The following is a 115,425-nucleotide window of genomic DNA, read 5'->3' on the forward strand; positions in this document are numbered from 1 at the left end:
ACAGGGCATTACTGGCCAATAATGCCCTGGCTGGAAGAGTTGAAGGCCCGAGGCGAAGCCGAGGGACTTTAACCCAGTTAGGGCATTATTGGCCAGTAATGCCCTGTTTTTCGGGGATTATTACTTAAGTAAAGAGGGGGCAATTTTTGTATTCCAGTTAAGATAGAAGTTTGTCTGGTTCTTACCTGCAACAGGTATCGAATACAAGAAACACTCCTTAATTTGTCTTAATTCACCAATCACCATCAAGTGATTTTAAATCTTGCTTTGCTAAATAAACATTTCCAAAACTTGGAGAGGGATTTAAATAGAATCTTCCCCCCTCTCTTGTCATCTCCTTGAGAAACCGCCACTGACGGCGTGAAACGCGTGGGAGGAGGAGTCTAGATCTCCATGTGGATGTTCACTTTTTTTATGTAGTTCAATAAAGTTTTTTTATTCAATTTTTGCTGGTGAGTTCCAACGTTTTGTTTAGGCTTGGACGTCACACCGATCCCTTTTTCATTTTACTGCTACCCCAGGATTGGACAAGACTCCAACAGACAGAAAATACAGAGTTACACTGCGATTGCTTGGCCACGAGGATTAGGCTTGGGACATAGTTATTTTATCAGTGAGGAGGCGCGCTGAGGCTCAGGGAAAGCGTTTCCCTGGCCTTACACAGCGCGCCGTCCGTGGGTGTGTCGGGGGCGGGTCTGGGGGCGGGCCAGTGACGTCACGGAGCTGGTTCGCCCTCATTGGGCGAACCGCTCACGTGACCGGCCCTGCGCTCCGGCGAGCACCAACTTTGAAAACTTCTTGAGACACACGCTTCCCCCAGCATGCGGACGCATGCGCGAGGCCCTGCTAAAGCCGCTCTCATTGCAGCTGCAGGGGCTCAGTGCCGAATGTGAGCGTGGCTCAGCAAGGCTCAGCCTTGCTCACACCACTATGTCCCAGGCCTTAGGGACATGGCGATTGATCGTGAGTACACTGCACACGCCATAGACAAATGTCTCTTTGGATTTTGTGTGCTTATTTTTCAGCTGTACTTTTACTGTGAGGGCGCTGATGCACTTTACACCGGAGGCTTCCCTATAATGCCTCTTAATATGTCTGTTTCTGTCACCTTCGCATATTGATTGCATATTGCCATACTGTACATACAGCGCGGCTCCTAGAGCAAGCAAGCGGCTTTTTCTTCATATTCAGGATTATTTGGCCGTTGGCGCTTGGATGCTATTGCTGTTCATATTCATCAATTTGAACTCACCAGCTTGTATATAGAGACATACATTGAATCTCTTATGCTGTTTTTATATGTACCTATACATTTTTTCACATGTTTTTCAACTCCTTTATTTTTTATTTGGACTTTGCATGAGATATTATTATTATTATTTTTCTTGTTGATTGCACCATTGTTACACCTTGCTAATATGGAGACATCAGCTGTTGAACAACAGGACTTTGATTCTGGTACTTTTTTGCTTTCAACTGCTTTAATATGTTGGACCGCAACAAAAAAGCTGATTCTGTGTTTGATAGAGAACAGGAATTGTTTTGTGAAACAAGTTAAGACCTTAAAACCTACTTTTCCTGTTTAGAATAGCTTATAACACAGGACCTTAGGATTTGGTGGGACATTATTTCTTTGGAAAATTATTTAAAAAAACAAACGTATCCCTCGTGGGCTTCGTATGACCAAAGCCCCTTCCTTCGGCTTTGGAGATAAAGAATTTGAAAAAAAAACTGGTGTTTAATACTTGACCAATGTTCTTTTAAATTGATTGAGCTTGTTATTAAATATAAAACACAGGAAAAAGTGGTAGCTTTTAAGCAGTTTACTGAGCTCCAGAAAAAACTACAAGCTTTTACAAAAGTTGAAAAATTTATTGACATGGACAAATTATTAGCCCAACGTATTAAAAATGTAGAAAGAACCATAATGCAAACTAAGCATAATAAATATGAGCGAGACAAATTAGATTATCAAAAGAACCAAGTATATTTGTGGCAAAAACCTCAGATTGGAAAAAAATCCCTCGTCTAATAAAAAGTACAATAAGAAATCACAAAATCCCAAATCAATTTGAAAAAAACATCAAAAGGCACCACTAGTTCTTGACAGAACACTGAATCTGATGCATCTGACACTGAATATGTCCCATTTAGTGTTTCCTTCTCAGGCAATGAATCCGGAACATCATCTCAGGAAGAAATACATTTGCCAACGAATTCAACATCACATCAATCTTCAGCACAGGGGCTACCACCGTCAAAAAACGATCCACCAGGAGAAGAAGATCTAGGAATAAGTTGGTGGGTGGCCCCCTCCAAGAGGAGAAGGTACTAAAAATAGAGGACACAAATGTCATTAATATTTCTAAATATACATTTACTCAATCAGAATTACAACTACTTAATATGGGTTTAACATTTGCACCCGACAGAAATTTCAATCTTTTCTCAACTGTGGTTGATCTTTATAAATTCACAAGAAAATTGACTTTAAAAAGATTTTTTGGACAAAAAAGTATTAGTACAAATATACTCGGAGGTGATATAAATTCCAATCTGAATATAACCCAGGACAACAACTCACAATTTTCAAATTCCTCTGATAACCTAACTCAAATACCCATTTATGATACCTCATGCCAATTGACATTCAAAGATCAGTGTCATTTACAGGACATGGTAGAACTTTTAGATGACCAATATATGTTTGAGGACTCAATCCAAACCTTCTTTGGAAGGAAAGACTCTGGATTAAAAAATAAATCACAGTACTGCCCACTGTTCTTTAGAGGTCATGCCATTGATGTGTTCCAGACAGCCGTCGAGAGGTCTTACATTTATTATCAAAAGGCATCAACACTACTAACCAACTATATTCACGACCAGATAATCTGGACAAAAAGTTATGGGAAGCTATGGAATCATTGAGAGATAACTGCTCCATAGTAGTCAAAAATGCAGACAAAGCTGGAGCAGTAGTTGTCTTGGACTACACCTATTATAAGCAAGAGGCATTGTGCCAATTGGGTGATAAAAATTCCTATATGGTGTTGTCATCAGATCCCACACATGACTTTGGTTGTCAATTACAAGAATTATTGGATTTTGGTAAATATCTACAGGTTCTGTCTGTACAAGAGCTTGATTTCCTCACATGTTCGCATCCAATACTCCCCATTTTTCACCATTTACCTAAAATACATAAATCACTTCTTAGTCGCCCAGGTAGACCTATTATTTTGAGTATAGGATCACTTGGGGAACATTTATCTCAATATGTTAATCATTTTTTGCAACCACTGGTCACTGCACTTCCTTCTCACTTACTCGACACATCACATGTTCTTACTCTTTTTTCTGACTACACTCGGACACCCAATTCTTTATGTGTTACATTAGACGTATCATCCCTATATACTATCATCTCACACACAGATGGCATCCGTGCCATTGAACATTTCTTAGAATCTGCTCACACATTTTCACCTGCTCACATAGCATTTCTTACTGACAGCATTTTATTTTTACTCACTCACAACTATTTTATGTTCGATGGGACTTTCTATCTCCAAACACGTGGGACTGCTATGGGGTCCTGCTTTGCCCCTTCATACGCCAACCTATTCATGGGTTGGTGGGAGCAGACCCACGTGTTTGGAGATAGCAACCCCTATCGCCATCTCATCACATTTTATCATCGCTACATTGATGACCTAATATTAATTTGGAAGGGCACAGTCACTCAGTTATATTCTTTTATTTCTCACATTAACACCAATCTGTTTAATTTACATTTCACACATCACTTTCATCACCATCACATTCACTTTTTAGATCTTTTACTTTATGTCACTCCTGATCTTAAAGTACACACAGACATATTTCGTAAGCCACACACTCGCAACACTTTATTGCATGCCACCAGTTGTCATAATCAGAGTTTATTTCGGGGAGTGCCATATGGACAATTCTTGCGATTACCAGGAATTGTTCTACTATGGAAAACTTTGAGACTAGTGCACATGATCTTACATCAAGATTCCTCGAAAGAGGATATGATCCTAATATCATACAAGAAGCTTACAATAATGCCAAAGATAAAACCAGACAGGACCTGTTGATCCAAAAAACTTCTGTAAAAAATACTATTCAATGTGATATATCAATGTTTATTACTCAATATAGCAACCAAGCAATGAAGGTTAAAGCTATAATTAAAAAACATTGGAACATTCTGACTATCGACCCTCTTTTGAGAAAATTTGTCTCATCAGATCCGAGATTTGTATTTAGAAAATCCCCTACTATTCGAAATGCTGTATCACCCAGCATACCAAGACAACAATTAAATACAAATAAGAAACAACTTTTTCCTAATTTGATTGGTTGCTCCCGTTGTGACAAAAAAATTCAATATAATGACATTCATCATATGTAAAACAGAATATATCATATACAGTACACTGTATATGCTTATATGTGGTTGTGGTAAAAAATATATCGGCCTAACAACAAGAGCCTTTAAAACAAGAATCCAAGAGCATGTGAGATCCATTATCAAAGAAGATCTCACACAACCAGTTGCATTTCATTTTAAAAACTGCCAAAATAGTAGTCTATCTAAATTCAGATGCATAGCCATTGAGCATATTAAAACTAATCTAAGAGGGGGAGACAGAACGAATTATCTCTATAAAAGAGAGGCGTTCTGGATCTTTACCCTCGATACATTGATACCTAAGGGTCTTAATACACAATGGGACCTTAAAACTTTTCTGTAAATTATGTTCAACTAAATATGTGTAGCCCTGCTTCCTAGCGAACGCAGGCCACTACCATATGCTGTATTACCTGTAGGCTCACAGGGTCTGAGCCTCTGCCACGGAGAGCCTGGGGTACACACAATATCTAGAACTTGGTGCAGCGCCTCCACCTGCGACAGCTTCCGCCCGAGGGGAAGTGGGTCTTCGCAGGACTTATATACATAACACACACACACAGCAATATCCCTTAACCAATTAACTTTACTCGCAGTAACCATATGTTATACCAACAGGTGTCCCTCCCTAGAGGAGACACTATACTCGGCGTCTAGTTGAACGCTCACCCTCCCTTCACCGGGTGATCCCACCACGTGTCCAGTTCCCCTTGGGAATAGTTCTCCCACCCTCAAGTGAGTCAATGAATGTGTACACTGGCGACACACTTTATTCGAGCTCGGCTAGTCCCACGAATTCGGGTATACCCGGGTGTATTGAGGTTTGTGACTGTTTTCTGCCCGAGTGCATTGGGTTATTTTCCAGGCAGGGATTGAAGCATTTTATTCCCGCTGGCTGCAATACTGCACAGTATATATATATACTGCATTACAATTCATGAATTTATGCCATCTGGTATACACGCGAAGCATTGCAGCCTATTAAATCCTAATCATTATCATTTAACAGATCAGCCGCCCGTCAGCCAGGCATGAGCCCAGGCTGGGAAGGCAAACGCAATGGGGCTTGTCAGAGGTGAGGAGCGGCGCATTCCAGGTATCTGCCAGGTACATACTGGGTATTTGCTCGAATAAAGTGTGTCGGTGCAGTATGAGTGTGACTGCGAGCCACTGTGTCCTGAATGAAGGATGGTACCATTTGTGCACTTTAGAATTACCTGCCGGGCACTCCAGTACCCGGTTCGGCTACAATCTTCACAAAGGATCAGCGAGGTGTAGATGACGTCACCCGTAGGTGTCTAGGGCGATCCCACCCAGACACGCTGCGGCTCGATAGCGGGGTCTGCGCCCAGACCTCCCGCCAACTTAGAACTGTCCCAGTGGTGATAATGTGGCGATAAGGGAACTGGAACCTAACTATGGCCAGTCCCTAGCTCTGCTTGTCTCTATGGGGACTCAGGGCCTAACTGGGCCTGGGGCATGCGGCCTAAGTAGGGGGCGGTCTGCCTCCCCACACCGAAGCTCCTTCTCCTCTCCTCTCCAACCAACTCTGACCTCACGTGCGAGCCAAACACTTCCTTTTCCTCCTGGTCTCGCACCTCATTGGCCCAGGCACATCACGGGGACCCGCTGGGGCTGCTGGGACCCGTCGTGCTCTACCTCCTTCGTGGGCTTTCTCTACCCTCGCTCTGCGCATGCGCAACCTCTGCTAGGCTAAGTCTGTGCTGACGCCAACCACAACATGGTGGCTCCCTTGCGCGGAACCTCCGTTATCTGACTGTTCCCTAACTGCAACATACCCACCCATAACAAAAAAAGGGTGGAAAAGGGGGTCCCGGCTACATCCTCCCCCCTGCGGATTCCAACATCCCCACTTGGATGATACCTTTGAACTGGTACAACTTTATATAATGAAAAATTGCATAACGTAAGACACATCCCTCTCTTAAATCAGATTGTACATTTCACTGAACATCATAATTACTGATTGTACGCGGCTGCGGGCCCACTGCTGAGCCTCATAGTGGGGTGCCCCAAACTGATCGTAGGCCATCCCTTTGGGAGTGACTATTTTGGTCTTGAACCTCGAGCTCTTCCCTTGAGGGGGTTACAGTCTCTAAATTATCCCGACTTGGTGCAAAACATGGGCTTAGTGGGTCCAGTGACGAATTTTCCGGAGCCACCCCCTGGGGCGAGCGCTCCCGTAGCCCTTTACCCAAAGCTCCACCGGGAGGTGCTCTCTGTTGAGGGCCCCTTTGAGAGGTTCCCTCTGAAGGATCTTCCGGAACATCGGAGTTCCCTGACTCTTCTTCTTCCGTGGATATCTCCCAATCCAACGAGGATGACAGCCATTCCACATCCTCCTCCTCTACTCGGGGAATAGGGAGTAAATGATTCCGATGCCAGGTCTTCACCCGGCCCTCCGAGTCTTTAATGCGGTAGACTGGAAGGCCGGGCATTTGAGAGGCTACCTCGTACACTCCCTCCCGCCATCGGTCAGCCAACTTATGTTTCCCTGGTACTCCCAGGTTACGGAGAAGAACTGCATAGCCAGGTTTAATGTCTCTGTGTTTAACTTTATGATCATACCGCTTTTTATTCCCGGCATTCAGCTTTTCGGTGGACTTCTCGGCTTGTAGGTAGGCCCGTTGCAGATTCTCTTGCAATCGCTGCACATAGCGGAAATGTGTAGTATTATGCACTCCATCGGTGGAGACTCTCAAACGTATGTCCACCGGCAGTATAGCTTCGCGGCCGAACATGAGAAAGTAGGGTGAGAACCCGGTGGAGTCGTGTCACGTGCAATTGTAAGCATGCACTAATGTTTCCACATGCCGACTCCATTCAGTCTTTTCCACCCCCGTTAACGTGCCTAACATGTCTAGTAAGGTACGGTTGAATCGTTCCGGCAGTGCATCCCCTTCGGGGTGGTATGGAGTAGTGCGGGACTTATTGATATGAAAGAGTTTCAGCAGTTCTTTGATTAACTTGCTTTCGAAGTCTCTTCCTTGATCTGAGTGGAGGCGTTGAGGAAGCCCATAATGCATGAAGTACTTCTCCCAGAGCACCTTGGCCACCGTAATGGCTTTTTGATCCTTGGTCGGAAAGGCCTGGGCGTATCGGGTATAATGATCCGTGATGACCAACACATTCCCTATGCCACGGCTATCGGGTTCGATACACAAGAAGTCCATACATACTAAGTCCAAGGGTCCCGTACTTTTTAAGTGGCCCATTGGGGAGGCCCTGGTGGGTAAAGTATTCCTCTAAATACACCGCACACACCGTCGGCAGTGGTGCTCTACTGCTTCTCTCATCTTTGGCCAGAAAAACCTATCTCTCACTAGTCCAAAAGTCTTGTCTACCCCCAAATGGCCGTGTTCATCGTGTAGAGCCTTCAGTACCAAGTACTGTAGTCTTTTTGGCAGTACTAATTGTCGTCTGTTCGGGTGATTATGATACTCCACAACTCGGTATAGCAAATTGTCACGTATTTCAAATTTGTCAGCTTCTCGCATTAGTAGACCTCCTACATCTCCCGGGGCCTGTCAGAGGAGGGCCGGGCGATTTTGTCGGATGGCATAACGAATGGCACCTGCGACCGGGTCTTGTTCTTGGTATCGTACCATATCTTTCCAGGCTATGATCTTGTCTGGAGTAACATGCATACCACTGGGGTCTCGATAGGCTTCCGGGATAGCGTTTGCCGTACACCCTGGAGAGTCAGCCACTCGTAATTCAGAGAATGCCACTTGGTCATTGACTATGGCAGCTGTACAACATAGGGCCCTTATTCCGGGTCCCGGAATTTCTTCCCACTGATCTTCGTCGGGGGTAGTGGCCAGCCCTGGTCGCCTAGACAGGGCGTCCGCTCCAATGTTCAGGGGGCCTGGCTTGTATTTCAAGGTGAAAGTGTAATTGAATAGAGCGGCCAACCAGCGATGCCTGGCCACGTCGAGTTTGGCGGAGGTCATGATGTAGGTGAGGGGATTATTGTCGTCCGCACCTCGAACGACACACAGTACAAGTAATCACAAAGTTTGTCCACAATGGCCCACTTGAGGGCCAAGAACTCGAGTTTGTGCACGGGGTAGTTCTGCTCACTGACAGTAAGACTGCGGCTGATATATGCTACAGGTCGCAATCCCTCTGGATATTTTTGATGTAATACGGCTCCTAGGCCGTTGAGGCTAGCATCCACATGTAATATATACGGTTGTTCAGGGTTGGCATAGGCCAGCACAGGGGCCGCAGTCAGACTCTGTTTCAGATCCGTAAAGGCTTGTTCACACTCGGGTGTCAATTTGTCCCCGAAGGGCTGTCGGGCAGGTGTGGCCTTCCGGCCTGTGCCCTCCAGATATATTTTGAGGAGGCCGTTGAGGGCTTTGGCCCGTCTGGAGTATCCCTCCACAAACCTGCGATAGTAGCCGCAGAACCCCAGGAACGATCGCAACTCTCCCACATTGTCAGGACGGGCCAATTGACAACAGCTTCTATCTTGGCGGGGTCCGTGGCAATTCCCTCGCCGGACACGATGTGTCTCACGTAAGTCACCGATGTCCGGCAGAAACGGCATTTATCCAAGGAGAGTTTGAGCCCTTCTTGCGCTAATCGGTCAAGTACTTTCAAGAGTCGAGCCTCGTGCTCTTCCAGGGTTTTCCCGAAGACTATGATGTCGTCTAAATACACGAGACATTCTCGGGGGGTCAAGTCACCTAGAGTCTTCTCCATTAGCCGCTGGAAGGTGGCGGGGGCACCACATATGCCTTGGGGCATACGGGTGAATTGATAGAACCCTAGGGGGCACACGAACACCGTCTTCTCTTGATCCTCTGGGCTCATAGGTACTTGATAGTAGCCGGACCGAAGGTCCAGTACACTGAACCATTGGCTCCCATGTAGGGTATCCAAGATTTCTTCTATGCGGGGAAGATTATACTGGTCCGGTACCGTTCGATTGTTCAGCGTCCGGTAGTCAACACATAACCTCACGGTCCCATTCTTCTTTCGCACGACCACTATGGGCTTCGTGATTCCGTGACAATTCCGGCCTCTTCCATTTCATTGATCGCCGCTCGTACATCCTCTACGTCCCTAGGGGCTAGCCGACGGGAACGCTCCCGGAAGGGTTTGGTATCAGTCATTCGAATGGTGTGTGGGCGTTGCGGCTACACCCCACATCCATTTCACTAGTAGAGAATACTGATCGTCTTTCTTCCAGCTGTACTCGTAATCGTTCTTTCCAGGCGTCCGACAGTCCGGATAAACCAAAGTCAAAATCTAACGGCGATCCGGTTTCGTCCACTCGTGTAGTCTTTACCTGTACGGCTTCGCCCACCGAGCTGATGGGGTAAATTCTCCCTATTCGCTGTCCCGCGTCGATGGCCATGGGGAAGGGTGAAAGATTCTGCACCATCACGTAAATTCGACGGGGAATGGCAGTTGGCCAATCCCGGAATTCCGGCACTAGCCGATATCCTCGCCGGACATCTTCTTCGGGTGTGCTTTCTAAAGAAAACAGCTGCTCCTCGTCTACTTGTTCAGCGTAGGCACACCAGGCGGGTACCCTCTGCGTCTCGCCGGGTAAGAGTCTGGTCAACCCTCCCCACCCGCAGAACAACAGTCCGTAGTCCTCCGAGGGGAGTGGAGGAGGAGCTGGATCCGCCTGGACTAGCTGCAACTGTAGGCTGGACATGGGCAGTTCATTAGCTTCGTGTAGATAGGCCCGGATGACGGCTTGTACAATGTCCGCATTCGTGCCTAGGATGATCGGGTACTTAGGTGTATCTTTGAGTTCGGGGCACACCAAGGCGTCCACCTTCATGGGGTGAGACTTCCCCGTGTTGAGCTCCTGTATCTCCAGATCCATGGTCACCAACCCGTCGATGGGGTAGTCTTCATTGCTTAAGCCTCGTACTTTGATATGCCCTGCCGCTCCCCGAGGCCGCTTCTGGAGGTGTCGATCATAGAACCCCCGATATATGATGGTGACTTGCGACCCCGTGTCCAGTAGTGCGGAGGAGTAAATCCCGTCCACTAACACCCGGATCAGCGCTACCGGTCCCACGCGGTTACCTTCCTCTTCGGGGTCCTCGCTACTTTGGGTGGACACCGGAGTTTCTGGGCCGACCGCATACACCCCGCAGACCATGGCCTGGGGCGTGAACTTTTTGGGGGACGGGCTTCGGTGGCGAGACTCTCCCATCCAACAATCATAGGAGATACAGTATGTCCTTTCTTCCCGCATTTGTAGCAGGACATATCCCGGGGTGGGGTTCGGCGGTCATACGGAGGCGAGGTTCGTCCAGCGTATTTCGGCCGTTCGGGACCTGGTTTGTCCAGTGGGTCCTCCTTCTTTTCAGTACTTCCTTTTGGCTTGGTGCAGCTGACTGCTTTAGCCTTCTGGGGGGAGTGAAGCATAAGATGCGTCTCGTGCTCTTTGACTTGCTGCAAGAGTTTGATAAACGAGGGAGGGGGCCCTCGAGTTAGGTTGTCGCGAATCATGTTTGCTATAAGGTGAGTAGGACTGGACCCTCGTAGGTATTGTTTGCGGAGGTATTCGTCCATCTGGGAGGCGGCCACATATTTATGATGCAGCAGGGGCCCAAGGGAGATTTGCACTCAGTGTATATAGGCAGACAGGTCTTCACCATCCTTTTGATTGATGGCATAGTATTTGGCCCACAAGGCCCCATCATCCTCGGTCACACTATAGGCCTCAACTAGGAACTCGATCATCATACAAGCGGTTAGGTCGGGGCACTGCTCTCGATGAATGCTGATCAATGTGGACGCCGGGGGTCGTAAGCACTCCATGAGTCGTTGCCGTTTCACCACGTCGGTGCAAGACCATTCCTCCATTACTCCCCTAGTGTGCTCCTTCCACGGGTCTATCCCATCCTCTCCCATGGGCACAGGTAGCGTCCCCGAGAAGGCCTTTAATTTCCGGTAGCTTTGTGAATGCGTGGCTAAAGTAAGTGCTTCTACTAACGGCGGTAAGCTGGAAGGGGCGGTTAACTGGTCTATCTTTTCATTGAGTTTCTGCAGCATATCACTACGCACCCCTACTTCGGCGGAGGCGCTAGACCCGGGATAGCTAGATTCTGACCGACAGCTAGCCGCCTCGCTCACGGGGTATTGAGCAAAAGGAAGTGTGGGGTCGTCGTCATCTAGTTCCCCCACAGGAGGGTCCCGAAGTGGATAGACAAACGGACTGCCGCCAGGTGGAGCATCGGGCAGCGGCAGATATTGAGGGACTGCAGGTTCTAGTACTACTAGGTCTCGCCGGCAATCTACTAGCAAGGTGTTCCATTTAGCATCTTGGTCTATGAGCACATCTACTAGGCGGGCTTTGGCAAAACCTGGTAGTTGTCGTAGGTCCATTTGCAAAGTCTCATAAGGTAAGGCCATGGGTACTCGTGTCACAGCTACGGCGCGGCGGGCAGGCGTGCGCATTTGCCGCGCCCAGTCGCGTATTTCCTGACGGGAAGGAAGGGCCATTGTGGCGGTAATTTTGTCTCAAAGTGCACCCCAGGTCTAAGATCTCAGCAGCGCCTCCAAATGTAGAACACTACCATATGCTGTATTACCTGTAGGCTCACAGGGTCTGAGCCTCTGCCACGGAGAGCCTGGGGTACACACAATATCTAGAACTTGGTGCAGCGCCTCCACCTGCGACAGCTTCCGCCCGAGGGGAAGTGGGTCTTCGCAGGACTTATATACATAACACACACAGCAATATCCCTTAACCAATTAACTTTACTTGCAGTAACCATATGTTATACCAACAGGTGTCCCTCCCTAGAGGAGACACTATACCCGGCGTCTCGTTGAACGCTCACCCTCCCTTCACCGGGTGATCCCACCCCGTGTCCAGTTCCCCTTGGGAATAGTTCTCCCACCCTCAAGTGAGTCAATGAATGTGTATGAGTGTGACTGCGCAGCCACTGTGTCCTGAATGAAGGATGGTACCGTTTGTGCACTTTAGAATTACCTGCCGGGCACTCCAATACCCGGTGCGGCTACAATCTTCACAAAGGATCAGCGAGGTGTAGATGACATCACCCATAAGTGTCTAGGGCAATCCCACCCAGACATGCTGTGGCTCGATAGCGGGGTCTGCGCCCAGACCTCCCGCCAACTTAGAACTGTCCCAGTGGTGATAATGTGGCGATAAGGGAACCGGAACCTAACTATGGCCAGTCCCTAGCTCTGCTTGTCTTGTTCCCTAACTGCAACATACCCACCCATAACAACAAAAGGGTGGAAAAGGGGGTCCCGGCTACATCCTCCCCCCTGCGGATTCCAACATCCCCGCTTGGACGATACCTTTGAACTGGTACAACTTTATATAATGAAAAATTGCATAATGTAAGACACATCCCTCTCTTAAATCAGATTGTACATTTCACTGAACATCACAATTACTGATTGTACGCGGCTGCGGGCCCACTGCTGAGCCTCATAGTGGGATGCCCCAAACTGATCGTAGGCCATCCCTTTGGGGAGTGACTATTTTGGTCTTGAACCTCGAGCTCTTCCCTTGAGGGGCTTACAGTCTCTAAATTATCCCGACTTGGTGCAAAACATGGGCTTAGTGGGTCCAGTGACGAATTTTCCGGAGCCACCCCCTGGGGCGAGCGCTCCCGTAGCCCTTTACCCGAAGCTCCGCCGGGAAGTGCTCTCTGTTGAGGGCCCCTTTGAGAGGTTCCCTCTGAAGGATCTTCCGGAACATCGGAGTTCCCTGACTCTTCTTCTTCCGTGGATATCTCCCCATCCAACGAGGATGACGGCCATTCCACATCCCCCTCCTCTACTCGGGGAATAGGGAGTAAATGATTCCGATGCCAGGTCTTCACCCGGCCCTCCGAGTCTTTAATGCGGTAGACTGGAAGGCCGGGCATTTGAGAGGCTACCTCGTACATTCCCTCCCGCCATCGGTCAGCCAACTTATGTTTCCCTGGTACTCCCAGGTTACGGAGAAGCACTGCATTGCCAGGTTTAATGTCTCTGTGTTTAACTTTATGATCATACCGCTTTTTATTCCCGGCATTCAGCTTTTCGGTGGACTTCTCGGCTTGTAGGTAGGCCCGCTGCAGATTCTCTTGCAATCGCTGCACATAGCGGAAATGTGTAGTATTATGCACTCCATTGGTGGAGACTCTCAAACGTATGTTCACCGGCAGTCTAGCTTCGGCGGCCGAACATGAGAAAGTAGGGTGAGAACCTGGTGGAGTCGTGTCACGTGCAATTGTAAGCATGCAATAATGTTTCCACATGCCGACTCCATTCATGCATTATGGGCTTCCTCAACGCCTCCACTCAGATCAAGGAAGAGACTTCGAAAGCAAGTTAATCAAAGAACTGCTGAAACTCTTTCATATCAATAAGTCCCGCACTACTCCATACCACCCCGAAGGGGATGCACTGCCAGAACGATTCAACCGTACCTTACTAGACATGTTAGGCATGTTAACGGGGGTGGAAAAGACTGTCCAGGAGACAGACTCGCTAGGCAGAGGTGGAGAGTAGAGGCCGACCCGTACCTGGGATCCGAATCCTGAAGAATAGAATCATGAGGTCTGGGTCAGAGGTCATGGCAGGAGAAGGTAGGATGATCAAGGTCACTGTTCCTGGGTCAGGGTTGAGAAGGCAGTGTAGTAGGGATCACAGATCCGAGGTCAGGGCTGGAGAAAGCAGGTTGGTCGTGGTCACAGGCTGGGGTCGGAAACAGGGTGGAATAAGGCAGGCAGGATGGATAAGGCAATAGCAGAAGTCCAGGGAAACAGAACCTTGCACAGGCAAGGAAGAGAGGGAAATGAAGCCTTATAAAGGGAGCAGACAGGTGCAGGCAATTGTTTCAGAAGGAGGCTGACTTCCTGCCTCTGCGGCCATGTTGGTAGAGGCAGATGTCCTGGCCATATTGGGAGATCCTTATACTATGTTACTATGTAACTACTGTGACGGATTGAAGGGTTAACTTCCTCACTCTGCAGAGCAGGGCTTTAAAAGGAAGGAAGTGGCTCAATGTCAGTGCCTGCAGTTCAATTAGGGGTTCTGTCCTCTCCCCACTGGGGAAGTAGGGTATTCAGTGTGTTCTTGTTCTTGTGCCAGGGATCTGGTTCTGCCTGTTCTGTTCCCTCTCTCAAGGGAGTGGGAGCTGTTACCCCTTATCCCACCAGGGGGTAGAGAGTTCGGGTAGCAGGTACTGTAGCTCCTGGGGTTTGCTCCAGGAACAAAGATAAAGAGCTGTATGCAATAAAGACACCGTTGTTTTACTCCTGCCAGAGGATGCAGTTATTCAGGGGGAGGGAAAAGAGTTGTCCTGCAGGGACTGCACCTATCTATGATAGGCCCTGGAGGATGGAGGCACTGCACCAAAGAGAAAGAAGATAGTACCTAAACGCCTGACCTGTTTTTCCCCAATAACATCGGCGGATGCTGAGAATCCTGAGAGTTTACAGGTGAGCACCACTACACCCGGTAACAACAACTAAATCTCCCGTAGGAGGGTGGGGGGGTGGGGGGGCAGGGGTAACATATGATTATCACGTGTACTGCTGTGAAGCGCTATGTACAATAATGGCACTATATAAAGATATACATACATACATACATACATTATGCTTCCTGCCTTTAATGTGAGAGCAAAGATCCTGCAACCTGTCAGAGTTGTCACACTATATAACAAGTAGACATATTTCCGTTTTTATAATGATATGAATATTGTCATCAATGTGTACAATTACTTCACTGAAGTGGTAGTCAATATGGTACAGTAGTAGGCGGTGCTGAGTACCAGTAACTTTTTGTTTGCAACTACTTTTTTTATTTATGACATTAAATTTGTTTATTACCAACATTTGTTTATCATAGTACACAAATAGAGACAATACCCACATCAGACAAAAAAACGAAAGTCACAGAAGTAATGTAAAAAGAGAATCCTCTAATTGTAATGATAAACACCAACAAATGGTAAAACTGTGTATACTGAAATACAGTGGCCCACATTCCCATACTAATGGAGGAAACCCAACAATGAAATAAACAGAGGACACATAAAGGCACCACAAGCACTGATCAAATGTCAATGCTGAACTAATAGACCAAAGCAGTATAAACCAGAGAAGCTAAGGATAGCTACTAATAAAGAATATCCAAAAGTATCCCGATGTCCTGGGGACCGAAACATCAGGATATGTCTACATGTTGGACTGAATAAATACCCTTTTTTTCCTACTACCCCTTGTGTTGTGCTGGTATATGGATCACCTCAGTGACCTCTGACTATCATTAGCTACATATATCTCTGCTGAGGGACTTAACCTAGTGTGTGCGGCCATTTTGTCCCATTTATATATCTCTAAAAAGTGAAAGAGAGCGCACACTGCATAGCGTAAAATAGTAACCGCAATTTTAATAAAACAGAATACAAGTGCACTCACAAGTGTAGATGGTTTACATGCAGTGTATGTAGACAATCGTCACCAGCCAGTCCCAGCAGAAGAAGATGAACAGTCACAGCGTCACAGCCAGGTGCAGGGCTGAAAATATACCTTCTGTTCATGTGGGGGGATCCAATGTGTCTCACGCCAAATAAGTCTAACATAGTCTAAACTGTAAAAAATGCCAGTGCAATCCATAGCTGCACTGGCTAGAGGAGCACACACACCAGTACAATGGTGCAGATCATTTTATGTAAACAGTTAAAATTCAAAATGTGAAAAAATTCCCACTCACAAGTTTGTGCTGTCACCCAGCACACAAATTCAGCGTTTCACGCCACAAAAGGGTGGCTCTCTTTCTGCTGTCTCCGCTGCCTCTGTACTCATGTGTAGAGTCCCCTCACGCTGGAGTGGGGCCGCCGAGTCGTGCGCACACTCGTTCTCGTGCCTGTTCTCTTCCGGGTTCGCCAGAGTGACTCTCAGATGTAATCTAGTAAATTCAGGGAACTTCAGCAGGTCAGGATCCCTTGGGTGCACTGATCTGCAGCAGGAGATCGCCCTACACGTTTCGCAAAACCTCTCTTTGCTTCCTCAGGGGCTCTGGGGTGATAGACACCTTCCAAAGAAGTCCCTTATTTACAGTCTCATGAGTTAATTAAAACTTCCAATGTATTGCAATCCATAGCTGTAAATGCAGCTGCAGCAGTAGCGGCTGTACCGTGAGGACAGTGATGTGGCCCAACGCGTTTCATCACAGCACATCAGGGGTCATCAAAGCGAATGTCCAAACCATTTAAATAGTCAATCGTTGCTAAGCAACGAGCAACAACAATTCAAAATAAAAAACCTTATCAATAGGAGAGCAGAGAACCAAGAACAATACAATAGACAGACATCAATAGTTGAAATTCTATACAGCTATGCCAATATAATTACCAAATCAATTTCAAAAGGCATATCACAATAAATTGTCTTAAAAGTAAAATGCAGTACTATAACCAAAATATAAATGGTTAATGAAACAAAACAACTGAACGTATCATAAAACAGAGAAAATGGAAACAATGAAAAATAAAATGGTGTCTAAATGAATAAAAAATATAAATAGTATAAGAATTAATAACCCAAAACCAGATATATAAATGGAGAAAAGAGCGTAAACCAAAGAAAGAAAGAGAAAAAGAAGATATTTTGTGTAGGGAAACCAGACAATATAGGTAGAGATGTGTGCAGAGGTATGCAAATGGAGACTAATTTAGGGTGAAATTATATCTTGGCTTTATTGAGCCTGTTCCTTTATCCAGGCAAAATAAACAAAATAACAAACCCCTAACACTTTGCATGAAAAGAAAACCTGCTTACTAAATTACCACAAAATATATATACATTGTGGTAATTTGGGGGGGTTTCTGAGAGCTTGCTGGGTATCTGTGGGCCTGTGTGCAATTAACCAGCTCACTGCTAGATTTAGAGACAGTTTCTCTCAAACAGTGATAAGTTCCGGTTACAGTACACCAAAACAGTACTACACTAAAGTGCTGGTATCCACGTATTCATTGAATCCCCCTGGAGCTAAAGTACCAAAATGATAAATCCAGTAGGATTAATTCCTGCACTGTGCCTTGAATCTATCACCGCCCAAAACAGTAGGGGGAATATGTCCCGACAGAGCGAGGACCCCTTCCTCGCCTCTTCGAAGAACCACTTATTTGTGGAAACATCTGATGCGCTGATCGGGCGAATCACCGCACGACTTATTGGCTTCCCTGCTGCTATGTTGCTTTACTGTTGTCCGGAACTTGTCCTTAGTATCATTTCTTTCTCATATTATTTATGTAGCCATGTGTAAAATTGGTGTACATATCTCTCTCTTACTGAGCAGTAACTCCTGTTAAAAGGGCAGGGTTGCCAGTAGTCATCATGGAGGTATGCCCTCAACCCCTGTGATGTGTAAAATAGTAGCAAAGGAAGTGACAGCATGCTCTGTGTCCACTATTAGTGACACAGAGGTGGGTCTTTCTGGAAGCTGAAATATTGCACAGCACTTCCTAAAGTTAGTCTGTTCAGTGAGAGTCATGTGGAGTGTCTGCAACAGTGTTGCAGGGTGTCAGAGCAGAGCCAGACAGTGCAGTGTCTGATGCAAGAGCTGTGAGGCTGTGCAGCTGAAGTGGCAGAGAGACAAGCTGCTTACACACTGTGCCCAGGGACCTGGCACAGCTGTGGTCTCCCTTAAGGGGAGAGGTGGACAACCAATTTAATTAGGAGGAGCAGAAGGAACCTTCCTCAAGATGGTCAACCCAATGATGAGCGGCTAAGTACGACCGCTATGATGGGCAGTCTGCCTATGGAGATGACATTAAAGATGCCCTGGTTCAAAAGATCCCTTCTGTGTGAGAGAAAAGTTATTCCACAGAAGGATGCACCAAGAAGGAGTTCCCCATCAAATACTTCCTCCTGCTGCCGCAGAGATCCTGATGGGGTGGAGGCGCTGCATCGAATGTGAGTAGGACTCTATGCACACTACCTCAGACAAAAGAAAACTTATCAAAATGTGGCGCTCTAAATATTCAGATATCAATCATAGAAAAAGTGTAAAAATTAATAATTAATATACAGTGATACTTATGCAAACCTATAGGAAGATGCAGCTGTGACCCGGTTGAGGTTTGCTCGGTCAATCCTCTTGATGTGTACTAGCGATGAAGTCTCCGGGAAGCGCAATATATGTAAAAAAGAATAAAATAGTGATAGTGCAATATTGTTAAGATAAAGTTAGTGAACTCAAATAGTGATGACACTGCTCTCTAAATATATACTCACAAACATGTGAGGTTTTGCAGGCACATAAAGGTATCTTTTAAGGCGTTCACTCAATCACCAGGAGATGCAGAAATCAATGTTTCCCCGTATATATGGACTCCCAGGAACCTTGTTCAAAAGATACAACTGGACATAGTGCAGACCGTATGTATAATTTATCAGAAGTAAGTAAAACAAGTTACACTCACATTGTTTCAAATACAGGTAAGCATTTTAGATCTCAATTGATCTCTCTGGCCGGGTGGATGATGTCTCCGCTTCCCCTCTCTCGTGGCGTGCGTTCCACCGGTGCGTTCCAAACACCGGAAGTGATGTCATCCGCCGCGTCCACTTCCTGGGGTTCCAGCCGTCTCAGGGATAGAGCGTCACTCTACGCGTTTCACCACATAGGTTTCATCTCCATCTCCTGATGTTTGTGAGTATATATTTAGAGAGCAGTGTCATCACTATTTGAGTTCACTAACTTTATCTTAACAATATTGCACTATCACTATTTTACACTACCTCAGACGCCTGTCATGGTGATATTCCCCATACCAACCAAGCGGGAGACTCAGGAGTCCTGTTGCCAGCAGGTGCACCACACATCACACAGACATGTAATGGGGCCAGTAGACCACAGGGGCCAATGTGAGATTGGGTGGGGGCCCGTAAAACCGTTAAATTTTTGGAGGCGCTGCTGAGATGCTGTATCAACAGGACAGGCTTTTGCTGGGCACACTAGGAAACAGGGAGAGTGTATGCTGCCAGTCAGTGCTGTGTATGGGGATGGGACCTAGGGGTAGTCAGGAAAGTCGTGGTGACATCGCAAAGCACGCCCTAGGGGCCCCGAGAGGAGTAAAGTGGGTCTGGAGACAGGGCTATAGCTATTCTAGTCGCCTTGAGGCAGCTAGTTGTGGGATGCCTGAAGGGATAGCCTGGATAACTCGGGTCAGGAATTTCAGAGAGGACCTGCACAAGAGGTGGCCAACAGTAGGTAAACGCCCTAGTACTGCATGGGAGAAGCCAGAGTACTCTAGCCAGGAGCCAGGACACTTACCGCAGAGCACATACTGGAGGAAGGTGGACACAGCATACACTGAGAGAGTGAGCCTAGCCTGAGGTAGTGCAACAGGAGTCAAACGTACATTAGATACATGTAGGTGGTGCACCATGGCATTCTTTATTGCATCGAAATGGCAGCTGCCCCGCAGAGAAGAGCACCATGTGTGATAATAGAAATTACAAAGTAAAGATGGCGACCACAAGAGGTGAAGTTCGCGCGGTGCGGAGAATCAAAGATGGCGGCCAGCGCCAGACGGAGAGAGCACACATGGTGTGTATACCACAGAGGAGTGAGTTGCAGAAGGGACTTTTGCAAGCATGTTATGGAGCAGCGCCAAGGCTTTGGCCACGCCGTTTTTGTCCTGCCTAGGATCCCGAGGTGCTACCCTGGAGGACAGTGTGGAGGACATTGTTGTAATGTGCGGAGTGGATGGAGAGCCTGATTGCCAGACGGTGATCCCAAGACAAAAATCTACCTCAGTTGCTATAGTGAATGGCCAGGTAAACCAAGATGGCGGTTCCCGCCTCCCTGGGAGATCGCGTGGGCCGAGTGCAGAGAATTCTGCAAATGCAAAGATTGCAAGAAGTTGGCCGGGATTGGCGCCAAGTAAAGAACCCCACCCTGCTGGGGGTAGTGGCGCAAAAGCTGTGGCCACATCCTCCTGGACTGTGACAGGCTCAGAGCCACCCAGTGAATCTGTGGGACCTTCCCCTAATATCCACCAGGGGGAGGGGTTTCTACCCTTGTCAAATGAGAATGGAGCTAGCTGAGAGAGGAGCTAAAAGTGCGACCCCTGCCCCTCAGTTGCGAGGAGCTGGTGAACAGGAGAGACCACTGTGCAAAGTGTCTCCCTTAACCAGTACTACAAAGAATGAGATGGACATTGGGGTATACCCCTATTCATTGCCCGGAGGCTTCCTGGTAGTAAAAGCTGGGGACAAAGAGACATTGCGGTGCCTGTGTATGCAGTGCAGGTTGCCCGGCGGAGAAGCCAGCACCACGGCAAGGTGTCCCCAATGTGGCACCTACTATCTGTGGGCCGTGCAGCCCTTTGTGCCGGGGCATACCGTGGAGGCAGGCGGAGAGACAGCCAAGCTGACAGCTGAAGCCTCCCACCAAGTCAAGACAGAGAAAACTGATCCCGGAGAATGGGGATCGCTACTGATGATTGCTACGGAGCAGGAAGAAACTGGGGCCTGCAACCGCAGCGAGAACCCGGAACCTCGCTGGCGGTCCCCTGCGGAGGTACCGCTACCCGTGTCAGAGTCAGCTTCATCAGACGAGGAGCAAGCCAGCCCGACATCGGTGGTGATGCGCCTACCGGCGGGCCACTACAGCGGTGCTGAAGAAGAGCCAGCACTTACCTGCGAAGCAGCGGAGCTGAGTCCCGAGGTGCCGAGATCACCTGTGCGGAGGCAACCGGAGCGGAGGAGTCCCACGACTGTGGCGATTCCCAGCGTGGAAGGTGAAGAAGACACCATCCCAAGCCGAAGGAGCGGTGAGACAAACCCTTACCCTCCACAGGCATCGATGGCGGCGATGGTGAAGGAAGGCCCAGCCAAGGCCCAAGCGGAGCAGCGGGAAGAACCATCACATCCGGCGACGGATATCGAATTGGAGGAAGAGGTTCCGGTGGGGAACCCAACCCAAGATGGCGCCTCATCCCGCGAGAACGATGACGTCACTTCTGGTGGCCACAGCGGAGCCGACCTGGAGCTGCTGTCGCTGCCGATGATTGACACCAGTCTGTCCCAGGAAGACATGGACAGGTGTCGGCAAGCGGTGAAGAAGCAGGGCAGCAAAAAGAATGGTGAGCCTGCTCTGTCCAAGAAGCCACTGTCCCCTGAGGTAGGCAGTGACCTAACCCAAGTCAAGGACTTTACCCCGGACACTGTTGCTGCCCCGGCCCCAGCCCAGAGTCACTTTGCCCATGCCATTGCCCCTATCCATGCCCCAGCTATTTCGGGTCCCCGCCATAGTCACTGTGGGTCATTGGGTAAATGGGAAGGCCCCAAGCCACTTACGGATTACTGGTGCGGGGTGGGTTTGGTTCCGGACTCTGGGGTTACTACAAATGTTGTGCCTATTGTGTCTGTTGCCTGGGTAAAACCCTATGTGCCTCCAGTGTCGGCAAGAATTGCCAGGAATCGCCAAAAAGCTTTACTTTATTTCCATCATCCATGGGAGGGGGAAATTGAGTTTGAAATGGGTTCCACTGATGAGGAGAGGGAATCTAGTTCTGGTGAAGAGACCAGTGATAGGGAGGAGAATTGGGATACTGATAGTTCCATAGAAAATTGGGATCGTGAAGTATCCGATGAGAATTGGTATAATGAGACAGTAGAAAAGATAGCTTACATCTCCAGGAGATGCCTTAAGGAAGTGTATGGGCATGATCCTCTCAGCCCCCTAGCATCTAGGCCAGAGTTATGGGCTGATTGTGAGTGTCCCGTATGTCACCCAGAGTGTTATAGTATTGCTGCTCTAAACCCAATTGTCATGAGAGAGAGGATTTGGCCCGGGATTAAAGGGGTTACACCCCATTTGGCCACCCTCTACTCTCACCTAGGAAGCAAGGGGTTAACTGGACTGATAGACCACGTGGTCTATCAGAAAAGCTACAGGAACAGCGTTCCATCTGAAAAACAGCCGTGTGTGCGTGTGTATTTATATATATACACACACACAAAAGCAAATAGTAGCGCTAGTACGTTAATTATAAATTATGTAATGTGCAAAAAGTGTGCTAAGAGTGAATTATATAAAAGATAATTATAATAATGTAATATGGGATAGATAGGTAATAAGGCACAGTGAGAGTCTGTACGGAGGAGGCAAAGCTTCTATATGGTCAAGCCTGACCACAGTGATGATAACAAAAAACGAAAAAAAGAAGCACCAGTTCCGTAAATATAAAGTAATGCGTAGAGTTTATTCAAAAAACCAGAGTGGTCATAAGGACCAATGTTCAACTGGTGTGATAAAAAAGCAATCAATATCAGATAGTAGCAGGGTGCAGCAATAGGCAAGTGACATATAAGGGGATGGTAAGGCGAGGGAGCAGGAGATTGTAAGGGAGGAAAACAACCAGTTGGAATATCAGTTGATTCAATATCAATCCATATAGCCGATAAGAACCCAGTATAAAACAATAGTCACCAACTAGAGAATGTCCCTTCTCAAATGTAAAGTCGGTGTACTGTTGGCAGACATGGTAGAGCACGGAGCTAAATACCTCGACGTGCGGTCTGATTGGGCTGGTGTATCCTGATGTTAGTGAGAATACTTTCCTCCTACAACTTAAATGGAGCTCCCGTGTGTCAAGCCTCAGTTGGAGGTGAAAAACTTCCTGCGTGTCAGACCTCGCTTTGGCACCGGATGCGTGGTTCAAACGGGTGCCTCTATCACCAGAGCATAATCGCGTCACTGCGTTGCGACGTCAACGCATTTCGTCACTCAGGGTGACTTTCTCAAGGTCAGGATTGTAGTAGCTGTGCTGGTCTTCAATGTATATATAGCACCAGTGATTGCCTCTGATCGAAAACAGCTGTATTCAATCCTAGTCGTGGCTCATGGTAGACATGCAGGGGCAGGGCTGATACACTCTTTGAAGTTTCTGTTTACCTCATGCTGTTAACCCCAACCTAGCTGGCTTAGTCGACAGCGGCAGTGAAGGTATATTGGGGAGCCTCTCTTAGGGAGATGCCTTTGGGGTGACACAGATGTTATATCTCAGAGATTCTTTGGTAGAATATATATATATATATATACATACATATATATATATATATATACAAGCTGAGAGACCCGGCGTTGCCCGGGATGTAATGTTCCTGCTCCTCTCTCTCTTTTCTCTCTCCTCCACCCTCTCTCTCTTTCCCTGTCTCCCCCCTCCCTCTCTTCCCCCCTCCCTCTCTTCCCCCCTCTCCCCTCTCTCTCTTCCCGTCTCCCCCCCTCTCTCTTCCCCCCTCTCTCTCTCTCTCTTCCCCTGTCTACCCCCTCTCTGTTTGTCCCCCGTTCCCATCAATCCAGCTCCCCCCCCCTTTACAAGTCCGGTCCCTCCCCCCCCATTTACCGGTCCGGTCCCCCGCCCCCCTTTCCAGCTCCGTTCCCCCCTCCTTTACAGCTTCATGCAGTGTGTGTGTGTGTGTGTGCGCGTCAGTCAGTGTGTGTGTGCGTCAGTCATTGTGTGTGTGCGTCAGTCACTGTTTGTGTGCGTCAGTCACTGTGTGTGCGTCAGTCACTGTGTGTGTGCGTCAGTAACTGTGTGTGTGCGTCAGTCATTGTGTGTGTGCGTGTCAGTGTGTGTGTGCGTCAGTCAGTGTATGTGTGTGTGTCAGTCAGTGGGTGTGTGTGCGAGCGTCAGTCAGTGTGTGTGTGTGTGTGTGTGTGCGCATGTCAGTGTGTGTGTGCGCGTCAGTGTGTGTGTGTGTGCGCGTCAGTCAGTGGGTGTATGTGCGCGTGCGCGCGTCAGTCAGTGGGTGTGTGTGTGCGTCAGTCAGTGTGTGTGTGTGCGCACGCCGGTCTGTGTGTGTGTGTGTGTGCGTCAGTCAGTGTGTGTGTGCGTCAGTCAGTGTGTGTGCGTCAGTCAGTGTGTGTGTGTGCGTGTCAGTCAGTGGGTGTGTGTGTGTGCGCGCGCCAGTCTGTGTGTGCACGTCAGTGTGTGTGTGTGTGCTCGTCAGTGTGTGTGTGTGCGTCAGTCAGTTGGTGTGTGTGCGCGTCAGTCAGTGGGTGTGTGTGTGCGCACCAGTCTGTGTGTGCGCATCAGTGTGTGTGTGCGTGCCAGTCAGTGTGTGCGCGCGCGTCCGGCTGTATGTGTGCATCAGTCAGTGTGTGTGTGTGTGCGTCAGTCAGTGTATGTGTGTGTGTCAGTCAGTGTATCTGTGTGTGTGTCAGTCAGTGTATGTGTGTGTGTGTCAGTCAGTGTATGTGTGTGTGTGTCAGTCAGTGTATGTGTGTGCGCGTCAGTCAGTGTATGTGTGTGCGCGTCAGTCAGTGGATGTATGTGTGCGCGCACGCGCCAGTCTATGTGTGCACGTCAGTGTGTGTGTGTGCGCGTCAGTCAGTGTGTGTTTGTCAGTCTGTGTTTGTGTGTGTGTGTGAGTTTCAGACAGGCAGTTCGTGTTGCAGTTCGTGTGTCAGTCAGTTTGTTGTTGTTGTGTGCCCCCCCCCCCCCCCTCTGCTTTTTCCTCTGCCCTGCCGCGAAGGGGGGGTGGGGGTGGTTGTTGATACCTGCTCGCGCTCCCGGCTTCCCGGCCTGGCCGCTGGTCCGGGCGGGGGGGTCGATACCTGCTGGCGCCACCTCGGCCGTGGGTGGTTGGGGGGTGGTGATAGCTTCCCGGCCCGGCCGCGGGGGTGGGGGGGATGATGAGTTACCTGGCTGCTGGTGCACCCAGCGGTAGTATGTGAGGCGGCGGCATCGGTTACTCGACGGGAGGCGGCGTGAGTTTTGCGGACGGGAGGCGGCGTGTCGAGAGGTGAGGTGGAGGAGGGGGGGCGTTTGAGGTGAGGCTGTGGTGCCGAGGAGCGGGTGCCGCTGGCCGTGGGTAGCGGTGCAGAGGCTGGGGTTTGCTGTGGGTGTGGGGGGGGGGAATGTGGGGAGAGGTGAGGCGGCGGCACCGAGGAGCGGGCAGCGTTGGTAGCTGTGTCGGCGGCGGGTGAGTGTGACCAATGAGGCGTGCGGGGAGGGGCTGGTCCACGGACTAATCTGATTGGCCAGAGGGTGAGTGACAGACCAACTGACCAATCAGATTGGCCTTTGGGACAGATTGGCCTTTGGGACAGACATACAGTAGCGACATCTTTTATTGAACTAAATGCCGGCGGCATGCCGGGATCTACCCCAGCTGCCGCCAGTAATAACCGCGCGCCGCCGCGTTTCCCCCACGCACCCCCCCCTCCACTTCGCGCGCAATTTACTCCCCTTCCCGACCCCGAACCCGGCTCCTGCTCTGCCCCTCTGCTTCCCCGCACCCCCGCTTACCTTAATTTGATCTCCAGGGGTGTCGGGGAAGCCTGGGGAAGCCGGGGAAGACAGGGAAGCCGGGCGCGCATGTGACTGTAACGTCACAGTGCGCTGCCACGCGCCGCGGCTACCCGCTTCCCAGACGCATGCAGCCGGCGGCTTTTACTCGAATAAAAGCTGCCGCTGCTGTACAATGTTTTGAAAAATATATATATATAGATATGTATGTATGTATGTATGTATCTATATATATATAAAACTGAAAATCTTGGTTGTAAGTGTCTGTAGACCATCCGTCGATCCGCCCGCGGCTCTCATAAGCCGGTTTGTCTCGCCCCCCCGTGTGTGTCCCGCCCCCCCATGGCTCTCATTGGCCAGTGTGTTTCGCCCCCCGTGTGTCCCCCCATCCACGCAGAGACACACGCAGTGCAGCCACAGATTCTCTTCACCGAGTGCCGCTGCAACCCCACAGCCGCACCTCACACCCTACACCCTGCCCGCCACCTCCATCAGCACCCCCGCCGGATCAGTCCCTCACCCCGCCACAGGCCTCCACATCACTGCACCATCAGTCCCTTCTCCCCGCCGCCTCACATACACCCGCCCCGCCATCAGTCCCTCTCACCGCCGCCTCACTACACCCGGCCCGCCGCATCACCACCCGCACTCACGCTATCCCGGCCGCCGCCTCTATCCCGCCCGGCGGCCACTCACTTTCACCCTGCTCGGCAGCCACTCTCCCGCCCGCCCCCCCCGCCTTTTCACCCCGCTCCTGCACTCCCGCCGGCCCGCCCTCCCTTTCACCCCGCTCCTGCACTCCCCCCCTTTCACACGGCTCCTGCAAACTATCACCCCGCTCCTGCACTCCTGCCCCCCCCCTTTCACCCCGCTCCCCCCCTTTCACCCCGCTTCTGCACTACCGCCCGCCCCCCCTTTCACCCCGCTCCTGCACTCCCGCTCGCCCCCACAATTTTACCCTGCTCCTGCACTCCTGCCCGCCTCCCCCCCTTTCACCCCGCTCCTGCACTCCCGCCGCCCCCCCCCTTTCACCCCACTCCTGCACTCCCGCAGCCCCCCCAGCTTTCACCCCGCTCCTGCAGTCCCGCCCGCCCCCCCCCCTTTCACCCCGCTCCTGCACTCCCACCCGCCCCCCCCTTCACCCCGCTCCTGCAATCCCGCCTGCCCCCCCCCTTTCACCCCGCTCCTGCAATCCCGTCCGCCCCCCCCTTTCACCCCGCTCCTGCAATCCCGCCCGCCCCTTTCACCCCGCTCCAGCACTCCCGCCCGCCCCACCATTTTCACCCCGCTCCAGCACTACCGCCCGCCCCCCCTTTCACCCCGCTCCTGCACTCCCGCTCGCCCCCCCAATTTCACCCCGCTCCTGCACTCCCGCCCGCCACCCTTTCACCCCGCTCCTACAATCCCGCCCCCCCCCTTTCACCCCGCTCCTGCAATCCCATCCGCCCCCCCTTCACCCTGCTCCTGCACTCCTGCCCGCCCCACCCCTTTCACCCCGCTCCTGCACAACCGCCCGCCCCACCCCTTTCACCCCGCTCCTGCACTCCCGCCCGCCCCACCCCTTTCACCCCGCTCCTGCACTCCCGCCCGCCCCACCCCTTTCACCGCGCTCCTGCACTCCCGCCCGCCCCACCCCTTTCACCCCGCTCCTGCACTCCCGCCCGCCCCACCCCTTTCACCCCGCTCCTGCACTACCGCCCGCCCCCCCTTTCACCCCGCTCCTGCACTCCCGCTCGCCCCCCCAATTTCACCCCGCTCCTGCAATCCCGCCCGCCCCCCCCTTTCACCCAGCTTCTGCACTCCCACCCGCCCCCCCCCCTTTCACCCCACTCCTGCACTCCCGCCCGCCCCCCCCCTTTCACCCCGCTCCTACAATCCCGCCGCCCCCCCCCTTTCACCACGCTCCTGCAATCCTGCCCGCCCCCCCCTTCCCCCCCGCTCCTGCAATCCCGCCCGCCCCCCCCTTTCACCCCACTCCTGCAATCCCGCCCGCCCCCCCTTTCACCCCGCTCCTGCACTCCCGCCCGCCCGCCCCACCCCTTTCACCCCGCTCCTGCACTCCCGCCCGCCCCACCCCTTTCACCCCGCTCCTGCACTACCGCCCGCCCCCCCTTTCACCCCGCTCCTGCACTCCCGCTCGCCCCCCCAATTTCACCCCGCTCCTGCACTCCCGCCCGCCTCCCCTTTCACCCTGCTCCTGCACTCCCGCCCGCCCCCCCTTTCACCCAGCTCCTGCACTCCCACCCCCCCCCCCCTTTCACCCCACTCCTGCACTCCCGCCCGCCCCCCCCTTTCACCCCGCTCCTACAATCCCGCCCACCCCCCCTTTCACCCCGCTCCTACAATCCCGCCGCCCCCCCCTTTCACCACGCTCCTGCAATCCTGCCCGCCCCCCCCTTCCACCCCGCTCCTGCAATCCCGCCCGCCCCCCCCTTTCACCCCGCTCCTGCAATCCCGCCCGCCCCCCCCTTTCACCCCGCTCCTGCAATCCCGCCCGCCCCCCCCTTTCACCCCGCTCCTGCAATCCTGCCCCCCATTTCACCCCGCTCCTGCAATCCCGCCTGCCCCCTTTCACTCTACTCCTGCACTCCCGCCTCCCCCCCTTTCACCCTCCACCCAGCCAGTCACACCCCCCCCCACCCAGCAAGCCAGTCCCCCCCCCACCCAGCCAGTCCCAACCCTCCCTCCCCACCCACCCATCCACTCTGCCACCCACTCATTCAGTCACCCACCCAGCAACTCAGTCACCCACTCAGTCACCCACCCACCCACACTGTCACCCATCCGCAACATCGGGTATATCAGCTAGTATATATATTTATATTCACACACGATTGCCCAAACTTCCCAAGACAATGCCCTAATAACAGCTACATTATGTACCCCCACTGTACCACGCTGCAGAATATGCTGGCGCTTTACAAACAAACGACAATAAGAAATTATTCTGTTGGTATGAAATCAGTTTTCATTTTGTATTGGACCGACATTTTTTTTTAATAAACTCAGTTTGATGATTACAGCTAAAAATGTTCTACTTCATGTTTTTGTCTCACTCATTGCACTTGTTTAGTTTCCTTAGTGGAGATACTGTAGTGGTTTTTTTCTAGCCCGAAAAACTATTTTAGAGGCCTGCATATGTGTTTAGCTGGCACCTATCTGACTTAATGCAAAATAGTCCCAGCACTTTTAGCTTTCTCAATAAAATTAATTACAAAAATAAAAAAAAAGAATGACTTCTTACAGATCTTATTTATGTATTGCCCCAAATCCCTTAACCTTCCCTTGTGTTGCACAGATATGACAATAACAATAAGTGACCCCTCCAAAAAAGGGTTAATAGAAAATCACTAAATACTTGCTAATGGCCACAAGTCTCGTGCAACAAAAATGCCGGAGACTCCCAATAAGGGGAGTGTTTCCGGGCCTATTGTTGATGCTGAGAACAGCGCAAGGGGGCAAAGGTAAAACAATTGGGGGACTACAATACCCAGAATCCCGCGGGGTAGCTGCCAGGACTCGCGATAGTGACGTAACAGCAGTGACTCCTTGGTGAAGCAATCACGCTGTTTGCAGGCAGGGGACGGAGGAGCGGGGTGTATTAACACGCCGGGGCCTTCCCATAGCAAAGTCACCGCGTCCCCTATCCTGCACCTCTCCTCCTGGGAGCCCCTCTCCTTCTGGGAGCCCCTCTGCACCTCTCCTCCTGGGAGCCCCTCTCCTCCTGGGAGCCCCTCTGCACCTCTCCTCCTGGGAGCCCCTCTGCACCTCTCCTCCTGGGAGCCCCTCTGCACCTCTCCTCCTGGGAGCCCCTCTGCACCTCTCCTCCTGGGAGCCCCTCTGCACCTCTCCTCCTGGGAGCCCCTCTGCACCTCCTCCTGGGAGCCCCTCTGCACCTCTCCTCCTGGGAGCCCCTCTGCACCTCTCCTCCTGGGAGCCCATCTGCACCTCTCCTCCTGGGAGCCCCTCTGCACCTCTCCTCCTGGGAGCCCCTCTGCACCTCTCCTCCAGGGAGCCCCTCTGCACCTCTCCTTCTGGGAGCCCCTCTGCATCCCGCTATGGCTCTCGCAGGACCACTCAAAGTGTGCATCATAGGCTCAGGAAACTGGTGAGTGGCAGAGCTTGCTGGCTGCTGGAGAGGGTGCAGTGGCAGCCAGGCACACACTATGAATGAATGGGGATGAGCAAGTTATTGACTTGTTGGTTTTGTACAGTAAGTGTGCCTGCATTGTCCTTGGTGACCAAACATCCCCCTTTTTTTTTTTTTTTTTAACGGTCAAGAAGGGTTTCCTCTTTAAAAATAGAACATTTTATTGGTACAATTTAGTAGCTTGTATCTCCTTTTGCCTTTTGTTTTCATGTACCTGTTGCACTTCTTTCCATTGTTTGTAATTACTTTACGTTGTAATTTTTATAAAACATTGCATACGTATGTACTGTATGTCTTTATTTGTATAGTGCTATTAATGTACATAGCGCTTCACAGCAGTAATAGTTACAATCATATAAATAACACAAAGGGAAGAAGGGCTTCAGACTTAAAAGTAACATTTAGGAAAAGGAGTCCCTGCTCTGAAGAGCTTACAATCTAATTGGTTGGTAGGAAGAACGCACAGAGACATTATGAAGGCATTCTGGTAAGTGCGTCTGCAAGGGGCCAAGGTTAATGTATGACGTGTTAATTATCAGCCATCGAGCTACTCATATGCTTCCTTAAAGCTGCAGTTCAGTCAATATCCTGCATGTGTGGTTTTTTTTTAATAAATCAGTTCTGTACTGTGAGAAAATACTTGTAGCATTTTCTTTTTTTTTAAAACAACTTTGAAAGACAATTTTTTATGTATTCTAATGTAACGAGCATTTTTGTTTCTATAGCAACCCTTTAGGAAGGCACAACCCCTTCCTTTAATGTAACAGGCTCTGGCACACCCCTTTGTGAGTCCTGCCCCCTCCACAGCCGTGCACGTGCATGAGCACAAATGTATGTCATTGCCTGGTCACATGATCTTCCCCACAGAACAGCAGAAAAGGAGAGTAGCTCAGAATTAATTAATTAAACCTTATTCCATTGCACGTGTGTAGTTAATGTTAAATATTAACAACTCATTTAAAATCAAATCTGTATATATAATACTGTAAACAACATGTATATTTAATTTTATGTGAATGTGTACAATTCAATGTGTGTTATTAAAATTAATAATGGCTTGTTCTTGAATAGCGCTGCTAGTTTTACATAGCACTTTACAGAGACATTTTGCAGGTACAGGACCCTGCAGAGCTTAGGTGTGTATGTATGTGTTTGTATGATATAGATATATATGCACGCGCACACATACATGCACACGCGTATACATGCGCACACGCACACATATACATGCGCACACGCACACATATACATGCGCACACGCACACATATACACAAACATGCGCACACGCACACATACAGGCGCACACGCACACATACATGCGTACATATACACAAACACAAACATGCGCACACGCACGCGTAAACATGCGCACACGCACGCGTAAACATGCGCACACGCCCGCGTAAACATGCGCACACGCCCGCGTAAACATGCGCACACGCCCGCGTAAACATGCGCACACGCCCGCGTAAACATGCGCACACGCCCGCGTAAACATGCGCACACGCCCGCGTAAACATGCGCACACGCCCGCGTAAACATGCGCACACGCCCGCGTAAACATGCGCACACGCCCGCTTAAAACGCACGCGTATACATGTGCACACGCACACATACATGCGCACATATACACGCACAAACATGCGCACACGTATACATGCACACACACAAACATGCGCACACGCGCACATAAACATGCGCACATGCACATATATACACACACAAACATGCACACACGTATACATGCGTACACGCACACATATACATGCGCACACGCACACATACACATGCGCACACGCACACGCACACATACACACACATGCACACATGCACATACATGCACATACATGCGCACACGCACACATATACATGCCCACACGCACACAGATACACACACACAAACATGCGCACACACGCACATACATGCGCACACATACACGCAAACATTCGCACACGCACACCTAAACATGCACACGCCCATATACATGCGCACACGCACACATATACATGCGCACACGCACACATATACACACATTCAAACATGCGCACAAGCACACATAAAGCCTCGTTCAGGGTGCCAGGACTCGGAGGGAGGGCGTGAGGGAGGCAGTGCTGCAGTTTGCTGGGCGATCTGTGTTTATCCCCCAGCAGACTTTTCAGCGTTGGGGAGGGGGCGGGGTTACACACAGCAGGGTAAGTATCCAAGTTGCAGTCATGAAATCATTCTGAAGAATGATTTCATTGGCTGCCTTGGTCCCTGTGACGCTGCTGCAGCTCCAAAAAATGAAATGTTCGTTTATTGAAACTGTAGTCTGCTTCAACTCCTGGCTTCGGAGACAGGGCGGTTGCTACCCTGAAAACCAGTATTCAAATAGAATACTTTGTTTCTCACGGCAGCACGCACGGCAGCACGCCCTCCCTCCGAAGCCAGCACCCTGAACGAGGCCTAAACATGCGCGCACGCACACATATACATACACACTGTGTGTGCGCATGTTTATGTACGTATATATTTATGGTATTGCTGACCTGAGGAAGAGGAAAACTCTTAATCTTGTCCCATGACACAAATTGTTGGTCCAAATAAAAAAAAGGTATCAATAAATACTGAAGAACTCATATATTCTGGTGTGTGTATGTAATATATATATATATTATATTATATTATAATATAATATAATATATATAATTTATATATACTATATGTATATGTATGTAGGGATATATACACTGGAGACACACTTTATTCGAGCTCGGCTAGTCCCACGAATTCGGGTATACCCGGGTGTATTGAGGTTTGTGACTGTTTTCTGCCCGAGTGCATTGAGGTATTTTGCAGGCAGGGATTGAAGCATTTTATTCCCGCTGGCTGCAATACTGCACAGTATATATATATATACTGCATTACAATTCATGAATTTATGCCATCTGGTAGACACGCGAAGCATTGCAGCCTATTAAATCCTAATCATTATCATTTAACAGATCAGCCGCCCGTCAGCCAGGCATGAACCATGGCTGGGAAGGCAAACGCAACGGGGCTTGTCAGAGGTGAGGAGCGGCGCATTCCAGGTATCTGCCAGGTACAAACTGGGTATTTGCTCGAATAAAGTGTGTCGGTGCAGTAGCGAAGGTCAGCAGCCGGCAGCGGAGGGAGAGAAGGACGGCATCCTGCGGCGGAGGGAGAGAAGGACGGCATCCTGCAGCGAAGCTCGGCAGCGGCAGAGGACAGCAGTGGTGGCGGAGGGAGAAGAAGGACCATGTGAATGGGACAGGAGCGGGACAGGAGGGCGGTAGGGAGGAGTTACGCTGTAGCAGCGGCAGACACCGGAATACTTCTGTCAGACCGCTGACCTCTATCTAGACAAATCACCCAAAAATCTACTCGCCCCATTGTCCCACCTTTTAAAAAAAGAAATGGAATAAATTCCTAGTAAGAACTAATAACATTTGTTTTTGACATAACCGTTTATTTATTGTATTACATTTATACTTTACTACAACTAGTCCTTGTTACTGTACATAGTTCCTTACTAATCTAGTAAAAAAAGCCAGATATAAATGAGTGAGGGAGAGGGTGGATGACGGAGAGGGTGGGTCGGTGAGGGAGAGGGTGGATGACGGAGAGGGTGGGTGGGTGACGGAGAGGGTGGGTGACGGAGAGGGTGGGTCGGTGAGGGAGAGGGTGGATGACGGAGAGGGTGAGTGGGTGGGTGAGTTAGAGGGTGAGTGGGTTGAGGGTGAGTGGGTGGGCGGGAGAGGGCGAGTGGGTGGGTGGTCAGGAGAGGGTGGGTGGGCGGGAGAGGGCGAGTGAGTGGGTGGGCGGGAGAGGGTGATTGTGGATGACTGGGTACTTGTGGTGACACACACACACACACACACACATATATACATATATACACACACACATATATATATATATATATATATATATACATACACACACATATATATATATATATATATATATATACATACACACAGTGGTTGACAAATCACCAAAAAATCTACTCGCCACACAAAAGAAATCTACTCGCCACCTAGTACCAAACGTGTGCTGTTGGGCCAATATTTACTCGCCCGGGGGTTAAATCCACTCGCCCGGGGCGAGCAAATGTATAGGTTTGTCGAACACTGTGTGTATATATATATATATATATATATATACACACACACACACACACACACACACACACACACACACACACACACACACACACACACACACACACACACACACACACACGTATACGTGTATGTATGTATGTATACAATCACACATACTCACCACCTTGCTGCCACCACTGCTCCGGGACACAACCCCTCCCCCTTCCCCCACGGGGGCAGCGCAACCACCCTGCATCTCCCGCGCGGGCAGGGAGGCAGGCACAGGGATCGGAGCAGAAGTGAAACACATCTCCCGCTCCCCCCTCCCTTCCCCGCCCCCCACGGGGGCAGCGTAACCCCCTGCATCTCCCGCGCGGCCAGGGAGGCAGGCACAGGGATCGGAGCAGAAGGGGGCACATCTCCCGCTCCCCCCTCCCCACTGGCGGCGCAAGCCCCCTCCATCTCGCGCAGGCTGACAGCCACAGGGATCGGGCAGAAGGGGGCACCACGCAGCGGCAGATCGGGAGCGAGCACACGTCACTGGCTGCCGGAGGCAAATTATAAACAAATCCCAGCTTTAAAAATGTCGCCAAATTTCGCCGATCAATATATGGAGAACGGATTGACCTGCAGCTATACAGTTCTTTAGGTAAATAGAGATTGCACACATAAAGCTATTGAAGTAAAAAAAAAAAAATTAAAAAAAAAAAAAAGACTGAACTGCAGCTTTAAGCAGGTGGGTTTTAACGGTGGATAGAGGGTGCTAGTCGGGTATTGAGGGGAAGGGCATTCCAGAGGTGTGGGGCAGTCACCGAGAAGGGTTTAAGGCGGGAGAGGGCTTTGGATACATACATTCTTAGCGCTATATAAATAAAATTAGACATCCATAGCAATAAATCGGGGCTGTCCCTAGGTTATGTGCCGCCCTTAGGAAAGCAGTATTGATGCCCGTCCCAATTAAAAAAAGTTGCCCAATTATTTTTACTCCACTAGGTTGCAAGCAGGGGTCTACGAACCTGAACTGCATTAATTTCGGCTCTGGGGACCCCTGCTTCCTGAGATACCTCCATAGGGACTGCCGGTATCTCGACTCAGGTTTAAATGGCCCATCATATGTGCCAATAGAAAGCCGTGACATCATAGTGGGCTTCCTATTGGCTCACGTGACATGGGGCTTTAAACCTGAGCAGGAGATATCGGCAGCCCCTAAGGCTGCGTTTATAGTAGGTGCTTGAACGTGCATGGGGCGAGCCCGGCACTCAAGTGATCTCTGCACATACTGTTTCAGGCGATGGGGGATGTGTGGCAATGACATCATGGATCTGGTTCCCTGTGATTGGCTGAACCGCTCACGTGACGCGGCCGTCGCTTGAAAAGACACATTTTTTGTGTTTCCAAAATGCGGTCGTGCCATCGCCCTCCGTCATGTGCGCACTAGGGGCGGCCTCTAAGGAATCCTGCAATTTGTACTTGGTGCGTGCGCACGCGCAAGCACACACAGTATAATCACAGCCTAAGACGGTAAGTATCTTGGGAAGCAAGGGGTCCTCAGAGCCGAAATGAATGCAGTTCAGCTCCGGAGACTACCTGCTTCAATTCTACATATATAATTAAAAAAGGAAAGCAGCAGTGTGCTCCACTTTCCCTCTTGCTGCACCCTGCCACCCCTACACAGCGCCTAACCTGCTTACCGCCTAGGGACAGGCCTGCGATAGCATCATGTGATTAATACGAGGAAAGACTGTGCTGGAAATGTTGAGACGATTTATAAAGCACAGCATGTGATATTGGGGGGTACGATGTGATTTATTTCAGTCATTAGATCCATAGTGTACATAAGGATAGGTAAAAAATAAATATCCAAATGTACTGTAATGCATAATAAATATGCAACATTCCGACCCCTCTCTTGGTGTCTTCATCAGTCCCAGAGAGAGGGGATAAAATGGAGATTAATTTTATTGCCTATTCTTATATAATCATTTAGGAATCTGAGAAGCCTGTTGGCAGTTTTAGCTCCCACTGACAAACTGCACTTTTGATTCTTGCTTTTAAGAATTTTTTCTTCTTGGACATTTTTTTTTTTAACTTGTTGAGCACCACTCTCTCACCTACCATTGTGTGCAGCACACTCCTGCCCCCTTCAAGTGTGTGCTACACTGTTTGGTTACCTCTGATCCATGTTTTGGGGTTCAATTGTGTCCGCTCTTGAGCCTAACTGTTGTAAATGCATAACCTGTGCTTTTGCGACCCAGCTTTTTTGGGTTTTTTCTCTTTCCAGGGATGCCAGCAAGCAGGGATTGCTAGGGTATGAGTTTCAATGGAGTTTTTACGGAGAAAGTCTTGTCAGAATGTGTCTAGGTCTTCGGGGTCCAGAGTTGCTGATACCCCAGAAATGTACCCGAGAATCATGCTTTGTTCCTGGATACATATAGGCACATTGTCCCGGCAATATCTCCCCTTGAAAACGTTTGCACGACTCACCACTAGGGTTCCCTGCTTCAGCACAGCCCAGAAAGATAAATGGGGCATAGGGATGCAAAGTGTCTCTGTAACTATGAGGGGTCCCTAGATTAAGGGGGATACCCGGTTTATTGCCCAGGTCACTCAGAACCGGTATATAGGTTCTGGGGTTCTCCAACCATATATAAGGTTGAGGGGATTTTTAAAGTCCATTCCTAAGTCTATTTTATAGTGTGTGGGGAATATAGGCTAAAAGAAAATAAAGTGCAGCTTTTTATTCTATTCCCCTTACCCAGAGACTTAGGACATGTAACAGTATATTTTATTAAAAGTGTTTTAATATCGTATGTACTGTTGTGCACAGTATTATGAGCTGGGACTTTCAGACCCAATGTTCTGAGTGAGCCACTGGGCTACCAACTTGGTTCAGTGAGTCTACTGAGACATCGGACATGAAAGCCACAGAGGATGCCAGAGGTGTGAAGAACATTTGGGCATGAGGGCTAGGCTCAAGTACCCACGTCCTGGGATGAATGAAAATCCTCTGGACTACCATTTTCCCCACCAGAATTGTAGGAGCCTAACCCAGCGGGTGGGTTCTGAATAGCAAGTGGCTAGGGTGGCAAACTTGCTCATGCCCATGGCTGATTCACGAAATCTGTTTTCCGGCTTCACAAGATCGACATTGCTCTGATTGGCTGGTAAGAAAGTTCCCACGCTACGATTGGTTGTAGTATTTTGTGAATGGACTCCAAAATACTATAAGAATCCTCTCAGCCAATCACCCTGTGAGATTCTAAGCGACAAGTCAAGCGGGAAATTCGAAACGACCAAAAGACGCTCTTGTGGAAATAGCAAAAGACCGGTTTCAGAAAAACCAAGGCGAAATATTTTCTAAGTCCAGCTTTTTGGGACCAAGTTCTAAAGACTGAACGTAGCGGTCGCGGCTTGGATTTCAAGCTGATTTTTAGTTCCAGGACATTTGGGGCTAAGTCCTGGTCAAGTGATTTCCAGTCTTCCGGAGAGAAGGGAGTGGTGGCGTCTGGAACTTCATGCCGATTTAGGTTCCAGGGCATTTTGGGCTAAGTCCTGATCAACTAAAGACTCTTGTTTTATGTGCCAAATAGCTAGGAAAGTCTAGTTTTACCCCAGGTCCCAAGTAAGTGTCTCTTCTTATGTAGTTTGTGTTCCATTGCGTGTATGCCTTTTCATGCAAATAAATGTACAATTTATTTCACTTTACCTGTTTTGCTCAATGTATGATCCTGGTAAAAAGGTGTAAATGCCTGGTCTCCCGTGACATACACACTGTTGTGTTCTTGACAGATGGCTACATCGCCAACCTACTTCCCATGTCACCATAATGTTGTTGTTCTCCAGGTCTCCTCTTTCCATAGAGCTGCATTGATCCTTTTATTTATTGAGCTGCCATTCACACAGCCCTGTACACAATTTAGAATACAAAGTAATGTACAGACAAAGAGGATAAGCGCGGCAGGTAAATGACAACATAGGGCAACGGGCTGCTTTGCCCCAAAGAGCTTACAATCTAATTAAGTGGAGATGGAGAAATCTAAATCCTTCGCAACAAAACTAGAGAGAGGGCTTAGTTGTTATAGGTTTTTTTTATATGGAGTCAGCTTGGGAATATTGCATCTGCACAATACATGTAAACTGGACACTGCTCATATAGGTGAGTGGGTTTTATCATATGGAAGGTCGCTGCAAAGTCCCAGGCATTGATCTTCCTTCATTGAAGGAACCTTTTATTTTTTTCTAAGTGCCTGTTGTGGTCTCATCACACTAAAGAGAACATGTACGTATCCTTTATTTTTATCTTTTATTTTGTATGGCGCCAACATATTCAGCAGCGCAGGGAGAGGGTGGATGACGGAGAGGGTGGGTCGGTGAGGGAGAGGGTGGATGACGGAGAGGGTGTGTCGGTGAGGGAGAGGGTGGGTGACGGAGAGGGTGAGTTAGAGGGTGAGTGGGTGGGCGGGAGAGGGAGAGTGGGTGGGTGGGCGGGAGAGGGCGAGTGGGTGGGCGGGAGAGGGTGATTGTGGATGACTGGGTACTTGTGGTGACACACTAATATACACACACACACACACACACACACACACACATATATATACACACATACACACATACACACACACATACACATACATATATATACACACACATATACATATATATACACACACACATATACATATATATACACACAGTGGTTGACAAATCCCGGGGCGAGCAAATGTATAGGTTTGTCGAACACTGTGTGTATATATATATATATATATATACACACACACACACACACACACACACACGTATACGTATATATGTATATGTATGTATACAATCACACATACTCACCACCTTGCTGCCACCACTGCTCCGGGACACAACCCCTCCCACTTCCCCCACGGGGGCAGCGCAACCCCCCCTGCATCTCCCGCGCGGGCAGGGAGGCAGGCACAGGGATCGGAGCAGAAGTGAAACACATCTCCCGCTCCCCCCTCCCTTCCCCGCCCCCCACGGGGGCAGCGCAACCCCCTGCATCTCCCGCGCGGGCAGGGAGGCAGGCACAGGGATCGGAGCAGAAGGGGGCACATCTCCCGCTCCCCCCTCCCTTCGCCACCCCCCACGGGGGCAGCGCAATCCCCCTGCATCTCCCGCACGGGCAGGGCGGCAGGCCCAGGGATCGGAGCAGAAGGGAGACACATCTCCCGCTCCCCCCTCCCCACTGGCGGCACAAGCCCCCTCCATCTCGCGCAGGCTGACAGCCACAGGGATCGGGCAGAGGGGGGTACCACGCAGCGGCAGATCGGGAGCGAGCACACGTCACTGGGAGACTCATGAATATTCATGAGTCTTCAACTGACTGCCGGAGGCAAATTATAAACAAATCCCAGCTTTAAAAATGTCGCCAAATTTCGCCGATCAATATGTGGAGAATGGATTGACCTGCAGCTATACAGTTCTTTAGGTAAATAGAGATTGCCCACATAAAGCTATTGAAGTAAAAAAAAAATTAAAAAAAAAAAAAGCCTGAACTGCAGCTTTAAGCAGGTGGGTTTTAAAGGTGGATAGAGGGTGCTAGTCGGGTATTGAGGGGAAGGGCATTCCAGAGGTGTGGGGCAGTCACCGAGAAGGGTTTAAGGCGGGAGAGGGCTTTGGATACATACATTCTTTGCGCTATATAAATAAAATTAGACATCCATAGCAATAAATCGGGGCTGTCCCTAGGTTATGTGCCGCCCTTAGGCAAGCAGTATTGATGCCCGTCCCAATTTAAAAAAGTTTTGGACAATTATATTTACTCCACTAGGTTGCAAGCAGGGGTCTACGAACCTGAACTGCATTCATTTCGGCTCTGGGGACCCCTGCTTCCTGAGATACCTCCATAGGGACTGCCGGTATCTCGACTCAGGTTTAAATGGCCCATCATATGTGCCAATAGAAAGCCGTGACATCATAGTGGGCTTCCTATTGGCTCACGTGACCAGGGGCTTTAAACCTGAGCAGGAGATATCGGCAGCCCCTAAGGCTGCGTTTATAGTAGGTGCTTGAACGTGCATGGGGCGAGCCCGGCACTCAAGTGATCTCTGCACATACTGTTTCAGGCGATGGGGGATGTGTGGCAATGACATCATGGATCTGGTTCCCTGTGATTGGCTGAACCGCTCACGTGACGCGGCCGTCGCTTGAAAAGACACATTTTTTGTGTTTCCAAAATGCGGTCGTGCCATCGCCCTCCGTCATGTGCGCACTAGGGGCGGCCTCTAAGGGATCCTGCAATTTGTACTTGGTGCGCACGACGCGCAAGCACACACAGTATAATCACAGCCTAAGCCGGTAAGTATCTTGGGAAGCAAGGGGTCCTCAGAGCCGAAATGAATGCAGTTCAGCTCCGGAGACCACCTGCTTCAATTCTACATATATAATTAAAAAAGGAAAGCAGCAGTGTGCTCCACTTTCCCTCTTGCTGCACCCTGCCACCCCTACACAGCGCCTAACCTGCTTACCGCCTAGGGACAGGCCTGCGATAGCATCATGTGATTAATACGAGGAAAGACTGTGCTGGAAATGTTGAGACGATTTATAAAGCACAGCATGTGATATTGGGGGGTACGATGTGATTTATTTCAGTCATTAGATCCATAGTGTACATAAGGATAGGTAAAAAATAAATATCCAAATGTACGGTAATGCATAATAAATATGCAACATTCCGACCCCTCTCTTGGTGTCTTCATCAGTCCCAGAGAGAGGGGATAAAATGGAGATTAATTTTATTGCCTATTCTTATATAATCATTTAGGAATCTGAGAAAGTGAATAAAACAGATAATGCGCTCATTAGTGGTATATAGAGTTTAAGTGATATTGTGAACAAAGTAATATACAACCTTTATAGGGAGGTTTTATGCTGCAGTTTCTAGGGGATGGCTCAGCTATCCAACTAATACAGAAAAAAAGAGAGAAAAACAGCGCAAAAAAACCTCATGGTGTAGTACCATGAGGTTTTTTTGCGCTGTTTTTCTCTCTTTTTTTCTGTATTAGGAATCTGAGAAGCCTGTTGGCAGTTTTAGCTCCCACTGACAAACTGCACTTTTGATTCTTGCTTTTAAGAATTTTTTCTTCTTGGACATTTTTTTTTTTAACTTGTTGAGCACCACTCTCTCACCTACCATTGTGTGCAGCACACTCCTGCCCCCTTCAAGTGTGTGCTACACTGTTTGGTTACCTCTGATCCATGTTTTGGGGTTCAATTGTGTCCGCTCTTGAGCCTAACTGTTGTAAATGCATAACCTGTGCTTTTGCGACCCAGCTTTTTTGGGTTTTTTCTCTTTCCAGGGATGCCAGCAAGCAGGGATTGCTAGGGTATGAGTTTCAATGGAGTTTTTACGGAGAAAGTCTTGTCAGAATGTGTCTAGGTAGTCGGGGTCCAGAGTTGCTGATACCCCAGAAATGTACCCGAGAATCATGCTTGATTCCTGGATACATATAGGCACATTGTCCCGGCAATATCTCCCCTTGAAAACGTTTGCACGACTCACCGCTAGGGTTCCCTGCTTCAGCACAGCCCAGAAAGATAAATGGGGCATAGGGATGCAAAGTGTCTCTGTAACTATGAGGGGTCCCTAGATTAAGGGGGATACCCGGTTTATTGCCCAGGTCACTCAGAACCGGTATATAGGTTCTGGGGTTCTCCAACCATATATAAGGTTGAGGGGATTTTTAAAGTCCATTCCTAAGTCTATTTTATAGTGTGTGGGGAATATAGGCTAAAAGAAAATAAAGTGCAGCTTTTTATTCTATTCCCCTTACCCAGAGACTTAGGACATGTAACAGTATATTTTATTAAAAGTGTTTTAATATCGTATGTACTGTTGTGCACAGTATTATGAGCTGGGACTTTCAGACCCAATGTTCTGAGTGAGCCACTGGGCTACCAACTTGGTTCCAGTGAGTCTACTGAGACATCGGACATGAAAGCCACAGAGGATGCCAGAGGTGTGAAGAACATTTGGGCATGAGGGCTAGGCTCAAGTACCCACGTCCTGGGATGAATGAAAATCCTCTGGACTACCATTTTCCCCACCAGAATTGTAGGAGCCTAACCCAGCGGGTGGGTTCTGAATAGCAAGTGGCTAGGGTGGCAAACTTGCTCATGCCCATGGCTGATTCACGAAATCTGTTTTCCGGCTTCACAAGATCGACATTGCTCTGATTGGCTGGTAAGAAAGTTCCCACGCTACGATTGGTTGTAGTATTTTGTGAATGGACTCCAAAATACTATAAGAATCCTCTCAGCCAATCACCCTGTGAGATTCTAAGCGACAAGTCAAGCGGGAAATTCGAAACGACCAAAAGACGCTCTTGTGGAAATAGCAAAAGACCGGTTTCAGAAAAACCAAGGCGAAATATTTTCTAAGTCCAGCTTTTTGGGACCAAGTTCTAAAGACTGAACGTAGCGGTCGCGGCTTGGATTTCAAGCTGATTTTTAGTTCCAGGACATTTGGGGCTAAGTCCTGGTCAAGTGATTTCCAGTCTTCCGGAGAGAAGGGAGTGGTGGCGTCTGGAACTTCATGCCGATTTAGGTTCCAGGGCATTTTGGGCTAAGTCCTGATCAACTAAAGACTCTTGTTTTATGTGCCAAATAGCTAGGAAAGTCTAGTTTTACCCCAGGTCCCAAGTAAGTGTCTCTTCTTATGTAGTTTGTGTTCCATTGCGTGTATGCCTTTTCATGCAAATAAATGTACAATTTATTTCACTTTACCTGTTTTGCTCAATGTATGATCCTGGTAAAAAGGTGTAAATGCCTGGTCTCCCGTGACATACACACTGTTGTGTTCTTGACAGATGGCTACATCGCCAACCTACTTCCCATGTCACCATAATGTTGTGGTTCTCCAGGTCTCCTCTTTCCATAGAGCTGCATTGATCCTTTTATTTATTGAGCTGCCATTCACACAGCCCTGTACACAATTTAGAATACAAAGTAATGTACAGACAAAGAGGATAAGCGCGGCAGGTAAATGACAACATAGGGCAACGGGCTGCTTTGCCCCAAAGAGCTTACAATCTAATTAAGTGGAGATGGAGAAATCTAAATCCTTCGCAACAAAACTAGAGAGAGGGCTTAGTTGTTATAGGTTTTTTTTATATGGAGTCAGCTTGGGAATATTGCATCTGCACAATACATGTAAACTGGACACTGCTCATATAGGTGAGTGGGTTTTATCATATGGAAGGTCGCTGCAAAGTCCCAGGCATTGATCTTCCTTCATTGAAGGAACCTTTTATTTTTTTCTAAGTGCCTGTTGTGGTCTCATCACACTAAAGAGAACATGTACGTATCCTTTATTTTTATCTTTTATTTTGTATGGCGCCAACATATTCAGCAGCGCAGTACAACGTTTGAGGGAGCCCTATCCCAAGGACTTAACTATCTAAAAGCTGCGCTACATTATTAGAATATGGTAAAATGAGCCTCAACTTTACAGCTGTAATAATTATTATTTTTTAGAAATAAAAATGTCAGTTAAACTGGGAATAATGTTATCAATTGTCCTAGATGTCTTCATTGTTTAGGTGCTGATTTTGTATTAGCTCCATAGTTCTTCTTGTATTGTAGCAACACGATACAAAGTATGTGATGGTTCACACAAAAGGTTTTTAAAGCAGCAGTCCAAGCTTCTGTTGTTTTTATTTTATTATTTTTTCCCCTTTAATATGTGCATTGATTACAAACCACACAATAAGTAATTAGCCAAGTTGCCGATTTGATCCGTTGTCCTGTGATCGGTCGTCAAAGATTCGGTTCGGGGGTCACTAAATTGCAGCAGCATAAGAGGACCAAAGATGCAAAGTTCTGTGGGGAGATCATATGATCAGACAGTCACTAAATAAAATTGGTGTATTGCTAGCGAGGGCAAGGCTCAAAAAGGGGTGTGCCAGAGCCTGTTTTCGAAGGGGATGTGACTTTGTAAATGGTTGCTTTAGAAACAAAAAAAAAATGCTTGTTACATTATAATACATAAAACGTAATTTAGTTGTAGCATTTTTTTTTTGTTTAAAAAAAAAAAAAGTATTTTCTCATAGTACAGAACTGCTTTATTAAAAAAAAAACACGTAGGCTATTGCTTGGCATGCAGCTTTAAGACGGCTGTTTGCGCTATTTGTAGCTGTTTTTATTTCTATGAAAGCTGGTGCTCTGGTCAAGAGAATCTTTTTGAATATTAAGTATCTAGGAGCTTAAAATGGAGCTCTCGCCAAAATCCAGTGTAGTCTCAGGGTTACCATGGTAACATTGAATGCTAGAGATTTGACAATCCATTATTTTTAACGCCTTACAAAAACGTTAAGGGGGGGGAGCAATTATTATAATTTCTAATGCACTGGCATATTCCATAGCGCAGTACAATAGGGTTGGAGGACGAAAAACAATATGATAATTAACATTAACATACTTTGTTACAGTAGGTAAGGAGGGTCTTCCTCCAAGGAGCTTACAATCCTATAAGGAAGGTTTTGACAAAGCGCTTCGGCATGAAATGCGTCAGTGGATCCGCCAGAACTCCACTACTAAGTTCCAATACATCTTCTTAGTCACATTTTCAGCCTTTGCATTTTTTCATCTTAGTGGTGCACCGTTTCTTTCTCCTGTGGGAGGAGTATCATCGAATGTATAATTGTACACTTGTACCTAAGCTGGCAATAATTAGGTGCTCCAGTTATAAATCTGACAAAATCCTGATTGTGCCTAAAGCCGCGTCCATAGTCAGCCCGATTGCGCGCGACAATCAAAAGGCTGTAAGGCAATGCATACAGCCATAGAGGGAACGACGGCACGACCAATTTTTCATGAGACAAAATCTTTTGATTTTGTCATGCAACGGCCGGGTCACGTGCGCGGTTCAGCCAATGAGGGCGAACCGCTCACGTGACATCACGGGCACGCCTCCAAACTGTGAATCACAGCTGCTCTTTGTCGCGTCTCCTCCTGCAGATCCCACAGGTCATAGATCGCCTGTGCAGCAGGCGCACGCCACGTGCTTGTCGCACGCGGCTACTATATACAAGGCCTAACGTTATGGCTGCCTTTCGGTTTCAATCAATCCTTCAGTCAGTGTAACTCAACAGCTAACAATAGACAAAACAGGTGCTTCCAGGCATCCATCCAGCAAATAATGCTAAGTGTATAAATGGTTTAAGGCATCTCCTGTAAGGACTCTGCTTGATCCGTGCAGGGTTTTCACTACGGTCCAAGTTTTCTGTGTCTCCTGCCCTTTCTGCGCTCTGTGGCCATTTTGGGTATTGGCAGCCTGCTTTACCCTCCCCCTTTAACGTTTTAACTTACAGGATGACTCGGTTGATCTGCTCCCGTGGACCGAGTTTTCCTTTAATTCCATGAAGCACGGTTCAACACTGGAATCACTGTTCTTCTATGCTTATGTGCCTAAGGGTACCATACCACTACCCTTCCTCTTTTCACTCCCCTTTCCGGATATTCCTGCAGTGGATGACACAATCCAAGAACTCCAGTTACTCTGCAAGAAAATCCAGGTCACTCTGATCAAAACCGCTCTCCAGAAAAAAAAACCCAGGCGGATAAACGTTGACGACCACCACCTCCATTTCAAGTGGGAGATCAGGTCTGGCTGGCTACAAAAAATATCCACTTGAAACTACCTTCCTCCAAACTCGGCCCAAGTTCATTGGACCTTATAAAATCTTGAAACAAGTCAACCTGGTGGCATTCAAACTGGAACTTCCGGGTACCTTAAGAATACCCCTAGTGTTCCATGTCTCCCTCAAGCCATAGCCTGGAGGAATTTGAAGTGAGCCAAATATTTGACTCCCGTAGATCCTGTGGCGGACTACAGTACTTGGTCCATTGGAAGTGTTAGTGAGGAGAAATGGAGCACCATCCATGGTAAAAACGGATCCAGAGGGGTCTCACTCATAAAAGAAGTAATAAAATTTTATTGGATGATACAAAAATAACCTCTAGAGGCAGCGTCACACAACGCGTTTCGCACATATAGCGCTTCATCATAGGGAAGCGAGAAACGTGTTGTGTGATGCTGCCTCTAGAGGTTATTTTGGTATGATCCATTCAAATTTGATCACTTGTTTTGAGTGAGCCCCTTTTTTGTATCTTTTTTTTTTTGTACCCTGGATGGTGCTCTGTTTCGCCTCATTGTTTAACTCAACAGCTACAATGTATCGTGATATTACTAAGGTAACATTATATATTAGAGTTTACAGCTCAAATTGCTGGTAATAGTGGCAACAAATGATCACAAACAGGAAAGTGTTACAAAGATCTTGCAGTGCTTGGGACCTGCTATAGAAATCAAAGGATGCTCTGTGTATTAAAAGTCATTAAAAATGACACTAAGAGGACAGTTTCGGGTGACGTCACCCGACATGGAGGTGTAGTGTGAGAGCGCCGCGGACTCACCTGCTTAACGGAAGAAATACGCGCCCTTCCACCCAAAATTTTGGCATCAACTGTGATCCCCCTACTAGGGCAACGAGGGAGGCATGTCAAAACAACAAAAAAGGACCGCAAACCAAGCGGTTTCAAAATACTTCACCCCGCAGCAGAGGAGCCCTGAGCCGCCGGCCGAAATCCAAGATGGCGGAGGCACCCAGGCAGCTCAGGGGAAAGGAGCACGGGTCAAGGAAACCACAGCAGTGGAAGAACCTCTCACAAGAGCTTATATGGAAGAGCTTATGGCCTCCATGCACTCAAAATTATACTCCTCACTCCAGGCTGAGATAAAAACGGCAGTGCAAGATCTCACGCAACAGATCTCTGGCCTAACGGAGAGAACAACAAGCCTGGAGGGTAAAATGGAGGAGACTTCCCTGCGCCAAACAGGAGCGGAAGAAGAGATTTTCAGGCTGAAGGAAGAAATACATCGTATCAAAGACAGTATGGAGGACCAGGAGAACCGGGATAGAAAACAAAACTTGCGAATACGCAATATCCCAGAGGAGGTTCTTCCTGGCCTCCTCCGTCAATACCTGGTGGCCCTGTTCAAATCAATATGTGACTCAATAGAGGACAAAGATCTTGAAATAGATCGTGCACACAGAGCGCTGGTACCGCGATCTGAAGATCTCAACAGAAGACAGGATGTGATTGCGCGAATGCACAGCTACACAACCAAAGAGAAAATAATTGTGGCCTGCAGAGGGAAAGAATCGCTTACCTATATGGCAGAATCCCTACAAATCTTTAGCGACCTGTCCAGAACAACCGTGACCAGGAGGAAAGAAATGAAACCCCTGACTACCTTCCTGCGGGACAACGAGATCAAATATTGCTGGGGATTCCCGTTTAAGCTGACAGCAAGCCACGGAGGTAAATGCCTAACGATCAGGTACCCTGAAGATATGGCCCCGTATGTGAGGGCCCTGGGCCTGACACCGCCAGCCTCGTGAACGCCCGAACCACAGCAAACCCAACAGCATACAGAGGGACCAGACGAGAGGGCCGCCGGAGCAGCAAGAAGAACGGCTCTGGCACACCAGAGGGAGACCAGGAGTTAAGCGACCAGCTGAAGACCTGCCTCTACCCGCTGCTTACCTTTGCCGAGGCTCGCCTGACACCCTCCGCAGCAGGAGCTGAACCACCCGACACACGTGCTGATCACCACTGAAGAGCGGCTTAACTGAAGCGATGACCCTGTGACGGAGGGAGCTGACCGCGGCGGCGCCTGTCCCGGAGAAAAATAAAAATTTGGTTTGGAATTGCCCAGTTGTCAAGGCACCCTGATCTAACTGATCTGTTGTGGCGGATTGGAGGTTCGAGGGCTCGCTGGCCCTGTTGGTCCGCGAGAGCGGGCCCCTTTTCCGGTTGGGAGGGGGGGATTGCACCGCACCAAAACAGCAGAAGATCGAGAACTGTGAGTAGCCTCCTTCCTGCATCTGTTGACCCACAGGGTATTTGTTCTAATGATTCCCATCGAAGCCATGGTTAAGGCTTCCTAGAATATTTAGTGACATTTAAACAATTAAACTGTGCTATGTTATTGACTTATACCACTCCTCGCCCCCCCGGTGCCCTCGCCCCCCCCACCCACCCCTCCGGTGTACTCGCGCCCAACCCCCACCCCCACCCCTCCGATGTCTCCCCTCTTCACCACCACCCCACCACCCCCTCCGCGACTTCCCCTCTCTCCCATCCATACTCTTACCTGGTACACGTCACCTCTGGGCACCGTCGTCTGGAGGACAGGACAGATATGCTAAAATTGACCACCGCCGCCAAACCACAGTTAGAAAAGGTGGAAAAGACGCTCAGAGACTACCAAATTGAACACTGTATGTGACTCACGATCTACTCGTCGCTTTCCATTCACAAATATTGCTGGTTAAGTTGCATTATGTTCCCACAGTTACCAAAGTTACTGGTTTCCCCACTAGAGGGCGTGTTAAGTGTTGACCATTAGAACGCCTACCGAGTCCCCACACAGGGATACTGCCTTAAGCCCAGACGCCGGCCATTGAGATCGGCTATACTCCCATGAGGTCGCTCAAAGACCTCTTTTCACTCTTTCTCTACCTGTTGGTTCTGTCCCAACAGTTCTTCTCCTTGCCCCGACTGCCCCACCCCCTCCTCCCCTTCCCTATATCACCCACCCTCCCTCCTCTGGTGCGTCGATCCGGATCCCTCGGTCAGAAAGTCTATCTCACCTTTAAGGGAGAGAACCCAAAAGGGGACTCGGCATACTCTCCCTAGTGGGAAGGGAGTTAGTCCAGGAAGAGTAACAAAAGCACTACACCAATGGCTAGCCTAACCCCAATCCACTTCATAACGCTAAATGTGAAAGGCTTAAACAGTAATAAAAAAAGGAGACTAGCCCTCCAAGAGATGAAAAGGTCGAAAGGGGACATCGTATTCCTCCAGGAGACACACTTTACCTCTCAAGAGCTACCCAAACTATTCAGTAAGGACTTCCCCACCGGTTATTTTTCGTCATTTAACAGTAAAAAGCGGGGAGTCACAATTCTAATCCGCCAGGGAACTCCATTCAATCTGATTAAAACAATCACAGACCCAGAGGGTAGCTTCCTGGTGGTATATGGCTCACTCGCAGGTTCGCCAACCGCTCTGATCAACATATACGCGCCCAATGAAAATCAAACCGAATTTCTGAGAGCGGTGCTCGACAAGATCGACCCCACCTATTTATCCTCAATGATAATGGGGGGCGACTTTAATATGGCACTGAATCCCATGGAGGACAGGTTGAGTTTACTAAATAGACCACAGGCAAAAGCCTCCCAAAGACTCGGAAAAAAGACATTATGGGAGAATATTCCTTGTTGGACATTTGGAGAGTGCAACACGGGACAGAGAGACTATACCTTCTTCTCTCCACCACACCAGACCTACTCTCGTATAGACTACCTCTTTGCTACAAAAAACATCCTAGAAGCCTCGGCATCCTCGAATATAGGCCCAATCACATGGTCAGACCACGCCCCAGTAACTGTGACTCTTTCAACCCCCTTTGTCAAAACTAGATCCTACAATTGGAAACTTAACGATGGACTATTAAACTACCCCGAGATTGAAAGAGAAATAAAAACGGCACTTAGAGAATACTTTGCTCTCAACACTGACTCTGTCTCCTCCCCAACAGTGCTATGGGAAGCCTATAAGGCAACAATCAGAGGAACCTTCATCTCCATTGCGGCCCATAGAAAAAAAGCCAAAACAAAGTCTCTTAAAGAGTTAACGAACAAAATATTAGAGCTAGAACGCCAGCACAAAGCTAACCCCTCAAAAAAACTATTTAAAATATTAACCTCTACAAGAGAGGAACTTAAACAGATACAATTAGAGGATGTAGAAAAATCACTACGATGGATGAACCAAAAATATTACGGTAAAGGTAATAAGGCTGATAGACTTTTGGCCAGCAAATTGAGAGGTATACAGAAGAGATCCCAGATTACAGCCATTAAAGGCAGGTCTGGTGTGGTACTATACAGCGATAAGAAAATCGCAGAGGAATTCACCGCATTCTACACAGAGTTATATAATCTTAAAACTCAAGGTGGTAACTCGGCCGATGCAAACGCCGAAATAATCAAGCGCTAGCTACCTTTCTAACTGCAAACTTCCAAAACTTACGGAAGAAGAAACCCAAACACTTAATGCAAAAATAACAAAAAAAGAACTAGTGGAGGCAGTAAAAATGTCAAAGATATCCAAGACCCCGGGTCCAGACGGCTTCTCCAATGCCTACTACAAATGGTTCCTCCCAATTCTATCCACCCATCTTTTAACATTATTTAATTCCTTCATGGAAGGCTCCCCGATTCCTCCGTCTATGACCAGCGCCAATTTAGCTGTAATTCACAAAGACGGTAGAGACCCTCAACAATGCGGGAGCTACCATCCTATCTCCTTGCTAAACAATGATTTAAAACTATACAGTAAGATCCTTGCCAACCGGCTGAACCCAATTTTACCAAGGTTGATAAATATCGACCAAGTGGGCTTTGTCCAGAACTGACAGGCATCCGATAACACGCGTAAAATTATAGACATAGTCGACCATGTTAATCTTACAGGCTCCAAGGCAATTTTGTTAAGCCTTGATGCAGAGAAGGCGTTTGACAGAATTGATTGGCTTTTTCTCGATCAAACAATGCAAGAATTTGGCTTCACTGACTCATTTCTAGAAGGAATTCGTGCACTATCGCAGCCCCTCAGCGATGGTTAAACTACCGGGGGGACTCGCGAAAACATTTGAGATAAAAAAAACGGCACAAGACAGGGTTGCCCCCTATCCCCTCTTCTTTTTGCTTTAACAATTGAACCTTTAGCATCAAGAATAAGGGATAACGTAGATATTCAAGGCATCCTAATTGGAAAAACCAATGACAAAATATCGCTATTCGCCGATGACATTATCCTCACGCTGTCGCATCCCCATACCTCTCTCCCCAATTTACAAAAGGATTTAACTGAATTTGGAAAGATATCAGGTTACAAAATAAACAGCGATAAATCAGAAGCCCTGAATCTTAATTTATCAGAATCAGAGATACAACTATTAAAACGAAATTTTAACTACCGGTGGAGTCCCTCATACATAAAATATTTGGGAGTAAATGTATCAAAGGACTACCATTCTCTATACAGATGCAACTATCCACCCCTCTTTGAAAAAATTAAAAAAGAATTGGATAAGAGGCATGATTACCAAATCTCGTGGATCGGGAGGATGATCTCAGTTAAGATGAACACACTCCCTAGATTATTATATTTTTTTCAGACACTCCCGATCCGAGTTCCGGTGTCAGAATTGAAAGATATCCAGAATAGAATATTTAAATTTATCTGGCAAGGAAAAAGACCAAGGGTCGCAAGATAAGTACTAATGTCGCCTAGGGCGAGTGGGGGGTATGGGTGTGCCAGACATCCTGAGATACTACCTCGCAGCCCAATTAAAACAAGCTGTTGAGTGGAATTCGGACCCGGACCAGCTTTGCTGGCTCAAGATTGAGTCTCAGTATGCCAAACTGCCTTCCCTGCAAGCATGTCTATGGGCGACGGATAGAGGTGAAAGGGTGGTCGGCAAATTCAAATTGGGAACGATGGGACATACATGGAGCATTTGGCAAAAGACCAAAACCAAATTCCAGCTCTCAAGCCCCGGTTCACAACTCACCCCACTATACAATAATCCAGAGTTCCCGCCAGGTTGTGAGACAAAACAATTTGATTAAATCAAAAATAAAGGGATCAGAGCGGTGGGCGACCTGTTGAGTGATAAGAGGTTCCTGAGCTTCCAAGAACTGCGCCGCAAATTTGATACCCAGAATTGGACACGTTCAAATTCCTCCAAATTCGACATTTTTTGCAAAAACTGTCCCCTACACTAGAATTCCCACCTCTTACAAAGTTTGAAAGGTTGTGCCGAGAGGAGACGCATCAAAAGGGTCTTATATCTCAAATTTACGGAATGTTAGAGAAACCTACAAACCCTGCCTCACATGATTATATGCTCAAGGGGGAGGTAGAACTATCTACAGGAATAGACAAAGAGGATTTGGAAGCAATATGGGATGCAGCATCAGGAACCTCTTTATGTACCACAACTAGGGAAAATATATACAAGATATTGTTCCACTGGTACCTAACAACAGTGAGATTGAGACAAATCTACCCTCTGGCTTCTGATCTTTGCTGGAGAGGCTGTGGACAAAAGGGGGACATGGCCCATATATGGTGGCTATGCCCAGAAATTCAGAAATATTGGCTCATAATTCAAAATCTAATAAAAGAGGTCTCGGACCTCACAATCCCTATAGATCCACTGACCTACATACTGGGCAGGCCGATAGAGGAAATCGACCGCCCAGTATGGAAATTAATCTCCTTCATATTAACGGTGGCAAGAGGTTCAGTTGCGTCATCTTGGAAGAAGATAACACCCCCCACAGAGCAATTGGTAAAAAGAAAGACTCAACGAGGTAATGCTAATGGAGAAATTGACAGCATTTCTCAACCACTCGACAGAGAGGTTTTACTTAATATGGGAACCGTGGATAACCCGCCGATAGCAAAACCTATATCCTCGGCCCAATAAGGGCTGCCACGAAGGACCATTGCCGCCGGGGGAGGAAGGGGTGCCCTACCACCGGTTCCTACCCTCTTCCCCCCCCCCCCTGCACCCCCTTCCCTTCTCCCTCCCCTCCCCTCTCCCCTGGATTTCCCTTTTCTTTTTCGGGAGTCTGTTCCTAGGGATCATTGCACGACCCTGGAGGTCAACCACACGCTAGTGTGGTCAGTCGGTGTCCCCTCCCTTCTCTAACCCCCCCCCCCCTGTCAACCAAAAATGTTAAAAAATGTATTATGGTATTAGTTTATGATCATTCTGGAAGGTCTGTAATGTTACGTATCAATGCCTAATAAAAATGTTTGAAAAAAAAATGACACTAAGAGTTACATTTAAAAAAAAGAAACTATATAATACTGCAGAGCTGATTTATCTAAAAAAAAAAAAAAAAACCCATAAGATTTAATGTTTTGCTGCTTTAAGCTATGTTTCAGTATAGCTACAATTTAACTCTGTCCTCTTAGTAACAGGATGTCCATTTACCAAGATGAAATGATCAAATAAGTTGTAAACTTAAGACGTGTCTTGTCATGTTGGTAATTGTTTTGGAGACACTTTTATTGCGCTCAGGGGAATGTGGTTGCAATAGGATCTCAGTTTACTGTGTGTGGAGTCCTGGAAGTCTAAGCAGAAGACGGCTGCTTTGCTTTTATATTAACCTTGATCAAATTAATCTTGCCAAACAAAGTCTATTATCTGCCTAAAAAATGCTATTGGAATGTGTGTGTGTTTAATTTTCTGAAATAATGGACAACGATCATACTGCACAAATGATATCCAAGTACTCAAATAATGTCCTTGAACTTTCCCCACAAACGCTAAAAGAATACTAGTCTTCAGAATAAATACAACATTGGAAAGCCATTCAAGTTAAATACATTGAAGTGTGAATAGAAATCAAAGAAATGTGGGTGGTGGTTGTGGATCCAAAGAAAATATTATTCTGGCATTATTGAATGGGTCAATGCTTTAGTCTAGAAAATGTTGATCTGTATGAAAAGGCAGGTTGTTCATAAGCAATACGAATACATGATACGTTGCACTTTTATTTTCACCTGTAAGCTGTTCCCAGTACAGTAATTGACCGTTTAATTTCAGCTACCCCAAAATTGTGTGTAATGTACATATACCCACACATTTGATATAATTGACTATTTGATTGCTGCAATTTCCCCATAAATCATATCTCGCATTTTCAGTTGTAATTGTTTACATACAGTGGAGAGAGAACATTTGTGAACCCCAATGATGATTACGGAAATTCCATAGTTTTCCCATGATAAACTTCTTGAATCAAAACCAGTCTCCTCTTAAATATCCAATAGGGTTTATATTAACCAATTCCATGTCTTTTTTTTTTTTTTTTTTTTTTTTAAACAAAATGATGATGTATGAATTAGAGAAACCATGAGTAATTAAGAGTCGGGGCATGTGCAAAAGTATGTGAAACCCTGGTGTTATCAGCTAAATTAAAGGAGATCATTAGACTCGGGTGTTTTTTAAATAATTTAGATGGATCTTCAGGTGTGAGTTTGGGAGGCCCCACCCTATATAAAGATCAGAAACTTTGTGAGTTTAGTCTTCACTATACAGGTTTGTGGAAACACGTCATGCCACGATCAAAAGAAATCTCTGAGGACCTCTGATAAGAATATATTGATGCTCGTCAGCCTGGAAATGGGTTTGTAGCACTTTCTAAAGGATTTGGGACTCCACCAATCCACTGTCAGACATATTAAGGACCAGGTTGTACCAAAATATCTCCAAGAACAAACTGGCAAATCATCCAGAAAGTGACAAAGAACCCCAGAGTAACATCTAAGGATCTTCAGGCCACTTGAGCCTTGACTAATGTTGGTGTTCATGACTCAACTGTAAGAAAAAGACTGAACAAGAATGGTGTTCATGGAAGGATAGCCAGGAGGAAACTTCTGCTCTCTAAAAGAACATTACTGCCCATCTGAAGTTCGTCAAAGAGCACATAGATGATCCACAAGACGTCTGGAACAATGTTCTCTGGACAGACGAGTCAAAGGTGTAACTTTTTGGCCTCAATGAAAAACCTTCTGTTTGGCGAAACCAAACACTGCGTTTGAACAGAAGAACCTCATCCCAACCGTCAAGCATGGTGGTGGGAGTGTGATGGTTTGGGACTGCTTTGCTGCCTCACGACCTGGACGGCTTGCCATCATTGACGCCATGAATTCTGCGTTGTAACAGAAGATTCTAGAGGAGGATGTCAGACCATCTGTCCATGAGCTGAAGCAAAAGTGGGTCATACAGAAAAGGTAATGATCCTAAACATTCAAGCAAATCTAGAAAACAATGGCGACATAAGAAGAAATTCTGCATTTTAGAATGGCCTAGTCAAAGTCCGGACCTTAACCCCATCGAAATGTTGTGGCAGGACCTGAAGTTAGCTGTCCATGCAAGGAAGCCCTCAAAACTGAGTTGAAGCAGTTCTGTAGGGAGGAATGGGCCAAAATTCATCAAAACAGATGTGAGAGACTGACCAGCAGTTACAGGAAATGCTTAGTTTAAGTCATTGCTGCACAATGGGGTGCCACCAGGTACTGAATCTAAAGGTTCACATACTTTTTCACACATGGATATTGAATGTTGAATCATTTGTGGATAAATAAATGCTGAAAAAGTATCATGTTTTTGTGTCATTTGTTTGATCAACTTATCTTTATCTATTAGGACTTGGATAAAGACAGGAACAATCAAAGAAAAGGCAGCACTCCATCCCATAGCAAACATTTCACTCGCATATAAATAGTAATCCAAATTGACATCAAACGGTACACCTGGCTTTAGTATTGAAATAGATCTACCTTTATTTAATAAAGGAATATTGAGTGCTGCCCTTTCTTTGGTTGTTCCTGTATATTGTTGAGTGTGACCACACACTGGGGTTATGCATCTCTCTCACTGAAGAAAACATGAACTTTTAACTCCATGCAGTGGTATTTTTGGGACATTGTACCCTTACTGCTTTTCATGATTAAGATCGAATACTATTTTATGTTTGAAATATGTAAAATCTGTGAAAATCCTAGGGGGTTCTCTAACTTTTTTCTCATCTCCTGTATGATTTTGATCTTTTTGTTTTTTTGAATGATTTTTTAAATATTTCGGTTCTAATATGTTAAGGCGCGCATGCACAAAGAAATATTTACATGTATTAGATTGGATTACATGAAGATAGAAGCAAAATAAGGATTAGCAAGGGTGAGTGACAGGGAGACACTATGTCATCAAAGCTTTTCACAGCAACACTTGAATTGTTGAAGGCATTGAACTGGGAATAAAAAAAACGATATCAACGGTGAATACTTGAGTCCCCTACGATTTGAAACGGCATTGTTATTTTTGTCACAAGCCCAGAAGACTTCCAGCAACGAATCTGAGAACCTGACGAAACAAGGAAGGTGGGCTTTCATATAAATCTCGGCAAAACCAATGTATTTGAACAAATGTGTCAACTCTAGAAAGATTAAAATAAATATATTAGGCTGAACATAAATAAATGTGATGTGAGTCGGACATATCGCAAGAAGAAATTACCATCATACAACAAAGATGGTACTCACCTGGATTCCAAGATGACCAAACGTGAACTAAGAAGGAAATTAGGAAATATATTGAAGTGTCTTGCAACTGGAGTACCTGGAAGATCATTGGGGGAGGGGGCGTGCCTTCATCCAGTGGTGGATTGACAAGAGCTGAATATGATGAGGATATCACACACTTGTAGGGTCCTGGAGCAGGATTACACCATTGTTACTGCTGGTTGAGTAAGAAATATTTCACTTGGCATTTTTTGGGACCAGGTTTATGTAACAGAAATGTCATGATGTGATACTTGACTTACTCCATCATTGCTGCTAGCCTGTTTTCCTGCTGAAAATGCTCTGATGGCTAAGTTAAAATATTTCCTAGACAAATGTGTATGCACGACACCAGACGGGATGGTTGCATGGGAGAGAGACTCCATCCAGTGAGGCATACCAATAACACTCGTAAATATAACCGAAAATACCTAGGAAAAGCCGTAAAAATATAATACTTGCCCCACTAAGCATAAATATGCCCCCGGAACAACCAAAGGCCACGAAACTTGCAGGATTCTTTCAGAGACACGGCCCGGCAAGGACGATGGCGGTGCATTGCGGGCTTTCCCAGGCTTCTTCACAAGTGTTGTCAGACCTGGATAAAGAACAAGAACCAGATATGACAAAAAATGATCTGGACAACCTGATAATAAAAATCCTTTGCGACCATCCCGTCTGGTGTCGTGAATACACATCTGTCTAGGAAATGTTTTAACTGGAAAAAGAAGGGATGTCATCATAATGCCACCAATATACCACAAAAGAAAAAATGACCAATGCAAGCAGAACCAGGGGATCAGTGGAATTTGAGGACAAACACTAGCAAATATTTAATGACTTGGCCAGATCCACAATACTAAAAAGACTGATGACGCATGCCCTGTGATTGGTTTGAGATTAAAAAACTGCTGAATTGCCCCGATTGGTCCAACAATCCTGTAGGGAGCAATGGAGAAGAAAATATATATATTTTTAAAAGCCTGTCTTTCAGTTTTGCCTTGAGATCCACTGAGGAAGCCATTTTGAATCTGTGTTGTCTCCCTTGGGAATACGTTGGATCATGCAGTAATCCCCACTACCTATGCTCTCGGCCCCGAGAATTTTTTTTTTTTTCACACCCACGGACTTTAACTGATCATTCTGTATGTTTTAGACGCACTTTTCCACTCCCCTCCCTTTTTATTTGTTGTTGCTGATTTGTATATAATCTTGTGTACTGTAACCTTCTCTATTAAACTTTTTGTTTAATAGCTCTATTGTCGTTAACTGTGCATGGAATGTCTAGTATATAATGTATTCCCTGTTCACGTATGTAACTATGTATTTGTACAAAAGATACAGTCACTTGAAGGTCGAAACGTCGTGCTGTTTGGACGCAATTAATCTTTTGAAAATCCGTAGTGCCTTGGATCATCTTTCTTATCACTATGTATTTGTCACCATGTATTATTTGTCATCATAACTCTATGCCCAGGACATACTTGAAAGCGAGAGGTAACTCTCAATGTAGTACTTCCTGGTAAAACATTTGATAAATAATTTTATCTCCAGAAACCCCTAGGTAACAGTATAGACAGCGACGCTAGTCATTGAAGTGGCACTGACTCCTTGAGTGAGTCTGGTTACTGGGAGTGTGCCCCTGTGTAAGATCAGTGCTCTTGGGTGGGTCCCCTCATAGCCTGGTTGGTGGCAATGCTACCTCCTAGTGAGGTTAGGATAGAATTGGTACTGTGTGTGCACTGTGATTAACTTTGTGTTATCTCCGGGAGCCCTGAGAACCTCTGAGTTAGCGGAGGTCCCATTGTTCCCAGAAACCACCAGGAGTAAGTTTCTGGCTCTCGGAGAGAGCCTTTGGTCATTGGGATTAGCTGGTAGGTATCCAAGGTATTTGAGCGCAGCTCTTGGGTAGGTTCCCAATGGTGGTCCTGGTTGAGGCTACCATCCTAGCTGAGGAGGCTAGGATTAGTCCATGTTTGTTTCGGGGAACCTTTTGGCATAGCCCAAGCGGTAATCCCCTCTTGGTCAGTAGGTGGGAGAATTCTGGCTAGACTCTGTTTACCGGTGACCTGCTGGTTTTTCTGCTGAAGGGTGTCTTCTGTACCCCTTTTCTATCTAAAGCTGTCTCCCTCCTAAAACCTCTTCTCACTTACTAGCCTGCACCTCTGGCATGCTCTTCCCCCACCCATCTCCTCCCCTCCTCTATCCGCAAGACAACTTCTCTCTCTTCCTTCAGGGTCCGTCTCAAAACTCACATGCTTAACGAATAATTTCAGTAGCTAGAAATACTGTCTGTAGCTCCTTGCGGACACCATAACACCCTCCTGTTGACTGTTTGTTCTCCCTCCTTAGCACTTGGATTGTAAGTTCTTCGGGGCAGAGACTCATTTTCGTAATCTCTACTTTTGTGTGTTTAAAGCACTTCCATTATGTCTCATTATTGCTGTAAGCACAAAAACGGATGACGCTATACAAATAAAGATATGCATGCACACATGAATAAAAAAGCTGTGTGTGCTGTGCACGCGCATAGTAAGTGAAACTTCTTTGACTTTTGTCACAGAAATTGTATTTGTATTGGTGATGTTTTAATTAAAAATCAAAATACAGAGACTGCCGGGCTGCAAAATAAATAAAGAGGCTTTTTCACCACACTTTCCCCCCACTCCAACTATATTCCTGAGTCCCAATATCTAGTACAAAGAGCCCACTGGGCCCAGTGCAGCTCTTGAGGTGGCCCTAAATAGAGGGAGAGGACCAAAAATATCAAGGAATAGGGGTTCGGCCCCCCAGAGGAGGGGAACAAAAAGCAAAAAAACTGAAATAAACAAATAAATAAAAGAAGCAAGGAAATACAAAAAAGTACATATGTAAATGACACCTCAGAAATGAGGGGGCTTGGGGGCATGTCCGGCACGCCAAAGAACATGGACGTGTGAGAGCTGAGCTCCACAGGCCCCAACATATAACCACACTCACAAATACCCTTCAATTCACCCTTCGACCCTAAAAAATAAAAAAACTACCTCCTACCACATAAGCACCCCGCGATGACTACCAAACAAAGAGCGACGCCGGGCCAGGGCGCAATCAATTTCTTCCCGCAGTCTCAGCGGAGCGCGGATCCCTCGCCGAAAAATCAAGACGGCGCCGGGCCGAGTACTGCACGAGGCCCTAAACAGCAGGGCGCGGCTAAGGAGCAGAGAGAGCCAGCGCAAACCCCGGAGTCTCTCCCCACGAGAGAATTTATGCGTGAACTGATGTCTGGCATGCTGGATGAGCTACATGTCTCTATCCAACGAGACCTGAAAGCAGCCGTCACGGAATTGAGGCAGGAGATAGCGGGTCTCGCGGAGAGAACGACGGCGCTGGAAACGAAAATGGAGGATTCCCTCCAAATGCAAACGACCACTGATCATGAACTATACAGACTGGGCAGGGAGATCAACTTCTTAAAAGATAGCCTGGAAGATCAAGAAAACCGTGAGAGAAGGCAAAACCTGAGGATCCGCGGTATCCCTGAGACAATCATGCCAGATCAACTCCAGGCATACCTCCGTGGGCTCTTCACAACGCTATGTGCAGACCTGGACCCGAGGGACCTCGAGATGGACAGAGCCCATCGTGCCCTCTGGCCCAGATCAGATGACCCGCACAAATCCAGAGACACCATAGTCAGGCTGCATCGTTATCTCACCAAAGAGAGGTTGATGTCAGCCTGCAGGAAGGCTAACCCCCTTGTGTACCGCGACGACAACCTACAGATTTACAATGATCTAGCTAAACAAACCATTAATAAAAGAATGGAGCTTAAACCCCTGACCACCCTCCTCAGAGAAAACGAGATTAAGTATAAATGGGGGTTTCCATTTAAACTGATCATCGTCAGGAATGGAAGGACCCACATTGTCAGACACCCCACGGAGATGACAAGAATGGCAAAGGCAGTGGGACTATCCCCCCCTCCATCGTGGAGTGCTGACCCACAGGATAACCAAGACCAAGAGAACGAAGGTCCTGCAGTAAGGGCATCCGAGCGCCTGGCAGGCCGAAAAAACAGAAAATAAAGCCTTAAAAACAAACCTTTCTGCTTTCCCAGTTCGAGTACTGCACTGTCACGTTGCACCGCATGAGGTCCCTCACGCAAGCTCCCTGCACAGAAGCTGGAACAACCCTGGAGCAGCACAACGAGGAACACACGGCACAAACCAGAAGAGGGCGCCATCCCCGCCTGGAATTGCGAGCCGAGGAGACCGACTGTGGATCCAGAATGACCAGCACAGAGCGCCGATCACGTGTCCAGGAGGAGCCAACCATGGGACCGGCACAAAGCTTACCAGCTGAGTCGCAGTAAAGCGACCCTTGCTGGGCGTCGTGGGTGGGGGAGGGAAAGGACTCATTTATGGAGATCAGACGGATGGAAACCCTCCACGGTTTCCCTTGCCTGTGCCGCCCCCCCCCCCCCTCATTAATCCCTGGGCTGCAACAGCCGGCGACCCAGAGTGCTTGGTCACTCACAAAGCTTGCATCCTGATCCACCTCAGGCACGAGATCGGGCCCCCCCCTCCACCAACAGAAAACTGTAAGTACATTTTTGCTACGAGTGGGGCCTCTCAGCATACGGGAATAAAACCTGTCTGCGCTGGTGACCTCTGAGCCCCCACAAATACACTCCAGGCCAGACATGCGCACAGCAACAAAAAGTGACAAGTGCTTACCTTCATCCCTAAAAGGTTTAAAGTTTAAAGTTAGTAGGAGTTATTAATAAAGCTGCCCCTACCCCATCCTAACCCTTCTATTCCCTGCTCACCCTCCCTCCACTCGCTCCCTAGCATTTTCCCCTCCTCATCCCTACACCCCTGTTTCCCCGCCCCCTAGCTTCCCTAACCCCTCCCCGTCCCCCCCCTATGCTTCCCTTACCCCTTCCCCAGCCATTCCTTACTAGCCCAAAAGAGAACGCTCTTAAACTCAATAATCCTGGAACCCACCGCCAACTAGGACGGCGCCAACCAGCAGACTGAGCACAGAATGAGCCCAAAGAAGCTCTAACCAGAGCCACTGGTCTCAGAGAGACTCATTGTAACCTGCACAATGTTGACCCAATTTGTAATCACATACACACGTCGTGGACTATACATAAGGCAGCAGCTGCACCAATATAAATGTCCCCACTGGTAGTCTGCCATACAAACTGTGGATTCCTCCCCCCCCCTCCCTTCCCTCGCCATCCCCCCCCTCCCCCCTCTCCCTTCCTCCCTCCCCCCTTCCACTTCCACCCCCCCCTTTCCCCCTCCTCCCCCCTCTCCCCTCCTCCCCCCCCCTCTCAACCCCCCCTCCCCGCCACTCCCCCTCCACCCCCCCTATCCCCCCGCCCGCTCCCCCCTCTCCCCCCCACCCCCTCTCCCCTCCGCCCCCCTCTCCCCCCCCTCCCCCTTCCGTCCGTCCCCCCTTTCCCCTCCGCCCCCCCCCCTCTCCCCACTGCCCCCCCCCCACCACCCTCCCCAGGACCACTCCCCCCTCCCCCTCCCCAATTAGACATGAAATCCAGCTGGCAATCCCCCCCCCCCGTAATCACGGGTACCCAGTGCCCCCCCTCCCCCCCTTCCAACCCCAACCCTTGAAATGGGTCCAACCTAAATATTACTATCGGGGATTCAAAAGGGACTCAGTACACAGCCACAGGTTTATCTCAAATGTGACCCAGTGCGCTCACACTAATGAGACACATGTAAAGTCTCAATGCCTATCCGATAGACCCCTGAAGGCCCGCGCATAGATATCGCATGGCAAGTGGTGTAAAATGTATTATGACTTGATTTGAGCATGCCTCAGTAGAGATCAATGTGTGCTGGGCCCGAACTTGCCCAAAGGTAATCATTATGTGACAAATATGCAATTCCGTAAATATCTAAAAGGTACAGATCACCAACCCAAAGATAACACAACACTTAATAATACACTATTTAACCACCACACTCAACTCAATAATACACCCAGTTATGTGTCAGGAACCAAACCACAGCCAACACATAACTCAAGCACACCTTGCTCTACACTCCGATTACCTCTAAGAAGTGCAAATTAGATATATGCTGACCAACATTGCACCGAACACGGACTCTGACCCTATTGACACATTCGGAGCGTCTCCCAAAAGGCCTACGCCTCGGATGAGGCAAAGCCAGAAGAACTCTGTATTACAAAATGTATAACTAAAACGATGTTCCCCGTACCTATGTTAACTAATGTTATCACAATGTGTACCATGTCTTATCAGTTTGCAAAAGATGTTATAACAGTACCATATAACTCACGGCTGCTCAACTACAAACCCTGATCTACATTTTTCTTTCTCCCCTCCTACCTGCTCCCCCCCCCTCTTTCCTTCCCTACCCCCGCCCACCTCGTTCCTTACCTCCCTGCCAACCACTCCCCTCCCATCCCCCTCTGCCCCGCCCTTCCCCCCCCACCCAATACCAATCCCACCCCATCCGCTGTAGCCCCCCCTCCACCCCCCCCCCCTTTCCCATACACCTACCTGTAACCAAAGGTCGAAGGGTCACACAAGCAACAGAGGGCCAGGACCTCACTGTTGCACCCCTGACCTCGGGCCCCGGACCCACCCCAGAACGGGTAAACCTACCCGAATGCCGGTCTCTCGGAGACAAGGCAAAACCACATTTAGACCTTTTCAAGGCCTACTCTCACTTCTCCTTTATCTGCTGACCCTGTCCCGGCAGATCTATCCCCCCTCTCCCCTCCCCCAACCACCCCCTCGCCTGAGCAGCCCGACTATAAGCCCTCAAAGACTGTCACAGAAGCCATACCCCCTACTTTAAAAAACTGCACTCCCGTGCACATCATCTCACCCAAAAATGGGAGCAGGGTCTCAGCTAGTGGGAAAGCTGAGACCTCAAGCCCACGCACCATAAATTTAAAGCATTAAAATGGCAACGTCAGCCCCGATTAGAGTCAGATCTCTAAACGTAAAAGGACTGCAAAATCATAGAAAGCGACGATTGGCCCTCCAGGAAATGAAAAAAACAGGGGGGGACATTATATTCCTACAGGAGACCCACTTCACATCCCAGGACCCCCCAAATTTATTAAAAAAAATGTTCCCAACAAGCTTTTTTGCTTCATTCAGCAGTAAGAAAAGGGGTGTAGCTATCCTGATCAGACAAGGCACCCCATTCAATCATATCAAAACAACAGCGGACCCAGAAGGTAGATTTCTAGTGGTGTATGGCTCTTTAGCGGGCTCGACAATTGCCCTGATCAATGTATACGCCCCAAACGAAAACCAAAATGAATTCCTACAGACTGTTCTCGAGGGCGTCGCCCCGGGATATCTATCCTCGATGATAGTGGGAGGAGACCTAAATATGGTGCTAAACCCCACCGAGGATAGATCAACCACGATGGGACCCCCCCGCACAACCCACTCCCAGATCAAAGGGAAAAGGTTTAGATTATTTCCTGACCACAAAAAACGTACTGGCGGCAACCACTGATTCAGACATTGGCTCTATCACCTGGTCGGATCACGCCCCAATCACCTTGACATTATCACTCCCCTTTGAAAAAACAACAAATTACTCTTGGAGACTTAACGATTCGCTATTAAATCACCCAGAGATAGAAAGGGAAATAAGAGCCTCACTTAAGGACTATTTCTTTTTCAACACAGGTACAGTTTCCTCTCCAGCAATCCTATGGGAAGCCCATAAGGCAAACATCAGAGGGAAAATCATCTCCATCGCCTCCCATAGGAAAAAAGCCCGCCTAATACAAATCAAGGAACTAACCGATAACATTAAAACAATAGAGCAAGCCCATAAGGCAGACCCTACAAAAAAACTATATAAACAATTGCTTGCAGCTAGATCAAAACTTAGGCAAATTCAGCTGGAGGATGTGGAAAAGGCCCTTAAATGGACAAACCAACTGTACTACGACAAAGGGAACAAGGCTGACAGACTCTTAGCAAGTAAACTAAGAGGGGTGCAAAAGCGATCCCAAATAACAGCTATCAAAAGTAAATCTGGTGAGATACAATATAGTGAGAATAAAATCGCAGAAGAATTCACTAAATACTACACGGAGTTATATAACCTCAGATCCAAAAATGACCGCTCTCCACCAATAACCATAGAAAATATAACACAATATCTCAATAAATGCCAACTCCCCACCTTAACGGAGGAGGAAAACACAGTCCTCAATGCTGAGATTACAAAAGAGGAACTGGAAATGGCGGTCAAATCATTAAAGATCACCAAGTCTCCCGGCCCTGACGGTTTCACCAATGTTTACTATAAAAGATTCCTGCCCACACTATCCAAACATCTTCTAGCTACATTTAACCATTTCTTGGAAGGGAATCAGATTCCCGCATCAATGTCTCTAGCCAATCTGGCCATTATTCATAAGGACGGCAGAGACCCGATGCAGTGTGGAAGCTATCGTCCAATCTCCCTACTTAACAGTGATCTCAAACTATATAGTAAAATTCTGGCTAACAGATTAAATCCCATCTTACCGAGGCTCATAAATATAGATCAAGTCGGATTCGTAATGGGCAGACAAGCCTCAGATAATACTCGGAAGATAATCAACATAATTGAGCATGTCCACCTCTCGGGGACCAAAGCACTTTTATTAAGCCTAGACGCAGAGAAGGCGTTCAATAGGATAAACTGGCAATTCCTGGACCAAACTATGCGTAAATTCGGCTTCAAAGACGCATACCTAGAGGGGGTCCGCAGATTATACCACAACCCATCAGCAACGGTAAAATTACCTGGCGGCAATAACCAGAGGTTCGAGATTACAAATGGTACTCGACAGGGGTGCCCCTTATCTCCTCTCCTCTTTGCACTAACCATAGAACCGCTGGCATCAGCAATAAGGCTCAATAGAGACATCCAGGGAATAGAAATTGGACAAAGGCAGCACAAAATATCCCTATTTGCTGATGATGTCATACTAACCCTCTCCAAACCTCAAATCTCCCTACCCAACCTTCATAAAGAACTCCATGAATTTGGACAAATTTCAGGATATAAAATAAACCAAGACAAATTGGAGGCCCTGAATCTAAGCCTGCCAGAGCCAGAGGTGAAACTCCTCAAATTAAATTTTGACTATCGTTGGAGCTCCTCCTGTATCAAATACTTGGGAGTTAAGATATCGAGGACTTACCAAACTCTTTACCAACATAACTATCCGGCACTGTTCAAAAAAATCAAACAAGATCTAAACAAATGGGGAGGATACCAAATATCATGGATCGGGAGGATGGTCTCGGTTAAAATGAACATACTCCCTAGATTGCTATATTACTTCCAGACACTCCCGGTCCCCATCCCTGGCTCAGAATTAAAGAATATTCAAAAATCAATTTTCCACTTTATTTGGCAAGGTAAAAAACCTAGAGTCGCCAAAACGGTTCTTCTGGCCCCAAGGGGGAGAGGAGGACTAGGAGTCCCAGACGTGTCAAGATACTACCTGGCCGCACAACTGCGACAGGCGGTGGTCTGGAACACTAGCCCGAAACAATGCTGCTGGCTAGGTATAGAAACACATTATGCCGGGACGCCCTCACTGCCAGCTTGCCTTTGGTCCATGAGTAAGGAAGACATGCCAAGTAACAAATTCCAATTAGGCCCAATGAGACACACCTGGGAAATTTGGACGAAGTGCAGATATAAATTTAAGCTCATGTCACCTCACTCCCAACTTACACCAATCCACAAAAACCCAAAATTCCCACCTGGATGTGAGCCCAGACAATTTGACCAATTTGAAACCAAAAATATCAGAGCAATTGTTGACCTCCTGAGCTTTGGGCAGTTCCTGAGTTTTCAAAATCTACGGACCAAATATGAACTAAGAGACCTAAACGTCTTCAAATACCTACAAATTCGGCACTTCACTCAAACACTATCCCCAACGTTGGAATTTCCCCCTCTCACTGGCTTTGAAAGGCTCTGCAGAGAGCCCGGCCACCAGAAAGGTCTTATAACGCAAATATGTGCAGAGCTTGAGAGAGCCTCAGAAGCTCCGATGCACGACTATATGCTGCATTGGGCAGCAGAATTGGACATTGTTATAGACCGAGAGGATTGGGAAAGTATTTGGGAAACAGCCTCAGGAACTTCCATATGCACCACAATAAAAGAGAATATTTATAAAATCCTGTTTCGCTGGTATCTTACCCCAGCCAAAATTAGCCAAATCTACCCACTGGCCTCCGACCTATGCTGGAGAGGCTGCGGTCAACGGGGGGACATGGCCCACATCTGGTGGTCATGTCCAGAAATTCAAAAATACTGGGAAACTATACGTAATCTTATAAAAGAGGTCACAGACCTCACAATCCCAATTGAACCGCTGACCTACCTTTTGGCCAGGCCCTTAGAGACACTGGACCGACCAACAGGCAAATTAATCTCCCTTATTCTCACGGCGGCCAGATGTGCGGTGGCAGCCGCCTGGAAGAAGGTGTCTCCCCCCTCCAGACAGACGGTGATAAACAGAATCAATGATGTAAAAGACATGGAGAGACTGTCTGCATTTGTGAAAAGGTCCACTACCACCTTCAACAAAACTTGGGATCCGTGGTACACACGTATGACCCAGACCAATAGAACTAATACATAAATACAGCCCTGGAGGCCATCATGGGATATGGCAAGTGTTTGGGCGGATCAGGACGAGGGGGTGATACACCCGCTCCCCCCCCCTTCCTCTCCCCTCTCTTCTTTCTCTTTCATCTTCTTTCTGTTTCAACTCCATGCTACCCCGATTGACCCCGGAGGAACAGGGGGACGTGGAGTCTCTTTCTTTCAAAATGTTAAAAACTGTATTAGGCCACATATGATCTGTTTTAACAAATTTGTTAACAATTATTATTGCCTAATAAAAAAAATTGGTAAAAAAAAAAAAATCAAAATACAATTTCATTGACAAAACGCAAATACATTTGACTTATAATGCGCGTGCTCGGCACACATCCCCTGTATTAGCTATTTGCACTGTGTGTGTGTGTGTGTGTGTGTGTGTGTGTGTGTGTGTGTGTGTGTGTGTGTGTGTCAGTCAGTGTATGTGTAAGTCTGTCAGTCAGTCTGTGTAAGTGTGTCAGTCAGTGTGAGTGTGTGTGTGTATGTGTGTCAGTCAGTGTGTGTATGTGAGTCAGTATGTGTATGTGAGTCTGTGTGGGGGTGTGTGTGGGGGTCAGTCAGTGTGTGTGTGGGGGTCTGTGTGGGGGGCAGTCAGTGTGTGTGTGGGGGTCAGTCTGTGTGTGTATGTGAGTCTGTGTGGGGGTCTGTCAGTGTGTGTGGGGGGGTCAGTGTCTGTGTGGGGGTCAGTCAGTGTGTGTGGGGGTTCAGTCAGTGTGTCTGGGGGTCAGTCAGGGTGTGTGTGGGTGTCAGTGTGTGGGTCAGTCAGTGTGTGTGGGGGGGGTCAGTCAGTGTGTGTGGGGGGGGTCAGTCAGTGTGTGTGTGGGGGGGTCAGTCAGTGTGTATGTGTGGGGAGGTCAGTCAGTGTGTGTGGGGGGGGGTCTGTGTGTGGGTCAGTTAGTGTGTGTGTGTGGGGGGGGTCTATGTGGGGGTCAGTCAGTGTGTGTGGGGGTCAGTCAGTGTGGGGGTCAGTCAGTGTGGGTGTGGGTGTGTGTGTGTGTGGGGGTCAGTCAGTGTGTGGGGGTCTGTGTGGGGGTCAGGCAAGGTCTGTGGGGGTCAGTCAGTGTGTGTGTGTGTGTGTGGGGGTCAGTCAGTGTGTGTGTCCTGCTGGGCGGGGTGTAAAATTGCGCACCACTTCTCCCGCTCCCCTTCTGCAAATTCTGCGCAACCCCCCTCCCCCCCCCCCGACCCCCTCTTGCGCAAATTCTGCGCACCCCCCCTCCCCCCGCCGCGGGGTACATGCGCCCGGCACGGGCATGAGTGACCGGCCGCGGGCGAGATTACCCGTCCGCTGCCCGGTCCACCCTTTCTTCCAGCAGCAGGAGCCGGCGCCGAGCCCCTGTGCCGCGCGGGTTGCGCCGTGTGCCACCGCTTCCTGCGGGCGCAGGAGGCCCGCGAACGCCCACGTCAGTTAGGAGCGTGTGGGGGGAACGACGCCGCTGCCAGCCGGTTCTGCGCATGTGTGGCGTCCGTCAGGGGCGCCATCACAACTGCGCATGCGCGGCATGGCAGCGGGCGGCAGAACAGCGGCAGTTAGGAGCGGCGGCTATCGCTGCCGCATATGTGAGCAACCGGGTGTGGGGTGTGTGGGAGGGTGAGGGGTGCGGCGGCGATTAGGAGCGGTGGCGGCCACATGCCAGGGGGCGTGTCCATCTATCCAGTATTATCCCATCAGAGGTGCCACTAAAGAAGTTTCACTTCAATAATCAATTGTTTTACTGTGCAGTTGTACATTTAATTTGTCAAACTCCACATCTTGCCCTGTAGCATTTCTCTATTTCTGGTGCCAGGGACTTCACAGGCAGTGACACATTCAGTAAACATCTTTTAAATAACCCCTACTTCTTTTGTTCCTGCAGGGGCTCTGCTGTTGCAAAAATTATAGGTCACAATGTAAAAACTCTGCAAAAGTTTGTACCCACAGTGAAGATGTGGGTTTTTGAAGAGAATATCAATGGGAGGAAGCTGACGGAGATCATTAACACGGAGCATGAGAACGTGAAATATCTCCCGGGGTATAAAATGCCGGAGAATGTGGTAAGGATGATGCAGCTTTGGTCCCCAAACACCTTGTTACAAACACACCTCAAATAAAGCTGTATTATTATTTTTTTCTTCTTGCATAGATTTGATAGCAACCACTGGCTCGGTATCTCGGGAAGGGAACATGGCACAAACAGGGCTTCTAGAGATCAGGACAAGTGGTGTCAATGATACCTTAATGTTCAGCAAAAAAAATAAAAAATTTTTACTTATTTTTTTTTTTTTTTTTTTTTGCAACCTTATTAAACATTCCCAGAGCAATTTTTATATTTCTGTTTAAAGCAGCACTCCTGAGGAACCCCCTCCCCCCCCCTTTTTTTAATTTTTTTAAATTTTAAATGTGTTTTAATCATCGTCTTAGGAGATGACCTGCATTGATTTCAGCTCTGGGGACCCCTTGCTTACCGAGATACTTATCTCCTTAGGGGATGCCGGTATCTCTCTGCTGTCTAAGTCTCCGTTGTCACTTGGGCCAATAGAAAGCCGCAAGGGATGATGTCACAGCTTCCTATTGCCCCGCAGTATGCGTGACATTTAAGCCGCCATTGTTAGCCCAAACAAGCCCAGACGGAGTTGCTACCCAGCAGCACCTTTTTGAGGGAAGTATCTCGGAAAGCAGAAATCAATGCGGTTCAGCTCCGGAGACCCCTTGCTTCAAACCTATTAGAAAATTAAATAAAGGGGGGCCACAGCAGTGCTGCTTTAAGATGCAATGCTTTAGCTTTCTTTGGTTATATTTGCACAAGTGTTTTCTGCACAAGCTTCACCCTTTCCATTCCAATGCTGCCTATGCCAGGATTGTTGAGCTTCATTCTGAAGTGCCCTGTATTCCATCATAAATCTAAGCCCCTCACAAGGGAAATCATTATTAACCATAGTAGCTCCTCTGATTTTGTATAGGGATCATTTTTCATTCCACAAAAGGATTATCTTTGGCAGTGTAAAATCCCACAGGAATGTCAGTCACCAATCTGCCTACATAGTGGCAACAATGTGCTGCTTAGAATTAATGCTCTGCTGCTCATCATGTCACCAATGGAGACTAACGCTGTCTCTCAAGTACCGGAAAATGTTGTTTTATCCTAAACACAGTACAGTAAATATATCATGTCTGTAAATCCAAAGGATACAAAATGACATATATAAATATATAATTTTTTTTAAAAATATATATTTGTATATATTTATATTTACATAGCCACAAAGCAGCAAGTGCCTTAACCACATGGCTGACTTCTACAGTGTCTATCTATCCCTGTACACACACCATGCTTTTCTAAGGCCTCTAACTGCAGGAATGCTAGGACATATTATGCTATTATTGTTCACTTAATTTGCTATTTGTGTAAATTAAATGTTTATTGTTATTTTATTCGCTTTCCTGCTTTTTCTCGTATTAAAACGTGCAGCATACATTCCCACATTGATGGTTTGTTCCATTCACAGGTCGCTGTCCCCGACCTCAGCGACGCAGTGAAAGACGCCGACCTTCTAGTCTTTGTCATCCCTCACCAGTTTATTCATAAGGTCTGCGAGGAGATCTCTGGGAAGGTTCACAAGAAGGCACTTGGAATAACACTCATTAAGGTGGGATTGGTGCCTTATTTGACCCTGGCAAACAAAATCTGTAACTTTAAAAGATATTGTACAGAGCAATATATTGAGAGGTGTACATCTTAAGTTGCGAGATATGTGCTGAAAAGGTGCAGGGAGATGCACAGATGGCGAACAAGTTTGTGTTCAAGTTTCACACATTAGCCACTATATATAACGATCCTTTCTATTGACATTTCATTCTCCTAATTATTTCAGGAGCAGGTTGGTTTGTTCCTGAGTGTATTTACTTTCAAATGCACACATTTAATTCCTTCAGTGCCCTGTGAATGTAAAACACAAGTCATGGAGAGTGACAGCCTGGGGGGCTCTTAAGACATACGTCATGAGGTATTGCATGTCTTTTAGGGGGAGGTATAATTGGAAGGGGTGGGTGTCACGGGAGACCAGAATCATTTCACAGGGATCAAGCATCAGACAGCCCTAAGACATTAAACAAACAGTGATTTTTGTTTGTTGCCACAATAAGCACTCATTGGAGCTGTACTCACTCTAAATAGGGAATACCGGGGGAATCCTAGTAGTCCAAGGTGCCCGGCACCACTGAAATGGCTTACTCTCCGCAGCTTCCACTCCTGCGGGGGTTCGGAGTCTCCAGGTAGTGCTGGATGCTCTACCCAGCCACTATTCTCAGTGTCAGCTTGCTACCTCCCCCGGAGATAGGTGCTTCGCTGTCCAGAGGCAGACAGTGGCTCTGAATATTGGACCAACAGCTTCCAGATAGGAGGATCTCCCATCCCCGCTCCCCTTTGTCCTCAACCCCCTCGTAGAACGAGCTAAACCCGAATCTCTTGATGTGCAGACTGGGTAAGTGCATTACCAGCCTAGCACTCCAAGGGCACAAGGAAATACAGAAATACAGTTTAAAACACCCCATTTTACATGACAAAGGCTTCCCTATGGATTGGTACACTTCCATATGTAGGTTTTTTCAGGGCCAGATGAGGCACAGAAAGGTAGGGTAAACCTGTACCTCCAGCAGATGTGTAGGGGCAATGACTGGGCTTAACCTTCTATTAATATAAGGCTTTGCCTATAGTGCCGCCGACGCAATTTGATTTGTTCAAGGGCCGTCACATGACGCGACGGCCCTTGAAAAATCAAATTTTGCCGGTGTCGGGTTTTCACGACGGCGACGTCGCTTGTTGCCGTCGCGTGCACTATAAGCGCACGCGGCGGCAGCAATGTATTTGTTTTCGGGCGACGTTGCGTCGCCGGCACTATAAGCGCGGCCTAAGCCACATTACCCCTAGCGTTACAGTGCGACCCTTCCCTGTCATTTAAATCAACAGAAGCATGAAACGGCGTTGTGAGCGCTCAGGAGAGAGATCATGTGATTGCTAATGTCTGAGGGTCTGTGGCCATGGGGTTAATTAAGTTAATGACCGGAGGGGAAGCAACTCCATAGTGCCAAACAAAAAAAAGCTATGTGTGCTGTGCACGCGCATAGTAAGTGAAACTTCTTTGACTTTTGTCACAGAAATTGTATTTGTGTTGGTGATGTTTTAATTAAAAATCAAAATACAATTTCATTGACAAAACGCAAATACATTTGACTTATAATGCGCGTGCTCGGCACACATCCCCTGTATTAGCTATTTGCACTGAGTGTGAATATGTGTGTCAGTAAGTGTGTGTGTATGTATGTGTGTCAGTCAGTGTATGTGTAAGTCAGTCAGTCAGTATGTGTGTGTGTCAGTCAGTGTGTGCGTATGTGTGTCAGTCAGTGTGTGTGTGTCAGTCAGTCAGTGTGTGTGTGTGTGTGTGTGTGTGTGTGTGTGTGTGTGTGTGTGTGTGTGTCAGTCTGTGTGTGTGTATGTGTGTCAGTCTGTGTGTGTGTGTGTATGTGTGTCAGTCAGTGTGTGTATGTGTGTGTGTGTGTGTGTGTGTGTGTGTGTCAGTCTGTGTGTGTGTATGTGTGTCAGTCTGTGTATGTGTGTGTATGTGTGTCAGTCAGTGTGTGTATGTGAGTCTGTGTGGGGGTCTGTGTGTTGGTCAGTCAGTGTGTGTGTGGGGGTCAGTCAGTGTGTGTATGTGAGTCTGTGTGTGTATGTGAGTCTGTGTGGGGGTCAGTCAGTGTGTGTGTGGGTGTCAGTCAGTGTGGGTGTGGGGGGGTCTGTGTGGGGGTCAGTCAGTGTGTGTGTGGGGGTCAGTCAGTGTGTGTGGGGGTCTGTGTGTGTATGTGAGTCTGTGTGGGGGTCAGTCTGTCAGTGTGTGTGTGGGGGTCAGTCAGTGTGTGGGGGTCTGTGTGGGGTCAGTGTGTGTTTGGGGGATCTGTGTGGGGGTCAGTCAGTGTGTGTGGGGGTCAGTCAGTTTGTGTGGGGGTCAGTCAGTGTGTGTGGGGGGGTCTGTGTGGGGGTCAGTCAGTGTGTGGGGGGGGGTCTGTGTGGGGGTCAGTCAGTGTGTGTGTGGGGGGGTCAGTCAGTGTGTGTGGGGGGGTCTGTGTTGGGGTCAGTCAGTGTGTGGGGGGGGTCTGTGTGGGGGTCAGTCAGTGTGTGTGTGGGGGGGTCAGTCAGTGTGTGTGTGGGGGTCAGTCAGTCAGTGAGTGTGGGGGTCAGTGTGTGTGTGGGGGTCTGTGTGTGGGTCAGTTAGTGTGTGTGTGTGTGTGTGGGGGGGTCTGTGTAGGGGTCTATGTGGGGGTCAGTCAGTGTGTGTGGGGGTCTGTGTGTGGGTCAGTCAGTGTGTGTGTGGGGTCTGTGTGGGGGTCAGTCAGTGTGTGGGGGTCTGTGTGGGGTCAGTGTGTGTTTGGGGGGCCTGTGTGGGGGTCAGTCAGTGTGTGTGTGGGGGTCAGTCAGTGTGTGTGGGGGTCAGTCAGTGTGTGTGTGGGGGTCAGTCAGTGTGTGTGGGGGGGTCTGTGTGGGGGTCAGTCAGTGTGTGTGTGGGGGGGTCAGTCAGTGTGTGTGTGGGGGGGTCAGTCAGTGTGTGTGTGGGGGTCTATGTGGGGGTCAGTCAGTGTGTGTGGGGGTCAGTGTGTGTGTGGGGGTCTGTGTGTGGGTCAGTTAGTGTGTGTGTGTGTGTGGGGGGGGGTCTGTGTGGGGGTCAGTCAGTGTGTGTGTGGGGGTCTGTGTAGGGGTCTATGTGGGGGTCAGTCAGTGTGTGTGGGGGTCAGTGTGTGTGTGGGGGTCTGTGTGTGGGTCAGTCAGTGTGTGTGGGGTCTGTGTGGGGGTCAGTCAGTGTGTGGGGGTCTGTGTGGGGTCAGTGTGTGTTTGGGGGGCCTGTGTGGGGGTCAGTCAGTGTGTGTGGGGGTCAGTCAGTGTGTGTGTGGGGGTCTGTGTGGGGGTCAGTCAGTGTGTGTGTGGGGGTCTGTGTGGGGGTCAGTCAGTGTGTGTGGGGGGGTCTGTGTGGGGGTCAGTCAGTGTGTGTGTGGGGGTCTATGTGGGGGTCAGTCAGTGTGTGTGGGGGTCAGTGTGTGTGGGGGGGTCTGTGTGTGGGTCAGTTAGTGTGTGTGTGTGGGGGGGGTCTGTGTAGGGGTCTATGTGGGGGTCAGTCAGTGTGTGTGGGGGTCTGTGTGTGGGTCAGTCAGTGTGTGTGGGGTCTGGGTGGGGGTCAGTCAGTGTGTGTGGGGGTGTGAGGGTGTGTGTGTGGGGGTCAGTCAGTGTGTGGGGGTCAGTCAAGGTCTGTGGGGGTCAGTCAGTGTGTGTGTGTGGGGGTCAGTCAGTGTGTGTGTGTCCTGCTGCAGCCAGGGGCGGGCTGTAAAATTGCGCACCACTTCTCCCCCTCCCCTTCTGCAAATTCTGCGCACCCCTCCCCCACCCCCCTGCCGCGGGGTACATGCGCCCGGCACGGGCATGAGTGACCGGCTGCGGGCGAGATTACCCGTCCGCTGCCCGGCCCACCCTTTCTTCCAGCAGCAGGAGCCAGCGCAGAGCCCACTTCAGTTAGGAGCGTTTGGGGGGAACGACGCCGCTGCCAGCCGCTTCTGCGCATGTGTGGCGTCCGTTAGCGGCGCCATCACAACTGCGCATGCGTGGCATGGCAGCGGGCGGCGGAATAGCGTCAGTTAGGAGCGGTGGCTATCGCTGCCGCATATGTGAGCAACTGGGTGTGGGGTGTGTGGGAGGGTGAGGGGTGCGGCGGCGATTAGGAGCGGCGCCGGAGGCTATCGCCGCCGCCGCCACATGACAGGGGACGTGTGAGCGGAGCGGCGTCCATTACGTGACATCACTTCCGTTTCACATTTCGCCCCCCATCTATCCAGTTTTATCCCATCAGAGGTGCCACTAAAGAAGTTTCACTTCAAAAGTATACTAAAAAAATTAACCCATAACTTGTTTTTTGTAACTTTTGCATAAGCTCTGACTGCTGGGTTTGTCAGAATTGTAGTTTGCTGTATTTTCAGATTTGCACAGTACATATGCATGCAATGTTTACTCCACCTTTGCTTCAATGATAAAAAAAAAAAATACAAAATAATACAATCTTATTTTATGCACACAATAACCTTATTTGGTAATATAGAATTAGATGCATTGACATTTGTTTTAGTGGATATGGCAAGCTTCATTGTACAAAGTATAAAGGTGTCTGCTTCCAATGAAACAACATAGTGTAGTGTCATACCATATACAGGCCAGCCCCGTTTTAACGCAAACCGTTACAACGCGAATCCACTTATAACACAATGCCAGCGTGGCTCCCAATTTTCGTATTTATGAATACTTTACAACACGATTATTGGTATCCTAAATATTTTATTGTACAATGCATACAATTGTACATTATTTCTAACGCGATCCGCTTATAGCACGATGTGACTCTTTGGACCCCAAGCACAGCGTTATAAGGGGGTTGAGCTGTATGTGGTAGATTGGGTGCGTCTAATGGGCATAAAAATTGGTGTCCCGACCTCGCATTGTCTAAAACATTCAAGGGCGATGTAGAGCACAGTATATTGCTGTATGCTACTGAGTTTGTCACGTGTCACATTGGAGAAGTAATAGAATATACGACAGTACGGTCTAATTTTATTTACAATAGTCGGTTTAACAATGGTGTCAACATTTTGAACATGTCATATTTTGTGTTCTGTAAAGGATCCCTGCATAGTGAGCTTAATACAGCAGGCTTCAGCTTTTGGGCATTTCCTGAAAATGAAGGAAGATGTATAAAAAGAAATGACCCAGCCAGTCTGCACATTTGCATGTTCTCACCCAGAGATAGAGGTGCAAAACTGTCCAGAATGGATTCGCAAAATTGTAGGCTAAATTAGTACGGTTTCAGTGAAATATCACCAGACTGGGAAACATGGCGTGTTTTGCCCTTTTTTTAGTCTGCTTGGTTGCACACCTGTCTAAGACATGTGAATGTGCTCACAAGTTAACTTTTTATTAGATAGATAGATAGATAAATTTCATTCACAAATAACATTCCAGCCTGTTTTAAAGTAAAACTTCTCTTGCTTTATCCATTGTAACATCGTCCAAAGAAGAGATCAGTGTATCTCGAAAGCTCGCACAAAAAAAGCATTTAGTCAGCCACAGAACGATATTGAGTATTTGTTTTTGATCATATATATATACATATATATATATAAAAAATAAAATATATCTATATATAAAATTAAAATAAACAAAATGTGTATTTTTTTTATTTTTGGACATATGAGCTTTCACAGCCTTCATGAACTTCTATGTAAGCTCTTCCAGCAGCAGCAGCAGCAGCAGGAAAAATCGTGGAGCACAACCGAGGAAACGAAACAGGGTAGACGTGGTGTGGTGACTTCAAAGAATTTTATTCAAACAGACAGGTGTAGCTGGTGGATCATCTGACGCGTTTCAGCCCTAGGGCCTTTGTCAAAAGCGGATGTAGAAAATTGAGCAAATTGGCATATTAAATGGAATTGTAATGCACGTTGGCCTAATGCTTAGCAAATCTCCTGAAAACTCTCGGCCGCTGCTTTTTTTTCATGAATGGTTCACGACAACCTGTGCAAATTTCATCTTTTTTTTTTCCAAATGTCTTTATTAGGCAGAAGTTAATGAACAACAGTACATAATATATATGAAGCCTAATATGGGTACATTTTCAAAGATGTAGGACAGACAAGGTAGAACTTTGCCAGATACGGCGAGGCCTTGTGACCACTTTGTGGTACTTGAATAAAGGGGGTGTGGGGAAGAAGGGCATCCTTCTATTGTTTGATCCTTTCAGGACCAGATGACAATGAGGAAGGAGGGGAGTGGCCTGGGGATCAGTCGAGAGAGATACAAGAAGGAAGAAACGAAGGGAAACAGAGCTGGGAGCGGGGTAGGGGGGGATGGTAGAGGGGTGTGGGGGGTAGTAGGGTCCCCCTTCTCACCCGCCAACGGGGGCCGACTCCATCACACAACCAGTCAAAATCTAGTACCATTGGGAGGGTAGCTTTTAAACCAAATCAGTGCTGTAACCAGAGGTCCCAGGTTTTGTAGAACTCACATGTGGACTGCTTTAGGAAAGCAGTCAGCTTCTCCATTAACATAACTTCATTGATTCACCTTTTAACAGTTTGTTTGGAGGGAGGGGGACACTTTCTTCCAGGAGGCCGAAACAGCGCACCTCGCAGCTGTGAAAATGAAGGAGATTGATTTCCTTACTGGCCGGTCAATTTCCTCAATTGGTTTAGCCAGAAGGTAGGTCAGTGGGTCAATGGGCATGGTGAGGTCCGTTACCTCTTTTATAAGAGATTGTATGGGGATCCAATATTTCTGAATTACTGGGCATATCCACCATATGTGGGCCATGTCCCCCTTTTGCCCACAGCCTCTCCAACATATATCTGTAGCCAGGGGGTAGATTTGTTTGTCTCACTGGGGTGAGATACCAGTGGAATAATATCTTAAAGATATTCTCTTTTGTCGTGGTACATATGGAAGTCCATGCCGCCGATTCCCAATCCTCTCTGTCTATATCTATGTTCAAATTTGCTGCCCATTTGAGCATGTACTCATGATCAGGCAAGTCTGCTGAGATCTCCATTCCAATGTATTTTTTGGTGATTAGACCTTTTTGATAAGTTTTGTTCTTACACATCATTTCAAAACTCGTGATGTGGGGAATTTTTTTCTATGAAGTGTCTGATCTGGAGATATTTGAACATATCCAATTCTGGGGCTGCGTATTTGGGTCGCAAATCCTGGAAGCTCAAGAACTTCCCGTCGCTCGTTGGGTCAGCAATTGTCTTAATTCCCCTTAATTTAAATTGATCAAATTGCTTATGTTCACGTCCAGGTGGGAATTTGGGGTTGTTGAAAAGTGGTGTTGGCAGTGAGCCAATAGATGAGTTTAAATTTGGGCCTAGATTTCGTCCACACTTCCCAGGTGAGCTTCATTGCTCCAAGCTCAAACTTTTTTATTTGCATGTCTCCCTTATCAGAGCCCCAAAGACAAGCTTGCAGAGAGGGCGTTTTTGCGTAATAAGATTCTATAGCTAACCAACAGTTTTATAAGTTGGTTCAGCTTTCCAGACCACCACCTGTATCAATTGAGCAGCCTGGTAATATTTTTATATATCTGGGACGCCCATAACCCCCCTTGCTCTTGATGATATCAGAACCGATCTAGCCACCCTCGGTTTTTTGCCTTGCCAAATGAATCGAAACATCTTATTTTGGATATTTTTCAGTTCGTAGTTAGGGACATGGACCGGGAGTGTCTGAAAGAAGTATAATAATCTGGGGAGTATATTAATTTTTACAGAAATCATTCTCCCGATCCATGAGATCTGGATAAATGGGAAGGCTGCCAGATCTTGCAAATTTCATCTTTACCCATAATCTTGATATCTTTATAAGTTGTTGGAGAGATTGGGATACTCCTTGTGAACTTGTTATTGGGGCATAGAGGCAGTTTTATGGAGTGTAAATAATGGCTTAATTTGTGTATATACTGTAGGCATAGCTGGCGCTATTGTACTTCCATGTGCCAGCAGGTGCAATAGCATGTTAGCCCCGGCCCTCTTTCTGCGTGTGGCTAATGTAGACAACGGCGCCTGCTCCCGCTTTGTGTCCTGCTGCAATGCGGCAACTGAGTCATTAACGCCTGCTACATCTGTAGCAACTTATTTCCAATTAAAACATTTATGTAATGAGGCGCAGCGGTTTTCTTCCTTCCTGATTTATATGATTAAATGAGTTATGATGCCACAGACTGTTAAAATGGTATCGGTGCTTGAAAGAGATTTTAACCCAATTGGTGCTGGTAGTGGAAGGCCTGCATTAGGGGTCTTCCAGTGGCAGCCTCGCCTTGGATTGGCTGTCTGTCTGCTCCCGCTGTTTGCAATGCAATATTTTGCACTGAAATTAACTTGTAGGCGATGGTAATGTAAATAAATATATATGGTACGTGTGTCTATAATTGCTTGCAAAATGTTGACATATAATAATTTATGTCTTTAAATGTATCCAAAATGACCTTAAAATACAATCTTGTGGCCCTTCCATTACCAAGTTGTTTTTGGGTCAGGCCCCTTTGAAAACTAGTTGAAGTGCCCTGGCCTTCATGTTGCACATGGAAATGTGTGTATATATAGCTCCATAATTATTACGGGGTGTTATTCTTTTACACCTTTATGGCCCCAGTCAATTGAATATACCACAAGGAGTCTTTGGGCACCAGAAGATGGACTGCCAGCCCTTAGTAAATATGAGTCTATAATCTCCTTTTTTTTTTCTTTTTTTTTCCTTCTTGCAGTACTGAAAAATGTTTGTTTTCACATTGGCTGCAGGGCATAGACGAAGGACCTGAAGGGCTCAAGTTGATTTCTGACATTATCCGTGAGAAAATGGGAATTGATATCAGCGTGTTGATGGGAGCTAACATTGCAAATGAGGTGGCAGCAGAGAAGTTTTGTGAGACAACTATAGGTAAGGTATAGAAATGTAAACATCTCTCAGAATGACGTTTTTAATGGCTTTGCCACGTTAGAAGGTGCAATCCCAGCTGGCCAGTAACAGTTGAACAGTCTAATTAGTTTAAAGATGCCAAACACAAAGATTTGGCTTTTTTCGTTTCTTCAGAAATTAATTGCAAAATGCATTTCTTTTAGGCCTGTTAATGGGGATGTGTTTATCAATCAAATGTTTTCTTTACCTTTAGCCCACTGTGTCCTTATAAGAGACGCAATAACGATAATGGGGTGGGTTATAGAGGGGCCCTGGCTGTGCACAGTATTATTGAACACCGTGACATACTAAAAGTGTGTGTGTGTGTGTGTGTGTGTGTGTGTGTGTGTGTGTGTGTGTGTGTGTGTGTGTGTGTGTGTGTGTGTGTGTGTGTGTGTGTGTGTTCTATTCATTCAATGTCTTCACATCCGGGTAACATTGAACCCTAAAATAAATTAATATCTCTTTAAACAAAAAAAGATAAAAGATCCAATCGACAGTAATTCATAAAGTCTGCAAATGTATATTTAGAGCCACAATCCTCCCCAAAACACCCTACTAATTAGACAGTCTTTATATTATGTCGCTAACATTGTTAAATAGAAACAAGCTTGTACTTTTAAGTCCATCTTATCCGCCCTAAAACCGAGTAAAACATGGTCCATCCAACATTTTCTTACATTGATGCCATGCATCAATACTGCACTTCAATGAAGAGTTTTAAAAAATCCACACGTGCACTTGGTCCAGAACAAGTGGAAACTTGGGTTGACTTGTGAAGCTGAAATACGACTCCAGCAAAACCTCCTCGGCAGCACAGCCGTCAATCCCTGCTTCCCGACGTTGCACCTTACAATGCCATGCTTAGTGCTATGCCTGTGCCAGCTGCCGCAGGGGGCTGGTTGCAGGTAAGTAAAATTGTGACTCCTGTCAACTGATCGTAATAGAAAAGGTACATCACAATTATCAAGAGCAGTAAACTATATAATCCAGCAGACAAAACGTTTTTCATATCCAATCAAATAATAATAACCATGAAGCATAGGATCCTATTTTTTTTTTTGTTGCTCATAATTCCATTTATATCTTGTACTAACGTGACATATTGTTCTAGCTATTCAATTTCATGCTTTGAAGATCAGATTAGCATGTGACACCCATAAAATGTATTTAGTTTATTATTATTATGGATATCATAAAAGGGGTAAAAATCATTAGTCATTACAACCTTTTCTGCTCAGGTGGTGAGCTGATTTATTCAAAAGGACTCATGATACAGCAGTCTCATGTCTTTCCTGTGCTGAGGCACATGTTCAATGACAGTCGTGATTTTCTCTTTCTTACGAGTGAATCGTGAAAGTGAATATAAAGGCGCGAACAGCTAAAGTTAAATAAAAAAACCGTGAAGGTGTAAAGAAATTATAAATCACACAATAATAAATCATAAAAGTGAAAAATCAATATGTGAAAATCTAATATCCCAGCTCAAACCCTCTGGTGGGACCTGTCTCACGGGTTCCAAGATGTAAGGGTATTTCTCAAACAATCCAGGGGGAGCATATAAGGGAGAGAAGACAAACAAAACACACAATATAAGTGCAGATGTATGAAAATCTGAGATAAAGCACGTGATGTATTCTTGGCTCGTATGTCCAGCCTACTCACAGGATGCAGATGAATAAAAGGCACTTGCAAGAAGGGCTGCTACCCGTATAGGATGTGTGTAGACAGGGACCCCCCTCAACGGCACGATTAGTGATGCGGTATGATGTAGGAGAGATGAGAAAGCTACATAGTGCGATCAGACACCTCCCTTGGTTCTGCAATCTTTCACTGCTCGTGGGTTGCTGCTGGAGCCTGTCCCTGCTCTCTCGCGCCCGTCAGAGCGTGTGACGTCACGGCTGCAGGGATGGTAAGGTACGGATCGCCTCCAAGATCAGCACTCTACGCGTTTCGCCCAGTTAGGAACTGTATCCGGCTTCGTCAGGAGTGTACACTGATTACATCACGTGCCTTATTTCAGATTTTCATACATCTGCACTTATATTGTGTGTTTTGTTTGTCTTCTCTCCCTTATATACTCTTTCTTACGAGTCCATTGAATATGTTTACATAACATGCTAATTTGGGTTAAACCCCGACCCCCCCTCCAAAAAGTTAAAAGATTTTGCTGAATTCTGAGAGATCCATACTATATTTGAATTTATAATTCACTCTTTTAGAGGCTGATTCCAGCAAAACATCAGATCCAGTAAATTACTTGGCGAATCTAAGAGACTTTTTAGTCTTCCATGGAAGAGAAAGCAGAGAAACGAAAACATTACTGGGGGCAGCATGCAACAGTTAGTGTTACTTCTTGTCTCCAGTAAATGGTAATCCTTCAAATGTGCTCTGCCTACAGTATGTATAAACCTATTTGGCGTATACCTATATACCTTTTCCTTTCTTAGTAGATCTGCAGTAGATATTGTATCAGCCAATAAGTTTCCATGTATAGTAAACTCTAGGGATCTATGCATCGAAGAAAAAAAGTAGGCGAAAAGTCCATTTTCTGTGAGGCGTTAGCGGAGTTACATTTGCATGATGGTGCAGGTCTATGTACCACGAAATGTGAGTCTTTTTTGTTACTTTTCATGGCGGTTTTCTGCATTGGTTTTCTTTGTCTATTCGGAGATGGACAAATTCTACAATGATAGAAAGGCAGAAGAAAAATGCGAATTTTGTACATGGACCTTATATGCCTCATTACCAAAGAGAACAATACCAATTCTGGCTCCTCCATTTGCCGACTACTTTCTGCACACTCTCCACTTGATGGACTTCCATATTAACCACTTTGTAATGCTTTGCTGGCCCCTCAAGCAGCAACGTGAAACTATGCTGCCGTAACGTGGGAACCAGAGCAGAATGAGAACAGTGTGCCTAGCAACGCGCCTTAACTCTGACTCTGCAAGGTGCAGTAATCTAACAGGGCAAACAATACCATTTATGGGGGGGGGGGGGGGGAAATAATATTTTATTCTTAAAGCAACTACACTTTTTTCTTTGCATTTAAAAAAAATATATATATATATATATATATATATATATATATATAATCTCCCTTTCACTGCTAAAGGTGTTTGTAACAGACTCCTGAATAATAATGATCTTAAACTTAAATCTAGACTAATAGTGTGTGTGTGTATATCAACCTGTAGATGGTTAATTGGTATATAGTTTAACCCTCTGAGTGCTGGAGAGGCCCTCCAGCTTCACACAAGATCGAGGCGTCACTGATGACGCAAAGGGAATCGGAATCCTCATTTTCCGTACTTGTGGCCAGATCGTGTTACGCGCTCCCCAAGAAAACCAACCCACGACGTCGCCACCATGTCATCAGGCCCCTGCAGGACCAAGCCCCGTGACGTTGTGACTACATCCTGGGTGTACCGAAAGGTTTAATGCTATTTTCTTGCATGTTACAGAAATGTCAGCATTTCAATTTCAATTGCAGAAGATGTATTCTTATTGCCTCTGAGAAGGCACTGCATCCACATTTCTTTGACAGGAGGGGAAAATATGTCTGTGGCAGGCTTTGGACCATTATCTGTAATAGGCTTGTTGAGAATTGCATTGGCAAAGAGTGTGTGAAAAATGTTTTAATCTCGTATTTTTACTTTGATCAGGCAGCAAAATCCAGGAGCACGGCCTTGTGTTCAAAGAACTCCTGCAAACTCCCAATTTCCGTATAACTGTGGTGAACGATGCAGATACTGTGGAGCTGTGCGGAGCTTTGAAGGTAAAGGCGGCTTTTATGTTATAAGCGTGATTGCTGTGAAATCAAATGCACGTAAATAGTTTTGGGAATGTCTGTGCTGTGGTGAACTGGTTAATGCAATACAACTGTTTCTTACTATTTTTATTTTTTTTATTTTTTTTTGCAATCTCTGCTAGGTTTTCTATTCTCTATTATTGGAACAAGGGGATGAAACATGTCCCTTGTAAATGAGAGCAGAGATGATAAATTGTTAATTGGACAAATGTATGGAAGGGGGAGGTGGAGGGAGTTTGAGTTAAGGGGTGTATTGGGACACGTGCCTGGAAGGGGCAATGGAGTCTGGATGGAGGAGGTGGTGGGAGTTTGCATTAGGGGGTAAAATATTGTTATGTATATGATGTGTCCCTGTTGTATGCTGGCACGGAAATGTTGGCTATCTGCGTTGTGATCATTTTTCTGTGGCAAATTGATGCGCAAAATCTATTGCTCTTTGGTTTTAGGTTACAGCGAATAAAAATATCACGTGTGCGCACATTCAGACAGGTCTGCAACCCTGCTTTTCCCTGTTATCTCTTAGCATACAGTGCTTCCACTGCAGCCAGGAATTCTGGGTAATGACATGAAAATGAGCACACACTGTCACCGTTTGCTTCAATTCTAACATGACCCCTTATAAGCTTATACCTGCCGCATTACACAGCTTTTCAGTACAGCCTGGGTTAAAGTGCACAGCCAGAAAACCTTACAAATGGACATCTGTTTGGTTTTTTTAGGAAAACTGTCCCTTTTTGTGTGTGTGTGTGTGTGTCCTTACAAACCTAATATGTTGGTCCAGTAAAACGTATAATGATCCACAAAATGTACTTGCCCGTGTCCCTGTGCTTTTAGACCTCGCTGGTTTACTGTAAGTATAGTGATTTATACTTGCAAGTTGTGCTTGCCAGATGTTACAGGGAAAAAAAGGAAAAATCTAAGTGTTCATGTTTGTTTGGAGAATCCACTTTATTATTGTGTTACAGTTGGTTTGATGTGTGCAATGTTTAAACAGCTGTGTGGAAGGAAGAACTTGCTATTTGAAGAGGTGACTAGAAGGTATATTTTGAAGCACCTTGTTATCAGGTGTAACCTGTTATCTTTAAAAGCGTGGCTGTGTGAACTGCACCTGTCATACATAAATGTGGAGACAAACGCCTGAACTCTTCTATGTCTACAATTATACACACCGCAAGGGTGTGCTCATGTTTATTCTGCTGCTCTGCTCGGATACAACAAGGTCCCCGAGATGCAACGTCGTCTTTTTATTTATTTTTTGGTGGTGGCATCAGGCTTGCTCCAAGATCAATAGAAAGCTGTAATGTCATCAGCAGAGAATGTCTGCTTTCTATTGGGGAATTTGTGGCCATATTTTTAGGGGGGAGGCGGTGGGGGGGATTGTCATTTTGGGACCGAACCAACTAAAATATCTTGGTAACCACAGTGTCCCGGAGGTCAAGGGACCCCCTGATTCAGGTACAATTTTTAAAATAAGGGACTGCGGCTTTAAGAGACGAAATGTGAAGCACGTGCCTTTTTGTCAGTAGTTTTTTATGCTTTAATAAACCTTTTTATATGTATTATATGCACACAATGATCTATTTGTGCCGCTAAGTACATGTACTGTATATGGGAGCCGGTACATTTGTCTAACCTCTCGCTTGTGGCAGACACGAGTTTTGAAGAGCTGTATTAGATGCATTCGCACACATACCACGAGACAGATCTAGCAGTGTGTAGGTGGAGATGGATACATGCTTGAGTGATTCAGAAGATCCCTATATGAATATAAGGACTGCAGCAGCAGTCTGAGTTTAGTGCTACTTGTTATGCCTCTCTGGCGTGCATTCTGCTGCTCTTGTGTTCTTTGTTCAGCAGTATTTGATCATAACACCGCACAATACCAATTCCACTGCAGATTCTCATTAGCAGTAACTGGGGCCTATTATACAAGCAATTCCCCTGTCTGATTTGCAGGCGTTACATAATGCATCCTTTTAATGCACAATGTATGCAATTTCAAGACCATACATAACTTTTTTCATTAAGTATCTGCAACTATCATTATCTTTCAAAAAAAAAATGTTTTGTTAAATTGGCTATTAAGTATTCTGTCTCTTACCGTATATCCTATCATTTCTTTGTGTTTTTCACGTAAGATTTACTCTCTTGCAGTGGACACTATTTAAAAGGCATTTTTATTGTGCCTTGTAGTTCTGTGCTGCAGATCAAAATGTCTTTGCCTCACGTAATTGCAGTCTGCATCCATGCGCGTGGAAACACGAGATGGGCACGCAGAGTTTGTTTAATTTTTTTATTTTAAAAAACTTCTACAGTTCTGTTGCTCAGCAGCTTCACAATGTGAAATGACAGAATTTATATTTGCTGTATACTTTGCACTGGCTTTCTCCAATGTGTTCTTAACTTCTTTTTCTTTCATACAAATACAGTAATGGTAAAACTATCTTTTTATTTATTTTTATTTTTTTCCCCCAATATGTATTTGAAGGCATTTCTAGGCTTTTGATTCCTCTTAAGCATTTTGCTTTCCCTGCAAAACTCTGAAGGAAGCAATTAATCACAGAGCCCGGGAGTGAACATATGCAGGAACTATTGTTTTGGATGCTGTACATAAGAAATCAGTAACGTACATAATGTAAAAATGTATAAGCCCACGTGGGCCCATAACAGGCCTGATCACATTATTAGAGAAAACAAGCCCTAGTGCAGGGGTGGGCAACGCCAACAAACAGGTCAGGTTTTCAGGATATCCCTGCTTTAGCACAGGTGGCTGTATGTGTCAGTCATTGACAGCCACCGGTGCTGAAGCAGGGATATCCTGAAAACCTGACCTGTCTGTGGCCGTTAGGACTGGAGTTGCCCGTCCTTGCATTAATGTGTGTTTTTGTTTTTTTCCTCTTAAATAGAAGATACTGAAGGGAAATTCAGACCGCAATTAAATAACAAGCAAGATAGGAATTGCAGTAGAGCGTATAAAAACTCCTTTTTTTGTAGATTTAATGGAGGTATCCTGCTCCGTTTTGTCCTCGTTCTCTGTTGGTGCTTGTTAATTTATTTTAATGATCTTATAAATTTACCCTATCCATAAATCTTGAAACCGGCTCTGTGTGTCTTCCTAGAACAGTGAGGACAGAGTGGGAAATGTATGGTGGAGGGGAGGCAGATTGGGAGATGTTTGGGTGTTGAGTGGGACATAGGGGGTTGTACCTCTCGTCCCCCCAGGTGCACACGGAGCATTGCAGCTGTGGGTAGGAGCGCCACCCCGCCCCCTCCGGTCAGCTACTTAATGCCGGAGCGCTGATTAATACTGTCCTGCTCCTCGCCATACCCTCTGAACTAGTGTTGAGCACAGGAGAGTACTGGGACACTATTCATGAGCATGCTGTCCTACGGAGAGGTCCTGATCTGCACACGGATACACCCCTCCATCTACACCACACTATAAAAGATGGATAGTGTGTTGACAGGGCTTACCTGATTTTCCTGGGTCCACATGGGCCATATTGACCCTTAACAGGGACGAGAGCAGTGGTTGCGGTCCACAGGTGAACTCCCCACAGACTGCCCGTTGCCCTCCATGTCCTAAAACAAGGATACAACATAACGGCTACCAACGAAACTCGAGCATGATGAGAAGATGAACACCGTTCTACTGCAATCCATATAATGACCAACAATGAAATGCTGTAAGCAGAGCCAGAGTGTGCTCTCGTTCAGGAATTGTGTGACCACCTTCCACCCCGTTATTGTTTGGTACAGATTATCAACTTGGACAGCGCGTAACGCCTCCAAAATATCCTTGTTACTCATTACGATTGCGCCCGCAGGCTTCAGTTGGGTCACACACAAACTGCAGTGTCAGTAGGCCACTTTTCTCAGTACTTCTGAATAATGTACATAACTATAGAGCTTTATAATTTCCCTGGGTGCCAGGTAAAGCAGCAGAGAGAAGCTTTAAAGAAGCCTGTCAGACATGTATGTACGCCAGTACAACCACATACATTTCTGTGAGGGGCACATATATGCTGTCCCAATTTGAGAACCTACCTTGCCATCCCTAATGCGATTGGACCAATTTGATATTAATAACAATAGCATTTTCTTGTATAGCGCTACTAGTTTTACGCAGCGCTTTACAGAGACATTTTGCAGGCACAGGTCCCTGCCCTGTGGGCTTACAATCTATGTTTTTGGTGCCTGAGGCACAGGGAGATAAAGTTACTTGCCCAAGGTCACAAGGAGCCGACACCGTGAATTGAACCAGACTCCCCTGCTTCAAACTCAGTGCCAGTCAGTCAGTGACTTTACTCACTGAGCCACTCCTCCCTATATTAAAAAAATGTTTTAAAAATTGTGATCTATGACAAAAAATTTTTTTCCAGTCTAAAGTTTTCCTGCCTACATAAGATACCCTAGAAAAACAAACAATTATTCGACTTACTAGGCAGCAGCGGTGGCCGAATGTGACAACTTGATTCACAATTATTAGAGAGAAAAAAATCCCCCTGAACCTTTGGAAAAATGTGAAGGTTCTCGAATAATGAAATAAAACTATTGTTCAATTTTCTAGTTATCTGTGTTTTTATTAGAATTATCAAAAAGTTCTTCAGGGCAGGATTTCCTTTCCATGATGTGTACATATTCCCAGTACAGGCGGTCCTCGCTTATCCAAGGGAATCCGTTCTGGAAGTAGCGTTGGATAGTGAAACCGTTGTAACGTGAGTCCCATGTTAATCAGTGGCGGTGAGCGTTGGATAACGCATTCAGGCGTCGGATAACCCATTCCGGCGTCAAAAAAACAGCCCGTAGGGTTGCATTGTAAAGCGTTGGATATGCCATTTGTTGTAAAGTGAAACATTGGATAACGAGGACTACCTGTATTGTTATCATCCCTCATTCTTTGTAAACGGTCTGTTTAATGTGTGAAGCACCGGCACTCTGTCCAAATAGAACAATCCCATTAGGATATATGCAAGGGCCTGTCACAAAGAATGATTGATCTTCAGATGTTGGCGTTTCACCCACTTTACACAGAACATAGTTGCCGTGGGAGCTGGGTTTTGTGATGGCCTCGGCTGCGGAGACAACACCAAAGCCGCCGTGATCCGCCTCGGGCTCATGGAGATGATCGCGTTTGCCAAAATCTTCTGCAAAAACCCTGTGTCCACTGCGACGTTCCTGGAGAGCTGTGGAGTCGCTGATCTCATTACCACCTGCTACGGAGGACGCAATCGGAAAGTGGCTGAGGCCTTTGTGAAAACGGGCAAGGTACGTCTATGATCAATGGCCAAAATGCAGGAGTGAGGAAAGTCTGTACACCGTACAACATGCTCTGTATGTCCTATATAGCCCTGTTTTATCTTAAAATAGCCTAACGTGACATTGTTTGCTTTCTACAAACAAAAAAAATATTTAACACTAATTCAACAGCCTTTAGTACATGAATGTAAAACAGAATAACTGACTTGTATACAACTTAAACTAAACACAAATGCTTGAGCAGTGGTAACAAGGCCATGTGTTTTATGAATGCTTGGGTGATTTTGATCATGATCCGTTCTTGCTTGGAAATAGTCTATATTTAAAATGTATTTTATAGTTCATAGAAAATCCTTTTAAATAGTTTGTCAGGTTTTTTTTCTCCCCAGAGAGAGAAACATGTATTCCTGTCGCCACTTTCAAGGTTCTCTGAAAGATGATGTATCTGACTGATTTCATGCATACAATGCCTACAGTGTGTTGCTGAAGCCTCTGGCCTGACGGGATTTATTCAGCCTTAATGCTGATGTCGAGTGCTTCTTTTTGATCCTATGGTCTCTTTGCAAGTACTAACCCCCACTTATCAAAGTCTCTCAGCTGCAACAATTGGAACAAGAAGTACCGGCTTTGACAATAGCCAGCACCAGATTTATGAAACAAAAAACTTCTTATTTGAAATTCAATAGTATTTTATTGTATAATAAAAATGGAGGATTGTTACATGTGGCAGATTCTGTTTTCTGTACCATCGTCCATTATCGGACAATAAAAATCTGGAAGGATAGACACCTAAGATTTGATGGTACTGACAGATTGTTTTAATTGAGGGTGCAATACATTTTTGTTCACCATAAATAAGCAAACTAAAGTTCCCCTCCTAATAAACAGATTATGTTGTGGTCATTCTAACATCCACACACAGACGCACCTAAGTGCCTGCATCACCCCCATCCTTTCTTTAGAGACCCTGCCACAGTTTCAGACTGGGCTGAGAATGCTATGTTTATCATGACATGCATTTTAGCAACTGTAAAGACTGGAAGAGTATATTTAAGACTTAATCAGTACTCGTCTACTTACCGGGGGGGAGACGGGGGGGGGGGGGGAGAAAGAACTGATTGCAGGAGCAAGAATGGAAGGACAAAATATTCCTTGTTTTGGGGCATAACTAACCCTTTCATTCACCAGACGAAGTGATTTACTGTAGTTTTTTTTTTTTAATGTGCTTGAATAATTATGCAGTATTTATATAATTCAGTTATTGCACAACGCTAGATTTCAAAATACAATCGCTTAGTAGATACCAGTCCAAATAGCTTTTCCCCAATATTTTTTTTTGTCATGCAGAGCATCGCTACTTTTTATACACCACTTTGACCACTGAAAATAGCTTTATTCATATCTCTTACAAGGCCGGTCACCTATTTGTTTTGTTCTATCTCCAGAGCATTGAAGAACTTGAACGGGAAATGCTGAATGGTCAAAAACTGCAAGGACCACAGACCTCCGCAGAAGTATACCGAATCCTGCAACAGAAAGGCATGCTGGATCAGTAAGTGCTGGACCTTTTTATTACTAAAGCTTCTTCAAGTTCTTATATCAACATGTTGGTGGAATTCATATTAATGTCTTCGCTGTCAGAGCGGGTCTGCTTTGCAGTGTATTCGAGGCTCCTCCAGCACTAAAGGATTAACAAACAAGTTCAAGAAACTATTAAAGAGAAGGCATGGTGGCACCACAGTAACACTTTCTCTAATATCTTGTGTTTTTGGGGGAGAGGGAAGTTGCTGTTCACTAAACAAAAATGTTGGAGGGTTACAGTTGCATCGTGGTGTTTTGTTTTTCAGGAAGGTTTAACCTGACCACAAACTTGAAGTAGCCCTCCTAAAATGTTGAGTCAAACAGGTCTCTTTGATCAGATCCTCACGCTATTAACCGATTTATGTCACTTCCAGGTTTCCTCTGTTCACTGCTGTCTATCAAATCTGTTATGAAGGAAAACCAGTGGAATGGGTTATCTCTTGTCTGCAGAGCCACCCTGAGCACATGTGAGAGATCAGAGTTGACTCGTGAATGCAATTTCTCATCTGTTTGGAGGATGCAGAATCTTGAAGATCAACCTCCACCAAACGCGCACAAACCCAAATGTGCATAGATTTAATCTTTCTCTCTCTCCCCCTTTCCCACTCCCTAGAACACGAGAGCCTTCTTGGCATATGGAAACGGGCTATAAATACAGATCATGCAGAATTTCTGGCTTGTACAAATCTCTTTGGGATGATTAGGTTAATATGCAAAGGTCCTTATTACCATAGATGTCTCAACTATGGTAGCAAGAACAAAAATAATGTAGATATTGAAGTTTTGCAAAGTAATTCCTAAGCTGCAGTGTTCAGTGTACTATTTTTAATGCCCATTCTTCAGACAAGTCTAGATAACATATCAATTTGCCATTCTTATGTTTTAGCTGTTATTATTATTTTTATATCCCTTTTTAATTCTATTAAAACATTCATATCTGATTTGTAAACCTCAGACTTACTGTAAAAAGGGGCAATTTTATGTGATGTATTTTAAACATAAACTATATTTTGTAGTTTTTTTTATTACTGGTGTATTTTAATTCATTCTTACAATGTGCCATTTGGGTTTGACTGCTTTTTCTGTAATTCTGTGTTGGAGAAGGCTACGTATGTACAGTACCAGTCTTTGCACCTGGCAGCACGTGCTGCATACAATGGAAGCTGTTATTGCTCTCTGGCTATTAAAGCACATGAATAACCACATTAGCTGTTATAAATACTTCTTTGTTGGCATTGGTTCCAATTATATTCATTTTGTGTTACTTGCTATTTTTTTCTAATTAGACATCAGTGCTGCTCAGTAAATTACAGGGATTGCATATGGGATTTACTTAAAAATTGTCACAACGCAGTATTTAAATGTCCGTGTACATCAGTGACACTCGGATGACTTAATGTTGCGTTTATCAATTTATCTTAAAAAAAAGGTTTGATTTTATTCTAAAATACGTTTTATAACTGAAATAACCTGATTTTGGAGAAACTACTAGACATTTGGGGATATGTAGAACCGTGTTTGCTTGATTTCCTGCCTTCCTTACTGCTCAATTCTTTCAGATTCATAAGGAATCCTACAGGAGTTCATCTGGAAATCTGTAGATTAAGATTTAAAGGTACAATCCCACAGTTGGCCTAAACAAATACAGCTCAACCCCGTTATAACGCGAATCCGCTTATAACACTGCAAGCGTGGCTCCCAATTTTTGTATTTATGAATATTTTACAACACGATTATTGGTATCTTAAATATTTAATTGTACAATGCATACAATTGTACATTATTTATAACGCGATCCGCTTATAACGCGATGTGATTCTTTGGACCCCAAGCACAGCGTTATAAGGGGGTTGAGCTGTACTTTTAATAGTCTACCTGGGTTCCCTAAACAAGTCTAGCAATACTAATAGAAAAGGTTGGGCTGGTTTCCTTTTTTGGAAAGGAGTTTAAAAGTTGAATTTCTTAGGGCCTTTGAATGGTGAAGTTTGTCAATAAAGTGTTTTGTTTACCCTCATCCCACCCTGTGCATATCAGAGAGCCAATAAAGTTACGGGGAGGTGGGCTGGGGCTGTGCAAGCTATCCCTGAACACAGGGATGTTGCACCAAAGGGAACAGCCAGAGGTAATCAAACCCCTCCAAGTCTTAACATAAATAAAAATAATAATTAAAAATACCTCTAGGTGTCAGATTTGGGTTAAAAAAAAAAATGTATCCATTACACAGATGAGGCCCCTTAAACATGTCACTTGAATTAGTTCACTTTGGTCCTTGGAGGAATTACCCATTTAAAGCAACTAAGTAAGCACTATGTAGCTTTATAGCGTCACTTTGAATTTAGGAAGCAGTCAGTAGGGGGCGTATTTGTAGTGCAGAAAAAGTTATTGGGTGGAAAAAAAAAATCTTTTCTTTTTGTTATGCAATTCGCTGTCAAATTATGCATTGTATATTTTATATATTCCTTTTGCATGTATATTATGCAAATATGTATTTTAAACCAAAAGTTAACTCAACCCCTCAAACCCCCCCCCCCCCACGCCCTTGCTATCCCCAAATAAAGTTGCCATGTTATAAATGATCTAATCTTTTTGCAATAACAAGGAAACAATTTACATAATCCATTTTATATCTGATTTACAAGCTTCTCTTGTCTGTCAATACAGCATATGCACCATCACGACCGGGAAGTTGTTGCCTGTGGTTTTTTTATTATCGTGGTTTGCATTAATGAGATGTACCTAAGGGAAAAAATGTTCTGCAAGTAAGCGTGATTTCCCTAGCATGGCATTAATTTTACATATGTAGCATGACTTATTATGGCTGTAACATAAGCCTTCTGCAGAGGCCATCTTGGCTATAGCAGAGGCAAGTGAGACCAAGTGGCCTCTGCATTTGGCAATAGTCTACAACCCCTGAGAGGTAATTTTTTCCTCCAGTCCAGACTTTATAGACTTTGACACATTGAGCTTGGGCTGTGTTTCTTAGCTTCTAATACCCACCTATTGCTGTCACTGTGCAGTGATCTTTAAATTACCCTTCTACTCGTTCACATTGCGAGCTTCATTGCATATTTTACTCCTATCCACACAGGTGCTCATCTGAAGAAGAAAAACCTGGGAATAATTTTTTCTCAAGATTGCTAGGTGCTTATCTCTTGTGTACAGGAGAGTGATTCTACCTTACTGATTTTTATCAAACTGTGCAGCGCTCAAGCTTTTGCCTGTCAGTCATGCTTTACCAAGTAAATGATTGCTATGTTGTAGTGATGATTGGATTATAAACTGGCAATGACGGGGTGGGTCACAAAACACAGCCACATTTGATCGTTCTATGCCAGGAGTCACAGGCAGATCAGTGTCACTTCATCAGATGATGGTCAGAGGTGCAGCTACTGTCAGGGTGAGCCAGGATTGTCACATGGGGCACAGGTCTGCCATGCACATTAATAATGATCACAGGCTACACAGACTGCAAGGACAACAAATGCACAAATCCGGCACTCTTCCCAAATTGGCTTTAAATATATTAGTGAAACTCTACAGTTTTATCATAAGTCTCATAACAAAAGAGCCATTTCGTTGCATCTTTTCATCAAAACATTATACAAACCTGCTAACCATTTCTAGGTGAACTCAATTTTAGCAGGTACCTACACAAAGCGGCTGCGTGCGCACCTCCCACCAGCCCCTTACCCCCTCCCTAGCTGTCCCCGGTGTCGCCTCGCTTCCTAGCTCACTGCGCACTGTGACGCATCAGCTACAATAGAATTGTGTTCCCGAGCGTCGACGCGTCACATGGTGCGCCATGGAGCCAATCAGAGGCAATCATCAGATCACCAGGAAGCTGCAGGAGGAGATAGGGAGGGGGGGACTATGGGGAAGGAGGGGTGAGCTGGACAAGTGTGTCCTCTGTCCCCCTCTGCAGTCTATTAACATGCTGAGGTAATTTTTTTTTTTATATAAGGAATTGCAAAAAGAGCTTAAAACTAGCAAAGAGTGATGTGTTAAAGAGTTAAGTGGTGCAGTCATTTTCATCATGCAAAAAAGGCCACTTTGTTTGGGGGTGAGAGAGGGGGAGGTAGGCTTGGGAAAATGCACAGCTGCACAGGCTCAGCAAAGCACATACAGTTAGGTCCGTAAATAATTGGACACTGACACAATTTTCATAATTTTAGCTCTGTACGCCACCACAATGGATTTGAAATGAAACAACTGAGATCCAATAGAAGTGCAGACTTTCAGCTTTAATTCAAGAGGTTGAACAAAAATATTGTATGAAACGTTTAGGAATTGCAACCATTTTCATACACAGTCCCCTTATTTCAGGGGGCTCAAATGTAATTGGACAAATTAACACAATCCTAAATAAAATGTTCATTTTTAATACTTTGTCGAGAATCCTTTGCAGGCAATGACTGCTTGTAGTCTGGAAATCATGAACATCACCAAACGCTGGGTTTCCTCCTTTGTGATGCTTTGCCTGGTCTTTACTGCAGCTGTCTTCAGTTGTTGTTTGTTTGTGGGTCTTTATGCCTTAAGTTTTGTCTTCAGCAAGTGAAATGCATGCTCGATTGGGTTCAGATCAGGTGATTGACTCTGCCATTGCAGAATATTCCACTTCTTAGCCTTAAAAAACTCCTGGGTTGCTTTCACAGTATGTTTTGGGTCATTGTCCATCTGTAAAGTGAAGCGCCGTCCAATCAACTTAGCTGATTTGGCTGAATCTGAGCAGACAATATATCCCTATACACTTCAGAATTCATCCGACTGCTTCTGTCTTCTGTCACATCATCAATAAACACTAGTGACCCACTGCCATTGTAAGCCATGCATGCCCATGCCATCACACTGCCTCCACTGTTTTACAGATGATGTGGTATGCTTCAGATCATGAGCCGTTCCAAGCCTTCTCCATACTTTTTTCTTCCCATCATTCTGGTACAGGTTGATCTTAGTTTCATCTGTCCAAAGAATGCTGTTCCAGAACTGGGCTGGCTTTTTTAGATATTGTTTGGCAAAGTCTAATCTGGCCTTTCTATTCTTGAGGCTTATGAATGGTTTGCACCTTGTGGTGAATCCTCTGTATTTGCTCTCGTGAAGTCTTCTCTTTATGGTATACTTGGATAATGATATATCTACCTCCTGGAGAGTGTTCTTCACTTGGCTGGATGTTGTGAAGGGGGTTTTCTTTACCATGGAAAGGATCCTACGATCATCCACCACTGTTGTCTTCTGTGGACGTCCAGGCCTTTTTGTGTTGCAGAGCTCACCAGTGCGTTCTTTTTTTCTCAGAATGTACCAAACTGTTGATTTGGCCACTCCTAATGTTCCTGCTATCTCTCTAATGGATTTTCTATACTTTTGTAGCCTAAGGATGCCCTGTTTCACTTGCATTGAGAGCTCCTTCGACCACATGTTGTGGGTTCACAGCAACAGCTTCCAAATGCGAAAGCCACACCTGGAATCAACTCCAGACCTTTTACCTGCTTAATTGATGATGAAATAAAGGAATGGCCCACACCTGTCCATGAAACAGCTTTTGAGTCAATTGTCCAATTACTTTTGGTGCCTTGAAAAAGAGGGGGCTACATATTAAAGAGATGTAATTCCTAAACCCTTTCTCCAATTTGGATGTGAATATCCTCAAATTAAAGCTGATAGACTGCACTTTAAGCCCATATTCATTATTTAACTGTAACTTGAATTTATTTTGGTACACAGCCAAAATAACAAAACTAGTAATAGTGTCCAATTATTTCCGGACCTAACTGTATGACTACAGAAACGATGGTTTAATTATCCTTGCACAACATAATAGGCTGCACTAATGGGCAGATCATGTTATTTTCTATGCTACAATCTGTTTTAAGGGTGCATGCGTAGGAAACGCATTTGCTTTGTGCGTGTCATAGCCCTCCTGTCATGGCCGTGCCCACCCGACCCGTTTTGGCCACACACCCACGCACCGAAATAAGGAACCTGCAGATCATGGTGAAGCATCGTGCACGCGCCGCCAGGACGCAAGGTGCGCGTGCAGTGGGGACTTCCTAATATTATGAAGGAAAGTTGTGGGTGAATAAGTTCCTTAGTGAAAAGGCGGTCATAGGACACTCGTCACCTCTTCAGTAGTGTGTGGACTTCAGAATGCCACAATAATATATTTATACCGATTTGGCAAGGAGCTAAGAACGTGTTGGACATTTTCACATATTTCACTCAGTCCACAGGACAATGAGAAATAATAAACAATATGTTTGTTTGATTAACCCCGTTCTGTACCCCGTTCAGTTTAAAGAAGAAAAAAAAAAAGAGTACCTTTTTTTCCATTCACTTTTGGGAAATCCTTACCCTTGGTTAAATTCACAAACACTACTTTTCCACTTGCACCTGCTTCTCTGGAACAAATATTACACCCAGCGCCGCTGATGGAAGGACAGCTGGTGACTTCTGCCCTGGGCCTGGTTATTTAAGGCGTCCCTACAGTGTATGGCCTGCACCTCTGCTGGCCAACGCCCCTTTAGGCCTGGGTCCTATAGGCCCACCTGCGGGCCTAGAAGGTCTTTGCCGGCTGCCACCCATCCACACTCCCACTCCCCCTGAGTGGCCCTGTAAGTCCCTCCCCTTTACCGGCCGTCGTTCCTCCAGTCAGGGTGCCCATTTCACGGACCTCCAGCAGGCTCATCAGAGCGCTCCAGGTAAGCTTGCGTGCCTCTGTGCCTTATGCTCGCTGCCCCCCAGGCCCAGTACCCCCTTATGCCATCCGAGGCCAATTCTCCCCCCCCCACAGGCCCACTACCCCCTCATATATCCTTCAGACCCATTACCCACTTACACCCCTCAGGCCCGTTACCTCTTTATACCCCCTCCCACATGCCCATACCTGCTTTTTCCTCCCCCCCTTCCCACACCCTGTGTGCCAAGGGAGGGCTGCTTATATTTGTCCTGGGTCCAACGATTTCTGTTGATGGTCCTGCTCGAACCCATACTGATTTTCTACAGTACAACTTTCTCCTTGACTTAAAATCTGCTCTCTAATACCAAACAACACTAAGGCCACGTCCATAGCAGGGGAAGCCGCGCTGAGCCCCTGCATGAGGATGTCTTTAGAGGGGGCTCACGCGAGCATCCGCAGGCATGCTAACGAGTTGGATTTTTCAGCCGACAGCCAAGCTGTTTTTCAGCGCGCTGTCGGCTGAAAACATCCAATCGGCGCGAAGCAGCGTCAACGTCATGGCGCTGTGACGTTGACGTCGGTGCGTCGCGGGCGATTGGCCCAGCGACGTCACTGCCCCGCCTCCCCCCGCCTCCCGATCGCCCCCGCTGGCTCGTCAGTGCCGTCCAGCAATGTTCCCATCTCTATGGACGCACCCTAAGGCTAAGGCCCCGCTGCCTCAGACCACGTGCCCGCACTGCAGACAAGCGGCGCGGGGAGAGGCACTTGACCACTATCCGCAGATCTCGCGGTCTGTAGGGAGCGGGAGCTGGAGCGGGGGGCGTGGCCAAAACGTGGGCACGGCAATGACGTCGGGGGCGGGGCCATCGCACTGTATCGGGGGTTCCCTCCCCTGCTGCCCTGCTCCCCGAAGCCTCCCTGCTCCCCGAAGCCTCTCCTCATTGCCAGGGGTTCCCTCCCCCGCCCCCCCCCCCCCCGCATCTGCAGACACAGACTATGACGAGAGAGTGTGAGAGGGAGCAGGGGGGCTCCCTTGGTGCTGCAGCTGCTTTCCCCCTCTCCCCGAAGCCTCCCCTCCTCCTCGCCTCATTGGCTCACAGCCACACCACGTGACGCGTCGCCGCTTGGGATTACAATTCTCTTGCATCCCCTGGCGGCTGACGCGTCACAGCGTGTAGTGAGCCGTGCAGGGAGGAGGGACTGGGACCTGCTCGGGAGGACACCATCAGATGGTAAGTAGCGCACACGCAGCGGGACCAAAGCCTAACTATCTCCGTTAATCTATACTCTCAAACCCAATCAATGCAGTCTTTTCTGTGTTTTGACTTCACTTCCCCTCATGCCTTTGCTGACTACGTTGAAGGAATTTCACTGTGGATAGCATCCACCTTGTCTTTAGTCCCTTCCTCCTCAAATCTGCTTCTACCCAAACCTCTTTCCATCAGCAACGCTTTCCTCGTTAGAGTTGGAATATTTTCCGCTGCTTTCCTCTTCTCCCTCTACCACTGTCAACATGATTCTCTCTCACCTAGTCAGTTCTCTTGCTCCTATTCTAGTCTAGTCCCCACCTTCACCCATATCTTCAACTCCTTATCCTCTGTTCCCTCACCTGGAAGCATGCACACCTATTCTTAAAAACAATACCCTTGACCCTACGTACTTTACAAACTACTGCTCTGTGTGCCGCCTTTTGACTTTAAACTGCTACAACATCTTTTCTTCTCCTCAGGATTAACTTCCCTTTAATCCCGGACCCTGTATGTGGCTTTCGTACAGCTCAATAAACTGAGACTGCCCTCACTAAAGTAGCATACTTGATCGCCGCTGCTTTTGATACTGTTGAACATTCTTCTCCTTTTAGAGTCTGCACTCTTATTATCCAAAGCAAGGCTTTAGCCTTGTTCTCCTCATACCTCTACCAACGTTCCTTTTCCGTCTCTCTTGCCAACATGCCATGTCCTCATCCCCAGTTGCTCTGTCTGTTGGTGAAACCTCAGGGCTTTCTTATGGGACCTCTCCTTCTCTCTCTACGCACTTGTGTGACCTCCAACTCCTTTGGCTTTAGATATTACCTTCACATAGATGATAAGCAAATATGTCTATCCACCATTAACCTCACACCTGCAATCCAGTCCCACATCTCTGATTGCCCCTCAGGCTTTATCCTTGTGTATGACGCTTTGCCATTGAAGATGGGACGACTTGAAGCCTGAATGTTTACGTTATATTGTCTATATACATACATATTCAGTGTGTTACTATTTAAAATAAGGAATAAAGTATTCAGTTACAAGTTATATTGGGGTAGTTAGAAAGAGTTAGTAAAAGAATACAATAGAGAGTGGTTTTAAGATTAGGAACACAGTTAATCATATAGTTACTTAGTGACAGAACAATAGAGTTCTTATTTCTGAGCAGAGAGAGATAAGGATGTAAAGGAATATTGGTTAAAACATTAATGATTGACTGAGGACACAGCCTAAAGCCAGTAAAATGGTATATAAGTCAGCGTTAGAAATGTATATGCAGAATCCAGAATCCTTTAACATCAACCTAGCTGAGGATTCACCACTCTTTAACCAAGTTTTATATATATATATATATATATATATATATATATATATATATATATATATATATATATATATATATATACACATACATACATACATAACTACACCTGAAAACCTGATCTAACTGACTGAAATGATGCTGTAAAATATGTTTTCTGTTGTCTCTGAATACATTTAGAAAAGACCCGGACCGTGGACTATTTGATATATCACTGAAAGGTGGGACATTTATTTGCACCCATCTAATCATGCAAATCTTTAGCAATTTCACACTTTCATTCTAAACCTGGCCCAATATCTCTGTTTTCTATGACAGTAAATGGAACCCGCTTCTATCCTGTCACCAAAGTAATATGCCTCATTGTGACATTTGACTTCTCCATTCACATTCATACTCTGGTTAAACTGGTCACTTCTTCCTCCGGAACATTGTCATGGTTTGGGCTTTCCTCTGTAATTAGTGCTAAACTCTTAGGCCTGGTCCCCGCTGGCTACTGCAGCGCCCGCTGTGGCGGACGCTGCAGGGACGAGAGCCCTCCCCTCAATGGGGCCGGGCCCTCTGCGAGGGGGGGCCACAGCGCTGTGGCGAGAGTTGCTCCTGCTCTCAATAGAATTGAGAGCAGGACTCGCGACGGAGCGCGAAGCCACGCCCCCCGGCATTTCAGCCAATGATGGCGAACCTGCCGGGTGATGTCATGGCCACTCCCCCGCCACGCCCCCCCCCCCGGTCTCTCTTCCTGCAGCTCACTGCAGACCGGGGAATCGGCTGCACGCACCGCCAGTCTCGCGGGCGCGGGTGCAGCGGAGGTACCGGGGCCTCAGCCTGATGCATACCCTTATCCTGTGCTGTCTTGATTATTGTTACATACTCAGCTAACGGGTCTCCCTGCCTTGCAACTTTCTCCTTTGCAATCTATGTAGAATTATGCAGCCAGAATGATTTCATTGTCCCAGAACTGTGAAACTCCCTCACACTGGGTGTACTCCAAGCACTGTCTGCCATTACCTTCAACTCAAACTTAAAAACACCCTTTTGTGGGAAACCGATTTGGGAGAGGAATTGGAGGATGAGGATTGGGAGGATATTTTCGAAGTGGTAGCCAAAAGCTCAATCTGTACAACTATCCGGGAAAATGCGTACAAAGTAATGACCCGTTCGTATAATACCCCCGAAAATATAGCTAAATATGTTCCAGGCTACTCACCTATGTGTCCTAAAAGCTGCGGTGAGGTGGCCTCTTTTCTACATATGTGGTGGTCATGCCCCCGGGTACAGGCTCTATGGAAGCAGGTGAGATCTTGGATCCACCAGATTATGGGCTCGAACATACCCCTAGATCCGTGGATGTTTTTAATTAACAAACCACTTCAAGGCCACACCAGGGCGGAGAACTAACTAATAACTCATATTATTACCACAGCACGGTGCGCCCTAGCAGGTCTTTGGAAACAAGATAAAATACCATCAGTTCAGCTAATTATAAATAAGGTATGGTTTGTATGCATGATGGAAAAACTCACTAGCTTTCTAAATGATACATTCGACAATTCTTTTCTTGGGGTTGAGGAGGAGCGCAGGATAAGCTCGTGATATGTAAAAAAATATAAAAATATATATAGTGCAGATGGTAATTCACTGCTACAGAAAATATCAAAAACGTAAGAAATGAACTCACAAAAATCGTATTAAATCACCGCATGTCAGAGATCCTTCTCTCTTTGACTGGAGCCCTTTGTGTAACTGGAGTCTGTATACCTCTCAGTGAAGTGGATGATATGAAAATAAAGAAAATCACAAATAGTGCATATAGTTTGAACTATACATATGTATTATACACAGGTATTCAGGAAACTCACATTTTCCATAATAAAGATGGGTGGTGGAGAGAACCGCCGATAGAAGGTGGGTTGAGAGGTAAGCTGCTGCTCGGTGCTTCACTTTCCCCTCACAGTGTAGTGCCGTATCAGTGCCGTCGCGTCACTTCCGGTTTCGCGTCATGGGTAAGGGTGGGAGGCCAGAATGAGAGCAATCTCAGCAGTGGTTTGCCAGTCCTTCCAGGCGCAGGATCTCTCAGAACTCTAACTCTACGCGTTTCGCAACAGCTTCGTCAGGAGTAGCAATTCGACAATTACCAGAAGGTATGGCTACCCTGGATAATGTTTATAGGCAGCCAAAATGTAGCCTAAGTCCGGGGCTATGGTCAAAAAGTCAGCGCTGACCCGCACTGAGCCGCTCTGAGGTGGAACACTTACCCCGATCATCCCTACTGAGGGCGGCTTTAGATGGCACTTGCGGAGGCGTGTGGAATTGCAGCCGACAGTAACAGTTAATTTTTCCCGCTGAGGGAAACGGAGGTCCGGTCACGTGACTGCCAAAAGCCAATAGCATGTTGGCGCCGTGATGTCCTAACCCCGCCTCCCGCCCGGCTCACAAGCGCGCTCGTTAACGCTCATGCAAGGACACAAAAAAGCTCCTGGTTGAGCAGGAGAGCATGAGCGTCAGCGCGGATCAGCGCTGTATTTGTAACCATGTCCGAGGCCTTAAGCTCCCTCAGCTTGTAATTTCGTAAAACCACCTCTACGCTATGTTCAGAGGATATATCTGGCTGCCTCCCCAGCCCATCATTATATCCTATCTCACGAAATTTATGATCTGCCTCAACATCCCGGTTTTCTCAGAGACAGACCCTATAAAAGGCAAAAAGGCAGCCACAGAATCCCTTTTGGAAAAGCAAAGTATTTTATGTTGATAAGTTTTATGTTTTTGAAGCATCGCTAATTTGCTGTTCCACCCCACTCTCCCTCCCTCCCCTTTTTTATTTCTGTATCCATCCCCCCCTCTCCCTGATTACCCATATAACCATCTGTATACCACTGTATATCTTTGCTTTACTACCCAATAAAAAATGTAAGTTTGAAAAAAAAAAAAAAACTTTTGAATGAAGCTTTTCAATAACCTGCATTCTTGGCTACTGCCCAACACAAGTCGCACTTACCAACTATTTTGGTCAAGCGTTCTAGGACATTTAGTCGCGGCCATTTTGCCACCACCAAATCTCCGGCAGTGTTTAGCCGCTACTCACCTCTCCTGTCGCCCACTTCACCGCCAGGCTAAGTCCCTAACCTTGCCCTAAAAAACCCTAGTCTTAACCCCTATTACTAATGCTACCCCCTACCCTAAAAAAACACCTTGCCCTAAAACCCTAACCCCTTATCCTAAAACCCCTATCCTTAATCCCCTACCCGAACCACTAAATTAACCCTTAAAATAACTTGCCTTGGCGAAGCGGCCGGTGACTGTGTCCAGCGGGGGAGCAGATGTGGCAGAGGGTGAATCTGCGGCCGAGCGCTGGTGGAGACTTGGGTGCAGCAAGATGGCTGCGATCAATTGTACGATTCCGGTGGTCAAGTACTGCCATCTACTGCACTTGCTCCTTTACCTACTGTCTCTGTTAGTCTCCTAATATATCAGTTAGATTGTAGGCTCTGTGGGGCAAGGCTTTTCTATTGCTTGATTTTATGTTTTTTTATAATTCCCTGTACTGTCTTGTCTCCTGTACAGCCCTGCATACATTGCCGCTATATAAATAAACATGTACTGTGCATGCATATAAATTAAAATGGCTGTTTGGTCAGATTTCCTCCCAAGGACAAATAAGAAGCCACAAAGCCTTTGGGGCATGACCAATGGCGGATTTCAAAATCCGCCTCCTTTCTGCCGCCTTCCTTGCTCCTTTTGGAATCTTAACGTCCAATGACACCGCTGACGTCACGAACGTGACGCAGCATGGTGGCGCGTTGCCATGGAAATGCAGCAGCATTTGGAAGGCAGCAGAAAGAAGGCGGCCGACACAAGCAAGTGTCTTCCCATTAGGTCTGATAGGGCCGAGCGCGCGGCAGAAGCATATGGGGCATACATTTTGTGCTGCCCCAAAATGTTGCCGCCCTAGGCCCGGGCCTAATGGGAAATCTGTCACTGGGCATGACCATGTGACTTTCTATTGGATGACAACAGTGGCCATCTTGATGTTCACATTCATTCAACCTGTAAACAAAAAGGTACATTTCTTGGGAACCATAGGGTCCCCCGAGCTAGGGAAAAAAAACTAGACGTGGGAAAATGCTGCTATCCAGTTACTGGGATAAAGCATTTTTTTTCATTTCATAGTTACAATATGACCTTCTGCATCCAAACAATTAATTTCCATGTTGGTCAAGAATCTGTCTTGAGGGATAATTTTGAAAGGTCAGCTACAGTATAAACATAGCAATCAATAACGCAATTTAATTACTGACTAAAACTTGGCATACACTTTTTGATCATTTGCATGTACTCTAAATGCTGTTAAATGAATTAGCATTTGCTGCCTTCGCTGCTATAGCTCTGAATGCTAACACTTGTGCTCATCTCTCTAGCTGCTTAAATCAGGGAACAGGTTAATGCAGTGGTTCCCAAACTTTTTCGGTTCAAGGCTCCCCAAGGCGATCAGGATTTTTCCGCGGCGCCCAAAGTAAAAACAAAGGCACCGCAGTGCGCAGTTGGTGTCTCTCTCAGACACTCTCACACTCACTCTCTCTCACACACTCTCTCTCTCAGACCTCACACTCTCTCTCAGACCTCACTCTCTTTCAGACCTCGCTCTCTCTCTCTCAGACCTCACTCTCTCCCTCAGACCTCACACTCTCCCTCAGAACTCACACTCTCTCTCTCTCTCTCTCTGACCTCACTCTCTCTCTCTCTGACCTCACTCTCTCTCTCCCTCAGACCTCACTCTCTCTCTCTCTCTCTCTCCCTCAGACCTCACTCTCTCTCTCCCTCAGACCTCACTCTCTCTCTCTCTCCCTCAGACCTCACTCTCTTTCAGACCTCTCTCTCTCTCAGACCTCTCTCTCTCAGACCTCTCTCTCTCTCTCTCAGACCTCTCTCGCTCTCAGACCTCTCTCTCTCTCTCAGACCTCTCTCTCTCTCTCAGACCTCTCTCTTTCTCAGACCTCTCTCTCTCTCTCAAACCTCTCTCTCTCTCTCTCTCTCTCAGGCCTCTCTCTCTCTCTCTCTCTCTCTCTCTCTCAGACCTCTCTCTCTCTCTCAGACCTCTCTCTCTCTCAGACCTCTCTCTCTCTCAGACCTCTCTCGCTCTCTCAGACCTCTCTCTCAGACCTCTCTCTCTCTCTCAGACCTCTCTCTCTCTCAGACCTCTCACTCTCTCAGACCTCTCTCTCTCAGACCTCTCTCTCTCAGACCTCTCTCTCTCAGACCTCTCTCTCTCAGACCTCTCTCTCTCTCTCTCTCTCTCTCAGACCTCTCTCGCTCTCTCTCTCTCTCTCTGACCTCTCTCTCTGACCTCTCTCTCTGACCTCTCTCTCTGACCTCTCTCTCTGACCTATCTCTCTGACCTCTCTCTCTGACCCCTCTCTCTCTCTCTCAGACCTCTCTCTCTCTCTCTCTCAGACCTCTCTCTCTCTCTCAGACCTCTCTCTCTCTCTCAGACCTCTCTCTCTCAGACCTCTCTCAGACCTCTCTCTCTCTCTCTCTCTGACCTCTCTCACTGACCTCTCTCTCTGACCTCTCTCTCTCTCAGACCTCTCTCTCTCTCTCTCTCTCTCTCTCTCTCTCTCTCTCTCTCTCTCAGACCTCTCTCTCTCTCTCTCTCTCTCTCTGTCTCAGACCTCTCTCTCTCTCTCAGACCTCTTTCTCTCTCTCTCAGACCTCTCTCTCTCTCTCAGACCTCTCTCTCAGACCTCTCTCTCTCTCTCAGACCTCTCTCTCTCTCAGACCTCTCTCTCTCAGACATCTCTCTCTCAGACCTCTCTCTCTCAGACCTCTCTCTCAGACCTCTCTCTCTCTCTCTCTCTCTCTCTCTCTCTCTCTCTCTCATACCTCTCTCTCTCTCTCTCTCTCTCTCTGACCTCTCTCTCTGACCTCTCTCTCTGACCTCGCTCTCTGACCTCTCTCTCTGACCTATCTCTCTGACCTCTCTCTCTGACCCCTCTCTCTCTCTCTCTCTCTCAGACCTCTCTCTCTCTCTCAGACCTCTCTCTCTCTCTCAGACCTCTCTCTCTCTCTCAGACCTCTCTCTCTCTCTCAGACCTCTCTCTCTCAGACCTCTCTCTCTCTCTCTCTCTGACCTCTCTCTCTGACCTCTCTCTCTGACCTCTCTCTCTGACCTCTCTCTCTGACCTCTCTCTCTGACCTCTCTCTCTCTCTCTCAGACCTCTCCTCTCTCTCAGACCTCTCTCTCTCTCTCTCTCTCTCTCTCTCTCTCTCTCTCTCTCTCTCAGACCTCTCTCTCTCTCTCTCTCTCTCTCTGTCTCAGACCTCTCTCTCTCTCTCAGACCTCTCTCTCTCTCAGACCTCTTTCTCTCTCTCAGACCTCTCTCTCTCTCTCAGACCTCTCTCTCTCTCTCTCTCAGATCTCTCTCTCAGATCTCTCTATCAGACCTCTCTCTCTCTCAGACCTCTCTCTCTCCCAGACCTCTCTCTCTCTCAGACCTCTCTCAGACCTCTCTCTCTCAGACCTCTCTCTCTCTCTCTCTCTCAGACCTCCCTCTCTCTCTCTCTCTCTCTCTCTCTCTCTCTCAGACCTCTCTCTCTCAGACCTCTCTCTCTCTCAGACCTCTCTCTCTCTCTCCCTCTCTCTCTCAGACCCCTCTCTCTCTCTCTCCCTCTCTCTCAGACCTCTCAAATCAAATCAAATCAAATCAGCTTTATTGGCATGACGAAAGAACATTTCAGTATTGCCAAAGCGTGAATAATAGGGGGTGGGGGACAATAATTACACGAATACTAGGGATAGGGTATAATGATTGCAGGGTATATGGGTAACAGTTTCACACAGGGGTGTGGGGGTTAGTGTACGTCTCTCAGCTTGTGGCAGGTGCTGATATAGTGTGCAGCCAGTTCTGCTGTGGTTTCATCTTCTCCCAGGAGGATCGCTATTTTTTGGATCTCTTCTGTATTATTAAAGTTCTGGATAACAGCAGTGAGTTTCTCTAGGTGGGCACTCCTCACTTCAGAGTATTGTGTGCAACGCAACAGGAAGTGAGTTTCATCTTCTACCTCTCTCTCTCTCTCTCTCTCTCTCTCAGATCTCTCTCTCTCAGACCTCTCTCTCTCAGACCTCTCTCTCAGATCTCTCTCTCTCTCAGACATCTCTCTCTCAGACCTCTCTCTCTCAGACCTCTCTCTCTCTCCCAGACCTCTCGCTCTCTCTCTCAGACGTCTCTCTCTCTCTCAGACCTCTCTCTCTCAGACCTCTCTCTCAGACCTCTCTCTCTCTCTTTCTCTCTCTCTCTCTCTCTCAGACCTCTATCTCTCTCTCAGACCTCTCTCTCTCTCTCTCTCAGACCTCTCTCTCTCTCTCTCTCTCTCTCTCTCTCTCTCTCTCTCTCTCTCAGACCTCTCTCTCTCTCTCTCAGACCTCTCTCTCTCTCAGACCTCTCTCTCTCAGACCTCTCTCTCTCTCTCTCTCTCTCTCTCTCTCTCAGACCTCTCTCTCTCTCAGACCTCTCTCTCTCAGACCTATCTCTCTCTCTCAGACCTCTCTCTCTCTCAGACCTCTCTCTCTCTCAGACCTCTCTCAGACCTCTCTCTCTCTCAGACCTCTCTCAGACCTCTCTCTCTCTCAAATCAAATCAAATCAAATCAGCTTTATTGGCATGACGAAAGAACATTTCAGTATTGCCAAAGCGTGAATAATAGGGGGTGGGGGACAATAATTACACGAATACTAGGGATAGGGTATAATGATTGCAGGGTATATGGGTAACAGTTTCACACAGGGGTGTGGGGGTTAGTGTACATCTCTCAGCTTGTGGCAGGTGCTGATATAGTGTGCAGCCAGTTCTGCTGTGGTTTCATCTTCTCCCAGGAGGATCGCTATTTTTTGGATCTCTTCTGTATTATTAAAGTTCTGGTTAACCGCAGTGAGTTTCTCTAGGTGGGTACTCCTCACTTCAGAGTATTGTGTGCAACGCAACAGGAAGTGAGTTTCATCTTCTACCTCTCTCTCTCTCAGATCTCTCTCTCTCAGACCTCTCTCTCTCAGATCTCTCTCTCTCTCAGACATCTCTCTCAGACCTCTCTCTCTCAGACCTCTCTCTCTCTCTCAGACCTCTCTCTCTCTCAGACCTCTCTCTCTCTAAGACCTCTCTCTCTCTCTCAGACCTCTCTCTCTCTCTCTCAGACCTCTCTCTCTCTCTCTCAGACCTCTCTCAGACCTCTCTCTCTCAGACCTCTCTCTCTCAGACCTCTCTCTCTCTCTCTCAGACCTCTCTCTCTCTCTCTCTCAGACCTCTCTCTCAGACCTCTCTCTCTCAGACCTCTCTCTCTCTCTCTCTCTCTCTCTCAGACCTCTCTCTCTCTCTCTCTCTCTCTCAGACCTCTCTCTCTCTCTCTCTCTCTCAGACCTCTCTCTCAGACCTCTCTCTCAGACCTCTCTCTCTCTCAGACCTCTCTCTCTCAGACCTCTCTCTCTCTCTCTCTCTCTCAGACCTCTCTCTCTCTCTCAGACCTCTCTCTCTCTCAGACCTCTCTCTCTCTCTCAGACCTCTCTCTCTCAGACCTCTCTCTCTCTCTCAGACCTCTCTCTCTCTCTCTCAGACCTCTCTCTCTCAGACCTCTCTCTCTCTCTCTCTCTCAGAACTCTCTCTCTCTCAGACCTCTCTCTCTCTCTCAGACCTCTCTCTCTCTCAGATCTCTCAGACCTCTCTCTCTCAGATCTCTCTCTATCAGGCCTCTCTCTCTCAGACCTCTCTCTCTCTCTCTCAGACCTCTCTCTCTCTCTCAGACCTCTCTCTCTCTCTCTCTCAGACCTCTCTCTCTCTCAGACCTCTCTCTCTCTCAGACCTCTCTCTCTCTCAGACCTCTCTCTCAGACCTCCCTCTCTCTCAGACCTCTCTCTCTCTTAGACCTCTCTCTCTCTCAGACCTCTCTCTCTCTCAGACCTTTCTCAGACCTCTCTCTCTCTCAGACCCCTCTCTCTCTCAGACCTCTCTCTCTCTCAGACCTCTCTCTCTCAGACCTCTCTCTCTCTCCCTCTCTCTCAGACCCCTCTCTCTCTCCCTCTCTCTCAGACCTCTCTCTCTCTCTCAGATCTCTCTCTCTCTCAGACCTCTCTCTCTCAGACCTCTCTCTCAGATCTCTCTCTCTCAGACCTCTCTCTCAGATCTTTCTCTCTCTCAGACCTCTCTCTCTCTCTCTCTCTCTCTCTCAGACCTCACTCTCAGACCTCTCTCTCCCAGACCTCTCTCAGACCTCTCTCTCTCAGACCTCTCTCTCTCTCAGACCTCTCTCTCTCTCTCTCTCTCTCTCTCTCTCAGACCTCTTTCTCTCTCTCAGACCTCTCTCTCTCAGACCTCTCTCTCTGACCTCTCTCTCTCAGACCTCTCTCTCTCTCAGACCTCTCTCTCTCTCAGACCTCTCTCTCTCTCAGACCTCTCTCTCTTTCAGACGTCTCTCTCTCTCTCAGACCTCTCTCTCTCTCAGACCTCTCTCTCTCTCAGACCTCTCTCTCTCTCAGACCTCTCTCTCTCTCAGACCTCTCTCTCTCTCAGACCTCTCTCTCTCAGACCTCTCTCTCTCTGTCACGGGGGACTCCTGTGGCGGGTAGGATCTCGGTGGCCGGAACAGACCGAGCGTAGTAGGGGTCACAAGCAGGGGTCCAAGGCAGGCGGCAGGTAGCGAAGTCAGGTACAAGCTGAGGTCCGAGGCAGGCGGCAGGTAGTGAAGTCAGGAAACAAGCAGAGGTCCGAGGCAGGCGGCAGGTAGCGAAGTCAGGTAACAAGCAGAGGTCGGCAACGAGGAGACTGGAACAGGATAGGGGAGCAAGGACAGGTCTGGGGGCAGGGACTGAGAACAGGAACAAACAGGGACAAGCCAGATTACCAGCAAGGGCTTTACTGTGAACAGACTTCTATAATACAGGTACAGGTACAGGTACAGAAACAGATCAGGATCAGAGGCAGGCTGAGAGGGAGCACAGATGCAGGTGTGTCAGGTATCAGAGTCTGGAATGTTCCTTAGTTTAGCAGCAGCAATCCTGGTGGACAAGTATAGGTACTGCAGGCTAGAACAAGACATTGAGAGTGGCAGCAGTCCCGGTGGCCAAGCATGGGTACAGCAAGCTAGAGAATATGACATTACTCCCCCCTCCCAAGAGCGTTCTCCGGACGATCCTCCAGGCTCTTCCCGGAGGCCTTGATGAAAAGTGGACTCAAGGTGACCCACCTCTGGTGGTTTGTCAGCGGGCAGAGGGTACTTCACAGGTACATTGGGTGCTGCAGGGAACCTCCGAATGGGTGCGCTCATCCCAAAAGCAGGGGCAGAGACATCAGGAACGTGGGCATCAAGGACGCGTGCAGCCTTTCCAAATGAGTCAGTGGGGACACAGAGTTCGCTCTCCATGGTCTCCTCTTGCGACTGCTGTTTCGTGGCATCACCGAATGAAAGACCAGCTATTTGAGTTTTCGGCTCTTGAAGCTGTCCTTCTGCACTTCTTTTCCTACTCAAAGCAGTTGTCAGTTCAGCTTCTTTAGAGTTAAGTCGCGACTCTATATCTCCCAGCTGACTTAGAACAAGGCTTAAATATATTTCGTTTTCTTTATTTCTGACCTGTAGCTGCCGATACTCCTCCCAGACCTTGTCCAGCTCCAGCTGCAGCCGGGCCTTCTCATGGGCTGTGTGATTCAACACTTTGCAGCCTCAGCCATCTTGACCTGATAGCACAGTGTCAGGCCAACCACTTGACGGACGGACACCTCCTCCCTCTCTTTTTTGGCAAGCTGTGTCTTGAGCTCAGCGATCAGCAGCGCTATGAGATGCGTGTTCAGCTGTCAGCTTTAGCTCTTCCTTTTTTAGGTATTGTTGCAATTTCCACTCCTCAGTGAGAGATCCCTGGTTAAGTGCATACTGCAATTCTCTTCTCAGGACTTTCATCTCTTCACTGAGATCATTTTGAACTCGCTTCCATGCATCCCTCATCACGTCTTGGAGCTCTGCAAATTCGTTTGCTATGATCTCAGCAGCTTGTCTTTTCCAGGTCTCTTTCTCTTGGGTGTACTGGCTGTTAGGGATGGAGCAGTGTCTCTGCTCCTCTAAGTCTTGCTTCAGTTTCTGGATCGCCTTGTGCTCCCTCTCAAACAGGGTTACCTGGGCTCTAAGCTCCTCCTCCAGAGAGGCTCTGGTTATGCTCAGTGTGGCCTTCAGCTCCTCATGCTGCTCTTTGGGGACACACTGGGAACTCAGATACTCTTGCAGCATTTTTACCTTGTAGGCAGTCTGGAAACTTTCTTCCTGCAGAACTCGCTGCTTTTCCTCAGCATTCACCCATTTCTCTTTCATGTCCTGCAGATGTGTATGCAGTTCTTGCAGCTGACTCTGTAGCATATTTTCTGCTTGTGTGCGCTGCTCCAGGAAGACACGTTCTTCTTGCAGCACTCTCTCTGCATCCTGCAGTGCTGTCTGCACGTCTATTTTTCCCCGGGCCAACTGTTTCTTCTCCTCTCCTAATTCATGGAGTTTCTTATCTCCTTCACTGACTTGGACATAGAGATTCTTGCACTCTTGGGTTACAGTTTCAAAACTGATATTTAACCCTTCGAAGATTTCTCTCAATGAACATAGTTCTGTATTGAAGTGGCAACTCTTCTCCTTAGAGGCTTCCAGCTCTGTAGTAAGCCTGTGAACCTCTTTCTGAGATGCTTCCAGTGCTACGTCAACTTGAGCCATGAAAGTCTGGTACTGGGCATAATCAGCGTAGGCCTTCTCCAGCTTACTTGACAAGATCACCCTGTCATTCTCCAACTGATATTTTTCTTTTTCCCAGTCACCCTCTGCTTTTTCCAGTGCTAATTGCATCCTTGACTTTTCTTCAATCAATAGTCTCTTCTCCTCTTCTGATTCATGGAGTCTTTTATCTCCTTCACTGGCTTGGACAGAGAAGTTCTTACTCATTTGGTTTATAGTTTCAAACCTACTATTTAACTCTTCGAAGGCGTCTCTCATAGAACGTATCTCTGTTTTCAAGTAGCATCTCTCCTCCCGAACGACTTCCATCTCTTTTTTGAAGTAGCAAATCTCCTCCTGGGAAAGCTCTGTATTAAGCCTGTCAATTTCCTTCATAGAGATTTCCAGGAATTCGTTACTTTTAGAAGCGAGGCGCTGATCCTCAGCAGCATCAGCATATGCCCTCTCCACTCACCTGACATGACATCCAGATCACTCTCCAACTGGTGCTTTTCTTTTTCCTGGAGAACACACTTAGCAACTGCTGAGGATAGACCGCTCTGTAGTGCAGCCTTGGCTTCTTGCGCTTTATCTAAACATCCATGAAGACAATCAATCTCTTTTCGTGCAGATTGAAGTGTCTGAGTTAGGGCATCTTTTCCTGGATTAAATACATCATTCTTTTCTTCCACTATTCTTGGGATAACTCTGTGAGTTGCCTTAAACTGCAGCATATCTCTTTCATCAAATGCAGACTCTGGGGTTAAAGGTTCATCCTTAATTTCAACTTCCACAGTAATTCCTCCCTTCTTTTTCTTCTTCTTCCTTGCTTTGAGAAGTTCTGAAGAATCAGTGGTACTGTGTTCACATTTACTGCTCAAGACTGTTTTTTGAGTGGGAGCCATAATTTCAGACATGGGGAAACCACACTTCCCAAGAAACCAGTAAAGAGGAAATGTGTCTTTAAAGCTGAAGCACAAGAATGAACAACAGAAATATTAGACACAGAGAGACACAAGATAGGAGAGCTGACCTTTTGAGACTTTAGCATCAGTCACGGAGATTTATAAATGCAAGGAAAAAACATATGTATTACAGAGTAGATCCCAAAAGGATCAAAAAAGGCTCCCTCATATGTCGAGCACTCAATGTTGGGGTACAGTAGTAAGACTCACAGTGGTCTATCGGTGTAAATACCATTGATAGGACAAAATATGGCCCATCTTGACCGGAATAGCTCAGAAAAAATAATAAAATTTTATTCAAGTAATTTCAATTAGTAAGGTTAAAAACACATATAAAACATTCAAACATTAAAAAACCCCATTAGGAAGTGGTAAGGTGAGCAATCAATCAAACAGTTGGTATCAATATAATATACACATTTAGTTGCTCTCCACAGACGTCTTATTGCGGAATATAATTATTCCTGGACAAGCAGGTAAGTATCCCTTCAAGCCTATATAGTGAAAAATTCACGATGTATATAGTTATAGGTAAGGTGGTATCAGAGGTGCAATATATACACCTTTGTAATCAGGTGTATGCACTGGCTCAGGAATGGGATGCGAACTGTCACACAATCTAGGATGCAGTGCAGCGGGTGGCAAGGGGCTCCGCTCCAAAGGGAGAAAACAGTGGTATATACTCTTATCACTAATATAGTACTTATGCTTCCCCAGGAAAGCAGGACGCCCCCACCGCGGGTAAAATATGACTTAGTATTGCATCCAAAACACAATGTGTATCAGGTGTATGTACCGGCTCAGGTGTATAGCATAAAACACAAATGTGTATCAGGTTTATGCACTGGCTCAGGAATGGTATGCGGACTGCCACACAGTCTCTGATATAATACAGCGGGTGCAAGGGGCTCCGCTCCAAGGGGAGGAAAAATATATAGTAGTATATACTCTTGTAACCAGTGTAGTAGTAAGTAGTAAGCAGGACGCCCCCACCGCGGGCAAAAAGACTTAGTATCGCATCCAAATCACAATGTATCCTGTCTGAATACAAGCCTGTCTCCAAACGCTGCTGTCTCAAAACGCAGACGCTGCCACTTCAGATGACGTCACCACGTCCCGACGATCGTTTCGCGTAGACTGACACACTTCTTCAAGGGGAGGAATGTGTTTCCTAGCTATGCCGGTGATTATTTATAGGAAAAAAGTCCCGCCCCTCTGAGTGAGGGGGGCGTGATTACTGCCCGAGATCCAATCGGGTCAGAGAGAGTATACTTCGCCATTGTGTGGATGGTAGGTGTACTTAAAGGCTATAAAGACAGCCCATGGTGCACCTTTAAGGGAGGTACTGAGCAGGTAAGTTCAATAGGCCAAAAATGCCATAATGTTACAACAATTTAAATGCAAGGAAAAAACATAGACAGAGAAACCTGTAGTTATATCTGACACTTTAGAAATCAGGCGTAGGGATATCATACAGAGGAGACCAGATTTATTTGAGTCCGGCTAGCTCCGCAAGCCGGGGGATGCCCCGGCATGCTAGCCGCACTCCCTCGGCGTGCCGTGCGTTATCGACGCGCGGTCACGCGTCATCGGGAGCCTGCGCCCCCTGCACGCGCGTCCAGGGCTCCCCGAGGGAGCCCTGGTGTCCCGCGATGTGGGGGACGGCGGCAGGGGGTTCCGGGGGACCCGGCGGACCCGGCAGCAGGAAGGAGAAAGCCCCGATCGGACGGCGCTCCTGAGCGGCTTCGGCGCGCGCCAGGCACATCCCGGCGCGCGCCTGGTTACTGCTGCGGCCGAGACCGGGCAAATGCTCGAATAAACTCGGCCGCAGCAGTACAGACAGAGAGAACCTGCAGTTAGATCTGAAACTTTTGACATCAGACATAGGAATATCAGACAGAGAACCTTGCAGTTAAATCTGAAACTTCTGATATCAGGCGTAGGGATATCACAGGTTGCAGAGAAACATATTTTAGGGGAACTTGCAGGTAAACCTGAAACCTTAGAACCAATCATAGGAAGAACTACAGATTGCAGGAAAAATCACAGCATGCAGTAACAAAATAATGTAATAATATAATACAGGTACAGGTACAGAAACAGATCAGGATCAGAGGCATGTGCATAGGAGTCTGACTTCCAGCAAAGGCAAGGGAGGAACAGGAAAGGGAGGTTTATATAGGCAGGCTGAGAGGGAGCACAGATGCAGGTGTGTCAGGTATCAGAGTCTGGAATGTTCCTTAGTTTAGCAGCAGCAATCCCGGTGGATAAGTATAGGTACTGCAGGCTAGAACAAGACATTGAGAGTGGCAGCAGTCCCGGTGGCCAAGCATGGGTACAGCAGGCTAGAGAATATGACACACTCTCTCTCTCTCTCTCTCTCTCTCTCTCTCTCTCTCAGACCTCTCTCTCTCTCAGACCTCTCTCTCTCAGACCTTTCTTTCTCTCTCTCTCTCTCTCTCTCTCTCTCAGACCTCTCTCTCTCTAAGACCTCTCTCTCTCTCAGACCTCTCTCTCTCTCAGACCTCTCTCGCTCTCTCAGATCTCTCTCTCAGACCTCTCTTTCTCTCAGACCTCTCTCTCTCTCAGACCTCTCTCTCTCTCAGACCTCTCTCTCTCAGACCTCTCTCTCTCTCAGACCTCTCTCTCTCTCTCAGACCTCTCTCTCTCTCAGAGCTCTCTCTCTCTCTCTCAGACCTCTCTCTCTCTCTCTCTCAGACCTCTCTCTCTCTCTCAGACATCTCTCTCTCAGACCTCTCTCTCTCTCAAACCTCTCTCTCAGACCTCTCTCTCTCTCTCTCTCTCTCTCAGACCTCTCTCTCTCTTAGACCTCTCTCTCTCTCTGTGACCTCTCTCTCTCTCTCTCTCTGACCTCTCTCTCTCACTCTCAGACCTCTCTCTCTATCTCTCTCAGACCTCTCTCTCTCTCAGACCTCTCTCTCTCTCTCAGACCTCTCTCTCTCTCTCAGACCTCTCTCTCTCTCAGACCTCTCTCTCTCTCAGACCTCTCTCTCTCTCTCTCTCAGACCTCTCTCTCAGACCTTTCTCTCTCTCTCAGACCTCCCTCTCTCTCAGACCTCACTCTCTCTCTCAGACCTCACTCTCTCAGACCTCACTCTCTCAGACCTCACTCTCTCTCTCTCAGACCTCACTCACTCTCTCAGACTTCACTCACTCTCTCAGACCTCACTCTCTCAGACCTCACTCTCTCAGACCTCACTCTCTCAGACCTCACTCTCTCAGACCTCACTCTCTCAGACCTCACTCACTCTCAGACCTCACTCTCTCAGACCTCACTCTCTCAGACCTCACTCTCTCAGACCTCACTCTCTCAGACCTCACTCTCTCTCTCAGACCTCACTCTCTCTCAGACCTCACTCTCTCTCTCAGACCTCACTCTCTCTCTCAGAC

At 46.9% G+C, this 115,425-nt stretch overlaps 1 protein-coding gene across 3 annotated transcripts; it reads left to right on the plus strand.

Annotated features, from left to right (window-relative positions):
* The first annotated feature begins 29,274 nt into the window (after window positions 1–29,274).
* GPD1L (glycerol-3-phosphate dehydrogenase 1 like) lies at window positions 29,275–91,289 on the plus strand. Of its 3 annotated transcripts, none has more exons than XM_075587029.1 (9): window positions 29,284–29,387; window positions 29,708–29,841; window positions 68,775–68,952; window positions 70,405–70,545; window positions 79,274–79,412; window positions 83,099–83,211; window positions 88,279–88,512; window positions 89,949–90,055; window positions 90,459–91,289. In XM_075587029.1, the coding sequence occupies exons 2-9, from the start codon at window positions 29,792–29,794 to the stop codon at window positions 90,553–90,555; spliced, it is 1,059 nt and encodes a 352-aa protein (XP_075443144.1). In that variant the 5' UTR covers window positions 29,284–29,387; window positions 29,708–29,791; the 3' UTR covers window positions 90,556–91,289. The 3 variants fall into 3 exon arrangements, with proteins under 3 accessions (XP_075443141.1, XP_075443144.1, XP_075443143.1); XM_075587028.1 differs by having other exon boundaries at window positions 29,292–29,387; window positions 29,432–29,841; XM_075587026.1 differs by having other exon boundaries at window positions 29,275–29,841.
* Window positions 91,290–115,425: the final 24,136 nt, after the last annotated feature.

Source organism: Ascaphus truei, chromosome 2, assembly GCF_040206685.1.
Source record: "Ascaphus truei isolate aAscTru1 chromosome 2, aAscTru1.hap1, whole genome shotgun sequence".
NCBI lineage: Eukaryota > Metazoa > Chordata > Amphibia > Anura > Ascaphidae > Ascaphus > Ascaphus truei.

Bases quoted from the DNA above. Each gene is read 5' to 3' on its own strand.
- GPD1L (XM_075587026.1), top strand. From the start codon at position 29,792: ATGGCTCTCGCAGGACCACTCAAAGTGTGCATCATAGGCTCAGGAAAC. The intron at 29,842-68,774 runs GTGAGTGGCAGA...TTGTTCCTGCAG, and splicing joins ATCATAGGCTCAGGAAACTG to GGGCTCTGCTGTTGCAAAAA. The intron at 70,546-79,273 runs GTGGGATTGGTG...CATTGGCTGCAG, and splicing joins TTGGAATAACACTCATTAAG to GGCATAGACGAAGGACCTGA.